Source organism: Taudactylus pleione, unplaced genomic scaffold (assembly GCF_031769625.1).
Source record: "Taudactylus pleione unplaced genomic scaffold, aTauple2 ptg001956l, whole genome shotgun sequence".
NCBI classification, from domain to species: Eukaryota; Metazoa; Chordata; class Amphibia; order Anura; family Myobatrachidae; genus Taudactylus; species Taudactylus pleione.
The window spans coordinates 4,432,609-4,576,787 of record NW_028286352.1 but is presented as its reverse complement, the minus strand read 5'-3'; the positions used below and the strand labels follow the sequence as shown (position 1 = coordinate 4,576,787).

The 144,179-nt window shown below is 45.0% G+C and overlaps 3 protein-coding genes across 6 annotated transcripts; 1 reads left to right on the top strand and 2 right to left on the bottom strand.

The window, feature by feature from the left end:
- Window positions 1–3,138: 3,138 nt before the first annotated feature.
- LOC148436123 (uncharacterized) lies at window positions 3,139–11,551 on the bottom strand. 4 transcript variants are annotated; one of them, XM_088465303.1, is made up of 4 exons: window positions 11,519–11,551; window positions 9,781–9,822; window positions 7,923–8,604; window positions 3,139–3,886 (listed from the first exon to the last, which is right to left on the bottom strand). In XM_088465303.1, the coding sequence occupies exons 3-4, from the start codon at window positions 8,572–8,574 to the stop codon at window positions 3,156–3,158; spliced, it is 1,383 nt and encodes a 460-aa protein (XP_088321429.1). In that variant the 5' UTR covers window positions 8,575–8,604; window positions 9,781–9,822; window positions 11,519–11,551; the 3' UTR covers window positions 3,139–3,155. The 4 variants fall into 4 exon arrangements, with proteins under 4 accessions (XP_088321429.1, XP_088321431.1, XP_088321430.1 ...); XM_088465305.1 differs by having other exon boundaries at window positions 9,735–9,822; window positions 11,519–11,534; XM_088465304.1 differs by lacking the exon at window positions 11,519–11,551 and adding an exon at window positions 11,416–11,460 and having other exon boundaries at window positions 9,735–9,822.
- A 35,371-nt stretch (window positions 11,552–46,922) lies between these two features.
- On the top strand, window positions 46,923–82,034 carry MAX (MYC associated transcriptional regulator X). The gene is made up of 4 exons (XM_088465301.1): window positions 46,923–47,213; window positions 76,443–76,550; window positions 77,891–78,014; window positions 80,586–82,034. The coding sequence occupies exons 1-4, from the start codon at window positions 47,178–47,180 to the stop codon at window positions 80,771–80,773; spliced, it is 456 nt and encodes a 151-aa protein (XP_088321427.1). The 5' UTR covers window positions 46,923–47,177; the 3' UTR covers window positions 80,774–82,034.
- Window positions 82,035–94,692: 12,658 nt separating this feature from the next.
- On the bottom strand, window positions 94,693–143,026 carry LOC148436121 (galectin-related protein A-like). The gene is made up of 5 exons (XM_088465328.1): window positions 142,992–143,026; window positions 119,831–119,924; window positions 103,305–103,393; window positions 102,365–102,539; window positions 94,693–94,891 (listed from the first exon to the last, which is right to left on the bottom strand). The coding sequence occupies exons 2-5, from the start codon at window positions 119,846–119,848 to the stop codon at window positions 94,748–94,750; spliced, it is 426 nt and encodes a 141-aa protein (XP_088321454.1). The 5' UTR covers window positions 119,849–119,924; window positions 142,992–143,026; the 3' UTR covers window positions 94,693–94,747.
- Between the last annotated feature and the right edge of the window lie 1,153 nt (window positions 143,027–144,179).

Genomic DNA, 144,179 nt, shown 5'->3' with positions numbered 1-144,179 from the left:
CGATTTTCCAACAAAATTGCTCTGTCTTAAGGCCCCCATACACGGAGCGATATAGCAGCCGATCCGACGGATTGGTACGATATCGCTGCTATATCGTACAGTGTGTGGGCATGATATCGGCCAGTGCGCACTCCCGTGGGGTCGAACATCGCACCTCCAGATCTTACTGCTTGTTCACTTGATCTGGGGATGTGATGTACAATCCCATGCAGCGCTATGCAGATGGGGGAGGGGGGTGACGGCATATCGGGCGTTCGCCCCGTGTGTGGGGACCGCCCGATATGTCGGCCATCTGATCGGCCGTCGCGTCCCGAGGTGCTACCCATATTCCATGAGGGAGCTTTAGTTACATTTCCTAATGGGGCACTAAAACAGCCCACTGCAATGCAGGATAGCAGCATGTTTCCAGCATTCCTACATTCTGAATTTTATAAACATTATCACACTTAATTTTAAGGATTTTTGCGATTTTTCAGATTCATCTGATTAGACGGATGCCGTGGCCTGGCAAGCAGGTGTTTCATGAGGGATCCAGTCAATATCCTGGCGGCCGCTTTGCCGGCACTGATATTACCAGCGCCGGAATCCCGACGCCTATCACAATCCCAGCGCCGACATCCCGACCGCCGGGATACTGAAGGTAAGTAGTGGGGGAGGATTAGGGTGCGAGGTTAGGCACTAGGGGGAGGGATAGGTTTAGGGTGCGGGGAGGGGGAGGTTAGGTTCAGGCACCAAAGAGGGAGGGTTAAGGTAGGAAAAGGGTATAGCATACTGAACAACAAGTGTCGATATGCTAGCCCTGTCAGGATGCCGGTGTCGGAATTCTGACAACAGGGGTCCCGAATGTCGGCATCCCATACCGATTCCGTTTCACGATACTTCCTCCATACAATCAGGTGAATATGGGCCTCATTCAGAGGCGGTCGTTAGATGCAAGCGGTCGCTCTGAGTCAGGGCGGCCGCTTGCATCCTGAACGGCCGCCTTCTTGTCCATCGTTAAGCTGTGGGTTAACATCCACAGCTCTAATGACCGACATGGGTGATGGTCGCGATGGTCAAGACCATCGCGACAATCAGGACTTACGACCGGACCCTAAGGAAGGGTCTGGGCACTCGTAAGCCCCAAGGAGCTTTCTGCTCTGTTCGAGCAGGAAGTTCCCCACTGACATCAGCAATGATGTCAGTGGGACCGCCCCCAAACGGCAAGCGTTCCGACTGGAATGCCTCCGTTTGGCCGGGCACGCCCCCGGCCCTCCCAGCAAACGGGGCGAGCTGTCACTTAATATCGACAGCTCGTTCCATCTGCTACGAGACCCCTGACGACAGAGCGCCCGTCATTAGCCGGGTCTCGCGCATGACGGAGCCGGCTCCGTCGTGCACATGCGCTGTGAGGCAACATCGATTCGGTTGTGAGGGCTCAGCACTCACGACCGACTCTGAATGAGCTCCTATGTCTATTCCTTTAAACTAATACTGGGTACACACTGAGACGACAGATCGGTCAGCAGAACGATCCGCCATCAGAGTGGCCGATTGATAAGCTATCCACACCTATAAATCGGCTGCTCAATAGAGAGAATTCAATTGTTTTTTTGGGCGCCCTGTGCCATACAGTGCAATTCAATTGTTGCTCCGTGGGGGCGCGAATACCCATTATTTCTGCTCGCCACTTCATTAGGAGGCGAGTAAAAATGCGCAAAGAATCCAGCTTTTTGCACATTTTCCTTGTTGCGCCCAATAGTTTTGATAAGAGTAGCAGCTAAACACAGGCACTACCAGTGTAAAAAAAAAAGAATGGGCGCCCAGCACAGCACCATCTAAAGTGACAGGTGATGGGACGCACTAAAACATTTTGTTCACCCACGATATGTCTGGCCCGACATCACAACTAAATACCCGCCCAGTTCAGATATCAGCGCTGGCGATCCTTGCAGCAAGTGCATAGGCCTTCGGCGGGTAGCCCATACATGCAGCCAGATGATCGCATCGGCTGTGCTGCAAGACTGACCTGATGTCTCTGAATGACGTCATTAACAGCCATATCAGGTGTAAGCACCCGCCGAAGCACTCATGATATATCGTTCGGCGATCGAACGAATGACATATCGCCAAATTTGTACCCAGCCTTACTGTACTCAAACAACTATTACCAAATTAAACTCTAAATGCTGCTTACAGTGTTGTTTAATGGGTGGAAGAGGTTTTGCTACCCTCAAACAAAGGACCTGTTTCAAACCCGGTCGTTAGGAAGCGTTCGCTCATAGCTGCCGATGGTTCGCATTGTGCGCATGCATCGCAGTGCGCAAACTAGTCCGAGCGATCGGGAGGTGTACACTCGCCGAGTATAGACAGCCCGAGTGAATAAGTGACAGGAGAAGCCGTTTGTGGGTGGTGACAGGGGCTGGCCACTAGAAACGGGGGAGTGGAAGTGCGAACGCAGACGTGCCTGAGCGTCCTAACGCCGTTTCAGAGGCGTGCATAATTAACAGGCAGCGTCATAGTACATGTCACCTGGTTGTATTTCACACTGAAGTGAACGCAGTGCTTGCGGCAAGTTATAGTCAACCTCAAGCTCTACGAATGCATCCGATGTTTGCATACACTTCCTGGAGATGACGTGCGCAAGTGGGCGTCTTAAGACAGGCTGGTGGGCATCTGCATACACAAAGCGATCGCACGCCAAGATATTGTGGGGTTGCTTATGCCTTGCCGTCACTTAGTCAAATTTGAATACGCTGGGAACGAGCGTACGCATCTAGCGAGCGGGTCTGAATCGAGTCCTAAGTTTGCTTTGTATTTGCACTCTTGCAAATTATATATTATAGGCAATTATATCCACTAGCCTTAGATATGACATAACTGAAGTCTGGACTGTGCCTTATCCAAGGACAACAAAAGACAGAAAGACAATGCAATGTATTTAGTAAAAGTTGCAGATGTATAAACAATAAATTATCTGAATGTGGTCAGACCTTCTAAAGCCATGACGTTTGGTCAGATATTTTCTAGATGCTGCCAGTTGCTCTTCAATATAAGGAAACATATACTTATGTTTCATAACCCTTCGACTTAAAAAGTGTGGCATGTGATTTGGGAGAACATGATAATGAACAAATCAAAGTAAAAAAGGCACCAGAATAAAATAAAATAAACATTTATTTTCTCCTCTTTGTGGTAACAGGCCCATGGTGAAGGACGCGCTTCCTTCTATAATTTCGCCTTGGGTCTTCATTTACCTGACTGGACGCGTTTCGTGGTATTTGCAGATCAGGCATATTTGTCCTAATAGTAGCGTTTTCTCCCATTCTCGAAGACGTGGAAGTCAATGGAGGTTGTAAATATTGCCCGTCTCTGCCTGTATCTTCAGTGCTTAGTTTGGTTGCTAATTTATTTACAGTGCTGACCAACTGAGAAAGAATCTGGTTCCTCTGCTCCTCTACAGCTATGTGTTCTCTATGAAGAGTAAGTAACAGGTCCATCCTTTCCATGTGATCACGTCTAAAGTCCCGAAGTTCTTGGCGAACAGCATGCAGCTGCTGCCTCAAAGTTCGTCTAAATGCTACCTGGCTCTGATAAAGAAGCTGGTCCATTTCTGGAAGGTCACCACCTTCGGAAGGTTGTTCGGGTAAATGCTGTTCAGGTTTAAGGCTGTCTGGATTTTGATGAAAGTCTCCTAACTGTGGCTGGTCTAATGCATTGTCCCCAACTTCCTCTTTCACAGTCACCACCGTGTGTTCTTTAACAGTGGGTACTTCTTCATCTGCTGTCTGTAATCGATGGTCTTCAGACACTTGAGTGTCAGGATAAAATTGTGCCTCTGGGGTGATACTTTCTTCAGGAGACAATTGAGCTTCTGGTGAAGCGTTACCTTGGGGAGACCACTGGCCTAAAATTATAAGCAAGATTTTAGAGGGGGGAAAAAAACATTTCATTTTACATCAGTAAAAATGCATATATAAGGGGCGGTTCAGCAGCGGGTGTGCATGCACGCAGATTACCGATATTCTGGAAACTGTGCATGTGCTTGACCCGTTTTGCGCACGTGCAGAACGGGTCCTGCGTGACTGCAAGCAGAGTAGCAGCAGACTGTCAGTGATTGACAGTCTGCTGCCGTTTGTGGGTGGGGAGGGGGCGGCGACGGCCTCAGTTTCCCAAGATGTAAGCCGTTGGGGGGGGAAGGGAAGACGCTAGGATCTCTATCGGCCGATGAAGATTTCCTGGCCTCTTTGTTGCATCTGTGGTGGCCGGCTTGCGTGATCCATGTGTCAGTCAGCCGGCTGATGGGATCGTAGATTATCTAATATATCTGCACATCATGCTGTGTGTATGGAAGGTCAGCGGGCTGCACAGGCCGCCGATGACTGATATCACAACTGGACGGGCACATTTAAACACCCGCCCAGTTGTAACGTCAGGCACAACACATCAATCTGCCGATTGTTAAGTGTGTATGCACTTACCAATAGTCAGTTAGGATGGCGGAATGGCTGATCCGTCGTCCTAATGTGTACCGAGCTTTAGACACTAATGTGAATTTAGAATAAACAGAGGGGCTCATGTGTAGTTGGATTTACATACAATTTGTGCTTTATTTTCCTCCATTATAATGTACAAATTGTTAAAATGTTTCTCTAAATCAAAGTGAGGGGGACTTTATCCCTATTTCAACACAGTTGGGTTATCAGCAAGTTAGCCAATTACCAAGAGAACTACTCTAAGCACAGATTATTTCCTGGAAATCTGCAGTTACTAGACCTTAAGTACAGATGTGTCCTACTTACATCTAGCCTCAATACGCCACGCAGTGCGATATGCCTGGTGTGAGTGAGCTGCCAGGTCCCGTGTAACAGCTAGCGATGGGAGTCTTTTTTTGCCGAAAATGAGTCTAAGGCCCGTATTCAATAAGACATTAAAAGTTGCAATCCGTGAAAAAGAACACGGATGACGTCATTTCGCTAAGGCGGAAAGTTATCGCCGTATTCAATTTCAAATAGTTTTAGCGTACGCAAAAATGCAATGCAATGTTATAGGTAAAAAAGAGTCGCCTATGATAAAGTGCAAAATCGCTATTTTGGGGTGTAATGGTGGGAACTTCCCCCTAAAGGATAACTGCATAAAAAAAAAAAAAAACTAAAAAAAATGTGGAACACCTCAAAAAATTACTTAGAAAATTTGGGGAGAAAAAGTTCAAAGAGAAATAGACTTTTGGGGGGACTGCAAGTAGGGGTGAGGTGTTTTGGTGATTGCAGGTGCTTGCTTCAGGTGTAGTTTTTCACAATTTTTTTAAAACTTTACTTTAGCGACATTAAAATATGCTAACACCCATTTTCAAGTACCCCAAATTTGACAGGACTACTTTTCCCCACAAAAAAATACACCAAAATGCTATTCTTCAACACTTGTGCAAAGACGCTAATTAGAAGCAATTGACAGCACTTAAGTACCCCAAATAGCTTCAGTAGGGCTATTCGGGGTTACCTATATTGGTTCCCAATGTTAGTGCATCTTTTGGGGGGTGTCAGGCTGATTTCCCCATTTTTGATAGCACTTTCCGCCTGTTTAAGTTTCGGCGGGTTGCGTTTTTGCATGTTTTGGAATTGAATACGGCAAATAGCGGGGGCGCGCACAAAAAGTTTCCGCTCCTAAAACACGCGATGTAGGCGGAAAGTATGGCAAGCGAAAAAGTATCGTAGGTGCAAAACTAATTAAATACGGCCCTAAGTCACAATGTGGTGCTGATTAATTTGATAGGCGACACTTGTATATCTGTGTGCAACTGAGATTGGAACTTGGCGTGGCAGAAAAGCTGCGGCCGCTGTAAGGTAGCAGTTCATATGCTGATTCCGAGACTTATTCGCACACAGATACACAAGTGTCACATACCAAATTAATCTGAGCAGTCTCCTGGTGCGTCCAAGTCGGCAGAAAAAGATGCAAGAAAGACGACCGGCGCTAGCAGAGTTTCAAGGGACATGGTGTGCCGAGAGGGGCTGTTTGACATGACTGAAGCAAAGATGTACTAGGACACATCTGTACATCATTTAAAAAAAAAAAACAGATCGGATTTAGAACAGATTAATAGAAGTATAAAATAGACTATAAAAAAAAGTTGCCATCAAAAATGAACACAATTCAATAAACATCAACCACCTACAGATGTGTCCATATACACCTATCCTCAATCGCGCCAAATACCCTTGTGACTAAGCCACACCATGTGTCACGCCACAGAGTTTTCTACCAAATGTGTCTTATTTGCATCACAAACACGACAAAAGTACAATGCACAAGTACCATGGACCATTGCATGCAGCTGTTGTGCTCTACTAGGGATGAATTCGGCATCCCAACCATCAGGATGCCGTCCGAATAACGACTCTGGAATCCCAACGGTCATGAGAATACCCTCTCTGGAATCCTGACGGTCATGAGAATACCGGCTCTGGAATCCCGAGTCATGAGAATACCGGCTCTGGAATACCGACAGTCATCAGAATACCGGCTCTGGAATCCCGACAGTCATGAAAATTCCGGCACTGGAATCCCGACGGTCATCAAAATACCGGCTCTGGAATCCCCACGGTCATCAGAATACCGGCTCTGGAATCCCGATGATCATCAGAATACCGGCCCAGGAATCCCGACAGTAAGTATAAGCCTTAGGGTTAGGGGTTAGGTTTAGGGTTAGGCAGTGGGGGAGGGTTAGGGTAAGGCTGCTGAATGGGAAAGTTAGGTTTAGGCTGCGGGACGGGGTTAGGGTTAGGCTGCAGGAGGGGAGAGCAAGGGGAAGGCTTAAGGTAAGGGTTATAATACTAAAAGAAAATCTGACTGTCGAGATGCCATTGTCGGTATTCTGACCGTTGGCATCCTGTTGGAATCCTGAATCCAACCTGTGCAAACCTTGGTAAAAAGACAAAAGACTAAGGGCCGATGAGCGAGCATCGCTCTAGGTAGTGTTGTGCTTAATCTATGGCTTTATACCAATTCCAATCCGACGAAATGTACTAATCCGAAATGCCCAGGACACTATAATCAACTTTGGATGTAGCTTTGATGCGAAGATGCTAAATTCGGAAAGAAGAAAATATGAGATTCGCAACCCGTAACACAGCGTCTAAGTAGCGCCATATGGCGTAAAGAGGATAGGCATATGAGCAGGACACATCTGTGTATACCATGCCAAATATTTCAGAATTGCTTTATGTATCTTGTTGCCTGTCTGCTACTTTTATTTTACTTTACAGTATTTCATTGAATCCAGCAATGCAGTTAAAAATCATCAAGGTACTTTTACGCATGTTACATCCACACTAAGGGCCTGATTTAGAGAGTGACGTATATCACGCAGCTGTGTATTCAGGATGGCTGGTGTTCTCACGTAGCCGGGGCCTGTGAAGCAGCATTGGAGTACGCAGACACTGGCCATCGGCACGCCTCAGAAACGGGGCCGTCACGCCCCCGTTTTCGAGAACGATGTCTGTCGCCGAGCAGTCTGCGCCCTAAACAGCAGCATCATGTGCCAATCATACTGCAGCTTAGGGGGCACTGCGAGTGATCTTGCAGAACGAGATCTGATCATGCTCAGAGTGACACAAGGGCAGATCTCACGCCATCGCACATGTAAGTAAACCATCGGGTCTGCGTACATCTCTGAATTAAGCCCTATGTGCTATAAAAGTCACAAAATACCATGTTTGGAGAGGAACAGTGGGGTGGATGTATCAAGCAGTAAAAAGAATGGAGAAGTGGACCAGTAACCACGACCAGTAACCACTGGAGAAATTGCCAATCAGCATCTATCATTTTTTAGAAAGTACTTGATAAATGCTTCCTCAAAGCTGATTGGCTGCTATGGGCAACTTCTCCAACCCCACTGTGATTAACACTGCTACATGATGAAACTAATGAATGGATATGCATACCTGGACCCTCATAGGTGCAAGGGTCAGCAGAATCGATGAGACCTGGAAATCCTTCAGCAAGTGGACATATAATCCCCTTTATTTTTTCCTCCCAATCTGTGTAGTAGACATTCAGGGCGGGTTGTGTTCCAGCATCGTGCCACTGCTTGCTCATTTTAGCCCTCACAAACCTCTTGCAATCTGTAAACCTCTTCTTGCAAGTGTCCATATTGCGAACACTCACGCCAAGACAATTTATGGACTCCAAAATGCCACGCCAGATCCGCTTTTTCTCCGAGCTTGAAGTCCTCGATGAATCATCCCCGTATAGTTTGGGATAGTTTTCCAGAACTTTAGTGACTAACACATCGTTCTCCTCCTCTGTGAACTTTATGTTCCTCATCCTGTCCCTGCAGGAGATTCTGCTACTGGTTCCTTGCTCGGGATCGGAGAAGGAGTTCGGGCTCTTGGGCCAAGCCTGGTGGCTGACTCTGGGTCTCTGTCGCCTCCTTTGGTGCCAATTTGTTCTCTCCTTGACCCCACTATTCCACAATGGTTCCACGACTAATCTATCACGCGACTGCAAAACAGTCTCATCCATAACATTGTTCTGCTCATCCAATCCACAAATCCTTCTCTGTTCCAGACCTATATGATGCCAATCCTCTGTCATGATAATCACTCGGCAGATACTCTATGTAAACTAACAAGTTACATTGTCACAAAAAGAATGTGCTAAACATATACATTAATATGAATAGGTAACTGTTACAAGCAGCTCTCAATAGACACAGAATAGCACGAAACTACAAAAAAATTACCTATGTAGGTTTAACTAGGTGCCATAACTACTGAATCATTTACTACATCATAGAGCCAAACAGTTGAGAACAACTTGAATGAAAGTGACTGTGGGCCTTATTCAGTAAGGATCGCTATTGCGATCGAAGAAGCGATTACGCACACAGTCTCACTGGAAAGATATGCCAATGATTGCAATGGCAATGCCATACGCAGCCTAACATAAGGACGCCCACTTTACCTTACACACATCCGTAATACTTGGCAAGTCTGCAAAATCATCGGTAACATCGAGTACCATCGCAGTCTCACGCACACTTGCACAAGGTCTGACCTTACTCAGGAACTGCTAACCTCATCGCACACAGTGAGAGCACAAGCTGCGTATGGCATCGCAATGGCTAATTTATGCACGCCCCTGCAATGGCGTTCAAACACACCGGCGCGCCTGCTTTTCGCCGACACCCCCCCCCGTCACCGCCCCCAAACGGTGCTTCCTGTCACTCTGCGATGGATCTGCGTAGTCACTGCGATCGCGGTCCCAATCACAGTGGAGTGTTCACGCACTGCGATGCATACGCATGCGCAAAACTCAACAATCGGCCGATTGCGTGCTTAATCGCAGTTGCGATCTGTAGTGAATCAGGCCCTGTGCCTTCAGCTATGTGATCCAATTATATCAAACTCGCAACCACAGGTAGGTAGAGAAGACTTTTATAGGACATTATATTCTTTAGCCTCATACATTTTTAACATAGCAAATTGGAGACCGTGCATATATATAAAACTACAAATAATACAAATCTAACATAATATACATAAGCTCACTCATAATAATTGAGTCAACTAGCGTTCTTCTAGTTCATTATATACTCTATAAAGCGTGTGTCTATTCGACCAGGCTTCAAGTGTGAATGTAAACTTTTTGTACTATTCCAAAATATTTACAGACGCGTCGATTGTTTCTGGAGACAATTAGGCCCACGCAAAACAGCTGCTCTGTCGCTTCGGTCATGAAAAATAGTTAAATACCTGAGCAAAATATATAAGAACATATATAATTTTTTTTTTTGATTACTTGACGGAAAATACAATGTCCAGCGAGGGGTCAGTTTATTACCTGTGTAGAGAAAAACAGGTGCTAAGATATTGAATATGCAAAAACAATGCGAGTCAGTGAACAGACGTTGTACATGTGACATTTATCTGGTGCAATTCAAGTTTTACAATATAGCTTAGTTTAGAAATAGGTGCAATAAGCTAGGTGCATATATGTGTCAGCCGGAGCCATTTTGGCATAGTCCATTAGGAAGTCTAGTTACAGGACTTTTTGGGGCAGCACTAGTAGACAAGCTTACCCATTCCCCAAATCCCATTCTTCACGTCCCTATGCTACTATACTCAATAGCATCCACTGTACACAGCTCACCACAAAACATGCATTTCAAGTATTCTTAGGGGTATATTTACTAAATTGCGGGTCGTTGCCCATATCAACCAATTAGATTCTACTTACCATTTATCCAGCACCTTCTAGATAATAGCAAGAATCTGACTGGTTGCTATGAGACAGACTTTTCTTTTGCATTCACTTCATTCCACCTACCACTCACCACCCCAGAAACTCCTAGCACTTTGCAGCCCCGTTTCTGATACAGTCTCTCCCGATTGCAATAAAACCGCTGAGTGTACACTGTGTAACGCATGTGCCATATGGGTTTCCAGGACTTTTCCCGCATGTGCGGTAAAAAATGATCCTTTGACTACATGAACATCAGTATTGCGTGTACCTCTGCAACAGGCCCCTAGTCTCAAGCTGCGTATGCCGTCGCAGTGGCTAATTTATGCGCACCCATGCAACAGTGTTCAAATGGACATGGACGCCTGCGTTTCTGCATCCGCTCCCGTCACCATCCCCAGAACGCTGACATCCCGTCACTCACTCTGCAATGGATTCCTGTGTGCATGATCGCAGTGCGGTGCATGTGCATATATACACTAAGGGCTTGATTCACTACCGTACGCAACTGCCATTACGCACGCAATCGGACTAGCCACTGCGATGTGGAATGCGATCGAAGTGACCACGTAGACCTATTGCAGAGTGATTGACAGGAAGTGCCGTTTGTGGGTGGTGACGGGGGGTGGTCAGGGGAACGCAGGCGTGCCAGTGCGTTTGAACGCCGTTGCAGAGGTGTGCATAAATTAGCCACTGCGATGCCGTACACAGCCTGAGGCCTGATAGCGTGCGACGAAGTTAGCAATTTCTGAGTAAGGTCAGAGCTTGTGCAAGTGTGCGTGAGGCTGCCATGGTACTCTGTGTTACTGATGGTTTCGCAGTCTTGCTAGGTATTTTGGATGAGTGTAAGGTAAGGTGGGCGTCCTTATGTAGTGCTGTGAGGGAATAGCGATCGCAATGGATTAGCATACTATCGCAGATGAACTGCGTGCGTAATCGCTATTGCATCCGCAGTTGCGATCCATAATTTAAATTTACAAAAAAAGCAAACCGGCATTGGGAAACAGCTAACCCATTCTCCACTAAAGACTAAATAAAAGCCTTACTGTTGACGTTAAACCCAACTACCATAACCCCAGCACTTTAAGTGAATTTGGATCATGAAACTATTTACAGAATCAAAATAAGACCAGTGCAATGCAAACGAATTACCATGACCCTAGACTTAGAAGAGAATAAATAGTTAATGCTTACTACATATCTGGAGTGCCTTCTCCCTTCCTATTTCTAAGATATATGCATATTAGTAAACAAATCATTCGGTGATGGGTTTTAAAAGTTAAAATTCACCCCCTACCTCCCCAGCTGGCCCCTTTGTCTGACAGCATCAGTAGGCGGAGGGTTTAACTGCCCAACGACCCAATCCACATACAGGTGCCATGGATTCTGGGAAATGTAGTCCCGTCGCTAAATATTGTTTAGCAGATGATACAATGAAGGACTACACGTCCCGGCAGTCATTGCACTAAGCTGGTCACGTGGTTAATGCCCGCACTAGCCCCGCCCCCAGACCTAGAGTCCTGCTGAGCTTTTCAGTATGGTTCTTTAATGTTTTGGGGCAATGCCATGGTAGTGGTATACACTGACTACCCACAGTAGTTATGCTGTATTACACTAATGTAGTGTGTATGTATACACACAGCCATCACCCTTGCAACTAAATTGTTTTGAATTTATATAAATATATACACTATATACACACAAAATATATATATATAAATATATATATATACATGCACATAGTGTGTGTGTGTGTGTGTATATATATATGTATATATGGTACTTCCGCATCTTTGCGGTCCCTGGTTACGCTATTCAGTGAAGATACGCAAGTAGTGTAAACTTCAGGAAATACTATTTGGACCCTTGCGGGCTCGCTGCGCTCGCCACATGGATTTATTCCCCGTCCATGCCCACTTTGATGGTAGGGAATGACGTTGGACACTGGCTTATAAGCTTGTCAAACGTGTCAAACGTCATTCCCTACCATCCTAGTGGGCATGGAGGGGGAATAAATCCATGTGGCGAGCGCAGCGAGCCCCCAAGGGTCCGAATAGTATTTCCTGAAGTTTACACTACTTCCGTATCTTCAACACACATCCAGCAGGAGGCCACAAAGATACGGAAGTACCGTATATATATATTTGAGTAATTATATGGTATCTCATGATTTTAATTTAGTTTTATTCATTTAACTGAATTTTATATTGGGGTAAAATTAGCAGTGCATATTGGTGTTAAGTTAAAAAAAAATGGTGGAGCTGTCGTTATGGCAGGAGGTAGGCACGCATTAAGGAAGTCTTAGCTTTCCCATTTGATACCTCCCAACTGTCCCGCATTCAGCGGGACAGTCCCATTTTTTGGGATTGTCCCGCTGTCTCACCCCCGTGCCGCAGTGTCCCGCGGTAGGGGAGGAAGCATACACCGAGCAGCGTGTTTGCAGATTGAGAATAGATGCTGTGGGCATGCATTCATAGTACAGGAGATGCTGGGCACGCCCCTTAGTGATGTAAATGGGGCATGCCTCTAGGCCACGCCCCTTTATGGGTAGGTCACGCCCCTTTTTGGGAGCGATTGCCATTGCATGGGCGTGCATAAATTAGCCACTGCGACGGCATACGCAGCTTGTGTACTCACTGTGTGCTATGAGGTTAGCAATTTCTAAGTAAGGTCAGGGCTGCTGTAATTCTGCGTAAGGGGCCGATGGTACTTGATGTTACCGATGTTTATGGAGGTTTGCATATTACGGATGTGAGATAGCGGTAGTGGGAGGCAGCGGCCATCTATATCCTGGCAGTGCAACGGCATTTGCGATTGCACTCAGCATATTTTCCAAACAGACCTGCGTGCGATTATGGATCTGCAATAGCGATCCTTAATGAATCAGTTCCCATATCAGCAGTTCGAGGGTACAAACATTTCTGGACCGGTTAAATACAGGATCAAGTGCAATGGCTAAAGTTGCAGTGCAAGTACACAGTTAAAATCAAAGACATCAAAATGCATTATAAATATTGCCTGTTTAAAGGGGCACATCCACTAGCTGACTGTGAAACGACTGTACGATTACGACATTGTAATCGTGCAGTGATTTCACAGTCTGTGCTGAGCCTACAGTGAACGATCAGTCATTCAGTGCAGGCACCCTCCCTCATCCCTGAACATGGCCAATCTGTCGTTATCGGCAGACTGACCAGCATGTTCAGGCGATGATAGATGTCAAAAATGACCAGCGCGAGAGCGCATCGCTGGTCGTTTTTGACATTTGCATGCCCGATTTATGCCCGATTAATGAGCGGTTGAACGATAACGATGACGTTATCGTTCAATCGCTCTGTATAATCGGGTAGTGGATGTGCGCCATAAGTTTAAATGGTTACATTGTTTAGTATTTTTAACTTGTTTGTGTTCAAAATTCAAGTTTGCATGGAAAACCATTAAAAATATCAAAAGTATGTAAATCTAACATGTTCAGTATTGGAGGGTTTCTGGGATTGGGATGACGGTGGAACTATGGAAGGCCTTTCATTGATTGGTTGCCACCGATGGTCGATTGTTTGCCATTGATGGTGGAGAACCGATGTTTATCCTCCATCAATAGCAGAGATGCAGTGATTTTTTTGCAGCAACATTTTTTTGTGCATTATGACTTTTATGATGGTGTCTGCCAGGGCCGCCATCAGGGGGAAACTGCCGGGACTGGAGTCCCGGGCCCGGACCCTGGCTGAACAGGGGGGGGGGGCGCCGGCTCCTACCGTCACTGCCAAGCCTGCTGCCGCCTGCACTACCCCGCCGCTGACCCGGTCCCCATTAATTAAATGAAGGAGGAACTCAGGGCCGCCATCAGGGGGGGACTGCCAGGACTAGAGTCCCGGGCCTGGACACTGCAGAACGGGAGGGGGCCCGTTGGTGCTTCTACCACCGCTGCACAGCCCAGCCCTGCACTACCCACTCCCGCAACAACTATGGGCCGATTTCCCTGAGTTCAGTGTCACGCTACGATCGCAATGGGGGCGGAGCTAACACGGCAAGCCCCGCCCCATACAACCGCGATTTGCATCATTGCGGAGGGGGTGGAGCCTAATAATGCAGGTGCCCACCCCCATTAGCAACCTGCATCAGAAGTGAAAGTAGTATGTATGTGTTTTAGCATATGTATGTGTCGGTATGTGTTAGAGTGTATATATGTGTATGTATGCTAGTGTGTATATATTGGTGTGGATATATGTGTATGTATGTGTTAGTGTGGATATATGTTAGTGTGCATATATGTGTTAGTGTGTGTATACTGTATATGTGCTAGTGTTGTGCATGTATGTGATAATGTGAATATATGTGTTATATATATTATAGGCATGATATTAAGGATATTGAATTTGAACCTCTATACACTCCTGTCTATACCTTCTAATATCCTGGCTATACCTTCTAATATCCTGCCTATAAACCTCTAAGGATGACGCTATTTTGCGTACGCAGTCATATAGTAAATAAAGACTCCAGACCTTTTACCTGTGGTTCCAAAGCACAAAGTGATATTTCAAGTAAAAGTACAGTCAGTTACACGTTATGATCTAAGTACAATTTAGCGCAAAGAATTATACAGACCCAAGTAGAGTTATACATACACAGCGCCAGATGTAGGCTTCAGCAAGAAACCCCCGTCTATCAGCATTCAGCTAGAAGACTCAGACTGGGGTCACAACACACACGTTTATACTCTCACAGCTGGAGTGTCAAGGTTAGCCAACACTGTCCTAACAGTTGGTCATATAATGTACATTTCGGTGCTTTAAGTCTCTGCGGTCCATAAGTTGAGAATGCATGTTGCGATCTTCACACTGACGATACCAGAATGCTGTTGAAAGAGTGCCGATCAGTAGAATATCAAACATGACTTACTTATCATGTATTAAACCTTAGCTGCTAAATAACCTTTATTTCACAGCAATTATAATAAATGAACAAACTTGAATCTTATACTTAAGCTTATGAGATCTTTATGTGAATATGTACTGTGTAAGTATTTGTGGTTTGATATAAAGATGCTAGTTAACTTGGGGCAGATGCGTGCGCATGAAGCTAATAAACAGCGTTTTCATACAGGATCTTATGCATTCGCTAATATGCGACTAGTTAACAGCGCAATTGTGCGTATTAATGTGTGTATGAGAAATGGTGAATGATGCAATCGCATGATGCTAATAGTAATATCGCCATATGTACTTAAATGTGAGTTTACCTAAAATGGCACTTGGGCGACCATTCGCAAAATGGCGTCTTGCTATTTCATTTTCTAAAATGGCGTCTTGCGGCCAGTTGCAAGATGGCGTCTTTACGATCTAATTTTAAGCTGATCTTGTCTCAGCCAATTATCCAGCTTCGACAGTCCACCCTTTGATAGCGAACAACACGCTATCACAATCTGATTTTAAAAATTAATTTAGGCTTACATTTATATATTATTTAGTGTTATTATGGGATGGCACAAGGTGGTTCTTAATCCATCAATAATGTGTCTCTGAGTGGGGATATAAAACTACTATTATACGCACACCGCGGATCTTTGAAGATCATGTGAAAGGTGTGCGGATACACCAGTCCTATAAAGGCAGTCTTGAAGGGGAATTTGAGACTTTACATTATCTGAGGTGTTTTAAAAATAAAATTTCAATAATACATTCTATGCAGGTCTAAATATAATACATTAAATGATGGTATTTCCTAGTTCAGGGTTGTAATGCAGTTCTATATTTACCTCGGTATTCATATTGTCATTACTGACCACCATCATAATTACGTTCTTTCGTTTTACTTTATTTTTACATTTTCCACACTTCAACACAATAGGAACACACCGGACACATATGCCAATTATTATGATAACAATCAGTATAAGGATCAAGAATTTGCCTATGCTGGCAATTACTTCCTGGACCCATTCCCCTAGACCGGAGAACCATTTCACTGGGTTCAGCCATGAAACCCATCCTTCTATCTTCTCCCATACTTCAGCCACTGAAGCATTATGGTTCTTACGAAATTCCCATTTTAGCTGCAGAATTTCATCCATCTTCCGGTCTATCACCTCCTTGGGGTCGCTGGTATCATTGGTGACATAGGTGTAACATTTTACTCCAAATTGGGTGGCCAAAGTTACGCAGTACCCTCCAGTAACAGCAGTTAAATAATTTAACACTAGCCTGTGTTGCACCAGTTCTTTCTTGTACGCTTGCAATTCTCTCCCTGTATACCTGAATGTGTCATCATACATCTCGGTGATATTATCTATCAATTTAGCAAGTTCCTGAATATATCTAAAATTTAATGTACCCTGAGTGATCCTTGTGGAAGCCAGTTGTCTCACTGATTAACTGAGTGGCTTTATTCACGTCACCAGGTATCATATTTCGTTGTCTCTGTGTTCATATTGCGTGTGAAGGTATGGTGATGGTGTGTTTTTATGGATACCAAGCATTTCAACATGTGTGAGTGTCATAACTTCTGGGACTACCCTTCCCAGGTAACACAAACCTTCGGAACTCGGGGAGAGCCACTTATACGCCTTTCTTCCACATATAAAATACATATTATCGGGGAGAACATAAGGGATGGTATGCATCATTATCATTAAACACATTTCCCTTGCAAACAATCCTATCTCAGGCTCTTCCATCTGGTATATGCAAGTTTCTGGTTGTATTATTTTAGCACAATAACCATCTGGTACCTTACCAATAATTTCTTTGGTGGAACTCAATGTATACCGGTAACTAAAATGTTTCCCACTAGATTTAATTGAACGTAACAGATCATGATTTACGGACTCATTATCAGCTCTCTGTGAAAAGGTCATCGTCTGATTATTCCCTGTCACTTCCCAACTCCCGGGTTTATTGGGGTTGGTTATGTTCAAACACAAAAGTGATCTATCTACTTGGAATTGATAGAGTTTAAAATGAGGTGGTTTGGATGAGAGGAATTTTCCATCCAATGTTTTCCCTTTTTGCAATTCTAAAATTTCCGTGATATTCAGTGGAAATGGCACCAACCCTACATTATGCTGTCCCTGTGGCACATGTGAACACACCCAGCAATCAGTTTGATTTAATATTTTGCCTACCATGCTATGATAATCCTCTAAAGGATACCCACCCTAGTACGGGTTATATGTAGGCTGGCACCGTTGAATACAGTTCTCATCAACTAGGGACCCACAAAGCTCACAAATACAGGAATCTTCAGACGATAAACTTCCACACCGTCCCCGAGTATCCGGAATAACAGCTCTCTTAACAATAACAGTACTAAGATTGGTCAGACACTCCCCTGATTGGCATAGCACTCTTCCTGATTCCACTCCATCAGCACTGCCATCAGCTCCCATCTCCTCAATCGGTCCCCCATCACAGAAATCAGATACCCGACCAGAATGGTGAACACTCTAAAAGAGAATATGAAAATGAACACAGCAGGCCCGTCCATTGCCACAACAAGACCTGCAAATTTCTTTTAGTTCAGGTATCTCAGTATGACCTTTTCAATCCTCCCGGAACAAGTTCGCGATCGACAGGTCCACGCTATCAGCCTTGTCTCCGACTTGTTTCTCGACCGGTTGATTGACCTTTTTGCAGTGAGTGGAATGGACCCTGGTATCTCTCTCAGCCACCTTCAAAGATGTAATACTTGTCAGCAGCACCTGGTACGGACCTTCCCACCGATCAGTCAAACAACCTGAATGCAAGAAATTTCTGATCATAACATATTCTCCTGGTTCAACATCATGACAGTTAGTTTCAGGCATATCATGTGACAGTAATTTCAGTTTCTGCTGTTGCGGTTTTAATTGCTTACTCATTGATATAAGATACCTTACAGTTACCTCGTTGTTACCTTTCAAGTCTTCCTGTGGACTTATAATCAAATGAGGTTGTCTACTGAACAGTATTTCAAATAGGGACAGATTTAGAAGGGGTCTAGGAGTGGTCCTTATGCTATGCAGGACCAACAGTAACGCTTCTGGCCATCCTAATCCAGTCTCTGCCATGATTTTACTTAACTTATTTTTAATAATCCCGTTCATCCTCTCTACCTTGGCACTGGCTTGCGGTTGGTAGGGGGTGTGAAGTCGGCTATTAATACCCATCAGCTTACACATATTTTGAAAAACATCACCTGTGAAATGAGTACCCCTGTCACTCTCGATGATTTTAGGGATACCATATCTGCATACAAATTCCTGAACTATTTTCTTGGCAGTAAACGCAGCAGTATTAGTGGCCGCTGGGTAGGCCTCAACCCAATCAGAAAATACGTCAGTTCACATCAATACATACTTGAGATTCCTGCAGGGTGGTAATTGGATTAAATCAATTTGTATCACTTGGAAAGGTCCATCAGTTGGTGGAATGTGGGACGGTTCAGTAGGGATCGCTTTCCCTATGTTTTTCCTCAAGCAGGTCAGACAGGACATTGCTCTCTTTTCTGCTTGTGAAGAAAAACCTGGTGCACACCAGTATGCTCTTACCAATTTGCACATACCTTGCTTTCCCAGATGAGTCAGACCGTGTGCTGCCTCAGCCAGGCTGGGATAATATGCCTTGGGGGCTACTGGTTTACCTTGTCCATCCCTCCAGTGCCCGGAGGACTCTTGTCCACATCCCTTAGACTTCCAGATGGACCTTTCCTGGATTGAACACAAATTTTGAATCTCAATTAATTTCAGCATATCAATTGTTTGAAAAGACATAATTTTTTCAGTTGGAGAAAACATTTTTAACCCTGCTGCCCATTTTGCAGCTTCATCGGCTCTGTTGTTGCCCAGTGACACCGGATCATCCTCACATGTATGGGCTTTACACTTAATTACTGCCACCGCTTTGGGAAGTTGGATTGCTTCTAAAAGATGTTTTATGTGTCGTGACTGTGCAACTGGTGTGCCTGCTGCTGTCATAAAATTTCTCAGATGCCGTAGAGCCCCGAAATCATGCACCACCCCGAACGCATACCTCGAGTCAGTGTAAATGTTAGCAGATTTGCCTGCTGCCAGTTCACATGCTCTAGTTAGTGCTACTAAATCTGCCACCTGGGCTGAGTGAGGAGGATCAAGAGGTTTAGCTTCTATGATGTCTGTGTCATTTATAACAGCATAACCTGTACATAATTCACCTGTGTCTGTTTGTCTATGACAACTCCCATCCGTGTAAAAAGTGACATCTACATTCTCTAAAGCTGTGTCATGTATGTCAGGTCTAGCAGTAAAGGTCTGATTCAGATATTCCATAAAATCGTGTGCATCATTATGTCCGCTGAACTCACCTCCCACCAGCAACCCGTCTCCCTCCACCCTTTGTACATCATGTTGTACATATGGTAAATACGTTGCTGGGTTCAGTGTGCTGCAACGTTTAACAGTGATGTTTGCAGGTGCGATTAGAGCTAGTTCGCATTTGGTAAACCTAGCTGAAGAGACGTGTCTGGTTTGAGCAGAGTTCAGCAGAGCAGATACAGCGTGGGGAGTATAGACAATCATATCATGACCCAATACTATATCCTCACTTTTACTCACCCATAGAGTGGTAGCTGCTACACTTCTCAAACAGGTGGGGAGTGATCTTGCCACAGTGTCCAATTGGGCACTGTAGTATGCTACGGGCCTACTGGCATCACCATGTTTTTGTGTGAGGACACCTGCAGCACAACCATCGGCTTTCATACAATACAAATCAAAAGGTTTTTCATAATCAGGTATTCCCAATGCAGGTGCTTTTGTCAGACTATCCTTAAGATTAAGGAACGCCTGCTCTGATTCCTGTATGACACGATCGGGCTTTGAGGAAGAGACTAAGTCCTGCAAAGGCAAGGCCAAAATAGAAAAACCTGGGATCCACATTCTACATTATCCACACATTCCCAAGAAGATATGAATATGCTGTTGATTCTGCGGCAGTGTCATGTTCTGTATGGCCTGGATTTTATCATTTGTGAGATGTCGTAGCCCCTGGGTTAGGCAGTGTCCCAAATATTTTACTCTGGATTGGCACGGCTGTAGTATCATTCAAACATGACATAAACGTATCAGAACATAGCAATAAATCGTCCACATATTGAATTAGAACAGATCCATTGGCAGGTTGAAAAGATTGTAAACAGTTGCAATGCCTGGGAAAAGATACTGGGGCTGTCTATGAAACCTTGGGGCAATCGTGTCCATGTATATTGTACACCTCTGTAGGTAAATGCGAATAAATACTGACAGTCAGGGTGGAGAGGCACAGAGAAGAAAGCAGAACAGAGGTCAATGACAGTGAAATGGGTTACGTTTGGAGGTATCTGCATAAGAATGACAGCAGGATTTGGCACTACGGGGAATTGGCTCTCTACTGCTTTATTAACACCTCTAAGGTCTTGTACCAGCCTATAACTCCTCCCACCACTCTTCTTCACCGGGAAGATGGGACTGTTGGCTACACTAGCTGTACGAATTAAAATTCCCTGTTGTAATAATCGCTCAATTATTGGAAAAAACCCTAATTCTACCTCCTGTTTTAGTGGGTACTGGGGAATTTTTGGAGCTTGCCTACCGCCTTTTAAATTTACCATTACGGGGCTTACGTTTGCCATTAATCCAGTGTCCTGTCCATCCTTAGTCCAAAGGGAATCTGGAATTTGGGACATTTGATCTACCTGAGATGTATTTTCATTTAAACTGGTAGAGTGATACATTATCCTTTGGGGAGTGTCCAACATATCCCGCACCTCATGCGCAACTCTCTCTGGGATATCTAGAAATACACCATCAGGGGTGCAATATATGACACATCCCATCTTACATAACAAATCTCTACCCGGCAGGTTAGTAGGAGCCGCAGCAGCCAGAAGGAAAGAATGCCTGGTATGCAGCAGCCCGATAGAAACCCCTGTGGATTTTGTTAAAGGATAATGTTCCACTTTACCTGTTACACCCATTGTTGGTACTCTCTCGTTGGTCACCTGTAAATTAACGGGAGATTTTATCACTGACCTGGTCGCCCCTGTGTCTACAAGAAAAGGATATTCAGTACCAGCTACATCAACTATCATGACCGGTTCTTCCCTAGTACTTCCCGTTAACCTGACTATCTGTAGACTACAGGTATGACCTGACCCCTAGCGTTGGCTACCATTCTCCAATAAAGCATTAACGGCCACAATTGGAGCTGGTGCTTGCTGGATATTTGCTGGTCTCTGTGCATATCCCTTATGGGGATATGCAGGTTTTCCCTGATTTGAGGGTCCTACCCTTTTTACTCTGCAGTTTCTAATTAAATGTCCTTGCTGGTTACAATTAAAACATGTTCGTGGATCGGATGAAGACACGGGTTGTTGAGGTTTGAGCAGGGGGAAAAGGTGATGGATATGGGTAGGGATATGGAGGATTGTGGGGGGGTATGAAGTTTGTGAGTAGTATGGGACCTGTGGATGTGTAGGATTAGTAGAATAGAGCGGTGTTTGCTGTTGCGTGGGATTAGTGAGGGCATATAACTGTTCAGGTGTAAGTGTGTGTGTGTAGATGCAAGTGTGTCTGCTGGCTGTGATGTTACCGTCATTCCTTCCAGAGCCTGGATACTGACAGCCATTAGTTTTTCGCTCTGGGTCTCTCTCTTCTTTGAGATGTTCTTATGTTCTATGGCAGATTCTATGAGGGTATCTATTGTGACTCCCCTCCAGCCAGGTTGTGAGGTCTGAACCCGAGTCTTTAAGTTTTCCTTAAGACTGTCCATGAGTACCGTGACTATCATTCCCCTGTGGTGAGTGCTATCTTTAATATCTTCTATCCCAGTGTACTGGGGGATAGCCTGCAGAGCCCGGTCGCAATAATCTTCTGCAGATTCACTCTCCTTTTGCTTTTTAGTGAAAATTTAGTTCAAGTTAACTACTACCGGAAAATATATACCCAATTGAGTTACAATGCGGGAAATGTTACCTTGGTTTACTTGGTCTGTTAAGGGAACGTCACCATCCAATACACAATCCGTGATAAATTTTGTCACGTCGGTATTGCGTGGTAGACAGGCCCTTAACACCACACGCCAATCTTTATTAGTTGGCTCAGGAGAACTACCCAAATTCCTCAAAAATCTCTGACATTTGGCTAGTTCCTTTTTGGGATCGGGGAAATCATTTATGATGGAATGATGGAATTCAGTTCTGCTCTTGTCCAAGGACAATGCATTATTACTTCCCTCGTGGGCACTACACCGTTCGCATCTGCATTTCCATTCGGAACAGTTATTGTCCAAATGGGATGCAGACCGGCAGTGCTGCTACCTTTGACCTTGTTATCTGGCTGGGGGTTTAATCTGTTGCTGCTACATATTGTATTAACAACTTCCTCCATGGGTGCAGAGGGTGTTAGCACTTTCCTTGCTGTTACCGATGAAGATGGCGGCACCACTTATGATTGTTGTGGTGCAGCATCTATCATCTGTACAGCATGGGAAATGGCAGACATTACAATAGGCTCATCATCCACATCATAAACATTTTCTTTATGGTTGCTTAAGAGGGGGTACAAATTGCTTGTTACATTTTTATGGGTATTTTTGATAACTGTACTTGCACCTCCATCCACATAAGGTGGAGGTGGTGCGCGTGAACTGCTGGAAATACTTTCCACAACGCTACCTTGCTGCATTTTGCGGCTCACCCGCATTGCAATTTAGCGTCGCAGATGTATTCTCTGGCAATGCGCTCGCAATGCTAGTTTGCGTCGCTTGCGCATTTTTAAGCCACGCATCCCCTTCATGCTGCCACAACTTTAAACATTCATAATATTTGACCTTTTTCTCTCGGGAGCGCATCAGACTGATGTGATCCCGGACATTATATAATACATCTTTATCAAAACTACCAATTCTGGGAAACGGTCTAACACTATTCATCATCATTTTAAACCATACATCACAATACCTTATTGCATAAGTACCGTACTTAGTATGCATAATACGACGGGCCTATCCAAGCGGCACTTCCATTAGCAGCACATCATTGTCTAACATCTCTATTGTTTGCATGGCTCCCATTCTGAGACAACTCCTACGTTTTTCAATAAAGATTTAAACTGGTGAAAGACAGTCAAGATACTTTCACTTACCTGTGGACGATTTAAACGGCAGCGCCCACACACCTGTGAAGATTTGAAGAAGGCTACTCCACACACCCGGATAAGATTTAAGAAGGCAACTTCCGCACCTATGGAAGTTTAAGTCGGCTACTTCCACGCACCTCTCTACAACAAAGACAACATGTACACCTGCTACTGTGTATAGAACGGTAAGCTGCTTACCGAGCGGCTAGCACTTAGCCCTTAAAGGTCATACGGTACCTCTAACTTTAGGGAACAAGTTACCCCTACCAACAAATACTCACTGTTACACACTTTTTTCCTGCGCAGAAAAATACATGTTAACCCAGATATTGACAACAATTGAAAAGAATGTAAACCTCAACGGCTTTGTTTAAACACGTGGCAGCACAACCGGAAGTACGTATACACTATTGTGCGACCAGTCGCATACACAATAATGAGACTACCACACAACCGTATGACAACCTTTAGCTGCGTACACAAAAGTGCGTCTTGACTGTGTGCAAAACTGCGACTTAGCCACGTGCTCAATACTGCGGCACCCCTCTAAACATAAGGTTCTATCAACAAAGGAAAACAAACTTTTTCCTCTCTTGTCCCTGGATTCTAGTCAGCGTCCCTGGCTCACACGAAAATGGGTAGCGATTTCTCAGCACCGAGCGGTTGCAGGTAAACCCTGCATGTGGCCACTCCACCCTTTGGTGAGATATCGATAACTGTATGTATCGTTTGAGTAGGTAAGTGACTTCACTATGAGCCCCCAACTAAGGATATTGAATTAGAACCTCTATACACTCCTGCCTATACCTTCTAATATTTTGCCTATAAACCTCTAAGGATGGCGCTATTTTGCGTACGCAGTCATATAGTAAATAAAGACTCCAGATCTTTTACCTGTGGTTCCAAAGCACAAAGTGATATTTCAAGTAAAAGTACAGTCAGTTACACGCTATGATCTAAGTACAATTTAGTGCAAAGAATTCTACAGACCCAAGTACAGTTATACATAAACAGCGCTCTGGACCAGATGTAGGCTTCAGCAAGAAACCCCCGTCTATCGGCATTCAGCAAGAAGACTCAGACTGGGGTCACAACACACACGTTTATACTCTCACAGAAACAGACAACACAATAGAGAGGCTTGTCGCTGATGCCATTGGTTCCCAGGAGGATGCATCTGTTGCAGAGCATTTAACAAGTTGATTCAAATAGACACAGTCCAGCCTCTAACAACTGGTTGTCTCTGGTTTCCTGTTCATGCACATCCTAACAGTTGGTCATATAATGTACATTTCGGTGCTTTAAGTCTCTGCGGTCCATAAGTTGAGAATGCATGTTGCGATCTTCACACTGACGATACCAGAATGCTGTTGAAAGAGTGCAGATCAGTATAATATCAAACATGACTTACTTATCATGAATTAAACCTTAGCTACCAAATAACCTTTATTTCATATCAATTATAATAAATAAACAAACTTGAATCTTATACTTTAAAGCTTATGAGACCTTTTATGTGAATATGTACTGTGTAAGTATTTGGGGTTTGATATAAAGACGCTAGTTAACTTGGGGCAGATGCGTGCGCATGAAGCTAATAAACAGCGTTTTCATACAGGATCTTATGCATTCGCTAATATGCGACTAGTTAACAGCGCAATTGTGCGGATTAATGTGTGTATGAGAAATGGTGAAAGATGCAATCGCATGATGCTAATAGTAATATCGCCATATGTACTTAAATGTGAGTTTACCTAAACTGGCGTTTGGGCGGCCATTCGCAAAATGGCATCTTGCTATCTCATTTTCTAAAATGGCATCTTGCGGCCAGTCGCAAGATGGCGTCTTTACGATCTAATTTTAAGCTGATCCTGTCTCAGCCAATTATCCAGCTTCGACAATATATATATATATATATATATATACTGTATATATTCTACAAATACGTGTGTATATACTGTTAAGACCGGATTAGGGGTCCCTCTCCTGTGGTAGATGGGCTCCCTCTTCACACACACAGCAGCTGGAAAAATAGTACACCAGTGTGTGGTCTCGTACTAGCTGGTCAGTACCAGTCTTTATTGTGCAACATAAAAGGAAAAAAAAACAGAAAAGTAAACGCTAGCCCGTCTGGGCGCTAACTAGACAAGAGGTTCCCTCTCTAAAGAAATAGTGGGGCCTACTGCCTCCACCATCAACACAAGCATATGTACAAGACTTACAGGTACTTTTCACCAAGTGTCTCTGAGCCAGCCAGTCTGCTTGCTCTCCCAGGTATGAGAGACTAGCTTACAATCACACACAGCCTATATCAGCAGTTCCAGGTGCAGACCCTAATGAGCCTGCTAACAGGCCAAAAAGGCCAAAACCTGGAGTGGCCTGTGGATGGAGCCCTCCCTCTCCTCACATCCACACCCCCAGGTCCCAAACTGGCTTTTCAAAAAGCCGACACTCAAATCTGCTTCACTGCAGACTTTTCTCCTGGGGTTCTTTAGAACACATAGGTCAAAAATCTAGGACAAATGTATCTACCACCGACCACTTCACCAGTGTTCCTATCACTATATATATATATATATATATATATATATATATATATATATACATACATATATATACATACATATTTATATATATATATATGTAAATACATATATATATATATATTAGACACCCCCTGAAATTCCTGCTTTTGCCCCTTGTTCAATAATTTTTTTTCCCTTTGGAGACGGCGCGCATGATTTCATGACTCGTGAGGGGTGAAGAAGCCAGAAGAAAGGAGCATTCTTCAAGGCAATGAGGTAAGTCATGACTTAGCGGTAGCAGGGGGAGGGGGGCCCAGGGGCCCTGCCTATTTAGTCAGTCCCGGGCCCCACAATTCCTGATGGCAGCCCAGGTGTCTGCACCACTGCTGGTCTGATCTTGTGCAGGGGCACTGAGGAGATCTGTGAGGAGGCACCAGAATTTGTTCTCCATTTGCTCCTTGTCCAGCTTTATAGCGTGATGTATATATTTTTATGGATATTCTCCCCCTTGTTTGCATCAGTTTTCTCCCACCTCCCAAAGACAAACAGAAGGGTTCATTGGCTTCTTACATGAAATGAACCCTATTGTGTGCTCATGTTATAGGGAACATAGAATTGTAATAGTCTTTTTTCCACTTAAATCCCGGATCTGACCAGAGATTTGGAACACATGAGCTGATTCAGACCCGCTCGCTAGGATGCGAACGCTCATAGCTGACCGTTAGTTGCAATCTGCGTATGCCTATGCATCGCAATGCGCGTGCCCAAACCACTGCGAAAGATCAGAATGCGTTCGCTCATTGAGCATAGACAACCCAGCAGAGTGAGAGACCGGAGAAGCCGTTTGTGGGTGGTGACATGGTTAGTCCATCGGAAACGGGGGAGTGGAGGTGCGAGCGCAGGCATGCCTGAGTGTTTCAGCGCAGTTTCAGAGGCGTGCATAATTAAAAGGCAGCGTCATAGTACACGTCACTTGGTGGGATTTCAATCTGAAGTGATCGCAGTGTTTGCGGCATGGTATAGACAACCTCAAGCGCTGCGATCGCATCCGATGGTGCTCGATGTACCAATGTTTTCAAGCAGTTCCAGGAGATGACTTGCGCAAGTGGGCGTCTTAAGAATGGCTGGTGGGCGTCTGCACGCCAAGTGACCGCACACCAAGACATAGTGGACATGCTCATGCCTTGCAGTGCGATTGCCTGCATTGCTGTGCGTGCACTGGACTTGCATACGCAGGCTGCGAGCTAACGCATCTAGCGAGCGGGTCTGATTAAGCTCCACAGTTCCAAACCGGGTCAGCCCCGGGACAGATCCCTTTTCCACTGCGGCGCCGATCTGGGTTATTCCCGGATCGGCGCCGTTCACAGTGCACACGGGCGCAATGCAGGCATTTGTACATTACATCATCTCCTTGCGACGGAATGCAGCTCTCACCATGCTGTAAACGGGTCCTGGGTCAAAATAAAACAGAGGTTTGGGCTAAAACCGAGGGCACATAAACTTCTAGTCAGGGATAGAAGGGGTTAATAAAGTTAAAGATGTTTGTGCTTGTTTGATAGTGGGTAGGCAGATGTCATAGGGTGAGAAATTAGGGGGCGTGTAATGTGAGAGGGTGTGGTGATAGGATGAGAAATTAGGGGGCGTGTAATGTGAGAGGGTGTGGGGAATCTGCTGTTGTAAATCTGCCTCTTTGAATTTTATCTCCCACCCTCCCTCCCCTATTGTGTCTTGTGTCGGCTTTATTTCATAGCATGGAAAGACCGGCAATATTGACGCGTCCATCTTGCGGCAGTATAAGCGGTGCGCACCCCTTCAATGCACTGGTTAGGCTGATTTCACCCTATTGGGGACAGCGGCACCTCTCGACCGAGCAGGCTGAATGGTGCATTGGCATGGGTGTTGGGGCCGCATCACTTGCTCTGAAAGGGATAGTTGGACCTTGCAAGTTTAAGATCACACCTACCCTTGTCTGGGATAGTTGGCCCTCACAAGTTGTGATATCCTTTTGGCCTAAAACAAGTGGACGCTGGTTGTTTGCCGTTCTTTCTTCTGCCACCATACCTACCATTGTAACTAAATAAAGCTGACCACATATTTTTAAACGACATAACTTGGTCTCATGTGTTTATTTTAGTTAAGTTTAGTTTAAGTTTATGGGTCACATCTATCATCTGACGATAGAAAGTTTATGACCCGGGTTACCTGTTTACTCTGAGCCTTACCCGTGTCCTTCCTGGGAATAACCCTGGGCCTGATTCAGAGCCGAACGCTCTGACCAAAGCGCTCGCTCTGAATCAGGGCCCTCCTACCTGTTCTTGGAGCGGCCTCATGGACGCTTGCATAGCTGTGGGTTACCACCCACAGCTATAGCAAGCATCCATGATGATGGTCGCGATGGTCAAGACCATCGCAACCATCGGGCTTGCGACGAGACCCTGTGGTAGGGTCTCGCTGCCACAAGCCCTGGAGTGATTTTGGCTGTATCAGAGCCAAAATCACTTCCACTGGCATCACTACTGATGTCAGTGGGGCCGGCCCCAGACGGTAGGCGTTCCCATGGGAACGCCTCCGTCTGGCAGCCACGCCCCCAGAACGCCCACCAAAGGGGGCGTGCTGTCACTCACCATCGACAGCACGCCCCCTTTGGTGCGAGACCCCGAGTGACGGATTCCTCGTCGCTCGCCGGGTCTCGCGCATTTGCACGACGGAGCTCCCTCCGTCGTGCGCATGCGCATTCGGGCACCATTGACCCGCTTGCGAGCGTCCTTCGCTCGCGAGCGGGTCTGAATTTGGCCCTCTGTTCGCTAGCAGGGTTGGCTTCCCGGGTGACTGGAGCCAGGTGGAGCTGTTTCCACTTGCCAAAAAATACCGGGTTGATGTGTGCTCACGTGCATAGGGGCATATCATTCCTTTAGATTAGTAGTATGTGAAATTAGTACTGTCAGGCCTCTTAATTACTTGGAAAACATATAAGTTAACTTGTCGCTGGGACTGTGAAAGTCAAACAACATGCAGGCAGTTATTTACCACCTAGAAGCAAGATATGTCAGTTGTATCCTACTTTTCCAATTTTTTCAATACAGAGAGCCATGTCCAAAATGAGACCTGTGAGGTTCTTTTTGAGCATTATTCTAAAAACGGAAGTCCCTATGAAACTAGTACACTAGAATGGGCAAATTGTTTGGATTATACCCCATTTACACTAGGACTAAATCCCAGGTTATTGCAGGGTTAACCCGGGTTTCTTTCGGGGGTAAAAGGGGCAAGGGTTGGATTCCCGGGTCGAGTGACCCGGCAATCCAACCCAGGTAACTTGCAGGGTTTAACACAGGAACAACACATTAAACAGGGGCGTTTCTAGAGAGGAGGGGGCCCGTGTGCAGTCTCCGACACGGGCCCCCTCCTCTCCGCCCGGCGGCCGGCAGCGCACTGAGCTGTGCGCGGCCAGCACCGGAGTTATAGACTCTGGGCACTAGAGTGTGCCCAGAGTCTATAATGTATGCACAGGTCACCGGGAAAATGGGCAAACAATGGGAAAATGCCAGCCGCGCCCATTTTCCCGTCATTTTACAGCGCCGAACCCCCGCGCTGACGTGTGACTCCGGAGAGGTAAGTAATATTATGGGTGCAGGGTGTGCGGTGCGGGGCCCCCCTGGACCAAGGGGCCTGTGTTCCCCGCACACCCTGCACCCATTATAGATACGCCCCTGACATGAAACCCTGCAGTGTAAATGGGTAACCTGGGTCGTCGTTCAACCCGGGTCCCGTTTACAGCATGGGGACTTCCTAGTTTCTCAGCGCTTGGAGATTATGTCATTTCCAAGCGCCGAGAGAAGTGTTCCACTGCAGCCATGTGCAGTGTGAACGGCACCGATCCGGGACTAATTCGGATCGGCGACGTAGTGGTAAAGGGGTATAGACATACTTACCAACTTTCCGGGAGAGGACCTGCTGCTCTCATCTTTGGGGGGGCGGGGCCAGACTATAGCCGTCAGGTGATTTGCAGGTCCGTCAGGAGGGAGCGGAGCTAAAGGATGCGAATCATGTCATTTAGCCATGCCCCCTTCCTACGGACCCATAAATTTATCGGAAAATCTCCCCATCCTGCCCACTTCACTAGAAAGTGGGCGGGATGCGGGAGATTTCGGGGGTGCGGGGATGTTACCCAAAAAAATCGGGAGCTTCCCGCGACTCCTGGGATAGTATGCAAGCATGGGTATGTCCATGGTCTGACCTGTTTTGAAACTGTGGGCCTGATTCAGACCCGCTCGCTAGTATGCGTTCGCAGGCAGCCGTTCAGTATGCAAATCCCACGATCGCTAGCAAGACATTAGCACGCCCACTATGTCTTGGCGTGCGATCGAGGTATGTATTATGCGCCCACCAGCCTGACACAAGATGCCCACTTTCCCTTAGTAACATGTCATCTCCAGGAAGTGTATGAAACAACCGGTAACATCGGCTGACATCAGACCCATATGCAGCACTTGTGGCTGACCATATCCTACCGCAAGCACTGCGAGTGCTGCTGTGTGTAATTCAGCCATGTGACGTGTATGCTGACAATGTGTGTTAATTATGTATGCCCCTGAAATGGTGTTCGGACGCACAGACACGCCTGCGTTAGCACCACCACACCCCCATTTCCATCGACCACCCCGTAACCACCCACAAATGGCACGTCCTGTCACTCATTCTAGCGAGGCGTCTGATTCAGACCCGCTCGCAAGCGCTGAGCGCTCGCAAGCGGGTCGATGGTGCCCTAGTGCGCATGCGCGAGACCCGAATAATGACAGGGTAGCCGTCGTTATGGGTCTGGCACCAAAGGGGGCGTGCTGTCGATGGTGATTGACAGCACACCCCCTTTGGTGGGCGTCCCGGGGGCGTGGCTGCCAGACGGAGGCATACCCATGGGAACGCCTACCGTCTGGGTCCGGCCCCACTGACATCACTAGTGATAGAGCCAAAATCACTCCAGGGCTTGCGGTCACCGAGTCCCTACCGCAGGGTCTCGTCGTAAGCACGATGGTCGCAATGGTCTTGACCATCGCGACCATCTTTTTGGCCGCTCGCATATGCTGTGGGTGGTCACCCACAGCTATACAAGCGGCCAGGAGGCCGCTCCAAGTTTAGGTAGGAGGGCCCTGATTCAGAGCGAGCGCTCTGGTCACAGCATCCGGCTCTGAATCAGGCCCAGAGTGTGAGCGCTTCGCGATGGCATGGACTGGTTCGCGCACGCGCACTGCGTCTTATATGCATGTGCAGATTGCAAACATCGGCAGGCTACGAGCGAACGCATCCTAGCGAGCAGGTCTGAATCAGGCCCTGTGTTCCAAATCTCGGGTCAGACCCTCGGTGGAAAAGCAGTATTAGAGTCCAACAAAAATTTAGATTCAAAGCAATGCATACATTTTTAACAACTGAGCTCAAAGAATCTTTTCCAAATTTAGTAAAACTAGCTGCTATTGGACTGACTATACATGTAAGCCAGGGTTGCCTACCCTCCCGATTTGGGCGGGAGCCTCCTGATAATCGGGTGCAGCTCCCGCCCCCCCGGAAAGGTAGGCAAGCCTCCTGGCCGCCGATCCCCCCAACCTCCCCTGCAAGTTACTGTAAACCCCCGCTGCGAGGGCAGCCAGTGACGCGATTCGCGGGGGTGGGGCCAAAATGACGCGATCGCGTGACCCCGCCCCCGTTATACCTACAGACGTCAGGCACCGTCCGGACACGCCCCCGTTTCTGGCCACGCCCCCCACTGCCCTGCCGATCTGGCTGCTCCCTCCCGGAAGGAGCAGCCAGAAAGTCGGCAACTATGATGTAAGCACAGCTAAATGTGAAAGAGGTTTTTCTATCTAAAACTAATTAAAACCTGTTTAAGGAATTGCATGAAGCAGAGCACACTAATTAATCTGATGCTGATTTCATTAGTTGGACCAGATCCTACAGACTTTAGGCCCCCAACGCCGAGGTCGGTTCATTGGTGAAATCCAACATATTGCATATTTCCGGTTTGCCAATCCCAACCAAAATATGATCGAGATCAGTGAATTTTTTTTTTTTTTAATATACTTTTTTATTAACTTTCAAAGTAAAGAACACAATATGTATTACACAAAAAGATTAGCATTAAGCATTTCCAATATCAATTGATAAACTAAGCAAATTTCTAGATAATACTTAAAATAGATCTCTTTAAGCCACATATATGATTCAAAATAGAGAATAGGTATATTAACATTATATAGAACATCTTGACCATTACCTTGGTCCAAAATATTAGGTAACCTAAACGTTATCAGTATTCAGTTAGGCATTAATGTTATTATCTAGAATAATTTAACGCTAGATTATTTGGAATATCAATATATATCAATGATCTAACACACTACATAAAAGAAAAGACATGACACATGAGGGAGAAGAGGGGAGGGAGGGGAATAAAAATAGCATTGTCAGTTATTAAAATCTGTATTGAAGTAGACTTCCTTATCTAATAAGTAATTCTTCAGATTTAAGAGATCTAAGTATGGTTGGATTAAGTAAGAGGAATTAGAAGATAGAAGATAGCTTATCTATATATTTCGTATCTCTTAAGAGGAAGCTATATTTCTAAGCAAAAACCAATCTGTGTTCTCGAATAATTTGATAATCTGATCTTGTGTCGAGCTTTCAAGAGTATTAATGTAGGACTCCCATTTATTGTAAAATCTTTCCACTCCTTTATTTATGTCCGGCAAGGTTGATCGCCTGTCATAATACATTAGTTGTAACAACTTTTGCTTAACTTCTCTAAGAGAGGGCGAAGATCTACTAATCCAGTGTATTAATATTACTTTCTTCGCTATCGTAATTATACATATGAGTAGTGGGAGAATATTATTTTTATGAGGTCCTAAATCCCACTCTTCAAAATTGGCACATATACAAGCCACTAATTTAGGTACCAGGTTGAGTGTAAATAAGGTATTTATCATTTGAGTAATTTTGTTCCAAAATGTCTTAATTATACCACATTCCCATATACAATGGATAAAGGTAGCTTCCGTTATATGGCATTTAGGACAATTTCCAGTCTCTGATGCTACCATGTGTTTGCGCTGTGCTGGAGAGATATATGCCCTGTGAATCGTGCGCATATGTACTTCTTGAAGATATGATGACTGCAATTTTCTTAATATAAAGTCAGTATGACCAGTTAAATCATCAAGAGATGAGATAGTTGGAGCATCCTTCCGCCAAGTATTATACAGTGAGACCCACTGGACAGCAGAGTGATCATTTACTAAATGTTTATATAACATTTTTATTTTAAATGGTATTCTACATATCAATTTGAACAACTGTTGAAGAGGTGTAGATTTTCTATTTTCTTCAGTTATCACTGTGAGTGATCTGATGAAGTGTCTAGTTTGCAAATACATAAAGAAATTTTGTTTTGGCAATTTAAATTTCTGTTGCAATTCCCTAAAAGACAATAAAGAACCCCCAGGATCGAAAACTTTGGAAATGTTAGAAAGACCTTTTTCCTTCCATTGAAGATAATTAGCATTAGACAAGGAAGGAGGAAAAGCTGGGTTGCCCCATAAAGGTATATAATCAGTATATTGAAATTGACTTCTTAGTCTCTTATTAATAGATATCCAAGAAAAGTAGGTGTCTTTAAAAAGTATATTGTTTAATATATGGAAAGGAATATCTTTACATTTAGAGTGTAATAACGCTCCAGGAGAATAAGGTAAAAATAATTCTTCATCAATTTGTTTATCGGTGTATGTGCCTCTTTCTAATAACCAATCATTTATATATCGGAAAAATATCGAGAGAGAATAGTTCTTTAGATCTGGAAGACCAAATCCACCCTTATCGTTAGTAGTAAACATTTTTGGTTTCGCTATTCTTGGGCGCTTACCTTGCCATATAAAGTAATTGAAAGTTTTAGATAAAGTTTTAATATCTTTTTGGGTAAGACCAATCGGTAACATCTGCATTAGATAAAATATTTTTGGGAAAATTATAGTTTTTATAACTGCTAATCTACCTAATAGGGATAAAGGTAAAGATTTCCAATTATCTATTAATGATTTTATTTTGTTTATCATTGGAGTGTAATTGGCAATATACAGCTTTTGTAGATCTGAGGTAATATGAACTCCTAAATATTTAAGAGTAGTTGAGATCCCATTAAAAGATTCCAAAATGGGCAGAGTTTCAAAATATGTTTTTGGACCACTAGTTGGCATTACTTCGGACTTATCCAGATTCACCTTATATCCTGATATGTGACCAAAGGATTGTATAATTTCCATCACTTTTTGAAATGAGGTATGAGGATTTGTGACAAAGAGTACCATATCATCCGCAAAAAGTGCGATCTTTAGGATGACTTTACCGATTGCTATTCCCTCTACCTGTGGAGATGTTCTCAAGGCTATAGCCAATGGTTCAACCGCTATTGCGAAGAGGAGCAGAGAAAGAGGGCAGCCTTGTCTTGTTCCTCTTTGAATCTCAAACGGTAATGAAATATATCCATTGCATGACACTTGTGAAAGTGGTTTCGTGTATAATGTTATAAAAATATTGATGAAAGATGCTGAGAAGCCAAATTTACTCAAAGTTGAATAAAGATGTTTCCATATCACGAGGTCAAATGCCTTCTCAGCATCAAATGATACTACCATGCTAGGAGTAAGGGACTGAGAGGTATTAAGGTGTTGCACAGCCGCCAAGACCCTCCTGACATTTACCACAGAATGTCGTCCTGATATAAATCCTGATTGATCTGTATGTATGATTTGTGGGAGTATATTCTTTAATCGTTCTGCAATAATTTTCGTTAGAATCTTATAGTCAACATTGAGTAAAGATATCGGCCTGTAAGAACTTGAAAGTGATAAATCTTTCTTGGGTTTGGGAATAACTTTAATGATTGCAGAATTAAAGTAAGCAGGGATAGAGTTAGTAGTGATAATGTGGTTATAAAAGGATACTAAATGATCTCCAATCTGTGGAAGTAGGATTTTATAAAATTCAGTTGATAGACCATCCGGGCCAGGGGCTTTAGAGGATTTCAACTGTTGTATAACCCCAGTGACCTCTTTTAATGTAATAGGTTCTACTATTGTATCGGCCAAGTCTTTAGTGATCTGCGGAAACAAAAGATCCTCCCAACCAATAAATTCACTATCTTTAGATTCTAATGTGGTAGTATTATTTGAGTAAAGTGTAGCATAAAAAGTTTTCATCACTTCTGTGATTTCATTACTAGAGGTAGTCAGAGATCCATCTGACATACGCAGTGGGTGAACTACCATTGGCTTCCTCGTTCCCTGTAATAGGTTAGTTAATAGTTTTCCAGACTTATTGCCAAATTTGTGAAATTTATAGTTGATTAGAAACAGATATCTGTCTCCTTTATTTTTCATATATTCCTCAAAATGTGTTTTGGCTTCATTATATATTAATTTAGAAGGGGGAGTTGGATTAGATTTGTATGTCTGATATGCATTAGTGAGTTTAGTCTGTACATCTGAGTATGCATTAGCAATCCGTTTATTTTCAGCTGAAGTATAAGAAATAATATGTCCTCGTAGGACCGATTTTGCTGCTTGCCAAAATAATGAAGGATTCAATTCTGCATGGGAAAGGTTATTATGTTTATAATCCATCCAAGCCGAGATCAGCTTATTTCGAAAAGTGATTGATTGTGAAAGATATGTAGGGAATCTCCAATGACGATATGGTCCTCTATCTGTTTTTGTCTGAATAGATATCGATACCAATGCGTGGTCGGATAATACTATAGATTCGATGTTTGTTTCTATGACTTGTGGAAAAAGAGAGTTAGAAAGTAAAATATAATCTATTCGTGATAATGTATGATGAGCAGCTGAAAGACAGGTGAAATCTTTTTCAGTAGGATTAATTGCTCTCCATACATCAATTAGTTGTAGCCTGGAAGCTAGTTCTGGAACTCCCAACTTGGGTAATGAAATTGGAGAATATGTATTATGTGAGCGATCTAAAATTGGAGATGATATGAGATTAAAATCTCCACAAAGTATCAGTGATTTTGGAGAATATAATAATAACTTAGTAAGTATGTATTGAAAAAAAGATTTCTTATAAATAAATGGGGCATATATATTGCAAAGGATATATGTGATTTCATTTAGACAAATTTCAGCCATAATATATCGGCCTTCAGGATCTATGTTCACCGAAATTACTGAGAAAGGAATAGATTTTTTGGCTAAGATAACTACACCTCTTGATTTAGAATTAAATGGAGCAGCTGCAACTAATGTCCAATTTAGCATTTGTAATTTCTTAGTCTCTTCTGCTGTCAAATGAGTCTCCTGAAGGCAAGCAATATCTATTTTTTGTTTAGAAAGATACATGAGAATTTTACGTCGCTTCATGGGTGAATTAATTCCTCCTACATTCCAAGTTCCAATTTTTAACGTCATGTTATCTCTAAGTAGGTAGACAATGTAAGTCTATAACAAAAAGGTTTATAATCAAGTATACGCATATTAATTATGAATCGGGGAGGAAGAAACACAAGGGAGGACATACAAATAGACAGAGACAAGGGAACAAAAAGGCACATTGTATTCCAGAAAATTGCTGAAATATTAGTTATTTCCTTAAACCACAATATGCAAGATAGAATTTGTAGTATTAATTCCACAATCAGTACTTTAGTTAGTTAATAGGACTCAACAGAGCCCCGTGCCATAACCTACATAAATTCAAATTACATAAGAATATTAATTAGAATATATATCTCTAATTTACCTTTAAATATGTGACAATTAGTAACAATATGTGCAAGTTATATATCAATTCTCATAACAATAAAGAATATATGTTATTCTAATTTCTTTCAACTAATTCTAGTAACATACATGAATTAAGTGGCTAGATTTTCATAACCACACTTATTCAAACCTTGCAAAACCAGATTCTTCAAATTGTTCAAAATGAACAAATTTTAAACAAGATATTCTCTAATAGAATATCAATGTGTTTCAGGAGGAGAGTCAGAGATATCTTGTGCATTAGCTTCCTTTTCTTCATCAAGATAAGCCATAGCGTCAGGAGGATTAGTGAAATCTTTGTAGGTGGATCCTTCAAACAATCTTAGTCTAGCTGGATAAACAAGAGCAAACTTGCGCTTGTCTGCAACCAGTCTGGAACAGATTGGAGAAAAAGCCTTTCTGGCTCTGGAGAGTTCTACCGAATAGTCCTGGAATAGGAAAAGTTTCTTGTTTTCCCAAATTATAGGCATAGTTTTCTTCTTAGATGCCGTCCAAAACGCTTGCTTGTGTAGATAATTGAGACATCGAAACAAAACCACTCTTGGACGGGATGTAGAAGAACTAGGATTATGACCTAGTCTATGAACTCTTTCTACAACTAAATCACGGCATTCCTCTTCAATTTCTAGTATCATTGGCAAAGTGTTGCGAACAAAATGTGATAATTCTGAGCCTTTAATGGATTCTGGTAGACCAACCAATCTAATATTGTTTCGACGAGACCTGTTCTCCAAATCGTCTATTTTATTCCAGAGATGGTAGTTGTCTTGTTCTAATTTTTTAACTGTGTGTTTCAGTTGGGAAACATCTTGAAAATTTTCACTAACTCTTTGTTCCGTCGCAGTAACTCTGTAACTTAGGTCTTTCAATTGTGAGGTAATATCGGATACTGCCTGTGATAGAAGTGGGCCCATGGTCAATTTTATAGCTTCTACAACATCATTGTAGGTAATAGGAGTGTCTGATATTATGCGGTTTTGCTTGGATGATAGTGAATCTTGCGGAAGTATTGGTTTTTTAGCTGCTGGTAATGCAGAGTCAGCATTGCTTCCCGACGACATGTTCGTCTCAGCTCTCCGTTTCTCTTGTCTCTGCTGTTGTGGTTTCAGCGGTGTTGAAGTTTGGAAATATTTTTCCATAGGAATTGGATATACAATAATACTTAATATTCTTCCTTTTATTGATTATTATTTATTAGGAATGTGGTATAGCAACGGTGCTCTGTGAAAGAGGTAATTACTACATCTAAACTGGTCTCAAATCACACTGAATGAGTGAAATATTAATACCACATGAATATTAAAGGAAGTATTAATAGAGTAAGTAAATGCTTTGGGACCAGCCCAGCATTAACTTTACTATAAGTGAATGATGAATGTCTTTAAATATCCATTGGCAATGGGGGGGGAAATAAGTTGTTATTAATTCTTCTGAGTCAGGATGTGTCCCCAAATGAAGGCTCTTAATAGTGAGGTTTTGTTCTTAAAATGGCGGGCGTCTGTATTGAAAGTCACTGAAAATAAACATCTATAGCAGTCTTGCTGTAGATCTAACCTCAAGTCACCTTTGCCAACCAGGATACCCCTTTATGTACTCACAAGTCCCCGCTTCGGGTGTCTTCAGGCTAGGAAGAAAATCGGCAGCGCTGTGCACTTCCAAACAGCCGCGCTCACCACAGCCGGAAATCGAGTCCGCGGCTTCTGTCTCTGCACAAGGCCTCTACTGATCGCGGCAATCAAGTGTCGCGGGGAGTGGATCCGACCCCTCCACGTTCTACTGAGGATATACCCGGTCCAGTATCAACAAGGTATGGCTAGTCAGACGTCTCCGGATCTCCGGTAAAGCTTTAGTTATCGGGAGAGCTCAGAAGCGTGCGTCCAGTCAGGCTCACATCCAAGCCACGCCCGCCCCCGAGATCAGTGAATTTTAACATAAAAAGTTTCACCGAATCCTGGACGGATTGGCAGCCATCGAAGGCCGCCGATTGGCATTTCTGACTGGCAGATCAGTGGTCTCGGTTGTATCGGTGAAAAAGTTGGCACATGTATGGGGCCCTTTTGATTATGAAAGACTGCAGACAACTGAGCCTCTAATAAGAATAGAAAAATGAATATATAAATTGTTATTCTGAAGTTTAAATCATTATAAAGTCAGGAATTCAATATTTCATTATGGCGAAGGCCCCCACCCGGCTACTTTTTGATGCCACCCGGTTGGCAGAATTTTGAGAGTACTACACTGCTCTCCAATGTTTTCACTGCAGCCTTGTGGCTCTGGGCAGTGCTTATACCTTTTCCAATTATGGGGGCTTCTGTAAGGGGGCCCCTTGCTTGTGTCAACTGCTGAGCATCGCCTCCTGAACACTGGGTGAGATATGGGTCCTCCCATCCGTTCCATGTCCTCAGCAATATGGCCTTCTACAATTTTTTTTTTTTTTTATAAGCTTTTGCAGTGTCACGGGGCAACCCAATAGAGGGAGCTGTATACATCGAGGACCTTGTAAAAAGGGGCCCCAGAAGGTGACAGTGATTTTGTAAAGCAATTATTAAGGATAAGAAAGGCCAAACCAGTATTTACAATTAGAAAAAGAGAAAAAAGAACTCTGTTTGGTGAGCACTTTAAATAGGTTGTAAATCTTATATAGACTTAAAACATAACTTTTAATACATCATGAATAATAAATAGACACACTGTTGTACAGAACACATAATAAGGTGCCAGAAAAACTACTGTTAATCTAATACACACTAAATCCTAAACATAGGTCCCTAACGGGTGTTCACTGTATGAACATATAAAAAACATATACACAATAATAGTAAAATTCAACACCCTCCTATTGTCAGTTAAAGATGGCGAAATATACAGATAATAATCTTCAATAAGTATCAAGCTTAAATAGCATAATTATAAAAACATCAGTTTATCCCGTTACATAACATAAATAATATCCCAAAAATCAGAATTAGAAAAGTCAGGGCATATAAACTGCCAAACCTCATTCTGCTTCTCCTCACTTGGACCCAAGTCTATCTATGAGGAGTGAAAGATTGCTGGAAAGGTAGGTTGCCCATGGAAACAACAGTATAACCGCAGTGTTACTTAAGTTTTAATTTTCTCCTCCGTGATCAAGCCAGCACAGCGAAACGCGCGTCGGCAGCAGAAGGGTGTCCGTGGTTGTACTACACGGTACACCCCCCACTTGTCCCTATAAGTAGGGATTTAGGATTTAGTGTGTATTAGATTAACAGTAGTTAATCAGTAGTTTTTCTGGCACCTTATTATGTGTTCTGTACAAAAGTGTGTCTATTTATTATTCATGATGTATTAAAAGTTGTTTTAAGTTTATATAAGATTTACAAACTATTTATAGTGCTCACCAAACAGAGTTCTTTTTTTCTCATTTTCTAATTGCTTATACATTAATAACTCTAGTGAGCACCACCACTACTAGACACTTTATACATAATTTATTAAACAAATTAGTTTGGGAATAGTGGCAATAATTATTTATATATATAATTAATTGCCAGTGAGACGTTCTTTTCGTTTTCCCTTTCCCCTTTGTTTGACAAACCAGTATTTAACCTGTCCATTCACTAGGAACTGAGATGTGCTGTGTACTTACGTTATGTCATTGATTTCCTAGCGGATGTCATGACTGAACCAGTTTCAATGACGTTGCAGTCGGTCTCCACTGTGTCTGTGGCATCATAAAATACCCCATGGATAAAGCTATTTGTCTCGGCTGGGGTACATGTTAGTGTAGAATAAGCATATTGAAGTGTAAAACTATCTGGTCCTAGTGTTGCATTTTATAATCTCAGTGGCAGATCGAAGAAAAGATATGCGAGACAGAAATTAGGCTAGATAGTGAGATCATTATATTAATATACTCATTTAGAGATGTTTTAGTCATTGGTACATCTTTAAAGGCTAAGGGGCCTATGAATCAAGCTTTTCTTTTCATAAAATGATGTAGAAACTTCAATTTCTGCATAATGTTATGAATCCTTTAGAATGTAAGCTCTTACGAGCAGGGCCCTCTACCCTCTTGTGCTTCTCCTTACTTTACTTTCATCCACTTCTTACTCCCCACTAGGGCACCTAACACTTGCAGGGCAATTCAATTTGGAGCGAAAAGTCAGTTTTTGCGATAATTTCGCACCTATGACGTCATTTTCGCTGGTTTTGGTTTTACACCGTATTCAATTTCAAAGAGTTTTCGCAGGTTCGAAAAGTCTTTGAAAAAAAACGGGGATAACTTTTCACCACTGAATAGGTGGCAAAAAAAAGTGCAGAATTGGGGTTTAGGGGTGCAGGCTTAAAAAAAAAGCCTGCACCCCTGGGAATGACATTTTAAAATAAACTGTGTCAAAAAAAGTTTTAAAAAAAAATAGGGACACCCCAAAAAAATTATTGAAAATTTGGGGTGAAAAAAAAAAAATGGGAAAAAAGGGTTTAAAAATAGGGAAATAGGTTCGGGGCTATTCTGCAAATATGCGGCAGGTGTTTTCTAGAATATGTTATTAGCGGCAGGTGCATATTTGCAGAATTTTTAAATAAAGACTTTAGGGACTTAAAATATGCTAGTACCCATTTTCATGTACCCCAAATTTGATGGGACCACTTAAAAAAACAAAAAAAAATAACCTAAGTGCTCTTCTGCAACACTTCTTCAATGTCGGGAAAAAAACACCAGCAGCCGCTATTTAAAACCCCGACTTTCATTTGCAGGCTAAAATGGGGGTACCCATAGTGATCCCCCATGTTTTTACAGCTTTAGGGGGGTCCTACAATTTATTCCAGGTAAACTTCGTTTTTTTTTGCCGATCCTACTTCGCAGGTTCCCATTTTCGTAGCTTTTAAATTGAATACGGGGATAAAGTGGGCGCGCGCCCGATACTTTATCCAAGGAAAATCTCCGATGTGGAGAGAAAAGTCCAGCACGGACTTTTCGCTCCCATATTGAATACCCCTCTTGGTTGCTTATGCTCTGTTGCATATCTAGGTATTATGGTCACTAATGTAGCAATGTATATTATCCATGTCCTGGTCCTATATTGTACTGTAAGTCACTTGTCAAATTATTTGTTTATGTACTTTGTAAGGCGCTGCGGAACACTTGTGGCGCCATATACAGTGGTGGCCAAAATTGCGGACACTTTTTTAAATTTGAAAGGTTTTCAACTTCGAATGCTTATAAAAACTATTACACTTCATGCAGTGCAATGATTCATATATCAAATGAAAGGAAATTTAATGCTGAATTCTACACAATAAACAGAGGGCAAATAATTGCATTACAAGGGAAGTTATGCAGTGAAAACAACACTTAGGGTGAAAATCCCTGTGTACTTATGATGTTACTGTCCTATCAGTATTTCGTTGGGTATCCTTTATTTTCTCAAAACAGCAGCGACGTGGCATTGAGCCAGACAAGTGTTTGGAGCTCTTCCTTCTTTATTATGTGGTGCCATGAGACAATTATAGCCTCAATTAATTGTCTTTTATTGGATGGACGCCTCAGATGTACCAGTTTTTTCAAACAAAACCACAAATGTTCTATGGGGTTCAGGTCTGGGCTGTTTCCTGGCCATCCCAGCACCTGTATGTCATTCTCCGTGAACCCCTTTTTGTATGTCCGTGCAGTGTGGCATGGAGCTGAATCCTGCTGGAAAAAAAATGGGGCATTATCTGGGAAAAGATCCCTGATAGAAGGTAGAAGTTTTGGTTGTAGGATGGTGTCAATGTACTTTCTGCTGTTCAGTGTGCCATCTATGACATAAAGGCAGCCTACAGCATCTGCTGTCATACATGCCAATATCATAACACTTATGACAGGATTCTTTGTTGTCGCTTGAATGCAATCTGGATGAACCTCTGTCCCGATGCGACGCTCACATATTTTCTCCCATCACTACCAAATATCGATATCTTAGTTTCGTCACTCTATATCACTTGTTTCCACTGACCTTCTGTCCATGCAGTGTTCTTTTGCCCACTGTATTTGTTTCTGCCACTGTTTTTTATTCAACAATGGCTTTTTTCGGGGAATCCTACCTTTTTGGCCAACCTCCGTTAGTCTTCTCCGAACCGTTCTAGCACTGACAAAAACACCAGTTGCACTCAGTTTACTGCTAATGGCCGCAGATGACATCCATCTGCCCCTGACGCAAATTTGTTTTATTTTCCTAACATCAACAGCTGTTGTGCACTTTTTCTTGCCTTTTCTTTCTTTGTTTTGTATAGACTGTGTTTCCTGATAACGTAAGCAAAACTTTCGTACTCCTGATGTTGTCACATTCCCACCAACTTCTCTCGCAATTGCTGCATACGAAAGACCATTTACACGTAACACCACAATCCTGGATCTCTTCCTGGGTGACCAGTCACCACTTTGCCTGGATGACATTATTGTATTTAGATTTTACACCGTCAATAGCACTAAACAATACAAACATCCAACCGTAATTGCACTTCAGTAACCAACTTTATTCTGCAAAATGAAACAGCCAAACTGACCTTTCCCACCTTTGAACATGACCTTGCACCTGCTCATAAACGACAGCTGATTGGTCCTCAGAACCACGAATCCGATTGGCTGGTAGTAGCTGTTACTACAATCCGCTTCTTGAATCTCATGCATCTGTGCTTCTTTGTCTGACTGAAAGTAGCATAACCTCCCTTGTAATGCAAATATTTGACCTCCTTTTTATTGTGTTGAATTCAGCATTAAATTTCCTTTCATTTGATATATGAATCATTGCACTGGGTGAAGGGAAAGTTTTTATAAGCATTCAAAGTTGAAAAACATTCAAATTTCAAAATGTGTCCGCAATTTTGGCCACCAGTGTAAATAAGGGATAATAATAATAATACACAAACCACTGTAGTCCCAGTGTAAGCTTCTTATGCCTAGCGCTGGCTATTTTGTGGCTAAGCTACACTAACATTGGTAAAACCACAGGAAACTTTCTAGAAAACCTCTAGCAAAAAAGTATCATTGGTTACCTCATGGTACCCATAACCTGTGTGTACCAGTGAAAGTAAATGTGCTCTTGTAGATAATATAGATAAAATTAGTGCCCCCTATTTTTTTTAAATACATTATAGATGGCATGCAGTCATCAAAAGGGACCGTTTGATGATTAGTGTGTATGTACAGTGGACCCTGTAAATTTGCACCTGCACAAAGGCATTAGTGTAGCTATAGTGGGTGCAGGGGGTGCCATTGCTATAGGGCCCAGGGGCTTAGGGGGACTCTGACCCAGGTTATATCGCTGCATACCAATTTCCTGGGTTTGACTGCTAAGCAGTTGGGTCTGACCTTCCCAGCCTGACTGATGTGACATCCTATTTTCCATGAGAGGTGTGTATAGTTGATGTTATAATGGTAAGGGACCACTGTACTGTGGTATAATATAAACGTAATGTGGCACAATATGACCTGGAAGCACTATAGTGCGGCATAATATGAACAAGGGACACTGTATGTCATGATGTGAATTGAGGGTACTGTGATGCATAATGTTTACTGTCAGCCCTTTAGTGTGACATAAGGGGAGATGTATCAAACCTTGGAGAGAGATAAAGTACCAACCAATCAGCTTCTGTCATTTTGTAGGCTGTTTGAAAAATAACAGAAGCTGATTGATTGGTAGTTTATCTCTCTCCGAGGCTGAATATTTCTCCCCCATAATGGGAACTATGGCACTACTATGGTTCATAAGATTATCAACTTCTGCAGAGTTGTCTCTCTGGAAGCATTGAGACAGGGGCCCCTTCAAAATGTTGATATGGGGCCCACAAAGTTCTGGCTACGCCCCTGCAGCGGACACTAATGGCATCATTGATTGTAATAGCACTTCCATCAGCTTCTGACTTAAGCAGGTATGAGACCATTTACCATAACAAACAAATGTCAGTCATGTCATGTCTGGCCATGGAAGGGTCCCCCATCGACGGTGCCACCTGTTGGGACACCGACTGGGAGTAGGGACACATGGGCAGTGGGCCAATGCGGGAAGGGGCAGGGCTATGCTGGCCACATCAGAGGCAGAACTAAAAGCTCTGAACCACCCAGTTGAGGGAATAAAAATTGGCGGACGGTCTGTTATAGGGATGGACAGTCCATTTACAGGAACCGCCGATGACTGACAACTCAACTGGCCAGGCAAATTCAAATGTCCGTCCAGTTGCGATGTCAGGGAACACACATCGGGCAGCCGATCTGTAAGTCCGTATAGCTTACCTATTCGGCTGCTATGTAGGCAGATCCGTCAACACAGGGCCTGATTCAGAGCCGTTCGCTATTTGTGGTCGTTCGTTCAAAAACAAGGGGTGGCTATTCAAATGATCCGTTCGCAAATTGCAGTCTGTTCCCACCTCTAAGTCTGAACAAGCGAGCAAAACATACGCTCGTTTATTTGATAAAAACGCCCCCTGGCCACACGCACCATACGTCATGTCCGCTATTTATTAGATTAATCGAGTACATCGTACAGCGTATGAACTGCTCGCTATTCTTGTGGTTGGTGTTTTCAACCGCTATTTTGCGAGCAGTTCTGAGTTAAAAAAAACCAAGTGACGTGGTCAATGACGCTGCTGTATTAAATATGCACTCCCTTAAAACGCACGTTTTGACCTTTAAGCACGCCTGCGTTCGGATCTCCACTCCCCGTTTTCAAGCACCTTCCCCTGTTACCACCCACATACGCCTCATTCTGTCACTCAAAATAGCAGGCCCTCGCTATATTGCGTACCAACGATTTTCGGCCGCACTGACTGGTTCACGCATGCGTACTAAAAACCGTACGCATGCGCAGATGTGCGAACATCGCTCGGAACGAGCGTACTGCCGCTTGCGAGTGGCTCTGAATGAGGGCCACAGTGTGTACCCAGCTTAAGACAAAAACAATAACTTCTATAAGTATCAGATGCAACAGATAGAAGATAAAATAAGGACCTGGTCATCAGGCAGTATTTTTTTTGTTTTTTTCAAGCAGTTCAGCGGAGCAGTACATTGTGGGGAAGCTGTATGAAGGGGTGATGGGGGCAAACCGGTAACTGCGCGTGTTAAGTGCTGCAATTTCCACCTCCCTGCATGTAGTAATGCAGGAAGGCAAGTACCCTATGGTGCAGTGAAACGCGTTAGGACTACCTGCTTTTAACCATCCACTGACTATATTCTAGACTACCGCGGATAACCCGGAGCAACCTCCGTTCTACCACCGAACTGTGCAGTTCCGTTACATCCTGGGTTTCCTGTTTTTTATAGCACTTTCTCTAGCTGTCGGAACCAGGGATTGTGCATACACAAGAATAAAAAATGTAAACTTAATTTTCTTTTTTTGTATAAGCCGCAGGTGCTTCTTAGAGGAATTTGATCAGCACACGTGCAGTATGCACGCAAGTGCCGGTCAGTGACAGTGGCCCCGCCAAAAGAGGGAGAGCACAATTTGCCAAACAGGTGAATGAACGCTCACCCTCTTCTGCAAAATTCTTTTAATACATGCGGCCGTGAAGAGGACCCGCTTCACCGCGATCCGACGGCATTGCGGGTCCACACAAATAACGCATAGTACATCTCCCCCTGTGTTCTTAAATCAGTGAGGCTAGTCACAGAACTAATTAGGCCGGGCATCAAGTTGTTGCTGTTATCCTAAGGAAGTGTCAGCATGCCAGTAAAGCAACAGGTTATGTAGACCCTCCCTTCATGATCAAATTTCAAAACGTGTAGTTCTCCTGGACCCAGCTACAGGGACAGCCCCCAGGACCACTATCCAAAACATTAATAGGGGAGATGGATCAAACATTCTACAGAGGATAGGTGGAGGTCTTTACCACAACACCCAATCAGCTTCTACCTCTCATTTTATGGCCTGCACTTGATATAGGAGAGCTAGAATGGGCAACATCTCCTCTAGTCCTCCTTAGAAGCATTGATACATCTCCCCCTCTAGTGACTGTCCCCAGTAGCTGCATCCACGTGTCTCCAGCAGCCTTCCGGGAAACCCTTTCCACGGACTACATTTCCCGGCAGCCACCGCGGCCCCGGCGCATGCTCCCTCCTTCCACTCGTGCGCCACAAGCCTCTGGGAGGTGTAGTTTTTACTCCACCGCTGACTGTTGCGGCCGCTGCCTGCTGTGAGCGGTGAGGGACTACATTTCCCGGCAGCGCCGGCGCACGGGGAGGTCGGAGGCCGCGGCTCCGGCTAATGATGCCTAGCAGGGCATAGTCACGTGTGGCTTCCGTTGATCTGTTTTCCTGGGCACAGTGCGGGTCTCCCCCCCGTCCTCCGGCTTCCCCCCTCCATATCCGGGTTCTTTTTCTCCCCAGTTCCGCTTCATTTTTTATTTTAGTTTATTTTATTTTGTTTTTCTCTTTTGGGGGGATTCGCAACGAGCCGGCCGCCTTCCCTTCCCAGTGTGTTCTTTCCCCGCCGGGTCACACCACCTTCCTCCTGGGTGTATGAAAGCATGAGCGATAACGATGACATCGAGGTGGAAAGCGACGTGAGTGCCCTTATACCCCTGCCCGGGGGTCACCTGTCTGACTGTCCGGGGCATTGCTCCCAGATTACCCTGCCTGCTGCCCATTTATTGTGGCCCTGGTGGACATGGCAGTGAGGAAGATAAAGGGTTACATTAGGGGAGCCCACGGGTGTTCAGATTGGTAACCCATTATATATATATATATATATATATATATATACGCTTATACATTACATATATAATGCATACGTGTGTATATAAACAAAAATATATATATTTATTTTGCCATATTGATGTTATAGAATGATTGTGTATACAAGTTACTATAAGAGACGCATGCGAATCATACATGCAAATGTATATCCCAGAGGTTCCCAAACGCGGCCCTGAAGGCTCCCCTACAGTCCAGGTTTTAAATAATAATAATTTGATTTATATAGCGCTTTTCTCCTAAAGGACTCAAAGGGCGGAATTCAATTCTCTCCAGCCCCTATCGCGCCCGACGGAGCTATTCTATTCTTGCTCCTGTCGGGCGCAATCAGCTGCCAAGCGCTACATTTCAGCTCGCAGCCCCTGGGGGATGAGAGCTGAAATGTGCGAAAAGTGACATGGTTGGGGCTCCCAAACATCACTTTTCGAGATCGCGCCCAGCACTTTGGTCGGGTTTAGCTGCTTTACGCGGTTAAACCTGACCTCTATGGGCGCGATCAGCGTGAAATTCTGGCACAATTGAATAGCGGCCCGCGATCTCATGTCACTTTAGACGGGAGATGCGGGCCGCGAAATCAATTGAATTCCGCCCAAAGTGCTTTACATTTACAGTACAAAATAAGCTTAAACAAGAGACATTAGTGAAATGATCTCCATGGTTGAGCACAGGTGGTAGGTACTAATTAATCCACCTGTGGTCAAGCATGGATATCTCTAAATCCTGATCTGTTGGGGGGCCTTGAGGACCGTGTTTGGGAACCTCTGGACTATAGACGGTTGGGTAGGGGATCCCGGCGGTCAGGGTGACGACGATAACAATACTGACAGCGGCATCCTGACAGTCAGAATCCCGACAGAATTTGGCAAGTCACCGTTACGCTAACCCACCTCTCCTGCAGCCTAACCCTCCCTCTAGTGTCTACCACTGGTCTAACCCCTTAAACCCTTTTAAAAAAAAAAATAATAATTAAAAAGAGATTACAGTGAGGACATCACATAGTATAATTAAAATACTAATTGTCTTCAAGCATTAAAGTCCTACATGTATTATGAATTCAATATAAGTATTGTTAAAATTAGTGTTTTAGATGTGAGAGTCAGGCCTGGCCAACCCATGGCTCTCCAAGCTGTTCAGTTCTGATTCTACAAGTCCCAGCATACCCTCCCACCAGGTAAAATATGCTGGGACTTGTAGTTTCACAGCAGTTGAAGAGCCACAGGTTGGCCAGGCACGGTGTGGGTTATGAGAGTAGCAGACCTGATATAAAATTGTTTATTCGTTATATCTTAGTGTGTAGTGTAAATCTGCTAGACTTTAAGATAAAGTGATGGGAGGTGAATGAAACAGTATTGGATGCACGTTATACTCGTGATATACAGAGTTGGTCAACTTTTAGTGGGCTGCTGGCGAATGATGTGCTAGGTAGCAGGCCTTCCTGTACATAGGGGCTCCAGCGGGCAAAAGTATTAATTTGACCTAAAAATATGGTACAGAAATATGTATGTTTTATGTGTAGAGATTGCAAATTCAAAGTGTTAATGAATTGCGGAAAGATTTTTATTTGTAAGAATCCTTTTCTTGGTCATTTATCACAATCTGCGTTGTGCAAATGTGTATTTTTAAATACGTTGGTTTAGTCCGTCTACCAGAATCACAGCTTATGTTTTGTCTCTAGGTGACTGTATGACGGGAACGATGGTGTTCAAACCGTTACATAAAATTGAAGTAAATGAGTAATAGCCGAAAATCTTGATACTTATTACATTAGGACGAATGTCACGTTTTTTTTTCTCGTTTTGTTTACTTTAGCAATTGGCCTTTCCCAAAATTGTTTCAATTCTGATACTTGCTTCATTAGGGCATATGTCATGTTTATATTGTCTGTCAGTTACCTTAGTTCTTGGTGTTGCCAAATTTTGATTGTAATAGGGTTATGTCAACATTACCTGTTACCACTGATTCTTATATCAGTCTGATGAAATTCGGTGTTAACATTTCTGGATTTCCTCAGATAAATGACTGAAAAACAGGCCCGGTCAGCCAGACTGATGCAGCCTTTGGTGTTCCTAAGAATCTTGCATGTTTTCAGGTGGAACCCAGAAATTGACAATATATGTGGGTTTATTCTGCCAAAGCACATTATTCAAAAACATTCAGTGCTACTTTTTTTTTTGTTTTATGTGTGGAAATGTTAATTGTTGAAAGTACTTATTCAGGGCTTGTACACTGTTTACTTGGCCTACTGCTCTGTCCTGCATCTATTGCATGAACAGGGATAAACAGTGGACTTTGATGCCATATATGAAATAAATTAACACTACTTTATGTATTCTTTAACATGTAGCTTGCACGGCTACGCACAAATCGGCCACATATTAGTCTTCATTCTAGCACCCTGCACCTGTCGTAACCCATGCAGTTCCTCTATCCCGCCTGAGGTGTCGCTCTCTGATCTGGTGATTCTAGCACACTCTGCTGATGCAACAAACTGCTGAGAGTCAGAAGCTTGTGTGCTAGAAGCATCACAGCAGAGAGCGACACCCCAGGCAGGAAAGAGGGACTGCACAGGTTGTGACAGGTGCAGGGTGCTAGCATGTACACTATAATATAGTAGGACCAACATTGCACGTTTTCCCTGCCACCTCTTTGGTGTGCCAGGTAAAACATGCAATGCCAACAGACGCAATGTGCTGTTCCTGGAACGGCACATCGGCTCCATCTTGATTAGTTGAGTTCCCCCTATTGAGTAATACTTAAGCTGGCCATACACAGACCAACTTTCCTCCAAACATCTAGTTGATTGGTTGGAATGAAGATCCAGTAATACATGGGAGCAACTGGCAATCAGCTATTTGCTCCCAACTATCGGACTACGGCCGAAAGCTGCTGCTCAGACAAGTTTTTTGAAGCAAACGGATTTAACCAACTTTACTGGACGACCCTTTTCGTGTTTTCTGGTGTTTGGGAGCAAATTGCCGATTGTCATTTGCTCCCATACATTACGGAATTTCCATTCCAACCAACTAGTTGGAGGAAAGTTGGTCTGGTGTATGGCCAGCTTTAGATTTTTCAAACAGGGATCAAGGTTTACCTCTGCAGTCAATATACATGATTCAGCACAGATTGCAATTATGATTGCAGCTGCGTAATTGCACGCAATGAGTCTGCGAAAAATATGCTAATGTCTGCCACCGCTCAGCCAGCATGGAGACGCCCACTACTGCCTTGTCGCATCCATAATACCTCGCAGTCCTGCAATACATCGAAGAACATCGGCCCCTCACGCACAATTACAGCAGGTCTGACCTGTCTCAGAATTTGCAAGTCTCGTCGCACGCAGTGAGTAATCAGGCTGCGTAGGCCATCGCAGTAACTAATTTATGCACGCCCATGCAACGGCGTTCAAACGGACAGCCATGCCTGCGTTTCTGCAACCACTCCCCCGTCACCACCCTCAAAAACTAACGGCCTGTCACTCACTCTGCGATGGATTCCACGGTGCATAAGTAACCGCAGTGCTTACTCAAGCTTGTACGCAACAGTCGGCTGATCTACGGATGCGGTTGCAATTGTGATCCATGCTGAATCAGACCCATAGTGCACAATATAGGATTACGGATTGTGTTTCACCGCAAATAGAGTCTGGCCCATAAACTATGATTCAGACTGTTTCCTATCGCCTACAGGCTATGGCCCGTATTCAATTTGAAGCGTTAAGTCCGGATCTGCGTTGTTACCGCCGATGACGTCATTATCGCCTGTTTTGGTTTTACCCCGTATTCAATTTGAAAGACTTTCTGCCTAGGCTGAAAGTCAATACAATGTAATAGGCGGTAAAGTATCGCCTATGAATGGCAGGCAGAAAAAAGTGCAGAATTGGGGTTTTGGGTGCAACGTTTCGGGAACCCCCGTGCAGCCTTCAGACAGTCCCCCAAAGGTAATCTGTGTCAAAAAATAAAAAAACTTAAGGACACCCCAAAAATTGACTTTGAAAAAGGGGGCGGAAAAAATAAATGTTGGGGTACAAAGTTAAAAACTAGAGAACTTGACTCTGGGGGGTTCCCGAGTATGCCTCATTTGTTTGTTTGATTGCAGGTGTTTGCGGCAGGTGGATTTTTCACAATTTTTTCAAGTTCACTTTTTCAAGTTTAAATATGCTGACCCCCATTTTCAAGTACCCCAAATTTGCTGGGATAAGTTATTTTCTGGGAAAAATACTCCTGAATACTATTCTGCATCAGGTATAGAAAAATGCTATTTAGCAGATATTGAGCCCATTTAAAAACACCAAATAGCTTCAGCAAGCCCAATCGGGGGGTACGATAGTGAACCCTCATGTCAGAGCATCATTTGGGGGGTGACAGGCTGATTTCCCCAAAAATGACAGTACTTTCCACTTGTTACAGTATCGCCGGGTGCCGTTTACGTGTACTTTGAAATTAAATACGGGATAAAGCGTGGACGCGCGCAATACTTTAACGCCTGCAAAACAGGCGAAGTCGGCGTTAAGTCCGGGCCGCGTTAACTTAACGCGTCTCGGCTCAAATTGAATACGGCTCTATGTCTATCACATTTGTTCATCCTTAGATTACCGTACATCCATGTGACCAGTTGTGCTTTTCAAATAAGTTACCTGACAAAAGGGACTGGGCCTGTTTCTTAAGTACAAACTTATTCAGTTAACCATGGGTCTTACCGCAGGCTTTTAGCAGCTGGGTTAAGAGCCCTTAGCTATTCAAATAAAGGCCCTGATTCAGAGCCGGATGCTCTGACCAGAGCGCTCGCTCTGAATCAGGGCCCACCTCCATTATAATGGAGCGTCCTCCTGGACGCTCGTATAGCTGTGGGTCACCACCCACAGCATATACGAGCGTCCAACAAGATGGTCGCGATGGTCTTGACCATCGTGACCATCGGAACTGCGAGTGAAAGCCTGCGGTTGGGTTTCCCAACCACAAGGCCAGGAGTGATTTTGGCTCTATCAGAGCCAAAATCACTCCCACTGACATCACTAGTGATGTCAGTGGGGCCGGCTTCAGACGGTAGGCGTTACCTTGGGAACGCTTCCGTCTGGCAGGCACGCCCACCAAAGGGGGCGTGCTGTCAGTCACCATCGACAGCACGCCCCCTTTGATGAGACACTCCGAGCGAAGGACTTTCCTCGGGTCTCGCGCATGCGCACGACGGAGCTCCCTCCGTCGTGCGCATGCGCAGTGGGGAACATCGACCCACTTGCGAGCGTACTGCCGCTCGCGAGTGGGTCTGAATGACCCCCAAAGTCCGCAGTAACCTGGAGGGTTAGAACAGAAATCTGCACTAAGTGCACCCTTGGGGCTTACCGTGGGTGGTAACTGCATAGTTTTGGGCACTTAACCCGGAATCTGTACCTTACTGTGCGTTAGCTGTGGGAGATGGGGCTTACTGCATGATTTAATTGAACAACTCTGAACCTGGGAGCTGAAAGTCTGCAGTTTGTCCTGTGGCTAATTAACTTGCTCAAAACCTCCCCCCCCCCCCCCCCCCCAGAGTCAGAATGTAGTGTTTTCTCTTACACTTGGAAAAACAAATATACCCTGTAAAATTAATCAGTGCCATAAACTTAAGCTGGGTACACGCCAAAGCCACCCATTGGCCAATTTGGTAAGCTTTACATACTTACCAATCAGCCGCTCATTGTCTGTCCAGACATCACAACTGGGCTGGCATTAAAATTTGCCCATCTAGTTGTGATGTCCATGTCGGAGGTTCCAGTGGCCAGTGTACGGCCGGGCGGTTGGTCACCTGTACACACAGCCAGACGTACCTATATATCTATATTATATATCGGCTGTGCTTCAGACGTTTACAGGCATATTGGACCGAGGTACTACCAATTTGTCTACTGAACAGACGCTAGGTCGACAAGTGTGTACTCAGAATTAGAATTGACATTTGCGGCACCTTATTTCCAACAGTTCTGATGGTTTGTTTTACTGAGGATTTTAATCAGTCAGTGACCATGGACAAGAGTTTCTGTAAGCTAAGAGAAGCCTGGCTTAGATACAGGGTGCAATCGTTTGCCCATAAAGACATCTGTTTGCTTAGCTAAAGCATGATACACGACTTGACGGCCGACTTGCCCTCACGCCAACCGAGCGGCTGATTCTGGTAAGTATACGCACTTGCTTATCGGCCACTCGACATGTCATCCTGATGTCACAGCTGGGCAGGCATTTGGTTTTGCCCGCCCAGCTGTGACGTCAGTCCCTGAAGGAAGTGCTGACCGCCCGTACACTCAGCCAGATGTGCCAATATATCGGCCATCAGCTGTACTGGACGGCCGATGCAATATGTCTGTGAACTACATCGTTCAGACATATCGCCCAGGGTCTGATTCTGACCCGCTCGCGAGCGCTGAGCGCTCGCAAGCGGGTCGATGGTGCCCTAGTGCGCATGTGCAAGACCCTGCTAGCGACGGGGTAGCCGTCGCTCCGGGTCTCGCACCAAAGGGGGCGTGCTGTCGATGTTGATTGACAGCACGCCCCCTTTGGTGGGCGTGCCAGGGGCATGGCTGCCAGACGGAGGCGTTCCCATGGGAACGCCTACCGTCTGGGTCCGGCCCCACTGACATCACTAGTGATGTCAGTGGGAGTGATTTTGGCTCTGATAGAGCCAAAATCACTCCAGGGCTTGCGGTCACCGAGACCCTACCGCAGGGTCTCGTCGCAAGCCCGATGGTCGCGATGGTCTTGACCATCGCGACCATCATCATGGACGCTCGCATAAGCTGTGGGTGGTAACCCACAGCTATGCGAGCGTCCAAAAGGCCGCTCCAAGTTTAGGTAGGAGGGCCCTGATTCAGAGCGAGCGCTCTGGTCAGAGCGTCCGGCTCTGAATCAGGCCCCCAGTGTGTACCCAGCATTATAGGTGCAACTATCTCTGAGATCTCAGCATGTTGTTGGGCTCTGCCGTAGCTCATTTCATTAGAATTACAGCCAGCATATGACTAAGTATAAAAAAAAAAAAACATAATAATGCAGGTATATGTATATATTTTTCCTTTTTTTTGAGGAAGAAACCTCACAATTCTCTATTGATTTATATATACATTTTTTTATATTCTAGTTTTTTATTTCAATTATTCATTCAGCATTTTTTTTGTTTTGTTGTGCATAAAGCATACCATATATAAACCTATGTGTGAACTATTTGCATTTGGAATCAGTTGCTGTCGACTCTCAATATGAGATCCAAAGAGCTGTCACTATCAGTGAAGCAAGCCATCATTAGGCTGAAAAATCAAAACAAACCCATCAGAGAGATAGCAAAAACATTAGGTGTGGCCAAATCAACTGTTTGGAACATTCTTAAAAAGAAAGAACGCACCGGAGAGCTCAGCAACACCAAAAGACCCGGAAGACCACGGAAAACAACTGTTGTGGATGACAGAAGAATTATTTTCCTGGTGAAGAAAAACCCCTTCACAACAGTTGGCCAAATCAAGAACACTCTCCAGGAGGTAGGTGTATATGTGTCAAAGTCAACAATCAAGAGAAGACTTCACAAGAGTGAATATAGAGGGTTCACCACAAGATTTAAACCATTGGTGAGCCACAAAAACAGGAAGACCAGATTAGAGTTTGCCAAACAACATCTAAAAAAGTCATTACAGTTCTGGAACAACATCCTATGGACAGATGAGACAAAGATCAATTTGTACCAGAGTGATGAGAAGAGTATGGAGAAGGAAAGGAACTGCTCATGATCCAAAATATACCACCTCATCAGTGAAGCGTGGTGGTAGTGTCATGGCATGGGCATGTATGGCTGCCAATGGAACTGGTTCCCTTGTATTTATTGATGATGTGACTGCTGACAAAAGCAGCAGAATTAATTCTGAAGTGTTTCGGGCAATATTATATGGTCCTATTCAGTCAAATGCTTCAGAACTCATTGGACAGCGCTTCACAGTGCAGATGGACAATGACCCGAAGCATACTGCAAAAGCAACCAAAGAGTTTTTTAAGGCTAAAAAGTGGAATGTTATGCAATGGCCAAGTCAATCCCCTGACGTGAATCCGTTTGAGCATGCATTTCACTTGATGAAGACAAAACTGAAGGGAAAATGCCCCAAGAACAAGCAGGAACTGAAAACATTTGCAGTAGAGGCCTGGCAGAGCATCACTAGGGATGAAACCCAGCGTCTGGTGATGTCTATGCGTTCCAGACTTCAGGCTGTGATTGCCTGCAAAGGATTTGCAACAAAGTATTAAAAAGTGAAAGTTAGATTTAGGATTGTTTAGTTTGTCCCTTTACTTTTGGTCCCTTAAAAAGAGAGAGGAACATATAGAAACCATTGTAATTCCTACACCGTTCACCTGATTTGGATGTAATTACCCTCAAATTAAATCTGAAAGTCTGCAGTTAATGCACATCTTGTTTGTTTCATTTCAAAGCCATTGTGGTGGTGAATAGAGGCCAAAATATGAAAATTCTGTCAATGTCCCAATATTTATGGACCTGACTGTAAGATTAAAGCTTTTTTTTTTTTTTTTTTTCTTTTTTTAGTAAGTTAAAAGTATGAAAGTCTTAAGCTGCCCATCCACTAGCAGACATGAAAACGACTACACTGTAATCGTGCAGTCGTTTGTCAGTCGTGTGATGAGCCTGCACTGAGCAAGCAGTCCTTCAGTGCAGGCTCATCAATCATCTGCAAACATGCTCAACCTGACGTTATCGTCAGGTTGTCCAGCATGTCTGCACGATGATAGATATCTAAAAACGACCAGCGGGAGCGCGCATCGCTGGTCGTTTTAGACATTTTTTAAACTATCTGCAAACGATTTTCGAACGATAATGATATCAATCGCTCAATTTAATGGCCTAGTGGATGGACACCTTTAGATTTACAAAAGACTGGTAAAAACGCTGGAAGTTGTATTTCATCAACCACTGAAGCGCTTTAAGTTGAACTCCAACGGACCACAGCAGGGGGAGCATGTTGGTTAACGATAGAGTCTCTTCATTGCATAACAAAACAGCTGTAGGGTTTTGGAGGATGATACATGTGATAGTTCTATAATAGCAGTTCCAGTTCTTACCTACTTCCCGATTTTTCGGATCAGGGGCTAAATTTGCGAAGGGTTGATTTTGGTTCTATTTAAAGTCAACCAAAACTGAACCAACATCCCCACAAAATCAACCAGAGTAAATGATCTATTTTAAATAGAAACACTAATGCTGGGCATACAATATACAATTATCTGTCAGCTATCTGGCTGGTTGGAATGAAAACCTGGTAATGTATGGGAGCAAATGACAATCGACCATTTGCTCTCAAACACTGGATAACAGACAAAAATGGTCGTTCAGACAAATTGGATAAAACACACAAATATAACCAATTTGATCAATTTTTTCTTGTCTTTTTTTCAGTGTTTAAAACCATATGATCGACTGTCATTTGCTCCCATACATTACCAGGTTTTCATTCCAACCAGCCAGATTGGACAGATATCTGACAGATAATTGTATTGTGGATGCCCAGTTTTACAGTCGATTTTGGGTTCCATTCTGATTTCAGTGGTGCCTTGGTTTCTCTTTAAAGTTCTATTTGAAGTTCTAAATGTGTTCTTTTCATCTTTAATAGAACCCACAAGCATACCAAAGCATTCCTGTTGGCCAAACACGTGTCACATGCACTATATTACCCACAAACACCTTCATCCCAGTGCTGATTTGCACATATCCATGATTTTTAAAAAGTAATTGTTATGCCTTAAAATGCCTGATTTATTCAACCAAATTCCCCACATGCTGCTCTACCATGTTTTTTTTCCATCATAGTGAGAATTCAGACATTACTACATGATTTAAAGGGGGAGATGTATTAACCACCGAAGCGGCATCAGCATATGTTATGTGCGCTGATACCGTTTCTCCCCATGTATGATTGGGGGGCTGAGCTATGTGCCCCTGTCATCGGTGCTGTTATCTACAAGATAGTAGCGCCGATGGGCAGGACTATGTATGAACAGTCAGCTTCAGCGGGCGGATTGGTCAGGCGAACTATCGACAGCTGCAGCCTGGCGATTCCCTATCCCCACAGCAGGGACAGCGCTGTCCTTGCTGCGGGGGCTGCCAACTCTAGGGATACACGCGGGATCTTGCGATGCTTGCGAGATCCCGCGCATGCTCAGTGGAGCTGGCAGGGGCTGAGACACAGCGCATTAGCACTAGGCCAATGCGCTGTGAGCTCTGGCAGGAATCGGCAGAGGGGGGCAGTTATCACTCTCCCGCTCCGGCAGATGAGATGTTCATACATCTCATTGTTGGTGCTTCCTGCTTCACCTCGGTAAAGAGGCGAAGCAGGAAGCGTTATAGCGGCACGATAGGTCCCACATTGTAAATATATTTAACATTGGAAAGATTTTCCAAGGACACCTTTCTGCTGTGCAGTAAAGCCAATTTCTCATAGGATTACCAATCCAAAGCACTAATACAGATCATTTTATTTTTGCCAAGGTTCAGTTGATCACTAAATTTATAAAGTTGCATTTGTTTACTTTTTAATCTGACAAAGTACATTTAATACTACTGTTGTTCTTTTCTGTAGTTGGTTTTTGTTTTTTTCCCTCCGGTTAGACTGTGCTTTGTTTTGGTAGAGTATAGAGAAAGAGACTTAGGGCACGATTCTATTCAACGCGATGTAAATAGCGCCGGGAGTGAGCTCCCGGAGCTATTCAATACACCGCCCTGCCAAGTCCGACTAAGGATTTCTTCTCGCATCCCTCCGGGGATGAGAGAAGAAATGCGACAAAAGTCCCGGCGCGAGGCTGTTTTCTGCCCTTCGCGCCTGGAAAACAGCCTCGCGCCGGGAAGTTAGGTCGGGGAATGCCCGTTATCTCGCCTAAACACCCTGTTTAAGGCGCGAGAACGAGCCTTCCCCCGACCTAACATCGCAATGAATTGAATAGCTCCGGGAGCTATCTCCCGGTGCTATTTACATCGCGTTGAATAGAATCGTGCCCTTATAGTCATAATTTAGGATTAGTGCTATTGTACTTCTATGCACGGCACATAAATTATTATACACATAGGCAAATGCAGGGGGGGGGGGGGTTCAGGTTGCTTGGAAAGCCCCCTCCCCAGCCCACAATATGACCACATAAGAAATATAATATAATTTTACTAGTGCTGCATGTTCTTCTCAGTATCACAAATGAAATAATTAGCACCATCTGTGGATCTTTTAACATGAGCCAGTCAGTAATTAATACACTTGCGCACAACCTAGGAGATCTGGAAAACATGCGCTGTTTTGGGTGCACTACTATAGACCCTCAATAGGGTTCATTATTAATACTGTATAAAAATACACTATCCAGTGCATAAGGAGACCAAAATGTACATATATGTAGTGTTCCCTCTAGCTCCGGCGGGAGGCAGGGCGCCGGAGCTAGAATGGGCATGTCCGTGCGCGCGACCGAGAAGGGGGCGTGGTCATCGAAAAGGGGGCGTGTCTATAAGACGCGTCCCCTTTTCGTCACTCTTGGGGGCGTGCCTGGCACTTACGGACACGCCGGGCAGCCCCCAAGCCCTGCAGACAGGGAGAATAGATGCCGAGCGCATGCGCCCGGCGTCTATTCTCCGGCGGTGACCGGGTCACCGCACATTTCTTCACCCGCGGGACACTGCGACTCGCGGGTGAAGACTGTTCCCGCAGGCTGTTAGGGCAGGGCGCTTTTTGCCCTCCTTCTGGAGGGCAGGGCACTTTTTGCCTTCCAGAAAGAGGGCAGGGCGCCGCGCCCCGCTAAAACAGCCTAGCAGGAACGCTATATATGTCCAGGGCAGTGCTAGGTTCTTCTGCTGTTCCCCCAGACTCCTGGACTTGCTCTAATACTCTGGAATGGTGCCCACATATGAGATAAAAACATTCAGCTCAGGCAGGATGGTCCTGCTGCCGCATCTAATGGCTTACTGTGATCGCTGGTCCTGTATATGCTGGAATTATGACACATAATATACTTTGTATGATGCATATCTGGTTAAGTGTTAATTGTGCCCTCTTCATGGACCGGCCACACTCTCTCTTTAAAATCAACCACTTGGAAACCCAAAACATCTGCGTGATCCTCTGCCGGCTGAGTGACCAGGGCGTCAGTGAAGAAAGCGAATGCACTGCTCAAATGAGGCCAGGAAATCTGTGTCAGCCGATGGAGATCCCGGCCTCTTCCCTTCCGACACTCCTCCGTTGCCGCCCTCTCAATGGCACAATTGAAGATGTGCGCTAATCGGGTTAGCACATATCTCTGAATTAGCCCAATAATACCTAATAGCTGGTATAGAGAATGCGCAGGAGGCGAGAAAAAAGGACGCAAAGGCGGACACGATGGGGGCAAGCAAGAATGCGGAGGGCCCTGCTTGTGTGGGCTTACAATGTAATGGGGAGAGTCTGGCACGAGAGTGTGAAATGTAATAGAGGCTGCACTTCCATTACAGTAAGGCTGATGTCGTAGAGATATTAGTTACGATTCCTATACGTGGAGAGTCGCTAAGCTGGGGCCACACTGCTTCAGGAGTTTAAAACAAATCACATGTTGCATAAGACATCACGTGACACTCTCTCATGTGAACGCATGTAATGTGTAGCGCACATCAGATCCAGCTACTGATTACAGAGAGTGAGCTTTGTCAGTTGCTATTTTATCCCTGCTGTAAATCTCTCTTCTCACATAACACTGCACTGGGAGATGTAACATGTTAGTACACCGTGTGTCCTGCTTTTTATGTTGAGGACTAATATGCCTTGCCATGCACATAATGCAAACTGTCAGCTCGAATCGTACAATACAACAACAACAAATAAATGTAGATTACTGATGTCTTTGAGGACAGTACTTGGTGGTAAGGCATGGAGGGCAATGGATCGCTGTGCAACATTATTATTCCGGCAGTTTTTGTGCTGAAGTTGTGCTCCATTTGGATGCAGCTTGAGCACACCCGCCTGCGTGAATAAGCTTTTTAGTATTGTTGCTGAGAGCTGCACCTTATCCTGGAAACCATGAGTGGGATTGTGTGTGTTTGCTCAGTGCTGATCACATCCATGCTTATTATGGTTTCAGATGATTCATTCACTTCATGAAGCTTATTTTTTTTTTTTTTTAATGAAGTTATATTTCAGATGGAGTGAGCGTCATATTTTTGCACATTCGCCCAGTATCGGAAGGCAGCTGGTAACCAGCAGGACGGCGTGGCGCTGACTATTTTAATGCTGTTGCACCTCCAACTGCTCATAGTGCTCAATTGTTACTGGTTTTATTGATTGGTTGAAATGTAAGCAGAACATACCTCCCTGTCGTACATGAGGGATTGTAGCCATGAAGACACTGGGCTCGATTCAATTCAACGCAAATTGAATATCGCCGGGAAGGAGATCCTGCAGCTATTCAGTTGAGCGCGTTGTTTTGACGGAGAAGGCCAGTTCTCGCGCCTTAAACATGGTGTTTAGTTGCAAGAGCCGGCATTCTCCGACTAAACTGCCCGGCGCGATACTGTTTCCGCGGCGCTAAAGGCATAAAACAGCATCGCTCCTGTAGTTTTGTCGGATTTGTGCTCGCACCCCAGGAGGGATGCGGGAAGAAATCCTTAGTCGGCGTTAACACTTCCCATCAACCTTCACTCATCCCCCACCTGACCTATGTACCTCCCATCTTGATACCTGCTGCCACATGATGGCCCACCTCCTCAACTTATCCCATTGCTCCTGTACCCTTCCCTTGGCCTTTAAATATGACCACTGTCAAGAAGCCCTCCCTTGACTCAATTTCCTTTTCCATCTACCTCCTCTTCTCCACTATGTCCCCAAGCTAGACTGGGAAATTGGGCTGCAACTTAATTTGACTTACGATCAATGGCATCACCAGCTTATTTCTCATCAACAAAGCCTGTGATTTTACTGCATCTTTTGTTGATAGCTTCAGATTGAGGTCTTAAGTCTGCTTGAGTTGTTTCATGACTCACAACTGCGTTTGAATCTCTAAAGCTACGTACACGGTGCGATTTAGGCTAAGGTTAAATCTCATTAACAATTTCCCTTGAACTCCTGAACACTCACAGACAAACGATATTGTGCAGCAATATGGAGCGATTGTACAAACGATATAGATGGGTCGTTAACTACTGTGAATCGTTAACCAAATATAGTTTGGCAGCAAACAACCTCACGATGCAGGTTCAGGAAAACTGACGTCAACTCGTTCGTCATCCATGAAATCGTTCATCGTGCATATACACGGAACGATGTGTGCTAAAACGTGAGAGATTGGTCATGATCTTTCTGCATGTTCAAGATATCACAGACCAACGACCAGCGGGAACACGCATCGTTATCGTGCCTAGACACTCCACATTTTAAACGACTTGTCGGTCCAATCTGTTGAAAACAGCAATATCGTTTAAAAAATTGCACCGTGTGTACGCACTTTTACACTTTAAGTTTCATAGAAATTCTATTTTGGCTGCAATATCTGGATATGTACAGATCAGCGACTGCAACAGTGCCACCACTTTTGGTCTGTACCTTGTTAGGTACATCATCTTTTCTTTTACTTACAAATTCAGGTAGTATCCATCAGTGTTGGTGCACTTTTGGTTTCTATTCTCCTGTACTGGTTGAGGTGTACACTGAGTTGAGCTAAATGCTCCATATTCTATAAATCTTTATTTCATTAGTAGTTCACATTTCGGAAGTTCTCAGACTAGGGAGATGTGACACTGGGCCTTATTCAAAATCCGCCTGAAACGTAATTGCGATTTGCACTTTTTCTTTTTATTTCAGTGGCTTCTTTGCAACCTATACACAGTCAGTCGCATCAGCAAATCTTAAGTTGTGACTTCCTCCCCTTGTCATAGCTGGCTGAGATGAGTCTGGATTGCGCCTGGAGGCGTTGCTTCTTTGACAGTATAGAAAATGTTAAAATTCCAGGCACACAATGGAAATATATTGAAGTTTGTAGCTTGCAGCATCTTAATTGTTCTATGAAGCCGTTGCAAATATAAACATTTTTTTTTTCATCACTTATAAATATGTAGGCTTTCCTTTCCCCAACTGTCCACAAATCCTTCTTTATTTCTGTAAAACGATGGTTCCGTGTGTTGCAAAGTGACTTTTTAAGCACTGCTCCTGCTTTTTTTCAAGTATTTGAATAAATAGGTGTCTTATTCACATTTGCAGCTTCGCAGTCATCCCTATCAACTATCCCCTGCCCTTTAGAATGTAAGCTCTTACGAGCAGAGCCCTCTACCCTCTTGTGCTTCTCCTTACTTTACTTACATCTACTTCTTACTCCCCACTAGGGCACCTAACACTTGGCTGCTTATGCTCGGCTGCTTATCTGGGTGTTATGGTCGTTAATGTAGCGACGTATAGTATCCATGTTCCTTGCCCTGTATTGTACTGTTAGGCACTGGTCAACTTATTTGTTTATGTACTATGTAAGGTGCTGCGGAACACTTATGGTACCATATAAATGATGATGATAATAATCAACTTTACAATTACACCTGGGTCAGAACTGGCGCAAGTCAGGCGCCCTTAGCAGGCTGCATTTCAGAGTTTTCGGCTACCATGTTTGTCTTAGCTTGAGACCACACGCCCAGATCACACCTTTACTGTTCTTTTGGTTAAAATTGCCTGCCCACGGCAGTCACATTTCTGCCCACTTCCTGTGATTACGCTCCCGTTTGCAGTCAGCCTCCTAATTACCAGAGTCGCAAGTCAAGCTTGAGACAAAAAGAAAGACGCAAAAAGATGAGAATACGAAAAATTGAGGCAGAAAAGAGGTTCAACTTGTGTTTGAGACTGACTGGGTAAGGCCCAAAGTCTATATCGCTGCATTACTGAATATGATTGAATTACTATTTGACAAATTGTTGGTGTGAACTTAACGTTGGGATTTCTTTGTGTACCCGGTGACCTTTGATCAGACCATCTTTATATTCTGTGTACAGGCATGTATTGGTGTAACTTTGTTTGTAACCTTTCTCTAATATACCTTGCTCATATTCAAGCTCCATACTCTGGAAGCTTGAGCACTTAAATTGATCTCTTGAAAATAAGCTGTTGTATCTCAGCAGTTTGTTACATCAGCTGAGTGTCCTCGAAGCACCAGAACAGAGAGCGACACCCCAGGCAGGAGAGAGGAACTGCAAGGTTAGAGATATGTACAGGGTGCTAGAGTGAAGACTACTCACTGTACAACTGCCACAACCATCAGGGGGCTGAAAGTATTTTGCCTCGTGACCGGAGCACTGTTTTGCAACAAATCTCATATTGCGGCTAATCGTGCTTTGAATCTGAAATTTGCCTTGAGAATCGTCTTGGCTTTAGAGACCCATTTGCGTTCAACTTTTTGCATGCCTACTGGCAGGGGCGTAACTAGGCCCATGGGGGCCCCATAGCAAAATTTCCAAGTTCAATGTTAATCTGCTCAGCTTCAGGTGTTCCTGGTTGAATAGATCGAATTTCTAAACGACAATCTCCGTCCTATGTGTAGACCGCTAAGCCTGCACCCAGCATCGCGTCACTAGTTTAGTTGGATTTCTGCTCACACAACAGTAGGGTGCGAGCAGAAATTCTCTAGTCGCAGGTTAACAGCACGACCAATTGAAAAGCACTGGGAACTCATTCCCGACCCTATTCAGCATTGCATTTAATTTAATTATTAGTCATATGTCATATCTCCAGTATCAATACACTATTCATGCTTTGCTGCAACCACCCTGGTGGCATAGGCTTCCTCGATGTCTGAAGAGTCTTCGTCCTCTTTTGACCTTACGTTGATCATTTTGTGTCACGCTCTTCCTGTGGCTTTTCCCACATCTGCATTTTTCACATTTGCATATGTACCCAGATTAATCACCTTACGCTAAGTGAGATGGTACGTTTTGAGCTTTTGCGACCTAGTTATCTGCCAATCAAATTGTCTTGGCCTCTTCTGTCTGTTTCCACATTCCATACTTCCCTTATTAACAGCATCTTTAGTTTAACCTTCCAAGACTGGTAGTTCTGGTTTGTCAGATTGGCCACTGTGAAGTTCATTGCGTTGTTATTAAGTCGTTGCTTTTTCTGTGCTGGTTTTCTTTGTTATCCTGGGCTCATAAACTGTCAGCAGCAGATAATTCACTCATGTTGAAGTTAAAAATTATGTTATTAGTGCTAAGGATGAGTGGTGCTGGTCCTCAGCATATATCTCCAAAAGTGCTTTATATGAGTCTCATTCATCGGCAGCACTGTAGAAGCTTTAACTGCCTGTGTGGACTGGGGAGTGAGGTGGTGGATAGATAACCTCATTACGTATGTGCAACATCGCCAATAGGGCGGGCTAAACCTACTCCGCTGCACAAAACCGAGCATAGCCAGGGGATCAGGTGAATCCAAGCTCCTACACCCTGGCACCTGGAAAATCAGAGGTTCCCTCATCTGAAAGAGAGGAGTCTCCTATTATAAACTATACACCACCTTAGTAGTTATTGTTTGGTGGTCAGAATACAATATATCCCTATACTGTGGAAAACATTATTAAGTCCAGGAATAGTGAGGATTTCTGCCATTGTGCTTTCAGTATATTCATGGACACACTCCTTTACAAACATAAATAGATGACGTCTCTTTGTAGTTATTGTCTAGTAATCACGTGATCACCATAAAACATCCTATACTACATAAATCATAGAGGAGACAGGGAATGGGGTGAAGGTTTTAATTGTACTTTATCTCCCCCCACACTGGCATCTACACGCTAAGTTGTACCCTTGCTTGAAAGAGTGGAATTCCCTTTCTTATTAGACTAGAAGTTATTGTCTGGTGATCAATAGACCCTGAACTAGTAAATATTCAAGGGGGTGGGGGGTTCTAATGCCCAAATCTCCCCTATGCTGGCTTAAATAAACTCAGGGGTACCCTTGTTTGATGTGATAGGTTGTATAGTTTTCAAAATGGTATTTTTGTTGTGATGCTACAAATTGTGCAGATTTTATTATGTAAACCTATATGTATATAAATAACTGGTAATAAATAAATAAAATGTATAAGATCCTGCTTTGTTGTTTTGGAAGGATGTATCAATGGCTAAGCTACAATCGCAAAGTTTTTCTTGGCGTTTATAAAAATGAAAGTGAAAACGGAAATACGCTAATTTGCTTTTAGATCATTTTCTTTTAAATTCAATTAAAAAAATACTTTCAGTATATTTTCTTTGCCATGTTTGGAGGGTTTGGGTTACTGCATAAACACATTGCTGATATTGGAATGTGATCAGCACAAGGGTGGGATGGGCCTCAGTGGCAACGAGGATAAAGCCGTGTACCCAGTTTTATCCTCTCTGCCACCGAGGCTCTGACGACCTACCTGGCACATCAGCCAGTGTGTACCTGCTATGTCGCTAGCTATGTGCGGATGCGCGCATGCAGGTCCGACGGGCGATATCGTCAGCGGGGGCCATGCTGCCGAATGCAGAATGACCTTCATCGCTGCCGGCATCAGCAAGTGTGTATGCGCTTGCCGATGCCTGGTCCCGCCACACGCGACATCGGCCTGGGTACATATCGCTAAGTGTGTACCCAGCATAAAGGGCAAATAATACACTGCAGCAACACACGAGCACACACGAGCACACACAAGCATACAGTACAGTAGTTGTCACAATAAAAATATGAATAACTAGGTGACTCACACTATTAATAAATGGTCATGATTGAGAATGGCAGAATCTGTCGATTTCAGACAGCTCTTATGCACCCTGGGATAGTGTTCATTCTAGCACCCTGCACCTGTCCCAACCCGTGCAGTTCCTGTTTCCTGCCTGGGGTGTTGCTCTCTGCTCTGGTGCTTCTAGCAGACTCAGCTGATGCAACAAACTGCTGAGATAAAGACCAGTGTGTGTGCTAGAAGGACCAGAGCAGAGAGCGACACCCCAGGCAGGAAAGAGGAACTGCACGGGTTGGGACAGGTGCCGGGTGCCAGAATGAACACTACACCCAGGATAGGGCACTGGTGCCAATCCGTGCTGACGGTATGCAATGCTTTGTGTGAGACTCTGAATCAGGCCTGCACTGTATGATTCTATGAAGAAAACATTTAAAGGCGATTACATTAAGTCATTTAACGCCCAAGTTGAGCCCATCCATGTAGTGCTTGTTACTTATTTGAAATGTACTAATAAAATGGTATTCTAAAGCTGGGCACACATTATTAGATGTGTGACCCAGCGACTGTGTGATGCAATGTATCGATCCATTTGCAGGCACCGTACACACTGCACGATCCGGTCTACAATGGCGCGATATGCTGCATGTAACCGCACCACATCGTTAATTGCATCGTCTGATCCGCTGTGCAGAACAGCAGGTGAGACGATGCGATGAATGGCGGATCAGGCATACACTCTATACCATGTGTACGATATATTGTTCTGATCCTCGTCGAAACGATATATCATACAATGCATCGTATAGTGTGTAGCCAGCTTAAGTCTTCATTCTGACATCTGACTGCCACTGGGGTGTGTTTAAATGGATGTAGTCACTGGTGTCAGATGTCAGAATAAATGGATGTAGTCTAATATACATTTTTGACAAAGAATGAACAATTGGCGTAAAAGCCCGGTGAATTGAATTGCTCCGGGAACTCATTTCTGGGGCTATTCACCATTGCACTGAATTGAATCTCCCACAAAGAGAGACTTTCCTAAAATGAGCCTTTAAGCATGTCGACAGCTTTATACAAGACCCCCTTTGTGTAGCGGGTAATAGACTTTGGTGCTGTATGTTTGGTTTCTGTTATGGGAGGTTTTTTGTTTGCAGTATTTTTCTCTGTGTTTGTGGGGGAACCAGCAGCAAGGAAACTGTCAGGTTTTGTGACTTTATTTTGCTCGTGTTTGAGCCCTGTTATATAATAGGAGCATATTCTGCCTGTACATCTAAGATAACGCTGTCCTATATTGCAGCTCCCGCCTGTCCTCAAAGCCTTGAGGCATTTTCTACATCAACATCTGTTGCAAAGCTTTAGTGCTCTTACCACATACAACGTCCTTAATTATTAACCCTCTCTGAGCAATAGAGGCTCAAGTAATTTCTTTTAACCGAGCTGATAATCGCGTCTAAACCATATAGGGTTAATTTCTTATTAGAAATTTTGAGACTTATTATTTATTCATAAACCACATGAAGTTAACCTAAAATAATGAAGTGTGTAGAAGGGAATATGGCTTTCTGTATGTGTCAGAAACAGACTGCTCTTCATGCATAGGGTGGGCGTTAAGTCTTATGAATTGCTTTTCTGCTTAATATTATACAGTATTGTAGTGTATTTGTATGTTTGGAGACAGTGATGTCACGCTTGTTTTATATGTGATGTCACATGACTAACTTTGAAAGTGGTTTATAGGGGAGATTTGAAAACATTTTTTGGGTGCCCAACTGAGACAATCTGGCGGGTGTGCTGCGGGTGCCCATTATTTCTGCTCGCACCCTCCTGAGGTGCCAAGCAGCAATGAGCAAAGAGTCGGCCGTTTGGGCACTCAAACTGCAGTTTCAGCAGTGCACTTTACGTGGCTAAACCCGGTACATTTGAAATCGTATTCATAGGTAATTGGTATAATCCTGCCAGCAATGATAGTGATTGTGATTAACCGCAAATCAAGATCAGCTGTCCTTGCAGATATCCTGGTTGCATTCTAATGGGATAGCCACTAGGAACATTCAGAACTACAATGGGGATGTCATTAGAAGTCATTCAATTAGGACCGCAGGGACGTAGCTCCCGGATTAAGTGTAAGGAGCTATTCAATCACTCTTGCGGTAAGCCTGCGACTAGCCGTCGTGAGGGTGCAGGCAGAAATTTGCATTAACTAGTGCCTGGGGCTAGTCGCGGGTTTACTGCATGTGGTAACTGTATTGTACCCGCCACTTAACCCAGGAGATGGAGATACAGCGACTAAGCCCCAGACAATCAGATGCACCTCCCGGATTAAGAATTGGGTGCGACACAGTCAATTGAATGGGTCCGATACATTAACCTGGGAGCTACATCCCAGCAGAGCTATTTGAATCTTCCCCCATTGATTGTAACAGGGCACTACAATGGACTGTTCATCTGTGCTAGCTGGAGCTTACCAACTGATGGCACGATAATAGCAGTCCAGTTCATAATCCATGTGGATAGCTGTGATCGGAATCGGTATGAAATACCACCGGCCGCATGACCGGTGGTTCGATTCCCGGCAGCGGCAACCCGACACTGGAACAGATCCCGGCAGCGGCAGCCCGACAGCGCTGGAAATCCCGATTGTCGTCCCAATCGTCGTAAGGTAAGTAATGACTAACCTAATCCCCTAACCCTCCTTAGGGGTGCCTAACCCTAACCTCCCCCCCAAGTGCCTAACCCTAATCCCCCCTGTAAGTGCCTAACCCTAACACGCCCTTCCCCGCTGCCTAAACCTAAGTCCCCCTGGTGGGTACCTAACCCTAACCCTCCTTGCCCCTAGCTTAACCCTCCCGGGGGGGTGCCTAACCCTAAGTCCCCCCCGGGTGCGGTAAAAATAACCCTACCCCCCTGCAGCTGACTGCTCGCGGCGCCCGGCAACCCTTCGATCAGGATTCCGGGCGCCGGTGAAATGAGCGGCGTCTATATCTAGACACCGGGCATTTCACCCTCGCCGGGATATGACAGTCGGGAAGCCGGCTGTCGGTATAATGTCAGCCAGCTTCCCGATTGCATCCCGCTGTGATCATTGTGCTGCAGTACACCCTCAGGGGAATCCTGCACCTTTTACTTTCCCCCTTTCCCACTCCCAGCCATCTAGAAACCTGATGTCAGTGATGTCATGCTGTCAGCTGATTATGGCTGACCTGTTACTAAGTGAAGGCTTCTTAGTGAATTCCTATTCAAAGCAGTAAGTCAGGCCAGGGTTAATTGGTTATGTCAGAGTCATAAAACATATTTGTGATTGTAGTCACCCTTTAAATTATTACAAGTTGGCTACTACTAATAGCTCTGGCGTTGTGTGAAATAAAGTTGAGATCATAGGGAGAAGTAGTTCTTTCTATGCAGCTCCCATTAAAAACAGAATGCAGCCAGACTCCGTTACACTATGCAGACCATGGCTGATAACAGAGAAGTATAGCTTGAGGAAGGCAAGTCAGATGCTTGGTTGCATAGGGAGAGGAATCAGTAGCAGAAAGAAAGAAGTGATAATACCACTGTATAGGTCATTGGTACGTCCTCATCTACTGTGTTCAGTTCTGGAGGCCATAAATACAGAACGATATTAATATATTAGAGACTGTACAAAAAAGGGCAACTAAAATGGTGCAAGGTCTAGACCACAAAACGTACCAGAAAAGACTAAAAGATCTTTATATGTATAGTTTGGAGCAGAGAAGGGAAAGGGGGGACATGATAGAAACGTTCAAATACATAAAGGGTTTTAACAAGGTAAAGGAAGGAGACATTCTTCAAAGAAAGAGACGTATGAGAACAAGAGGACATGTTCTGAAACTGGAGGGTGGTAGGTTCAGGGGAAATTTGAGGAAAAATTACTTCACAGAAAGGGTAGTGGATAAGTGGAATAGCCTCCCATCAGAGGTGGTAGAGGCTAAGATAGTAGAGCAATTTAAACATGCATGGGATAGACATAAGGATGTCCTGCAGAAGAAGTAAGGATCTATAAGGGTTGAAGTAAGAATAGGTTTAAAAATAGGGCAGACTAGATGGGCCAAGTGGTTCTTATCTGCCGTCAAATTCTATGTTTCTATGAACTTGGCTACATAGAAATGACTAATAAAATATAATATTTCTGATTGTTACAGGCAGGATCTGTTTTATTGCTGATTTGACAGCTCATTGAGCAGGCTTTGAGAAGTCTGGGCACTCTACTACAAGACTCGCCCATTTACACCAGAAGGAACAGACTAATTCTGGGTACACACTGTACAATACATCGTCCGTAAATAGTGTTCACTCTAGCTCCGGCGGCAGGCAGGGCGTCGGAGCTACAGAGGGCGCTTCCATGCGCGCGCCGCCCGAAAAGGGTCACCGCACATTTCCCCACCCGCCGGACACTGCGACCCGCGGGTGAAGACAGCACCCACAGGCTGTGAGGGCAGAGCGCTTTTTGCCCTCCAGGAGGAGGGTAGGGCGCCGCACCCTGCTAAAACAGCCTAGCGGGAATGCTACGTAAAGCCGACGAACGATACATTTAGCCCATCGGCCAGTGTGTACACACGATATATCTGTGAACTACGTCGTTCAGATGGGTTGGGTATGAAATCCCGGCTGTCGGGATGCCACTGTTCAGAATACCGACAGTGGCATCCCGACAGCCAGAATCCCGACACCCATAAGAACGGTTGGTAAGTATTTTCCCTACCCTAACCCTCCCTACTTCCCCGGTGCCTAAACCTAACCCTCCCTCCCTAGTGCCTAAACCTAATCTCCCCCTCCCCGCACCCTAATTCTAACACTCCCTGCTCTGTGCCTAACACCGCTACCTAACGCTAACCTACCCCTAACACCCCGATACTTAACCTTTGGGATGCCGGCGGTCGGGATATTGGTGCCAGGATCCCGACCTGGCGTGATTTTGGTGCTGGTGTTTAGACTGTCGGCCTCCCGCGCTCCGGGATGCCGCCTACATCCCGTTCAGATATATCGTTTCAACCGTGCAGCATGTCAGATTCGATATATCGTTCAGGTATATTGTGCACATCTGCCTGTGTGTACAGATGACCAACAGTTTGACCCACATGCTGACCGCAAGAACCACCGACAATGACATCACCACTGGTTCCTCTGGCTAGACATATCCGTTCACCGATTGGTAAGTGTGTATGCACAGGCACATATTTGCCAATGTGATTGGTGTGAACCCCACATTAGTTCTATACGTCATCTGTTATTTCCTCTGGGACATTATGAGCCATTCTGGGCCTTTCTGTATCTGGTAATACCAGCTAATTATTTTATGCTTATATAAAACTAAATAGTGAAACATCTCTACCCAAGAGAGATTATGGATGAGATGTATGAAGACTTCTAAAGAGAGGACAAGTGGAGAAGTTTACCATAGAAAGCAATCGGCTTCTAGCTATCATTTATCAAGTATATTCTATAAAATGATAGGCAAAAGCTGATTGGTTGCTATGGCAAACTTCTACACTTGTCCACTTCACAATCTCTATAACTGGAGTGGAAAAGGGAGATGTACTAACAATGAAAACCTCACAAAAGTATCTGTGAGTAGATTTCTGATTAAACAATTTGAATATCTCTATTTTCTTACACAGTGACTATATTTCATTTTCCTTTATGTATATAATGTGTGATGTGTTTGCATATTTAGCACAAATTTCCCACTTGAGACCTACTATATTAACCATGTTCAGTCATAATACGCACATATTGTAGTACTTGCGAGACTGCATACACCACCCCTAGTGTTCATTCTATCACCCTGCACCTGCCCCAACCCGTGCAGTTCCTCTTTCCTGCCTGGGGTGTCGCTCTCTGCTCTGGTGCTTCTAGCACACTCTGGTCTCTATCTCAGCAGTGTGTTGCATCAGCTGAGTGTGCTAGAAGCACCAGAGCAGAGAGCGACACCCCAGGCAGGAAAGAGGAACTGCACGGGTCGTGACACGCTGGGATACTAAATAAGAGATTCCTGATGGAAATGGTATGTAGATAAAACATATATGGCTTTATTGATACTAGTGTAAAACCTAGAAACACTTAATTCTGCGGTGCAGTGTATACAATGGGGTTATAGTGGTCACAGATGCAACATTGTATCAAAAAAATATATATTTAGGTACATGTATCATGGTAAATACAACAAAAAAACAACAATGTGTGCCCTTGGGTGCAGGACCATATGCAATATAAGTCATAATAACATTGTGTGCTCTTATTGCCTTTGCCGGTTGCGGCAATCAAAGGTCCCGCACCTTCCTGGAGGGTGTGTGGTAACATATGAATGCCGTAGTCTCCAGTTTAAGGTTGGCAATGATATAAATGCGATGATATAAACTGGGTACCGCAGCAGGTGCCGTGATATGGACGATGATAGGGGCTTGCTCCTTGTGAAATGTACATACAAATGTTCATCAGCTCCTGAAGTTGTGCGCTCCTATATAATAGTTCTGTTGTGCTAATGCTGTCAGCGGCGTCCCGCTGGAAGAGATTTACCGGTAAGTCCTTGGCTCTCGATGAATGCATCGCGGTGAATGTCCCTGACCTCCTCTGCCTTGACTGTCTTCCCTGGTGTATGGTTTCCTAGGTAACTGGTCTGATTGGGTGGTAGCGGCTGTAACTGTTCGGCGGGTCCATGGCGCTGTGGATGCGAGCGTGGTGGCGTGACCGGCTCTGTGGGCTCTCTGAGTGCCTGGCAATTGTAGCCTCTTGCCTCCTTTTAGCGCTTGTGCCTCTCCTCCGGTATGCAATGTCCCAGATATCCTGGGCCGGTTGAGAGCGGCTGTAACGGTAGGTGGGTCTGCGGCTCTGGTACACTTTCATCCACAGCTCCGCAGACCCGCCAAACTGTTACGGCCGCTGACAGCCTTCCTGGCTAAGCTACACCCTCCTCTGTTTGAATTGCAAGTAACAATCCATGGTGCCCCTGTAAATCATCCTGCCTAAACAGTCTAGCGCAGTAGTTGTCAAACTCGGTCTTCAGGACCCCACACAGGTCATGTTTTCCAGGTCACCCAGCAGGTGCACAGGTGTATTCATTACTCACTGACACATTTTAAAAGATTCACAGGTGGAGCTAATTATTTCACTTGCGATTTAGGTGAGGAGACCTGGAAAACATGCACTGTTTGGGGTCCTGAGGACCGAGTTTGAGAACCTGTGGTCTAGCGGGAACACTAGGACCAATTATGGCCAACTTGGCTTCAACCCCATCAGCACATTGTTCCTGAAATTTGTATAAATGAATCGTTGGTTGTACTGAGAAGAGGAAAGCTTGGAGAGTGGTTGTGCTTATATAATTCCTTTTGGTTTGGTTAAAGCTATTTGTCACAGGTTAGTCATTTATTATGCTTCCTGCTAATCCCTTGTTATGGTGAAGGCTGGATAAGTTATTGTGTAACTGTGCCTTTTGTTTCTTGTTGTGAGTTTTGCATCAGTGACGTAGTCCTTACTGCACCTCCCTACAGATGTTGGGTATGTTTTGTAACGCGTCACAGAATAATTGTTGTCACACCAGTTTGTGAGGTGGTGGTGTCAGTGTGGGTTTTTCCTGTCTTGTAGCGAAATATGTAACATCAACACCTTTCCCCTGTTTTTTTTTTCACTGTGTTTAGGGATGTTATAGCTCACATGACAGATTTACAAACCATAAAGACATATGCACATGTATGTGCGGATAGATAAGTGTGAAAACATTTGTTACACAAACTGTCCTGTCCCTGACTATAGCGTAAGCTTTACGGACTTTGAAAATGTTTGTTCTCTTCAGTTTCATTTTTAGTTTTGTTGGCTTTTTGTTCAGAAATGATATTTTGAGAGAGCATGTGTGTTACCATTATTAACAAGCCTAGGGTGTGCACACACATCAGCAATTAATGGGGGCAATTCTACGTTTTGCAGATGATTTGTGTAAAGTAAAAAAAACTCGTCAATGTATGGTGTTCAGCGATTGCCGATCAGGACCAAAAAATAATCGGAATCGGCGGGTCAGGTTGTCCAACAAGTTGGATTTCGTGGTTTGCTCTTGTATGGTACCGATCAGCCATTTTTCTAACCGTTACTAATAAAATGATGAGCCTTTCACGATCGACAGGACAGTTTCTGGTGAAAATGATCTGTGAATTACTGGAGCGTATCCACAATGTATGGGCGCAGATTGGTGGATTGGAGATTGTTTAATCTAAGAAAAATAAACTCCGAATCGGTTAATGGTTTTCTTTTTCTTTTTTGTGATTGCTGATGTATGGGTCCTATTAACCTCCTTCACAAATTGGTTCTGGATAAATATCACTTTCTGTCTCTGTTTACTAAATTGGATGCAGCCATTTTGTGTGCCTCCATGATGTCACCAGTTTCCGATGGCATGAACCTACAAAATGTCTGTCTGATTCTGTTTTATGCAAATCAGTAGGGGCTCATTGAACGTAAACTGTATTGTTTTAATAGACATTCTGGTGATGTATTCCTTAACTTTTTTGTTAACCGTATCTGGGTAATATGTGAGACGTACACTATCGTTTCAGTGCAAGCTTCCTTATTGTATTGGGTTGTTAGTGCATAGGTCATTTCCAGTCAGAGCTATGGTAATCGGATCTGCCGTCTTTATCAGTGAGAGTTTACTTTGTTTTGTTACCTTATCAGTTATGATGTATTGAGATGACTAAAATACTCGTCTGCATTCCGGCTACCAACATCATCTATAATCAGCAGAAAAAAAACACAATTCAACCCACTCTCAAATGTGTTTTATCTGTATACAGTAGTAGGTCAACAGGCATTAGTTTAGAAAACTTGTAAGTCATTTTCTAGCTTATTGTAATGCTTTCTTTTAGGGGGCGATTCAAGTCAGCGGGAGTTGAATAGTGCCGGGAAGTTGGTCCCCGAGCTACTGAATTCAGCACACCTGTTAGGTCGACTAAATGACTTCTTCTCGCTCCTTCCTGAGTGTGCGAGGAGAAATCCGTCCAAAGTGTCAGCCGCGAGGCTGTTTTACGAGTTAGCGCGGCGCTAACAGCGTCCCAGACGGCACTTTGGTTGGAAAATGCTGATCTGGTGGCTAAACACCCAGGTTAAGTCGCGAAAACAAGCATTCTCCGACTTAACTTGTAATAGACGGACTAAACCGCGCCCTGTATACCAACTTCCCGGCGCTAATCAACTCCCGCTGAAATGAATCGCCTCCTAATGCTGGGTACACATGATAGCGATATATCTGCAGATGATGGTCGTTCATACACACTGAACGGCCATTATCTGCTTCTGCCCGCGGGTACCGGTGGCCGGGGGACGTGTCCTGACCCTCTCTCCGCGGCTGCCACTGTATGTGTACGTGCGGCAACGCCAATGCGATATTTCGTTGTTAACAGACATATCGCCTGTACACAATGGCCAACGGCCCGCACATTTATTAGCTCGGCCAGTGTGTACCCAGCATTAGACTCTGGTTTTCCAGGACATTTGTGATACTTGCTAATTTATATGTATATTTGTACAAATAAAAAATGGATGTCCAAACTAGTTCTCCTGTCACCCGTCCACCACATCACCTTGCTGATAGTATATGCTTTCAGCATAGCAGCATGAAAAGCAATCTGAGCTACTTAGTACAAACGCTGTGGCCTCGGCTGTGTGACATCGGAGTGGACTGGATATAGATATGAGACCCATTCCAAGGACGGGGACATGTGGGGGGTATGTCTTGGGTGGTACACTGCCAAACCAGGCACTCGGGTGTCCTACGGTGACCTCCGAGATCAAAAAAACCTTCCTTGGGAATATATAATTAATGTAAAATTCTGGCGTGTGCTTTTTTTTTTTTTTCTTTTTTTTTTTCCATAATATCTTTTGAAACTTTATGTATAACCGTTTTCCACATAATAGATTTCCTAACTGTTGTTGCAATTTATATTGTGTGTATACTTACAGTAAATAATACGGAAATCAGTAATACTGGAAGATTAGAATCTCCGATCTGACCCTTTCCACCTGTTACAAATGCTCTGCTCCCAATCTTCCCACTTTAATGTATTATTGCCACAATTTGCAATTAGTTCATTGCTATTCTAAGACGCCATTCTCGTCCATTCGTTTTCAGTAGTTAAGTGGCAGCAGGTTGTTGCAACTCAACGGTAAGGAACCTGTGGAACTACACATCCCAGCATGCCCTTACAGCTACCCTGTGGCAGAACATGCTGAGATGTGTAGTGTCACAGCAGCTGGCGTGCCACCGGTTATTTACCAGCTAAAAGGGATAGGTTGGAGAGCCTGTATGATGGAGTGCACCGATCTTACGTAGTTTGTGTTTTATTTACAGGCAGACAAACGAGCACACCACAATGCACTGGAGCGTAAGCGCAGGGACCATATCAAGGACAGTTTCCACAGTCTAAGGGACTCCGTACCTTCACTCCAAGGGGAAAAGGTGAATTTTATTGTTTTTATTTGCTTGTTATTTCCTAAGCTGGAAACTTGTTTCTCTATAATCCTTTATCTTGACATTTTCCTGCAGCGAAGGTGCCGCATTTTTGTGTTTTATAATAAAATTGTCATCCTCTGTGGCGTTTACAGTGAGATGTTTAGAGATGTGTTGCTGTACAGTGGCAGGTAAAAGGGGCATCGTACCTAACATTAAGCAACATATAATTAACCCAGGTATTAAACATTGCACACTTTGCCAGCCTCTGCCCATCACTACACATAGCTGGCCCGTGTCCACGTTACTTTACCTGCCAGATTCTCCCTCCTCTGCTGTACTGTGTATCCTCTAAGAACAATTTTCAGCTTGCCAGCTAAGAGAGCTCCAAAGAAACGATATCGCAACTTGGCTTGCCCAGTTATTGCGGCCAGATCTGCAGTGCGGTGACACTAGGATGCATTTCAAAGTCCTCATGGCATTTAGGATTTGTAGTGCACCACAAAGATGTACGACCAAAAGGTGCAGCATTTAGAGGGGGGGTGCAGTGATTCCATTGGCTTTTGGTTTTCCAGTTATTTTTTTAAAATTTCCCTCAGAATGCCCTCTTTGCAAATGTGTCCAGGTACATCTATCCTACCTGCGCTACAAGTCGCATTACACACATGTGATCTGGCCTCCTTGCGCGTTAAGTAGCTCTTCTAGTCGTGCCGTGGCGTGACACGGTAGTGCCATGCGTCTTTGTGCAACTTTTCTCTTTCAAATGCGACTTATTCACAAAGCGATGCGAATAGGACGCACATGCAGCTTCTGTCAAATAAAATGATGTGCAGCATGCCTATATTCTGTGTGAGGTTTTATCTACATGCAAAATGCTACGTTACAATGTCACAGCAGCTGACACTGTAACGCAGCATTTAGCATGCAGGTACATAGAATATAGGCATGCCGCATATTATTTTAATCAGCAGAAGCTGCTTGTGTATCCTATTTGAAGGGGAAAAGTAGCACGAAAAGAGGCTCTGCACTATCGTGTCACTCCACGGCACGGCGCGACTAGAAGGGCTGTTGTTGAATGTGCAAGAAGGCTAGATGTATGAGTACACCTCTGTATGTATGAAAATATGGTTCTAAGCAAGAGGTGGGGGGTTTCCAAGGTGGAACAATGCCTTTTTAGACTATCAATATAAGTACTTTTGCTCCCTCAAGATCCGGCGTTGTAGCAGTACATACACCAAATAATAAATCTGCATTTTTTGTTCCCCTTTTAACCAAGATAATTTTATGAGCTCTGTGAAAGAAAATAATAAATCTGCTCATGAGCTAACTCTCCTGGTTCCACCCTAAAGGCATCACGGGCTCAAATACTAGACAAAGCCACAGAGTACATACAGTATATGAGAAGGAAAAATCACACACACCAGCAAGACATCGACGACCTAAAGAGACAGAACGCACTATTAGAGCAACAAGGTAAGAATACATTAACCATGGCTTACACTAATCGTGTTTATTGCATGGGCGAGCACATTGCTAATTGTTTCATAGCAGTGCTAATAAGTGCTGTTTATTGCCCACTACTGCTGCTTCTAAGAACCTAGTTGTTGGACTATTTCACTTTCTTTTTGCATAATATGTTTATGTTCTCCTAAGCAACACTTGTGTTATTAGTGTACTGTGTTCTCTAAAGTTTCCGTTTCAGTCACTCTTTTCCCTTTCTGGTTAGTTTTATCTGCAGAGCAGAGTTCCTGTATAGCCTGCTTCCTCTGTAAATACCAATTTCACCTTTACAGGGGCAATCACTGCTTTTGCTTATTACTTTGTACAGTAGATTCTCCTCTCATCCTGTCCTCTATGAACTTTTATTTGGTGGTTTAGAAATAACCTGTTCATGGAGAATACTTTTACACTTTGCAGCGTAGTCTCTAGCAGTCATTGTTATCGTTGTTTGGCTTTGCTAGGCATAAACTGTGAGATAAAATATCTGTCAGACCAACAGATATTTTGCCATGTAGTTTATATCCCGGCGGTCGGGATTCTGGGCTTTCAGAATGCCGGCGCCGGAATCTTGACACCAGTCAGAATCCCAATGTTAAGTATTGGGATTAGGTACTAGGGGGAGGGTTAGGGTTTAGGCTGTGGGAAGGGAGGGTTAGTGGGGACGTAGTTTGGATACCGGCGGGCGCGATCCCGCCCGCCGATGTCCCGACAGCCACGTCCCGACATGGGACTAAAGATAGGCGTCGAAATCCCGTTAGGGATCCCCGGTGGGACTTGGGGTTAGGCACCCCCCCTGTGAAGGTTAGGGTATGGAAAGGGGGGGGGTTAGGCACCACTACGGGGAAGTTAGGCACCACTGGGAGGGTTAGGCGCTAACAGGGGGAAGTTAGGGTTACGCACTAACAGGGGAGGTTAGGGACCCTTAAGGGAGGGTTGGGGGGAGAGAGGGGAGGGTTAGACTACTTACCCGACCCGTCTGGCTGCCGCTGTCGGTATTTGATCCAGCAGCTAAACAGCTGCCGGCAGTACATACCGATTCAGTTAGGGGAAGTGTAGTATACTTACCGGCTTCTGTCGGGATTGTAATCTACGTCAGGATGCCGGGGGCCGGGATTCTGTGTGCCGGGGTCCCGTAACCAACCAGATATTTTATCTGACAAACTGAAACCCATCAGATCTTGTAGCCATACACTGTGAGATATTTCATAGTATATGGCCACGGCATTTGCGTTCCTCCCCTGCGAAGAAACAGGGGAAACGCCAGATGCGGACGTCCAATTATTGGATCTATGGGACGTGCTGGACAATTTTGCATGGCTGACAGACTGCTGATTACTCATTGGCCTCAGCAATACACTGTTCAATTATCAGTGCGATCAGATGATTATTAGCTAAACGGTTCGATAGTTTGACAGCATATGCCCAGAATTAGTGCTAGGTATTTCTGCAGTCACCCCAAGGCGTTTACTGCAGACTCCAAGCTACTGACAAACAGCTCTCCAAGTTCTACCGACGCTACTAACACAGCTGCTGCGTTTGTTCGTACATAGGGGCTGTGCTAAAATATGCAAATGCCGCAGTAAAAATAGTCTGATCTGCTGCTGCAGGGTCTAAAGATGCAGGCATCGGATCAAATGTGTGCGAACATCGGACAAATACGTTTCCCCTGGCTACTCAGGATGTCCAGTGAAGTTACGATGCCAACGCCAGTGAAGCCGTGTCCGAGGGCGCAGCCACTTGCTTCAGCACACCTAGAAAACTCCCCCGTTTTCTGGCGTGCTTCCTGTTGCCTCCCCCAGATGCCAGCAGCATGCCAATCACGCTGCTGCGTTTGGGGCACTGCGAACGTGATCACATGCCAAGATCTGCATATGCACAGTGCGGCTTCTGCGCACACTCACATCTCCAAACATATGAGAGTTGCGTAAGCATTGCGTTTACATTAATCTCTGAATTAGGCCCCCATATCCATTGTTTTATCGTGTTTCACAGATGAGATGTAATCTATCCAACATTTAGCGGTCTGGCCTAATGGCTCTGCAGTCTTCATGTTGGGTATTCAAGTTGTTGGCAATGTGCGGCTGTGCGCAAGACCGGTAATGATGGTACCCTGGCATGGCAGACTTCCCTGTGCCCCCATCTCTGCGAATAATGTGTGTTTGCGAGGTCCTGGAGAATCGGTCAGAAGGTCGCCCTGCTGCCATCGCAAATAATGAACCCCCCCCCCCTAAATATAGGTCTGTTTGCTGTTAATTCGGTGGCTCTTGATGTATTGTTGGTTGAATGGAAATGTAAAGAGCAGTTCGTTATCCCCAGTAATTAATGATGTTGAACACTGTAGCCACTTGGGTGATGCGTAGAGCATAAGCAATTAACGTGATATTATACTATAACATTAAAAAGTTAAACTTGAACGCTATAAGGTGACTATTTCAAAAAGTAGCCTTTATGCTTCACAAGTGGTCCGATCAGATTACTGCTAAAGGCATCCATGTCTTTTATTTAACTATAAACCCTATTTAACCCTTCCTTCTCTGCCCACAGTTCGCGCGCTGGAGAAAGCGAGATCCAACTCTCGGCTTCAGTCAAATTATTCCTCGTCCGACAGCAGCCTTTACAACAATCCCAACGGCAGCACCATATCCGCCTTTGACGGAGGATCCGACTCGAGCTCCGAGTCGGAGCCCGAGGAACCCCAAAGTAGAAAGAAACTTCGGATGGAAGAAAGTTAAAGCAAAACAAAGCAATAAAAGCCAGCAGCCTGTACCAAGCTTAACATTTTCAGCCCCTCCACATCTCATAATTAGGCCCTGTTTCGATGTTTTAAGGACTTCATATTCTTTTATTTTTATTATCATTTAGGCTATTGGACTGCATTTCTTTTCTATTCCCTCGTCCTTTTTTTTGTTTTGTTTTTTTCCCCTTCTCCCAACTTTATTTAATTCTTCAGAAAACATCCACGTTTAAGATGGATAGGTGAAAAAAACAAAAAACTGCACTTGGTGTATTTTCAGTTGCATGTTAGTAACTATAATTGTGGTCTGCAATTGGCCCTTGTACGACCGGTATCCACAAGGTGAACAAAGCAGGTTAGTAAAACCTGGAACAAAAAACATGCAATGTACTTGTGTATTATTTTTTTTATTTTTATTTTATTTCTTTATCATACTGATTTATTTAAATTTCCTTTTAGTTGTTTATGCAAGAAAAGCTCGACACGTGCCACATACAAATTCCAAATACTTGGTGCTGCACTTCTTCTGGGCTAAAACTTGGCATTAACTGCTTATCAGCTTCTTCTCTTTTTTTTTTTTTTTTTTATATATATGTTTATTTTACATGTTACAAAGTGGAAAAAAAAAATTGGGCAAAATTGCTTTGGTCACATTTGTTTACACAATGCACCACGTGTCTGCAAAAATTGTTCTCCAATTAAATTGAGAGTGCACACGGATTAATACTGTCCACTTAGTCTGAAAACAGGGTTGTGATTTTATTGTGTAATTATTATTATAATTTTTTTTTTCTCCCCGTTTGCTCTTATCCAAAATGTGAATCGTGTTACTGCCAACCAGGATAGATACTGCTGCAGTCATATGGATTCAGTTCTAGTAGATTAATATAAACTGCATCACTTACATTGGTCAGGAACCTGCTGATGACTAAATTTCAGGTCAGCAAATTCTGGGGTTTCCAAGATTACCCTTCCTGATTTTAAATGTATTAAACTACTAATTGCATCAAGGGGGCTAGGATTTGTCCAACTTTCAAATTGAAATTCGACTGTTTGTGTTGGGGTTTTATCGTGTGTTCCTGTATGTACTTTGCCAAATGAAGATTATTCTGTGTGTGATATCTAGTTTTGTACATAATTAAAATTAGCAACAAATTCTGGCCCCTCCCCCCACCCTCCAATTAAAATTAAGCAGATGAACAGAACACGCTTGTCTATTAAAAATATATAAGAAATAAATACTTAAGCTTTCCTTTTAAGATTTGTTTTTATTATACATTCTACATTTATTCCATTATAATCTGTTTTGTCATTTGAGAACTACAATTTGATGGAAGAAAAATGGTCCTGGCTTCAGATTGAGGCTAATGTCAGACTAAAATTTGTTTAGATCAGACCAATTGTTCTGGTCTATCCAGCTAAACAGTCTGTTGGATGTACTTAAATTCCCTTCTCACCCTCATGATAAAATAGACTGTTTCCGTACTGAATTTGACAATCTAATCCATTAACCTGACCATAATTAAATCCTATCCAATTAAATCGCTTCATACAGCTTAACCGGTCTTCCACCTCAGCACCACACTCCCAGCCGTGTAGGAAAATTCCACACACACTTCAAAGTAACCTTCATAAGAATGTTTTCTGTCTTCTGCTGGACCTCTCTGGAAGAGTGTCAATGCTTCATCTGGGTTTCAGAGCACAATATAGAGTAATGGTGGGAATGGAAAACTGCATACTGGCAGAACATTTATCTAAGATTATTAATATTTTTTTTTTTTTTTTTTACATTTTGCATAAATTCACCATTAAATATATATTGGGATCAGGTGCACAAATTATCAAACCTAAGTTGGCGTGAAAAATGTATTTGGCCTTTTAGAGCATCCACTTTTTCAATCCGTTATAATCTAGCATATAATGAAAATGGTGGCAGCTATATTACATTGTCTGAGTGGCATCTTGGTGTATAAGAGTCTTACAGGTGTGCATGCAGGAGATATATTAGTTGACTGTAAACATAGAGCAGCATTAGCCTACGTGTGTCTGTCTAACTGTTGAACAATCACTCTCAGCATATTTTGTCAGCGGCTGACGGCGCGGGGGGATTGCTGTTCAATAACGGCTGGAGGACTAGAAGTTGCCCAGGTCGGTCATGTAGCTTATCCTGTATGTCGCAGTGTTGGTGAATAGATAAATTATCAAAATTGATCTTTTTTATTTTTGTCTTTTTTGTTTTACCTTACATGATATTTAGTATGCCCAATGAATTTATAATACCTTTTATGTTTGTTTTTTATCCCATGGAAATAGTAAGTATATTGTACATAAGCCCAGTGGCCATCTCAATTTAATGCTCACCTTTACTATAAAACTATAAATAAAATCTTATTTTATCCTTATAAGGCTGTCTGTCTTATTTGTTTCTCATCCTTAATTGGAATCCATGTTGGTGTAACCATGAAAACGGAATCTTTATTCGTTTGGTGTTCTGGATAAGTGGGATGAGGGGACGGGTGAAGTGTTGCCTTTGGCCAAATCACTATTCACAATTTGGAATTACTTCAGTTTAACATCTTGGTGCCCAGGGCCGGTCTGGCAAACTGGCACTTCTGGCAAATGCCAGGAGGGCTGAATGGCCGGTCCGGTCTGAAACCTGGCCGAGCAGCTCAGCCTCCCGGCGCACTTCGACGGGGGGGGGGGGACGTGCCGCGAGGTCAGGCCCTTGTGACACAGCACGCCCCAATGAGATTTAACCACACCCCCGTGAGGTGAGGTCACTCCCCTTTTACGAGAGCATGAGCGCCTGTGGCCCTGTTGGGGCCTGATTCGAGATCACACCTGAAGTGGCTGCATCTGGGTTGCTTTTTTGCACCAAACGCGCGTCTCTAAGGTGAGCATGCATGTGTCTGCGGGCTAATTAGTCGCATGGAAGATAGCCAGATCGCCACATGTTGCTAAGTGGATGTAACTGGGCAGCCAGACAGCATTCGCACTTGGGTAAGTGTGAGGTGGGCATGGAGACAGAATGGCACGCTACTTTCAGGCTGGTATTTTGCACCAACCATTAGGTTAGCACAAATGCGTGCTGATAATTACGGATGCTCTCAAGCAGATGTATATGGTCAATGCAAGCGGTTCTTCCGCATCTATTTTCAAGCACGCAATGCGGGCAGTTTGCGTGCAAATCTGAATATGACTCGTAGAATATCTGGCCAAATGTAGGACTGTTATCTGGCAGTGAAACTATTCAGGTCCTGCGCGAAACCGGCGACTCTCCTCTGATGTCACTGTGATGAGAAGATGACGACAGCGCACACATACTTCTGACTGCATTTACCAACCTGATTAATGATCCATTCAGCTGCAATTGGATTTTAATTGGGCATGGTGGTCGATTTAGCGTGGTTAAATGTTAAGTGATATCACTACGGGCCTTATGCGGAGTTGGAAGTAAATTGGGGCTTATGTTGCGCCAAAGATGCGTACATTGGAAAAAATATATATTTGCCTGTTTGCAAAGCTGTACTTATCTTGATATGTGACCGTAACTTTGTGTACGCCTGGTTTGCTACTAAGGCCGTGTTCAATTAGAGGTGAAAAGCTGTGATTGATCGATGCAGTTTTCGCCAGTTTAAGACGCCCTATTCAATTCCAGGGCATTGTCACATGGGTGAAAACTCCATAGACACAAACAGGTGAAAAAGTTTCTCCACCCAAAGGCAGGAGAAAAGATGTGCAAAATCCCTATTTTTTATTAAAAATGCGGGGACTTGGTTCAGAACCCTTTGGGCACCCCCCTAATGACTAATTAGGGGGAAAAAAATCAAAATGTATCTTACTACCCCTAAAAGTGCATATAACAGCCATTGGACTCAATTTAGGATCCCAAAATACTTTTATTACATACACTTCTATATTGATTACCAGGGTCACTTATGCTTTTTTTGGAGTACAGACTGATTTCTGTAGTATGCGATAACTTTGCCCTCAGAACAGATGATTGAGCCGAAAACATCGCGCTTTTTGCCGATCTCAGCTTTTCGCCGCTAATTGAATGCGGCCCTAAGTCATCAGTATGGACTTGCAGCTACCATAACTTAGGTCAGAATATGCATCTCCCAAAAGGCACATTTTTGCTTCCGTCCAGCCCTGCACCGCCCGGTTGTTGCGTTAACAAAAATGTTGCTGAACTTTGACTTCAAGAGAGTCACGGTACACTCCATTTACATCTGTCGGCTGTAAGTGTTGATGCGATAGAAATGAGTCCTTTTCTGCGTCGGCTAGACGTACATGCGCTCGGTTACGGACCATGCCGAAGGCAAAAAAAACAGGTAAGTTCAATTCACTATCAGCCCCGCCTAAGGTATTTATCGGTATGTTCTTTTAATTTACAGACCGTGTACAATGACGCACACTTGTTGTAAACAAACAACAAAAGACGACTCTGGACATTATATACAGCTTTGGTCGCAAACTTATAGAATTAACCATACAGTACTTATTGCCAACATCCAAAGCTTCACTAACTATATCGAGCTACCTTTTTTTTTATGTATATACCTCTCCTTTCTCCTTCATCCACTAGGGGACACTGGAGCTTCATGACAGTGGGGTATAGACGGTGGGTTGAGTTGAGCCTGGCACTTTAAAAATCTACAAGTGTGACTGGCTCCTCCCCCTCTATGCCCCATCAACCCCAGTTTTTAGAATGTGCCCGAGTAGAGCCGGTGCACAGGGGCTGTCTCCAGCCCTTATATTAATTTTTATATGATTTGTAAAAGAATCAAGCAAGAGGACAGGCAGACTGTTAGCTGTGACAGTCTGCCTGCATCGTGGGAGCCGCCAGAGAGGGGACCACACGGCTACTGCAGCCTGTGTCCGGTCACCCTATGGAGGGGAGGCTGCTTTAGGCAGTTAGGAGTCATCAGACTCAGCGGGGCCCGCCACAGCTACCACTGGCTTGTGTCCGGGTCCCCGCTCTCCCCTCACTGCCCAGCGCTCTGGCCGCAGCAGCTCGGTGAGTAGCACACCTCTCCTGACTAGCAGGAGAGGTGAAAATAACTGCTGGGTCTGAAAACAGCGCGCGGCTGTCAGCCCCGCTGTCAGTTGCCACGCTGGTGTTGTGATAGAACACCGGCGCTGGCTGTTAGGTAGGCGCGCTCACAGCGGTCCTGCCTCTGCGTGCCGGTGCTTGTGTAAAAGGCACCGGCACGGTTATCACTGGGGCGGTCGTGCCGCTTGCCCCCGCTGTTAGTGCGGGGACAGAACGTCCCACTGTATAAGTGTATGCCGCGCGCATACAAAGCGGCGGCCATTAGGGGAGGAGCTTATGGGTCCCTCCTCCTCTTCCTCCTTCACTGCCTGGGCTAGTTTGGCGCGCTCTGAACGGGAGTGGCGCCTCAGACTGCAGGCACTGAGCGGAGGGGGAGAGGAGCAGATGAGAGCATCTACAGGGGGTCTGTAAATACAGAGGGTGGTTTTAACTACTTTCTGGTCCTATTGATTGCTCCTCCCTTATATGCCTGTCTGCCCCTGTTACTGAGTTGCATTTTCTTGAAATTCTGCTCCTCTTATACTGCTCTGCATGCAATTTGAGTAGCATTATTATTGAAATTCTGCTCCTCCCTTATTGCTCTGTCTGCTCCCATACTTGAGTAGCATTATTATTGTAATTCTGCTTCTCCCTATACTTCTTCTGCATTCCTGAATTGTATGTGGTGCTTGTCTGTGAGTACATGATGACATCCAGGACAGAAAAAACTGCATCACAAAAGCTGTTTGCCTGCACTAAGTGCAGGAAGAAGTTTACCCATGCTCGCTCCGAAGGGTCTTCCCTGTGCGAGACATGTGAAGCAGACAGTGCTAACACGCAGTCTGTCACTCCCTCCTTCATAAATAGTTTGGCCGGGGTCATGGCGGACCTTTCTTCTGAATTAGCCGCTTCCCGTAGGGAACGGGAGGCTGCCAGAGATCTACCTGGCACATCTCACCCTTCTTTTCTAGCAGAACCAGCGTGGGCTCAGAATTTAGTCCGCTCGGTGAATAGCCTTGCTCAAGTGATGGGTTCTGCGTCTAAAGCTCCTGAAGCTACGGTAAGTCGCTCTTCTAAAAAGAGGGCTCTTCCGGCGGTTCTCCAGTCGGATGAGGATTCGGCAGCGGATCACTCGTCTCAGGAGGAAGGGGAGATGCTGGACGAATCAGACGTAGAGACTTACTCACAAGAACCTGAGGCATTGCAAGGTATTGACGCACTCATTCTAGCGGTAAGGGAAGTTCTTAAGATTTCTGGCCAGGAAGCTCCAGAATCGTTAGAAGACTCCTTATTTGCCAGGTCACAGAAGATGGCCGTCACATTTCCTGTTTCTCTCCAGTTGGATGAACAGATGACGGCAGCCTGGCAGAATCCGGACCGTAAATTCCAGATTCCTAAGCGTTTCTTCTCTCTTTACCCATTTCCTGCGGAAAATAGGAAGAGGTGGGAGACCCCGCCACCTGTGGATTCTTCGGTTTCTCGGTTGTCAAAGAAGACCACGTTACCTGTTCCAGGAGCTACTACATTGAAGGAAACCTCAGAGCGGAGATTAGAAACCACTTTGAAATCCATTTATACGGCCGCAGGTGCACTTCTCCGCCCGGCCTTGGTAGGATCTTGGGTCAACAAGGCTGTGGAAAAGTGGGCGGAACAATTGACTGAGGGTCTTAGATCCAGCACTCCGCGAGCAGATCTGATTACCTTGGCAGAACATATTCAGGAGTCTGCTGTATACTTAGGAGACGCCTCCAGAGATATCGGCCAGGTAGGCGCTAGGATTTCTGCTTCGGCGGTCTCTGCTCGCCGGGCACTTTGGCTTCGTGCCTGGCAAGCGGATGCGGAGTCAAAAAGAGCAGTGGAAGCTCTTCCTTTCACAGGCGATATTTTATTTGGTCCAGAGCTGGACAAATGGATTTCGCTGGCCACTGGAGGTAAGAGTACTTTTCTACCTTCATCAGCACCTCCTCCGCGTCGCTCGTTTAGGGGACCTTCCTTTCGTTCCTTTCGAGCATCGGCAAGATTTCAGGGACGATCGCGAGGTTCGTCTTCAGCGGGGCGAGGAGGCCGTACTAGAGGACGTCAAGCAAATATTGGCCGCCGTCCAGATCCCAAGCCAGCAGACAAGCCTGTGGCATGACGGGCTCCCATCCCATCTCGGAAATCCGAAGGTGGGGGCACGCCTCCAGCGTTTCTCGGAGGTTTGGAGACTGACTTCTCCAGACACTTGGGTTAGAAATCTGGTATCTCAGGGGTACAAGATCGAGTTCGCTTTCACTCCTCCTCGGCGTTATTTTACAACAGGTTTGCCCGTCGATCCCTTGAAGCAACTAATTTTGCGTCAAGCGATCGAGAAACTTTTGCTGGCCGAGGTCCTTGTGGCGGTTCCCACTGCACAAAGGCAACAAGGGTTTTACTCAAACCTTTTTGTGGTTCCGAAACCAGATGGGTAAGTCAGACCCATTTTGAATCTGAAATCATTGAACCAGTATCTTTCATTTCACAGGTTCAAGATGGAATCTCTCCATTCTGTCATTGCAGGACTAGAGGCAGAAGAGTTTCTGGTGTCGATAGATATCAAGGACGCCTATCTGCATGTCCCAATTTGGGTTCCTCACCAGGCTTTCCTCAGATTTGCCATCAGGGAAGCTCATTTCCAGTTTCAGGCCCTGCCATTCGGTCTCTCGTCAGCTCCCAGGGTATTCACCAAAGTGATGGCCGTCATGGTGTCTCACTTGCGCTCTCGGGGGGTGACGATAGTTCCGTACCTAGACGATTTACTCATCAAGGCTCCGACGGCAGAAGTCCTTTTACACCAAGTGTCCCTTACACATCAGATTCTCATTCAACATGGATGGATTGTGAACTTCCAGAAGTCTCAGTTGATGCCGTCCCAGAGACTTCAGTTCCTAGGAATGATTCTAGACACTGTTCTGCTTCGTATATTCTTGACAAGGGACAAGGCCATAGCCATACAGGAGCTGGTTCGTCTAGTGCTCAGACCCAGGAAAGTATCTGTGCATCTTTGCATACGTCTCCTGGGGAAAATGGTGGCTTCCTTCGAGGCCATCCAATTCGGCAGATTTCACTCCAGAATATTTCAACTGGATCTTCTGTCTCAGTGGTCCGGGTCCCACCTACAGATGCATCGGCTGGTGCGTCTGTCTCCCCGGACCCGCATATCCTTGCTCTGGTGGCTTCGGACGGAGCATCTGTTAGCGGGTCGCCGCTTCGGAATTTGGAATTGGACCTTGGTCACCACGGACGCCAGCCTCCGCGGATGGGGAGCGGTGGTTCTGGACAATCACTTCCAGGGGCTTTGGTCGCAGCAGGAGTCCCTCTTACCAATCAATGTTCTCGAACTGCGGGCAGTCTACAGAGCTTTGATACAGGCTGCTCCTCTGTTACGAGGACTTCCGGTTCGGATACAATCAGACAACGCCACGGTAGTGGCATACATAAATCGCCAAGGGGGAACCCGCAGTCGGATGGCAATGAGAGAAGCCAGTCGCATCCTTCTGTGGGCAGAAAGACACGTAGAGGTCATTTCAGCAGTGTTTATTCCGGGGGTCGACAACTGGGAAGCGGACTACCTCAGTCGTCAGGATCTTCATCCCGGGGAGTGGTCCCTTCATCCCGAGGTCTTTCATCAACTGGTTTGCAGATGGGGGAAGCCACAGATAGACCTGATGGCATCTCGGATAAATCATCAACTACCCCTTTACTGCTCCAGGACCATGGATCCGGCAGCGGTGGGAGCGGATGCTTTACTGATCCCTTGGCCGTACAGCCTTGTGTACCTGTTCCCACCGTTTCCGCTCCTCCCTCGGATTCTCAAGCGGATCAAACGAGAGTCGTCCACCGTCATCCTAGTGGCTCCGGATTGGCCTCGTCTGGTTTGGTACTCCGATCTTTTATTCCTTCTGGCAGACGAACCTTGGCATCTTCCGCTACGATCGGACCTTCTACAACAGGGTCCATGTGTGTACCCGGATTTACGGCGGCTTCGTTTAACGGCGTGGCTATTGAGACCGCCATCCTAAGACGCCATGGAGTTCCTAGGTCGGTCATTCCTACCATGCTTAGGGCTAGAAAACCGGTAACATCAGCGCATTATCATCGCATTTGGAGGGCTTATATCTCCTGGTGTGAAGGTCGTGGATCCTCCACTTCCTCTTTTCATTTACCACGTCTTCTTCTTTTTCTTCAAAAAGGCCTCGATGCGGGGTTACGCTTGGGATCGCTTAAAGTGCAGATTTCTGCTCTTTCTATTTTTTTCCAGCGTCGCCTAGCTCTGATTCCGGAGGTTCAGACCTTTTTTCAAGGGGTTCTTAGAATTCAGCCCCCCTTTGTGCCACCCACGGCTCCTTGGGACCTGAATCTTGTTTTATCTTTTCTTCAGTCATCCACCTTTGAGCCTTTGCAGGAGGTGGAATTGAAGTATTTGACTTGGAAGATGATCCTTTTATTGGCCCTGGCTTCGGCCAGACGTGTGTCGGAACTTGGAGCCTTGTCCTGCCGTTCCCCTTACTTGATTTTTCACGAAGATCGGGCGGAACTTCGTACCCGGCCTTCCTTTTTGCCCAAGGTGGTCTCGGGTTTTCATCTGAATCAGCCGATTGTAGTGCCAGCGTTGTCGGACTCTTCTGGGGATTCTCACTCCTTGGATGTGGTTCGGGCACTTCGCATTTATGTGTCCCGTACTGAGGGGCTACGTAAATCAGAGGCTCTATTCGTCCTTTATGATGCTAATCGGCGTGGCTGGCCGGCGTCTAAACAAACTTTGGCCAGGTGGATTCGTCTGACTATTCGTCAGGCATATGTTGCTTCTGCTCGACCACCGCCGGTATCCATTTCTGCGCATTCTACGCGCTCTGTGGGTACTTCTTGGGCGGCACGTAGAGGTGTCTCGGCTTCACAGCTTTGTAGGGCAGCGACGTGGTCTTCGGTTCATACTTTTGTACGTTTCTACAGATTTGACACTTTTGCGGCTTCTGCTTCAAATTTTGGTCGTAGTGTCTTGCAGGGCGTTCAGCACTCTCCCCCCCAGGAGGGTAGCTTTGGGACGTCCCCACTGTCATGAAGCTCCAGTGTCCCCTAGTGGATGAAGGAGAAAACAGGATTTTGGTACTTACCGTTAAATCCATTTCTCCGATTCCACAGGGGACACTGGACGCCCACCCAGTGCTTCTTGCCTGTTCTCAGTTGTTTGTTCTGCTTCAGTTCTGTTGCAGTTTTGTCTGTTTTATTGTGTGACTGTTTATCACTGCAGCCTGCTGTGTTCTTGCAGTGTGTCAGTATGTGGGATGTTTCTTTTCCTGTTCTCCTTCTCTGTTCTTCAGTCTGTTCTCCGTCTCCTCTCGGGCTCAGTTCTTTAAAACTGGGGTTGATGGGGCATAGAGGGGGAGGAGCCAGTCACACTTGTAGATTTTTAAAGTGCCAGGCTCAACTCAACCCACCGTCTATACCCCACTGTCATGAAGCTCCAGTGTCCCCTGTGGAATCGGAGAAATGGATTTAACGGTAAGTACCAAAATCCTGTTTTTAATATTCCTAACACATTACAGTATATAACGAGTAAACTGCTTGTGATTTGAATTTATAGGTTCTTAACTAGGGTTCGGTGACCATGCCGGCTTCGGAAGTTGTTGGTGGAGTGTGCTAACCTTAACCCATCCGTCCCGCAGCTTTGCCCTAACCGTCCCTTCCTGCACCCTACCCCGAACTCTCCCCTGCCGCAGCCTTACCCTAAGCCTAATACTTACTGTCGGGATTCTGGAGCCGGCATTCCGACCGCCTGGATCATAAGCGCCGGGATGCTGACTACATCCCCTTAACTGGCAATCACTGGACTGTGCATTAAAATAATACCTTTTACTGAAATGTTGGTTTGGCTGTTGCTGTTTATTGATGTAAAAAGTCCCTATAATCTGATTTTATAGAAGAGTTGCATTCCTGCTTATGTCTTCTACATCTGAAAATTCCGTAGTGATACCCTAACAAGGTTGCCATTGGTTAAAGGAAAACATTGTAAAGCAGAGTGTATAACGGTTAAAGGTTATTGAAGCTCTTTACAGTCTTAAAGTATTGTCGTGTGCTTTTAATAAGTATATGTGCACATAGCTAAATACTATGTAGCGCCTCTGGGCTGTACATCTTAACATAATAGTACACAATAATAGTAATTGCTGTAGCTGTCCTTATGGGTTCCTGGCTTCTCAGTGAGCCTTGTAACTTTCGTGCAATTCATAAAAGAACGGAAAGCGCAGCTTGCAGTTCCTCGTCGGTGTACATATTTATCCCAGCATCCTTTGCAGCAGGCCTGACGTAACCCTGCTGCTGCGCAGCGGGAAGAAGACCTGCTCCCGCAGGAAGAACCCGGACGGATAAGTGTATATGATTGCTTACAAAACAAACGGTGCGATATATAGTGATATTTTTCATTTGCCAGTGAATACACCCCATAGACACCAAAAACAATACAAGAGGTATCTCTACAAGCCTCTTCCCTACAGAGGCACAACAACCACATATTAATTACCACCCAGGCACCTCAGATTGCGCCTCAGTGGCACTCCTAGCTTAATATATTGGGGTCTATTCATGTAGCAGTGAAAAGCTCTTTATCAGTGATAACTGGCTTTTCACTGCTTTGAACCTTTCACGTACCGGGTTACCTCTTTTCAGGTAATTTAGCTTCCCTATACTTAAGGGGAAAGCGATCGGACTGCAATTCATTAAACAATGGTAAACTCAGGTAACTGCAGTTTTAGTTGAAAGCAGAACGCCATCTCAGGATGGCGTTATGTCTTGAAATAAGCAAAGAAGAGAGCATATTCTTCCTGCTACCCTCCATCCTCAGTATGTTGCTCCTGCTCCCTTGTCAGTGTGCTAGCTGCAGCAACTCACCGCAGCTGGACATCATGCAGCCTGGGGGAGAGCATCCCAATACAAAAGCTATAAACACCATTTTATAATCCAGTAACTGGCTGATTTAAAAAACACCACCCCAGTCTGCAGTGGTAAAATGGCAGCAGTGTCTGGTCCTGTGCGCATGTCTCTACTTTGCAGAGTGTTGTACACTTGTGGTGCCTTTTACTAAAGCTTTCTTCACACAGATCCCTCTTCACTTCAGCAAAAGTGAAAACCCCATACCCCCTCCCTCCTTTCTACCACCTGCACTGCCCAGCCTCTTCCAGGAAGGACTCTCACCTCCCCTTATTATTTTAGGTAGAGAAAGGAGTCCTCCATAGCTTGGTGCTCCCTGCCCAGTGTGTGTGTGTGTGTGTGTGTGTGTGAGTGAGACGACTTATTAACCGCATGCCATCGGAGCTCAGTGGCGGCCATCTGCTCTCACTAACAAAATGGCCGCCAGCCCAATCCCAGGGCTACATTTTAGGTTTGCGTTACCTAACCGAACTGTAGCAGCATTTTTCGCAGGAGGGCAGAGTTTTTACTTCTCTTTCCATAGGGGGGGGGTGAGTCTTTATGAATTGAATGTTAAATATTCAACTATCGCAACGATATGGTGCAATATCAAAATGAATGCCAGTGAGAACGATATACTGTATTCTTTGTGAATAGACACCATTATGTTTTTACTTGTGAGAAGACCGAAAACAGCTGATCATGCTTTTCCTAGAGACCTGACAAATGGTGGAAGCAGCCATTTTATAACAACTGGACAAGTATTTGGCCGTAATTAACTAGGTCTTCAGTTATGTTGCTGAGACGTGAGGTAAAAATTGTCTAATGCCCAATGATATCAATAGTCTGTGACTTCAAATTACCGTGGCGGCAAACTAGGTACCTTTTTGACACTTGGTGGAGCTGGGCTAAATTATCCGCTTTTGGGTATTATGGCTATTTAATAAAGGCAATGGTAACTCTAATATCCATATTCCCCCCAAGTTTATTTGCTTGCCCCTCCCAGTTCAAGATGAATCCAAATGCTTTAGTAAATTGTGAAGACAAATCCATGTGGAAGCCACCTGTCTGCTGCAAAACAGAACACACCTGAGTGTGTCTTCTTTCATTGGCAGAGTATGGTCTGCTCGCACAATGGCTGGATAATCTCATTAATAATTTACAGTGTTGTCTACGTCGACACGGACGAATGTTGGTTTAACAAGCCCTCTGGCACCTAGTTCACCGTGTCCCCCCCCCCCCTCCCCCCTTTTTTATGTATGTTGTTTCATTATACACTCAGTGGATTCTAAAATTGGATTTTTCATGTTTTAGGTACATTTTATATATCTTAAATTATTGTGTGTTTGTATGTATGTGTGTATATTTTAGTACCCTCGTTTTATTTCCAGTGTGGTAACTGAACCCCCTGTGCGCTCCTTCGTCGCTCGTGTCCGAAAACTGGGCGTGGCCTAGCGACACTCCCGTTTTAAACATTCTGGGGGCTATCTTTTTTTTTTTTTTTTACATTTTGTCGTCTTAATGGTTTCAGTTATATTATGTATCAACACTTTCAACTGTTACTGCTCTTTCGAAGATCCTGTAACCTTCAAAGGAGCCGCCCATTAGTCCTAATCTCTGTAATAAGTTAAAACAATACATTTAATAAATGTAATACAATATTAAGCATTTTAATGAAATATAACAAGCAAATCTAACTATATAGTAATAGGCTGGAGCTGGGGCCATGGGCGAAGGCTTAGTGGGTCATTTGTTACCTACCACTGTGAAATAGTTGTTATGCTTTCATTTGACAGCATAACAACTAAGTGTTGGAGAGCAATGAATTGAATGGAATAGAAGTTTCTTTTTTTTAATACGATTAAGCAAAACCACTAACAGTAATGTAACAAAAAATAAATCTGTCAATAAATTTAGAAGTTTTTTTTTTTTTTTTTTTTTTTTTAAATGAAATAAAGGTCAGACTGATAACAGCCTGCTAGTGTTTTAAATCCTGTGCCGGAGACTCCCATCTCATGCCACCTTGGTAAGTTTTATATCGCCTGTGACTCTGAGGCTTGTCACCGTTCTGAGTTGCGAAATGCGATGTGTGAAGTCGCAGAGTTGCTGTCCATCCAAGAGAACGCGCATCTGTTGGTGTTCACACACAATTTCCATCTGTAAGAAGAAAAAAACACTCTTGTTTATCGCACAGCAGAATTATTTTAATGATATGGTGCAAGTAATGGAATGCAAGCTGCTTTCTGTGACACCTTTTTTTTTTTCTTCTTCCAAACCCTTTCTAGTTTTATAACTAGCGACCTCAATCTGTGCGTAAACGGAGAGTAGCCATCATTTGTCCATATAAAATCTGACACACCTCCAGGCGAGTTTTAAGAGAGGAGGGGGTCCATGTGCAGACTCGGCGCAGCCCCCTGTTTCCGGCGGTGCGGCCGCGGGTTCAGTGAGATTCTGGGTAAGTGCCAGAATCTACTGTGCATGCGCGGGGCTCCTGGGAAATGGCGCCCGTCCCGTTTTCCTGGGGACAGCAGTACTTCACATGCACGAGTCACCAGAAAAATGGCCGCCACCATTTTCCCAGTGATTTTTGCACTCTGGAGACAACAGACAGGTAAGTATAAAGACTATAATGGGTGCAGTGTGGGCCCTCCTGGACCCAGGGGCCCGTGTGCTATACTTTGAGGACCTGAAGACTCGCCTTATTGTTTAAGCTTTGGTGAAGTGTAAAAAATGTATGTAACAAATTTGATTGTTCATGGTCTACATATACATATATACTGGGACTGTGCTACCAAAATTGGCATGGTTGTACAATATAAAACTCCCCTTAACAAACAGCAAGCGGTAAGTTTATTAAGGTCGATATTGATTGATTACAAATCAATCTAAATCTGTCAACATCGATGTTGTGCTTGAGTCTAAATCACAAATTTACTAACCCTTAAGAAACAAGTTGTTTTTTTATTTTAAATTATCTGTTAGTAAATGTGTGATTTAGCCCCTGAAACACAACATCGATGTTCACCGATGTAGATCAATTTTTAGTAAATTTACTGCCAACAGTCAATTTCAGCAATGAAATCACACCCCTTGCACCGGTCACCATGAATACTTGTAACATCCTGACACCTGGCTCTTCGTAAGCTGAAGCTACAGTAACTGTGGGGCTCAATCTTTAGTTCTGACTATCCTAACAAGGCTCCAATAAATATATATGGCTGCTGCTGTTTATGTCCCTAATCTGCAAAGCAATACATGTATGGGGATTGGGAGACCAGAGTGATATACAGAAGCCTATTGTAAGGGAGGAAGGAACAGCAGAGACTGAAGTCTGCCATCAGGACAATGGGTGAGTTCTTACATACAGTATGTGTGTATATGTTTATGACATGTGTATGGCAAAGAGAGCAGCTGGCTGTGGCAACAGGCCCACTATCTGGTTTCTATACCAGAGGGGGCTGCACAGAATAGGACAGTACGTGTGCAGAGGGTTATTGTTAGGCTGAAGATGACCTCTTTGGAAGGATAAATCGTGCTCACCTCTCAGGGCTGCTTGCTATACCAATGCACAGCAAATGGGAGAAGGGAACATTTGGGGAGGGGCTTTTCAATGCTTACTTTGTGCTTATTGATCTTTTCACTTTTCCTGTAGTAGCCGCCATTATAATTAATACAATCAGAAAATAAGTGGAAAGCCGAGCATTGAGTATGAGATGGAAAACCGGTATACGTTACAGCAGAGGTTCCCAAACTCACTACTCAAGGCACCCTACCGGTCCAGGTTTTAAGAAGAACCATGTATGGGCACAGGTGACTTAATTATTACCTCAGTCTTTTGATTCAACCATCTGTGCTCAATCATGGATACCCTTAAAACCTGGACTGTTAGGGTGCCTTGAGGACTGAGTTTGGGAACCTCTGCGTTACAGTATTACATCACCATGTCCGTTACCTGGTACAGAACTGAATCTTATCACTGTATACTTCTAATCGCATTTACTAGTTATAATTTAACCCCTTCAAGTCATACTTACCGACATTCTGGCAGCCCCCTCCAGGAGAGGGCTCCCAGGTCGGTGGGTGGGGGGTGGTTGAAGTGGGTGGAGCTGGGGGGCGTGTCTGTGAGATCATGGCCCTGCCCCCACTTTATAATGCCAATATTACCAGCATTATAAAGCAGGGGGCGGGGCTACAATGACTATTCGGCGCAAATTGCATCATCGCGCCCCCCCCCAACCACCCACTTTCACATGTGGGGGGCCGGCAGACAATGCGGGGAACTTGACTATTGCGGGGTGCCAGGAGCGGCACTTGATCTTCATGAGGCTGCCGACAATCCCAGGAGAGTGGGCAAGTATGCTTCAAGTCCAAACTTACACTTTTACTAGTACATCTGTCTTTGGGGTATATTTACTAAAGTGAGAGTTTTCAGAGGTGGAGATGTTGCCCATATCAACCAATCAGATTCTACTTAACCTTTAACTAGCACCTACTAGAAAATAATAGCTAGAATCTGGTTGCTATGGGCAACATCTCCACTTCTAAAAACCCGCACTGTAGTAAACTTACCCCTTTGTTTTGTTTTTTCATGCAAATAGTCACAATGAGCAATGTCAGATGGGTGTGGTGTCAGATGTCGACATAGCGTTCTCATATGATTTTACCCCTAAAATGGACTGTTGATATTCTGGATGTCGACCTAATGACTGCATACCTTTTAGACTATACATTCAGTTATTCTAGGAACCAAACATACACATTCATTCACAGTATTTTGTCTTGTCAGACGGGGAGTGAGGGCTTGTTGTGATTTCACATCCTGATGTTAGGCCCAATAGAACGCTTTTTAAATTGCACATTTATTACACAAATGACGAGATGACTGTTAAGATAGGTACACGCTATACGATGTATCGTACGATATATCTTTCCGTTGCTGGTCAGAACAAAAACATACGAATTGTGCAGTGTATACGCCCAATCCATCGTTCACCGTATCGTCCCATCTATTGTTCTGATGGGACGATGCAATGCACGACGCCATGCTGCTACATGCATCAAGGAATGATACATCGGATCGTACAGTGCAGGGCCGGCTATAGGAGTGTTCGACCTGAGCGGTCGCACGGGCACCACCCGTAGAGGGCGCACCCCTCCCCAAGATCATGATTTCAGCGGGACATTGCTGTTCCACCCTTGGGCCAAAGTGGCCCGCAGGTGGTTAAATCGGGAGGTTGGGGACCCACCACTCCCGCGGTGGCGCCGGACCCCGTAGACTCTGAATGGATGCTGCACGCATGCACGCAGCATCCATTCAGTGACGGGACAGGGCTGGGGGAAGCCCAGCTAGTGAGGCTCCCCCCAGCCTGACGTTATTTGGAGGCGGACACACCTAATAACATCACGTAGAAGGCGTGACCTATGGTAATTAGGCCACGCCCCCATTTTTGGAAGAGAGGGAGCGCTGGAGGGGGCCGGCACAGGGTGTTCCGACCCCTGGTCCCGGCCCTGGCACAGTGTGTATAGCCTTCTGTCGCTGAGTATCTGGCAATCAAAACTGACGCAATGTACAATAGTTCAAAACTTCTAATACCCAAAAGTGCTGATGAATGTTCAATCAATTTCCACCTGTTAAAGGACCATTTCAATTGGCTTCCTGCAGTAGTGTCCCTCCCCGCGGTTTCACCCAGTGCTGCCGGAAAGGGGGCGTGTCCTCGCAGACATGGGCGTGGCCACGCGGTCGAACCACTGTTGTCCCGTCATGGGGTGACACCCAGGTGCGGCCCCCTTGTGACTCCACTGGCTTCCTGGACTTTAAAAGGATCCTGGTTGATAATGCAGTGGTGCTGGATGTAATGGTCCCCCAGATCATTTACCTGGGATACATTCAGTATCCCGGCAAAGGAAATGCCGGAATCCTAACACCTGTCAAGAATCCCGGCACTGACATCCTGGAGGTAAGTAGCGGGGTTATGGGGAGGGTTAGGATACCTAAAAACAGGTGTCAGTATCCTGCCAGGATGCCGGTGTCAGGATCTTGACCGCCGGTATCCCGTACACACCCCAGTTTACCTAGCAGGAGAGAAAACACTTGGCCAAAGTATATATGATTGTGAGTGTGTTGCGCAGTTGTTTGTTACTAGTGGCGGTTAGTCCATACACTTCAGCGTTGGTGATATAGTGTACTTGTAGTGTTTATATAGGCTGTACACTGCTAAAATGTTGGGAAGTCGTATAGAATGTCGACAAAACAGTATCCAGGTCACTTACCTGTCAATCATACTTATTGACATTTATTATCTGCTACCTGGGAGATGCCCGGAGAGCAGATACAGCTGGCCACTTTGGGGGGACAGGGCAAGGATTCAATGTCATTAGGCCCTGCCCCCTCCATACAGAACTGCGATTCACAGCAATTATCTCCCCATCCTGCCCAATTGACTGGGTATGGTGCGGGATATCTGGATACTCTTCCGGGTCTCCAGGGGCTCCCTGAAAATTCGGTAACCTCCCACAACTTTCGGGAGAGTAGGTAAGTATGCTATTAATGGATCTCCAGCGGCTTCGGCTGTCTTGTGGGTCTGGAGTTCAGGTGATAGTGAGTTCTGGCAGACATCCATCGGTTTCAGCAATGAGTACTGCCAACCTCTCCTAACCCGACCCCCTAACACAGCATAATCCTACCCCTAGATTAACCACCCCTTCCGGAGCTTCATCCGCACTCTAGTGTCCAACCCTAACCCTCCCTGCCTACAGGCTAACCCTACTAACCCTAATGAAGGCAATTTGGCATATGTCAACATGTTCTCATATCAACATCATAATTGTCGACATTGCATTCATATATAGAGTACCAGCGCAGATCTCAACACTGACATTCTGATAATATTCTGTTGATTTAACTTTGATGCAAATGAGTGAGTAGAACTGAGGTTTGCGTCCATTTTTTTTTTCCCCCCTTTCTAATTGAGCGTTTTCTATTAGGCATTGTATTAAATTACTGACTGCTCATTGTAGACTAAGGGATATACATAGTGGCAAGCCATAGATGAGAATTGATTCAATGATCCTGTAACCAACTTATGGCATTCATAGTCAGAATTACTGTAGGGCAGGAGGAAGGCGGTAGCACAAGGGAACAGAACACTGATGAATTCCAGAAGATGGGTACACTTTGAGCAAAAGCAAGCAGAGAGAAAGTTACCAGGGTGGTAGAGGGGGGCAGGGAGGGGGGATGTGTGGACAAAGATGAGCTTAGAGATGTGGGGGAGAGATGTACTAAACTCTGAAAAGTGATAATTTGGAGAGTGATAAACTACCAACCAATCGGCTCCTTACTGTAATTTTTCAAACACAGCCTGTAACCTGACAGTTAGGAGCTGAATGGCTGGTAGTTTATCTCTCTTCAATTTATCACTTTCCCGAGCTTAGTTTATCTCCTCCGTAGGGAGGGAAGGAAATATGTATGGAAGCTCACAAGTAGTCCGTAAGTAGGTGAGCTCTTTAACCAGACATGGAATGGGAAATAAAAAAAAAAAATACAACCAATTATATGTTCTTCATGAACGCTATTAGTAAAATGAATGATTATTAACTTTTGTTAACAGGGTAAATACAATAGATCTAGAATTTTTTTTTCTAAACTAAATAACACAAGTCAACAAGTACAAAAAAACATGTAAACTGTGTGTATAAAATCTAAAATGTACAAAATAATAAATAGAATTTTTAAAATCAGGCATTGAAAATGAAGCACGGTATGGAGAACAACCAGTGAAAAGAGATACAGGACTGATATAAGTAATTTAAAAAAAAAAGAACATGTATCAAATGATTAAGTCAAGGAGAGTTTTTAGTTTGGAGTCTAACCAGTACAAGCAATTGCAGGCAATGTACAGATGTTCGCTATGAGGCTCCCTAAACTGTCATGGATAAATAAGTCCCAGTATTTTAATATGTATGGCCTGTGTACCAAAAGCTTTGCCATGGGTTACAATCCACAGAACAAACCTCTATTTACGTTCCTAGAGCGTCATGTTCAAGATATAGATATCGAGTTGAAGGAACGGGCATGAGTTTAGTGAGTTTGCTGCTAAATTGAAAGCGTCAATCAGTTAAGGCAAAACCAACCCCTAGGAATGTAAATAGATGTTTGTTCTGAGGATTGTAATCCATAGGATGTGCAACACAGAGGAAGGTATATGGAGATGGAATACATATTATTGACCAGCAGTCGGGATGTTCAGGATCCAAAAGGGGCCCAGTAAGTAGCCTAACCCTCCCCCAGTGGTGCCTAAATCTAACCCCTTCCCGCACTCTAAACAGCCCGCAGCCTAACCCACCCCGGGAGGTCCCTAAACCAAGCCCTCCTATCCCTGGCCTAACCCGCATACTTACCATCGGGATGTCAACGTTTGAGATGGCGGTATCTTGATCTCTTCAGAATGGCGGCGTCCGCATTCTAACGGGCATCGGGATTCCGGGGTCGGAATATTGACGTCTGGCATCCCGACTGCCTCCTATGGAGATCCCTGGTCTGGCAACAGAATCATTAAAGCAGCAATAATTGAAGTCTGCAGGTGAAGGCTTTGGGTCTAGCATGCCATTGACAATGGTGATTGAACCCTGATGATGCAGATGTGTAGCAGCAGATTGATCAGTTTGCAGCACTTCCCAGGCTCTGTCCAATCAGCGCATCCCCATTCATTCTTATGGAAAGTGTCCCCGAGTGACCTTTAATTCGTGACAGGGCTCTGGGAGGAGCAGTAGCATTGGTTTTTATTTTGTGATGGCTCAACGAGGGCTCTGTTGGGGTGTTTATTATTAAAATAATACAATATTTGATGTGTCTCCTGTCTTTTTGTTTAATTTTTTTTCTTTTTACAGATGCCAGCGGGTTTGAAACGTGCCATCATGGATCTGTAAAGAACAATATTATTTAATTACACTATTAATTCAGCACCCAAAGGCAAGGGCTGGTTGTCCTTGGGGAGAGGGGGCCTAAGGGGGCACGTGACCCGGGTGTCGGACTTGAGAGGGTGCCGGGAGGCTAGGTTTCTGCTCTTGTGGGTTTGGAGCCGCATCCCGGCCTTGAGAGGCACAGAGACACCGTCAGTCTAATGTGGTGCCGGACGCAAGCAAATCAGTGCTCACGGACCGGCAGCCAATCGGCAGACGCTGCCGGACCGTGAGCTTCAATCCAATCGGTTCTCAAACAGCGGCACATTACAATGACTGTGTATTATAAGGGTCATTAATGTGTGGCATTATGTGTTATAAGGGGCATTACTGTGTCACAAAACCACACACCCTTTTCGTCCTCTATGTTGTATTTTTTGGGGGGGCGGCGCCAAATTATGGCCTTGCCCCGGGGGACAAAAATCTTAGTTTCATCCCTGCCAATGGCTATGCCACCACCCCCACCTGCTGTGACACGGGAACCAGAAAGTCAGTAAGGATGCCTTAAACCCAAAAATCATTAAATGTAGTTTCATGATCAAATGCAATCCAGACTTGCTTCCATGTTTAACATTAGTCACCACACACCAGTATAAGATCATTGTTTTAGCCAGTATGGACGAATATCTGCAGTCTGCCATCATATAGATACAATTTTGAACATGACTTTACCTTAAAGTTGTCTCCAGCAGTGAAAGGGAAGAATTGGATCTTGTTTTCCTCTGTGCCCCATGCTCCTGCAAACTTAGCGTTTCGGACTATGGACTTGTCCTGAAAGTTGACTATCAGGAGAAAAGCAACATCCCCGTCTGTATCTTGAGGACTGCACAGCAAACTGACAGTAAAGCTGCATGGGGAAAGGCATCAACAAAATGCTGTCACATTTTATAATAATTCATTATTCATACACCTAGTAATCTCAAATGGCTGAGTACTGCTTATATTGTAATTGTACACACTAAATTAAGTGGTATCCATAACTATCCTGCTAGAATCAAAAGTACAGTGTCTGGGATGTATTTACTGTAAGTGCCATCTAAAGTCTGTAATGTGTGGTATATATAGGTATACTCATGAAAGGATGTAGTCGGCACCCTGATTGTCAGGATGTTGGCTGTCTGAATGCCGGCTCCAGAATCCCAACTGCTGACATCCCGACGGTATGTATTAAGGTTAGGTTTATGTTTAGGGATAGGCTGCTGGAGGGGGGGAGGTTAGGGGGTGGCTAAGAGTTATTTACCAAATTCTGTAGGGATTTTGACTGTCGGGATGCTGCTGTCGGCATCCTGACCTCCAGGATTCCGTATCCAACCCCTCATGAGGTTATGCAGGCAAGGAGTGAACACTCACAATGTGAGCAGGAACAGGGGGAGTCGACGAGGTTAAAATGTTGACATCCGGAAAAAATGACAACATGGTCAAAATGTCGATATTAGGGTTAGGTGTTGACATACAGCACGTGTTGACATTTTCACTGCCGACATAACATGTGCATCCCTCATGAGAAATAAGAAAATGTGATACCTGTTTGGTAGATGGAGATGGGGGCAATAGGTACTGGGATTTATGCAATGATTATGGTTTAAATAGACATTGTAGAATAGATTTCTACCTCTTAGGTCTGACATCCACTATTCCCATAATGGTGATCTTCATGGCTGGCTTCATCCCTCCTTTGATGTCACCGACATATTTTACTGTCTGAAAAATAATGGAACACGTACTGTAGTAATAAAGTCATCATTTCACCAATAACTTTTAGATTTTCCATTATGATACATGGAAAACAAATTAGTGAAAAGAATAGGTTACTCTAATAATATTACAGTAAATTAACCTTGTAAATTTTCTTTATGTAACTATGTACTAATATTTCCAAAACATCCTTGCTTCTGCCTCTGAGCCATGTAACCACACTCAGCAAAGATTACTATACCTTCTTACATAAAAACTGTGGCATTTACATGTTTAAAAAGGGACCAGATTTGCTAAAGCTTCTAAATTTAAAAGCGGTGGTGTTGCCTGTGGATACCAGTCAACTGGGTGACATTCAGATGATCGACACCAGAAGGCCGACACATTCTGAATGTTGACAGTAAAAAGGTTAAATGGTCGAAACTGTCAAAAGGCCGACATTTACCATGTTGGCATTAAATGTTGACATGTTTTTTTCATGATATTTAGGATTAGGGATAGGCTAAAAAAAAAAAAAAAATTGTCTTCCTAAATACTTGTCCACAGAATGACGGTCAACCTAATGACCATGTTGACCTTTTTACTGTCGATATTTAAAACCTGTCGACCTTTTGGTGTCGACCTTTATACTGTCAAAATTTTATACCACACCTGTTGCCCATAACAGCCAATAGGATTCTGTCTATCATTTTCTAGGAGAAATTATAGCTAGAATCTGATTGGTTCATTTGGGTTTAAGTAAGGTGCCCATACATGGTACAATTTGCACCTTTCATCGCGACGGGGATCCAACGGCTAACATATCGGGCGGTCCCCACACACGGTGCAATCGGGTGGCCGACCTCCTGATATGCTAGCATCCACCTCCCCCACCCGCATAGCTCTGCATGGGATCGTACATCGCATCCCCAGTTCAAATGAACCTGCAGTAAGATCTGGAGGTGTGACGTACGACCCACGGGAGCGCTCTCTGTCTGATATCATGCCCACACACGGTACAATATAGCAGCGATATTGTACCAATCCGTCAAATCGGCTGCTATATCGCACCGTGTATGGGCACCTTAAGTCTACCCCTGGATTTTACTGTGAGCAGGAAGCAGAAGTCAGCTCCTACCTTCCAGTTCCCTATTTTCCTGCTCACAATCACCTCTGCCATGTGCTCCTACCTTCCTACTCCCCATACACTGTACACTTCAGCCCTGTGTTCTGGCCATACTTGACAGTACCTGGAATGGCAGGGAGGCTCATGAAAATTAGGTGATGCTCCCGACTGCCCGAGAAACTTTCCAAGTTTCCCGGCCTGCTGACACCTGCCCGCATACCAGGGGTTAGCTATGTGTTAGCTATGCCAGTGTAGTGCCGACCGCAGTGAGTGCGGTCAGCACTACACATTTACACAGGACCGGTGCTAGGCTTCCCAGCGCCGGTCCTGTGCTGCACAGCTGAGCCCCTTCCCTCCCTCTGAGCGCTTGCCCAATAGCTCCAGGAGGAGGGTGGCAGGCGGGCTCAGGCTGTGCAAACACATACACCGCCGCCAGCGCTGGCGGTGAAGTGTGTGTTAACCAGCAGCCAATGAGAGTCAGACAACTCTCATTGGCTGCTGCTGCTACTGTGCAGACATCACCGCTGAGCGGCAGCGATGTGTGTGTGAATCAGCAGCCAATGAGAGTCAGACAGACTCTCATTGGCTGCTGCTGCACACACATCACCACCAGCTCTGGCGGCGATGTGTGTGTTAAACAGCAGCCAATTAGTGTCAGATAGACGCTCATTGACTGCTGCAGCCGCAGTGCCCACTGCAAGAGCCGACTCCCTTCCGGCTCCTGCAGAGGGTAATGGGAGAGGCGTCATGACGTCTCTCCCATAATGCAGAGCGCGCCAGCCCGGGAGGACTGACGTGCGGACGGCGGCGGGAGCATGGATTCAGAAAAGAATTTTTATTTTATTGTTTAATATCCGTGTGTATTTATCGGGAGGGGGGGACTACTACGAGGGGGAACTGCTTCGGGGGGGGACCACTACTACTGGGAACTACTACTAGGGGGGATACTACTGGGGGCACTGCATTGGGGGGGGACCACTACTGGGGACTACTACTAGGGGGATACTGCTGGGGGCACTGCATTGGGGGCGACTACATTGGGACCCCCTCCTACTGCAGGGGGGCACTGCATCAAGGGGGACTCCTACTGGGGCCGGCCACTATATAAAGGGCACTGTATAGGGGGGACTTCTACTGGGGGTACTGCATTGGGGGGACCACTACTGGGGACACTGCATCAAGGGGGACTCCTAGTGGGGCACTATATAGGGGGCTTACTACTGGGGGCACTGCACAGGGGGGACCACTATAGGGGGCGCTGAAAGGGAGTACCACTACAGCTGGCACTGAAAAGGGAGAACCACTACAGGGGACACTGCATAGGGGACACTACTGGGGGCCTGCATACGGGAGGAACCACTCCTGGGGGCACTGTATAAAGGGCACAGCATATGGAGGATCACTACTGGGGGCTGCATATGGGGGATCACTACTGGGGGCACTGTATAAGGAGAACTAATGGCAGGCTGCATAAGGGGGGCTACTACAGGGGGAACTGTGTAAGGGGCACTGCATATGGGGGATCACTACTGGGGGCCTGTATAAGAGGAACTAATCGGGGGCTGCATAAGGGGGACCACTACTGGGGGGCCTGCATAAGAGGCACTACTTGGGGCCTGCATAAGAGGGACCACTACTGGGGGCATTGTATACTGGGGGTACTATATAAGGGGTACTACTGGGGGCACTGCATAGGGAGGACTGTATAAGGGGCACTGCATTAAGGTGCAAATGGAAAGAAATGTTCCCAGTGACGAGAAAGGAGTGTGTAATGTCACGCCCCTTGTGACCACGCCCATTTTTTGTGCCGTGCGCACATAGTGGGGGGGCTCCATTTTCAAATTTGCCCTGGGCTCCAAATACCCTAGTTACGCCACTGATTCACAGGCGAAACTTTTCCGCCTATTACATTGCATTGACTTTCAAATTGAATACGGCGAAATGAAGTCATCGGCAAAACTTTTCTTCGGATTCCGGCTTTTCGCCTCAATTTGAAGACGGGCCTAAAAAGGTAAATGCATTCTTTCCACTGTCACTTTATTTGATGACTGAAAAAGTGATTTTCAAAAAGATCTGGCTAATTACACCAGTTTAACTATTGTGATAGGATCACTGGTAAAGTGGTCAGTGGTAGATACATTTGTCCTAGGTTTTTGACCTATGTGTTCTAAAAAACCCCAGGAGAAAAGTCTGCAGTGTAGCAGATTTGAGTGTCGGCTTTTTGAAAAGCCGGTTTGGGACCTGGGGGTGTGGATGTGAGGAGAGGGAGGGCTCCATCCACAGGCCACTCCAGGTTTTGGCCTTTTTGGTCTGTTAGCCTGCTCATTAGGGTCTGCACCTGGAGCTGGCTGATATAGGCTGTGTGTGATTGTAAGCTAGGGTCTCATACCTGGGAGAGCAAGCAGACTGGCTGGCTTAGAGACACTTGGTGGAAACTACCTGTAAGTTTTGTGCATACGCTTGTGTTGATGATGGAGGCAGTAGGCCCCACTATTTCTTTAGAGAGGGAACCTCTTGTCTAGTTAGCGCCCAGACAGGCTAGCGTTTACTTTTATGTTTTGTTTTCATTTTACGTTGCACAATAAAGACTGGTGCCGACCAGCTAGTACGAGACCTCAGACTGGTGTACTATTTTTCCGGCTGCTGTGTGCATGAAGAGGGAGTCCATCTACCCCAGGAGAGGGACCCCTAACCCGGTTGTGTTACAATTGGTGGAGAATGTGGGCAAGCACACATTGAAGTTGCAGTGAGAGGAAAACTTTTCATTTAAAATTTAAAGGGACAGACACCAATCTGTCAGTGTGGTTGTAAAATTGGGTCCTTTGAAGTCCATAGAGGTGGTGTCCTCAGATTGCTTAGGGAAGCCAGGTTCTGCTTCCAACCTACACCCCAGGACAAAATGTAGGACATTATTAAAGCCTTGTTCCAAGCTATGGCAGCTCAGCAAGAAGCTACCAAGGCTCAGCAGGAAATGAACAAAATCCAGCAGGAATCCACCAGGGTTCAATTATTGGCCTTGGAGACCACCCAGAGGCAACAACAGGTCACCATCGAGGAAACTGGCCAGGCCTTAGTGGAAAACCGCCAGGCTTTAGTGGAAAACAGCCAGGCTATTAAGGAGGTGGGACAGCACCTGGTCGCCCGGCCTGGAGATGCTAATACTGGTCCTCCCACCACCACTCACTCCATACGTGCCAGTCACTTCCTACAAAAGATGAGTTCGGGCGATGATGTGGAGGCATATTTCACCGCATTTGAGAGAACAGCCAAAAGGGAGAGTTGGCCCAAGGAACAGTGGGCAAGTCTGGTGGCACCCTTCCTGTCTGGAGAACCGCAAAAGGCCTATTATGATCTGTGCCTGGCTGATGCAAAGGACTATGTAAAATTAAAACGGGAGATCCAAATATGCTTGGGGATCACCACCTTTGTTCGTGCCCAACAAGTCAAAGTTCCAAATGGACAGACCTCCATGCTCGCAGATGCATGACCTCGTCCATCTATCCACCAAGTGGCTACAGCCCGAGACGCTGACAGGACCACAAATCGTCGAACGAGTCATGATGGACCGGTATCTGCGATCCCTACCTGCATCCTTGCGCAAGTGGGTGAGCCATGCCGACCCTAAGTCTGCCAACCAGTTAGTCGAACTGGTGAAGAGGTACGTGGCAGCTGAGAAGCTGATGAGTCTGCCCCCCCGAGCCCCGATGGCGCACCAGCGAACTCCCATCAACAATGGTAAGACTGTTCCTGGGGAGAAGGGTGGTGGAATGTGCCTAAAACTGAGGGTGGGGAACCTGAAGACAGGCCTGCCAGTCCAGGAAGGTTCCTACCCCACAAAAGACTAGACATTAATGTGACTCAATGTTTTCGATGTGGTGGCTTCGGCCATATATCAGCTAATTGTTCACTTACCTCTGAGCCCATGCAATGTGATACTGCTTCTGTCAACCGCAGGGGACCTTTCTTTGCCCAGCCAGCCTGCACTGCTGACTGGCAGGCTGAGACAGATAAACACCTTTGTGTACTCACTGTGGAAGGCAACTGAGTAGAGGCTCTGTTAGACTCTGGTAGCCTGGTTACACTTTTGAGAACCAAGCTGGTGAACCCTTTGAAACATAAGGGAAAAACTGTTGGTGTGACATGCATCCATGGGGATACTAGGTATTATATTACTGCCGAAGTGAACATCGAGACGCCATGTGGTTCCGCAGTAGTCTCTGTGGGTTTGGTACCGGGCTTAATGTATGATGTGATATTGGGAAGAGACTTTGCTCACTTCTGGAAGTTCTGGGAAAGCCGGTTTTGCTCTGTGGTAAATCACCCTGCCTCGTCTGAAAGGGTGAGGGCTGTAGAGTCAGAGATGTTCCCATTTTCTAGCATGATTGGCGAATACGGAGCGTTATGGTGGCTCGCCAAGATATTTGATCATCTGCTGGATTTAGAGGTCAGAAGAGAGGTCTTTGCCGTAGAGCAGTTAAATTACCCTACTCTGGTGAAAGCCAGGGAGAATGTCTAGGTGGTCAACGGTAAACCCGTAGATCCCGATAGTCCCTTGACATATCCTCACATGGTAATATGTCAGGATCTGTTGTATCAGATGACAAAGAAAGGGGAGAAGATTGTGAAACAATTAATAGTCCCCGAAGCTTACAGGAGAACGGAGTTAGATCTGGCTCATGGTCATATAACGGCAGGCCACCTAGGGGTAGAGAAAACCACTGAGCGGTTCGTGCAGAGGTTTTTTTGGCCCGGTGTCCATAAAGACGTGTCTGACTTTTGTGCCTCCTGCCCTGAATGCCAGTATCATGCTCCCAGACCACATTTCAAAAGTCCTCTAGTCCCACTACCAATTATAGAGGTACAATTTGAAAGAATAGCTATGGACTTGGTGGGAACCTTGTTGAAGTCTGCCCGGAGACATCAATATATTCTGGTAATTCTGGACTACGCTACCAGATACCCGGAAGCGATACCGCTATGCAATACGTCAACCAAGTGCATTGCTAGAGAGCTGGTCCATGTTTTTAGCAGGTTGGGAATACCTAAGGAAATGCTAACTGACCAGGGTACCCCGTTCATGTCAAAAGTTATGAAGGAGTTGTGCCGCCTGTTTAAAATTAACCAGTTAAGGACCTCGGTTTATCACCCCAAACCGATGGTTTGGTTGAGAGGTTTAACAAGACCTTAAAACATATGTTAAGGAAAGTAGTCGACAAAGATGGTATAGATTGGGATTATTTGTTGCCTTATCTGCTGTTGGCCATAAGAGAGGTTCCCCAATCCTCCACCAGGTTTTAACCTTTCGACTTGTTATATGGGAGACATCCAAGAGGGTTACTAGACATTGCCAAGGAGACGTGGGAAGGGCAGTCCAGTCCTTATAAAACAGTGATTGAACATGTTTCCCAGATGCAAGAGAGAATTGTGGCTGTAGTACTGATTGTTAAGGAGCACTTGGAACAGGCCCAACTAGCACAGCAGAGGGTATATAACCGCAATGCACAGTTAAGAAACTTTGCTCCTGGGGACAGAGTGTTGGTGTTGGTTCCCACGGTAGAAAGTAAACTGTTGGCTAAGTGGCATGGGCCCTTTGAGATCTTAGAAAAAGTGGTTCAGGTCAATTATAAAGTTTACCAGCCGGGGAAAAGAAAACCAGAACAGATATATCATGTGAACCTGATAAAACCCTGGAAGGCTAGAGCAGCACTGTCAGCCGTCCAAGCCCCTCCAGTAAACTCAGGTCCCGTGGTACCCGAAGTGACCGTGGCAAAAACCCTGTCAGCCAGTCAACAGCAGGAGGTCAAGGAATTTTTGATCAGAAATAGGGTACTGTTTTCTGACCTACCAGGAAAAACCAAGGTCATCACACATGACATAGTCACTGACCCGGGGGTTAAAGTTAACCTAAAGCCCTATAGGTTGCCCGAAGCCCAAAGAGAGTCTGTGTCAAGGGAAATTAAAAAAAATGTTAAGATTGGGGGTAATTGAAGAATCACATAGTGAGTGTTCCAGTCCCATTGTGTTGATTCCAAAGCCCGATGGGAGTGTGTGTTTTTGTAATGACTTGCGAAAGCTGAACAGTGTTTCAAAATTTGATGCCTACCCGATGCCAAGGGTGGATGAACTAATTGAAAGGCTGGGGACAGCAAGATATTTAACCACTCTGGACCTAACCAAAGGGTATTGGCAAGTGCCATTAACCAAAAATGCCAAAGAAAAAAATGCTTTTTCTGCACCAGAAGGGTTGCTTCATTACAAGATGTTACCCTTTGAGCTACATGGGGCGCCTGCTACCTTCCAAAGAATGATGGATAGGATTCTAAGACCCCATAGACGATATGCTGTGGCTTATCTGGATGAGGTGGTCATACATAGTCCTGATTGGCAGTCTCACTTACCCAGAGTACAAGCAGTGTTAGACTCCATCTTTAAGGCAGGTTTGACAGCCAACCCGAAAAAGTGCTGTCTACGGATGGAGGAATTAAAATATCTGGGATACACCATTGGTAGAGGTTTGATAAAACCACAGCTCAATAAGATTGAGGCAATAGAGAACTGGCCATTCTTTGGGATCACTGTATACTATAGGAGGTTCATACCCAGTTTTGCCACCATTGTGGTCCCACTTACTGACCTTACCAAGGGCAAACAATAAATCATGGTGGAATGGGGTCCTGAAGCGGAGAAAGCTTTCCAAGAATTAATAATAGCCTTATGTACCCAACCTGTTCTGGTGACCCCTGATTTTGACAAAGAGTTTGTGGTACAAACCGATATGCCCGGTGTAGGCATCGGAGCCGTCCTGTCCCAAAGCAGAGAGGGTGAGGAACACCCTATTTTTTACCTAAGCAGGAAATTGAATATACATGAGAGAAACTATGCCACAGTGGAGAAGGAAGCTTTGGCCATAAAATGGGCGTTAGAAACTCTCAGGTACTATTTGGTGGGAAGAAAGTTCAAACTGATTACTGACCATGTCCCTCTGAAATGGATGTCCAAAAACAAGGACAGTAACGCAAGAATAACGAGATGGTTCTTGGCGCTACAAACCTTTAAATTTTCAGTAGAACACAGGCCAGGGAGCCAGCTGGCCAATGCAGACGCGTTGTCACGTGTTCATTGCTTGGGGGCTTCAGTTGTTCCACCCCACAGGTCAAAACAAAGGGGGGGGATATGTGATAGGATCACTGGTAAAGTGGTCAGTGGTAGATATACTGTATTTCCTAGGTTTTTGACCTATGTGTTCTAAAAAACCCCAGGAGAAAGTCTGCAGTGTAGCAGATTTGAGTGTCGGCTTTTTGATAAGCCGGTTTGGAACCTGGGGGTGTGGATGTGAGGAGAGGGAGTTCTCCATCCACAGGCCAATCCATGTTTTGGCCTTTTTGGCCTGTTAGCAGGCTCATTAGGGTCTGCATCTGGAGCTGGCTGATATAGGCTGTGTGTGATTGTAAGCTAGTGTCCAATACCTAGGAGAGCAAGCAGACTGGCTGGCTCAGAGACACTTCATGAAAACTACCTGTAAGTCTTGTACATACGTTTGTGTTGATGGTGGAGGCAGTAGGCCACACTATTTCTTTAGAGAGGGAACCTCTTGTCTAGTTAGCGCCCAGACGGGCTAGCGTTTTGTTTTAATTTTACGTTGCACAATAAAGACTGGTGCCGACCAGCTAGTACGAGACCCCAGACTGGTGTACTTTTTTTCCGGCTGCTGTGTGCGTGAAGAGGGAGTCCATCTACCCCAGGAGAGGGACCCTTAATTCGGTCGTGTTACACTATACAAATTCCAAAAGTAATGTATTTTCAGAGTGAGTTAAACTATGAAATTAGTAGGTCCCCATACTAGTGTATGGGAACTGCGCTCCGCTTTGGTGCTGTCAGGTAAGAAGGCTGCGTTACTTAAGGTAACCACACAGTTAACGACTCGCAAAGGATGCAATGTCGTTAACGATTTCCTTTGAACTCCCCGGTAGCTCCCTGGCAGTCCTGAACTGACGATATTGTGCATAAAGTGTTTATTTTGACAAACTTTATACTAACGACCTATCGTGCGCCCTTAACTTATTCCAGTGCATCGTTAACAAGATTGCCAGATCTTACCAGCAGGAGGGAAGATCCCGGGTACGCGCATCGACATCGTGATCGTGAGTGGACACTCACGATTTGCACATATTTTGCACGACTTGACGTTCCGATGCGTCGAAATCGGCAAATCGTGAAAAATATCTGACAGTGTGTGGGGACCTTAAAGCTGCATACACACGGTACGACCTGTACCACCAACGACTTGAAAGATGTCTTTCAAAGATATCTTTTAGTGAAGTCATCCTGCCACATCCCTGCATAGGCAAAGTTGACGATATCGTGCAAATTGGCCTGCATGTACGGACGATCATAGATATCGTTATCGTTCATGCGGGAACACGCATAGTTGGCCGTTCACTGCTTAAAAATTAACGATATCGTTATCATTTATATTGTTCATAGATATCGTACCATGTGTATGCAGCTTTAGTCCGTGAATTGAACTGTTACTTCAATTTGTGTAAAGCAAAGTAAGATTTCCCTGTCTAGAAATGAATGAATGATGAAAAGACCCAAATGACTGCCTGTTATTGGTCAGGGACCCATGGTAATAATGCTTTTACTTTCAAAGGAGAATGTGATGCAAAAATGGATGACCTATTACATTTGTGAAATAAATCTCCGTATTTCACCATTACACTGCAAAACCATGTTCTGCCCGACTGGCCCAAACTAGTAACAAGTAGAAGTTACAAATTCCAGGTTCCAACTTGATCAAACCTGACTACAGCCAGCACATCCATGTCACCAATCTCAGGTAACACCATGGTATAGCAATACTCTCACATATGTGTACCAGCCCTTATGCATAGTATACATAGTTTTATAGTTAGACTGGAAGTCAGAGTGGGTTTAATTTCAGAGAACATTCATTATAACTGTCATTAACTTAATATTTCTGGAAGGAAAGGCATCTAATCCATTTTTAAAACCATTTAGTGAGTCTTCCATCATCACCTCCTCGCTAGGTTGTTCCACAGCCCACCACACTAGTGGTGACTATTGATGGTTGATGAGTTTAACCAACGGACAGAAACCATTGATGCTCTGTGTTTTGCACAATCGGCACCCGTGCATGCGCAAAATTCATTTGTGCTTCACCACCGGGCTCAGCCATCAATACACCATTGGTAGCTGACCATCGATGGCGAAATCACTCATAATCAGCTTCTGATCATCAATGGCTGCTAAACCATCGCTGGTCAACCCTAGGACGCACACACAATCCCGCCATTAATCTTTTTTATTCTCATGTTGATGACATCAGAAATCACAGATATAAGTGTCAACATCAGAAGATATTGGACTTACATGTAACTCTTCTACACACACAGCAGTAGCTGGTTATTCTGAAGGAAGCTTTGTGTACTGGCGGAGGGTTCCCGGTACCTCTAATGGGTTCAGAATCACCCAGGAAAACATCCAGGCAAATTACTGTACTATATTTTATATATTATATATTTTTTATGTATTAAAACATACAGGATAATGATAATACAAGACAGCCAGGGGGTTGACAGCACAATTAGCCTACTAAATAATACTACCCTAAAGTGGCTATAGTCATCAATTTATTTTTAGAATTGTCCTGGTCTTCTTCACTTGTCTCCTAGTGATGTATAGACAAAGCCCAACCTTGCTTTTGGCAGGTCCACAAAGTAACAAGGCCAGTGGAGACTGAAAGATCCAATGCAATGCTAGACCTCCCAAACATGAGCTGTAACCCCTAATTGGTAAAGAAACAACATGGAGGCTGACGTGAATCTGCTTGTTATGCCCAGTCTGGTTCCCATAGTGGTCTGGCTACCACAAGGATATCTTTACATAACTCACTGGCCGAGAATTGGGGTTGGTTCCTGCTTGAAATGAAGGTGGCTATTGAACATAAACCTAAGTCCTCATGTTCCAGCAGTCGCTCTACAGTGAGTGGCTTCTTAAGTCTTAGTGAGGAATAAAGTGACCACTATTTGGTCATGTAATAAAACAAACAGAATGCTGTAGAGTCTCTGACTTATACCCTTTCCACCAACATGCAGGGTCAGACCCAGGTTTTTGAACAACTCGTGTCAGAGTCGGGTCAGACCCCCTTCACACTGCACCTTGGACTCGGGTTATTCCCAGGTCAGTTCCGTTCATACTGAACCCGTGTCTGCCCTGTAAATCTTGTGTGTGTCATTAGAAATGGATGTTTTTAGGCTCACAAAGATGAGGTCACAAAGAGTTAGTGGTGGCTGCTCACTGCATTGCATCAATCATGGCCAAAGAGGTAATAATGTGTAGCCTGGAGTTACTGTCATATTTTTTTTTTGTCTCCTCCTCTCCCCTTATTGCCATCAGCTCATACAATCTTCATAAGTCCATGTAGCCAGGCTGTGCGCACTGAGGCGTGCTTGGAGGTTACATCGACTCTGAGCGCCTTCTTCTAGCTCCAATCAGCGGCTTTTAGTGTAACCCGGGTCGGATAACATGGTTCACACTGTTCTGTTACCCGGGACTGTGCCAGGTTCGGCCCTGGTAGTTACCAGGGTTGGATTCCTGGGTAACTGGACCCAGGTAATTTTTCTCAGACACTTTCACACCATACCTTGACCCGGATTGGCCCGACAATAACCCAGGTTAAAAATTTGGTGGAAAAGGTGTATATCTGAGGCCATATCCTGAGTTAACCCATTATAGCCTTTTGCTGGGTATGTGTGCCTTCGGACAGACCAGCACTTTTGGAATGTTATAGCAGCACAACTTCTCAAGTCATCGCCAGCCGACTTGATGCCCCAATGGTCATGAGTGTGGTGGTTTATTTAATAAATTGTTTAGGGAATGTACCAGTAGCAACCTGGTGACATCTAATATCCGTAAACACAACAGTTTAGGTATACACAAGGGTGTAGCTATAGTGGGTTCAGGTGTGTCATTGCTATGGGGTCCGGAGTCTTAGGGGGCTCCGGACCCAAGCCATGTAGTTATCTACCATGTTATGGAATTAGCTGCTTAGCAAGTGGGTCCTGGCCAGAAAAGGGTTACTTGTCAGCGCTCATATAGGTGGCTGTCTCTCAATAAAGCTTTACACTGATATGGCCTATCTTCCTCGCTCCTGTGTCAACCTCACAGGCCAAGCTGAGTTAATCAGTGAGCCCATCACCATCATAGAGTAGGCTTCTCCTTGAGTACAGCCTTTGTGAAGTGAACTGGTGGCCCAGAATTGAGCACCGAGATTAGGACTGTCCCCAAAAAGGGACAGTGTGCTGAAACTAAGATCTCCACTCAAAGTAGAATTTCTTGCATTGGGAAGTATCCCCCCTTAGAAAGGAGCTAGTTGGTTCCCGACCTTCCAGCAGACTTGGGACTGTCATGTAAGATTCAAAAGCTGCCAATAAGGATGATGCACTTGAGTCGTCACCATCGGCAAATAATGTGAAAAACTTCAAGGAAAACTTAACCAGGGCACTTCTATGAGGAATAAAATAATCAACCACTGTGAAGAGAGGTATCTCCTACAAACATTAGGGTGGGGTCCAGGGGCATTTCTAGAGAGAAGGGGGCCCGTGTGCAGTCTCCGACACGGCGCCCTCCTCTCCGCCTAGCGGCCGGCAGCGCACTGAGCTGTGTGTGGCCAGCGCCGGAGTTATAGACTCTGGGCACTAGAGAGTTCCCAGAGTCTATAATGTAAGCACAGGTCACTGAGAAAATGGCCGCTGTGGCCATTTTCCCTGTACGGCACATGCGCAAATGACGGGAAAATGGCCGCCATCGTTTTACAGCGCCGGACCCCCACGCCGACGTGGAACTCCAGAGAAGTAAGTAATATTATGGGTGCAGGGTGTGACATTCGGGATAAGCCTTTATAATGTCTGACGCTCACCACGGTATTATGTTAATTCAACACCTGATATCAGTACGGTCTTTTATTTTTAACTTTGGAAAAATGCAATGCACTATTTATATTGGGCAAATTATCTAGCACAGGTAAGAAAAGAGGGGAATTCATTTGCTCTCTACATATTGTAATACTTGTATAATATTCAATGGACCAGAGATTAATTGGTGATGAGTTTACTTACTGGAATGTTACGGGATGATAAGATGAAGAGCGATTTAGGGGGAAATGTATCAAATCTTGGGCCTGTATACAATTAGCCGCGTAAAGTCTGAATCCGCAGAAAAGTATCGCAGATGACGTCCTTTCGCCAGGTGGAAACTTTATGCCGTATTCAATTGCAAAGACTTTTCATGTACGCGGAAAGTCAATAATAGGCGGAAGAGATTCGCCTATGAAAGTAGGCAGAAAAAAGTGCAGAATTGCGGTTTGGGGGTGCAGAGGTGGAGAAGCCACTCGGCACCCTTGGGACAGCCTCCCAAAGGATAACTGCATAAAAAAAGAGGAACACCCCAAAAAGAGTAACATCGACCCAACAAGCAGAATTATAGCAGCTCTGACCTGTTTCAGAAATAGCAAGTCTCATCTCACGCAGTGAGTACATAAACTGCGTATACCTTTGCAGTGGCTAATTTATGAACGTCTATGTAATGGCGTTCAAATGGACAGGCATGACTTTGTTCCTCCGACCACTCCCACGTCACCACCCCTAAACGCTGACGTCCTGCCACTCACTCTGCGATGGCTTTGTATCTACGTACGTGATCGCAGTGCGATTGCAATGCCAACCTGCGCACGTGTACTGCTGTGCATAGGAATACGCAGTACACACCATCGGCCGATCTGCGTACGCTGTTGCAATTGTGATCCGTGATGATTCAAGACCTTTATCTCCATCCATTTTATCTCTCTGAAGCATTTGATAAATCTCTCCCATAGTACGAGTCAACGCGAACCCTATAATCCTGATGTTGGGCATTTGATGGATAAGCATTTAGTTGGTTTAAAGACTTTGGAGCCTATTTATCAATATATGGTAATGGATGGTCTCCTATAACAGCATATTACAGCAACAGGATACCACCTATCACCATAATTTATTAATAAAATCTCACCGCAGCAGCTGAATAGATTCTGGAACATAGCAGTAAGTCTTAACTTACTGTTTCGTTGGGCCAGATTGGGAGATAAGCTAAAACGTGACCAGTCTAGGTGATTCACATATGCAGAGTGGAACTGCAAGTTCAGGTTTGGGCTTTCAGTTCCGCTTACTGGGAAAAAAAATCACTATCACTATGCTCAGATAGAAATAACATAATCTTAACCTGAAATGGGTTACCCTCAGAGATAACAGTGCTATCGCCAGTGGTTACTCCTTGATCAATGATAAATAAGTACGGATTTAAATCCAGGGTTCCAGGACTTTTTTGGGTTCCAAAAATATTGAGGATTATAATTATTAAATCCCAGATATTACAGGATCCAAAACACACTGTGGATTGGGACGGGGGGCAGTGGGATGTTATTTACCTGCTCAGTTTCTATTACATTATCCAGTTTTCTCAAGTTCTCCCAGCAGCCTGTAGAATAATGGAGTCCCATAATGCATCTGCTCTCAGTCACTGGTAGGCTGGGAGAGGGCTGCATGGTGACATCATCACTTTGCAGAGTGCTCCCAACCATTCAGTGACTGAGAGCAACTGCATCACAGGAATCCAGATCTTCCATCGCACTTGTGCCAGGGAGAGGACCGGAAAACGTGCCCACCAACCAGATTTACCATGCTGTGCATTCATCGTGATCAAGAGGGGAATCTCATCTTATTCAAAAGGTTTTGTGATGGAAAATGTGAAAGAAGACCCATTTCGACCAGTATGAATGCATTAGGGCCACAATGAACCCGAACCTTGCCCGCAGCCTAACCCTAACTCTCCGATGGCGCCTGATCATTGTCATCCTCAGAATGTCTACATTTCACATAGTAACATTTCAGATGTCGATATTGTGACATGTTGAGGATGTCGGCATGTTGAGCCATATCGACATTCTAATGCCGACATTGTGGTGTTGACATGGTTACTGACCCGATACCCCTCCAAACTGCTGTATAATATATCCAGCAGTTTGCAGGACAAAATTGTCTTCAGTATGAGGTGACTACAAACTTGCCAGGAAAACCACAACTTGATCAATATCCCCCTTTGTGTGATTATAATTCTGAGGTTATTTTGTATTTGAATTCAATTTGGAAAGCATTTAAAAACACTTGGAGAATGTAGTTAAATTGCCTTTAAAAATCATAATAATGCATTTAACACTACTTTAAAACCACTGAGCCCCAACTACTGAATTAGACACCTGGCATTAGATAAACATTGTTAACGGTCATGTATCCCGCCTATGGGGTATATTTACTAAAGTGCAGGTTTATAGAAGTGGAGATGTTGCCCATAGCAACCAATCAAATTCTAGCTATTATCTTCTAGAAGGTGCTAGATAAATGACAAGTATAATCTAATTGGTTGCTATGGGCAACATCTCCACTTCTATAAACTCGCACTTTAGTAAATATACCCCTTTACCCCTATTTTACATACAGGAATGCAACTTTCCCACAATGCTGCAATGTACCAGGGTTCAAAAATCAGCAACAACTGCACATTCATTCCAAAATTCTGCCGGGTCGCATGTGTTTACGCAACGGTAATCTTTTGCAAATTTGTAGCTGCAACAAAGTTTCTTGCATAGTATAATTAATTATTATATAACATACTTTATAAGGAAGAAGGTCAGTTCACACAACATAGGAAGTAGAGGGTTTTACAAACAGTATCATAACTGAACATATCAATCTATGCACCTTTAAACATTTAAGGTCTCATTATTTTTATTAATTATATGTAAATAATTTTCAAGTGACACTAAAAATACTTTATGTATAAACTTATGTAAATTATATCTATATAATCAGTGACTTCTGACATCATTAATTAATTGATTAAATGTACAGCAGTGACAATATATTTGTATAATAAGGAATAGAGAACCATATTACTGTAAATTAATAGAACTCGTCACTAAGGTTTGTGACCTACATATTAAAGTACTTGGCCGGCTTTTATATTGCAATGAAACTTATCAATGACCTGTAATAATCTAATTATACAGAGTAAGATACACATAATGCCATATATTATTCTGTGATCTTTACAATATTTATTTAAAATATCTATTAACATACGACACCTCTGAAACAAATCAAACACCCTATGATATAAGACATATCAAAATTGTAAATTAACTGAATGAATGTTTATAATTAACAACAAACTGAAAATTCATATTAAGATACGTAAATATCTTATGGTATTTATTAACTTACGTTTGGGCATTTTTCCATTTCCGTCCTGGTGCGAGAGTTTCCTTAGTGATCTGGTGCTGGTGATCAGCAGTGCTGTCCGGTTTAGAACATTTTCCTGGTTTTTCAAAAATAAACACATTGGATGAATAACAGCAAAGTGCAAGTGCCCTTATCTGTATTGTACAGTCAATTCTTGTAGTAGATGATCAGCTGAGTCACAACCACAAACAGCAAACCTGATGCTCCAGCCAAGGCCACGTGGTAACCATAGATACACCAACATATTTATATATATATATATATATATATAGAGAGAGAGAGAGAGAGAGAGAGAGAGAGAGAGAGAGAGAGAGAGAGAGTAAGGGGAGCTAGCACATCCAAGGTTAAATATCTGAATTTTTTTTTATCCATACAGTGCATCCCAAAGTGCAAAACAATGAGGGGGGCTGATTATAACATAGCAGTAAAGCTCAAACAAGGCATATCATTTGTAGTGGCAAAGAAAACAGATGAGCAATGTTGTAGCACAATGCTGTACACAGCCGGATTAATGTGTGGGGGCCACTACAAATTAAATGGGGATATACTGGCGATGTTATTAAAAAAGTATAATATGTAAGTACTCTTAGAATCACAAATGTGTTAAACACATACTTGCCAACCCTTGGGCTTCCCCATCCGGGAGAGGGCAGCCAGGTCAGCACTGCAGGGGGTGTGGCACAGCAGAAGTGGGTGGTGCTGGGGGTGTGATAACCTGACTGCATCATCATGGCTCCTCCCATGCTAGACAATCCCACTATTATCTGCATTGTGAAGCAGGGGGCAGAGTCTAGCTAACGCGATTCAATGTGAGTCATATCAGTGGCTGCCTGTACCACCCACTTCACTCGGGAAGTGGGCCGCCATGGCCTGGGTGATGGGCAGTTCTGAGAGGTTTGCCCACTCTTCCGTGCATCTGGGATCACTGTCCCATTTATGGTTAAACACACTATAGTGACCCATTTACATTTTGCCACACAGAAAGTCCAGTTCACAATTTACCACAGTGTCCCCTGCACTGGTGATGTAGCTATGTGTGGGAACCCCTGGGCGACTGCCCTGGCTATCCTGTTGTTAATCTGGCTCTAATTTGTTAATTTTGCAGAAGAGGCGCGAGGCTCAATAAGGACAATCTAATATATATTCATGGAAATTGTAGTCTGTAGATATAGCTGGGATTTTGGAAGAGTTTATAGATTCTCCTCTGTGATATGGTTGGTTTAAGATTAGGGAATTCTGTGAGGAACACTTAAATCCAAATTCTGCAGAATAAATGTGCTAAATTCCATGCCAAATGCAAAATAAGGTACATTTTTGATTTGAAGCTGAATGCAACTTAGCTGCATCTTAAAAAAAAAAAAGAGATAATTAATCCCTTAAGGATACCCATCAATCACTTAGGGGTCTATTTACTAAGCAGTGTTAGGAGACAGAGTGAAAAGTGATAAGGTGCCAGCCAATCAGCTCCCAACTGTCATCTCACAGGCTGTGTTTGAAAAATGATAGTTGGGAGCTGATTGGCTGGCACCTTATCACTTTTTACTCTGTCTCCTAACACTGTTTAGTAAAGAGACCCCAAAGTGTTTCAGGAAAAATGGTCAATGGAGCATGGACACAGTATGTGCTATATTTTAAAATCTATTCCCTATGCTCCCAAGGTCAAACGCAGGAATTCTAGAGGGGAATTTCCATGTATATGCTAAAAATGTAACAAATATCATTATAGGGATCAATGATTCCCTTCTAAAAGATCTGTCTAATGCTGGGTACACACTATGCGATATATATCGTTCGTACAGCCAACGAACAATATATCGTTAAGTGCGTTAGCTCGTGTGTAAACGTGATATACCAGTGAAAGATGCTGTTTTATTGTGTTGGTCGTGCTTGGCAGATGCGGTATTTCTTGCAGATATATCTCGCGCATCTGTCTGCATGGGTGACCCACCGTCAGACCCGTTATGCTGGCTGCAGGAACTGGCAACAATGACATCACAACTTGGCAGGAATTGCACTTGTGATGTTTCTCAAGACATATCGAGCGGCCGATTGGTGAGTTTGTATCGGACGCTTGGTCTGCCACTGTGCTGCTTAAGTGTGTGCCCTACATTACCTGTAGAATGTTGTTAAGCAGAGGATTAATATGGGCTGACTACCTGTGTGAATGAACCCTAAAAAATATTCCGGAACATGCAGAATTCCTTCTGTTTTTACTAGTCCCAGAGTAATAAATTTTCCTGACACATTTCAAGAGGCTTGCAGTAAAAATATTGAGACAGCTTGGTTTAGCTTCAAGATATCAGAAAGCTAGGCAAAGAAGACGGTTTAAAGCGGTGCTTTATGGCTAGATTATCTGAATGGCGGGTTTGTAAAAACGCCACTGTTTTAAAACCTGTAGATTGAGTAAAGGCCAAATCTCTAGAAATTGATTGGTTATGAAAATATTCAGGGGCGTAGAGTGGGAGGAGCTGGTGGAGCAGTACTACAGGCGCCGGTGGCTGGTGGGGGTGCTAGAACAGGGCTATCTACATTTTGGGTGAAAGTAATAGACTGCAGTCTGTTAATTCAGGGATGGGGGCACTCTCAGCATACAAGTAGTGGCATTGCTAATGACACAGGGGGTGCCGCTCTTCCTGTGTACATGCTACATACCCTGACCTCTCCTGTGCTCCTCCCCTTTACCTCTGCTCCAATCCCTTGATCAGGAGATGGACATAGGTTTGGACACAGGTTGAACCCTGGAGAAGGAAGTGAAGATAGTCCATCACAACCAGCTGCACTGAGCCTGCAAGGTGGCACTAGGACCCCTATTTACTACAATCCGCATTTCAAATGCAGATTGTAGTGTGATCATTTCACTTAAATTCACATTGCGAATTATCACGAGAATATATCAACATTCTCCAGCAGGGATAGAACCGACGAGGAAGCCCTGTCCCTGCGAGTCCTCAATGCACACTGTTCACTGTATATTTCGCAAAAAATACAGTGACAGTGCCACCGCGCATGTGCTGACGCCATTCTTTCAGGGGTCGAGGGGGACTACCCAAAAAATCTGACGTTTCCCGCACCTTCCAGGAGAGTAGGTAAGTTTTTGCCTACATAGCCACTAGAGGTGTAACAAAATGCGTTTACTGCTGAAGACGGGTTTTGTTGCCTTGATAAACCTGGTGGTGTGTTTCTGTACGTCCCTGAAAGTATGACTGATACTATGTTGGTTTGTTGTCTTTTGCATAATCTGGCTTTAGAACAACCGAGCCAATTCACTATTGCAGTACACAGTCAACAAGCAGGGGTTCTTGTATCATCTGGAGATGTGCTTAATAGAGAGTTGAGAGGCATAGTCACTAATTAAGTTCTATAACATAAATGTGGAGGAGGAGAGTGCAGGTAATCATACATTTGGAAGCTACCCTAGAGATAATACTATCATATATTCCCAAAAATTGCCCAGGAGGAGTGTTCAAGAGGGATATCCAGAGACCTGTAAACCTTCTTATTAAATGATGAACAATACTTTTGAGTGAAAGTTCCTATCGCCATAAAACTTCTCCCCCAGATATCAAAGAGGTTAAGGATGAAGACTTTTCTTAATGGTCACACTGTATCCACAGTATGATGTACCTTACAAATCCATATGTGGGGGAAAATAGGAAATAAATTAGGATATTACCCTAGACGCCACCCTCTGTGTAGTCTTTTGTTCCTCGGACTCCTCTTAAGCTGCCTTTTAATGTTAAGAAATCTGTTACTGCAGTGGACTCACTCCTCTCTAATGGACCCACTGTAATGAGACTGTCACAGACCTGTGACCATAATGCAGCATAGTGGGGTTCTGCCTGTTTTGCTCACTTTTCTCCACAATAATGATTCTGATAATAAATAGGGGTTGTCTACAGGATCCCTGTGTTCAGAATGCCAATGTTCACAATACCGACAGCAGCATCCCGACAGTCAGAATCCTGACCCAACTAGATGAATATTCTAACCACTAATCCTCCCTCCCCCGCAGCTTAACCCTAACCCTCCCACCTGCAGCCTAACCCTGACCCTCTCCCCCTCATACTAATCTTAGCCCTCCCCCTCACCCTAATACTTACCATCGGGATGCCGGCAGACGGGATTCCAGTGCCAGGATTCCTGCCGCTGTCGGGATTCAGGAGCTGGTATTCTAAGTGCCGCTATACCGACTGCCGGGATGTTACCTATGCAGTGAATGTGCAGAAATATGCAAATGTTTCAGCAACCGGGCTATGTATGTAGACACCAACTAAAGCCAACTCAAAGTAAAGCAACTGCGTACACATACGCAGACGTGGTCACAGATCCTTTGACAATTATCGGACACCTGAGTAATGACGCAGAATGGGCGTGTGTACTGAGACGCAGGAGCCATGTTTTGTGCGTACGAGAAAGCAGGCTGCAACACACCCCGAAACTGGGCGCAGCATGTCTGCATTTTTTCCGCCACTCCCTGTTACTACCTCCAAACGCTGCAGGCCTGTCAATCACACAGGCCTGTCAATCACACTGCTATTAAAATAACACAGTTTTTTGGGAGCTTTTATTAAAGAGTTTTCAAAAAGCTCCCAGAAAATGGAGCGAAACCGGTTAGAGACACCCTGTTTATTCCTTTACAAATGTGGATCTATTGCTTGGTACCCGCAGTGGATGACAATTTGCCTGGAGATATCACTTTTGCTGACCGCTAGCCACAGAGGTATGCCCCTATACAAATGCTGCATGGTGACATCGGGAATAGCGGCTGTGTAAGGTGGAGATTTCAACCACCAGACTAGTGACAAGTAAACGCGGTTGTACATGCTATAGCCGCTCATTGTCTGGGGACGTGGCATAACATACTGTGAGTACACAGCTAAACGGCACAGCATGTTATGCACCTGTGCTAATGATCTTACACAGGTACAAGGCACTAAGGTGAACTTAGGGTCTCATTCAGACCCGCTCGCAAGCAGGTCGGTGTGGAGGCCCTGCGCATGTGCAGCGGCCGCACTGCGCGTGTGCAAGCCCCGGAGCGAGAGAGAAATTCTCTCACTCCGGGGCTTACTACAAAAGGGGCGGTGATCGACAGCTCACACCATTTTGTAGGCGGGACGAGGGGGTGGAGGTGGCTTACCAAATGGAGACGTTCCCCACGGAATGCCTGCCATTTGGGGGTGGCCCCACTGACATCACTCGTGATGTCAGTGGTGAGCTTCCGGCTCTAATAGAGCCGAAAGCTCACTGGGGCTTGCGGCAGACGGGACCCTACCACAAGGGTCTCGTTGCAAGCCCCGATGGTTGCGATGGTCTTGACCATCGCGACCATCAGCCTGGCTGCTCGCTAAAGCTGTGGGTGGTCATCCGCAGCCTAGCAAGCGGCCGGGAGGCCGGCCCGGAAAATAGATGCAGCCGCCCTTTTGCATTTTGCGAGCGCCTCTGAATGAGGTCCTTAGTGCCCAGGAGATTCTGTTAACCGGGCCAGCAATAACAGGACTTTGGAAATTAGCTCCTTTAAAAACTTGTTGTTTACAGATCTACTTGGATACAATATCGATCACACCCAAAAAAAGAAAAAAACTGCTGTGGTGAGCTTTCACACTAATAGCCATTAAAGAGGACCAATTTAAAGACCCCTGGAGTATAAACATAAGAGACATTATATTTTCTTTTTGTCTTAATGTTTTTTTTGTGATATTTTATTGTGATTTTTTATAGGAATATACACTGATATAATAGCAACCAGTTGCTATCTTTTACTGTTACATTGTGCAATAAATAACTTTATATGAGTATTCTAGAGTATTTGAGTGTTTCATTCACATGCCAGACCTCTTTAATAATTAGCACAAAAACTAATATATATTTACTGCAGTATAAGCTACAAATACTATGCAGTGCCTATAAATCATTATCTTTTATGTTGCAACATTGTTGGTGCACATATGACTCCAGCGGATGTTGTTAAAGTTCTATCTTCAATAACAAGCTGTTTAATGTACTTGTAGCAATCTTTCAATCTGGCTGGAACTTCAACATGAAGTGAAGTTTCTGTTACTGTATCCAAGTACTAAACTGACTGTTGTACATTTATTTCCAGTAGGTTAAATTGATGTTATAATCCTAAGTGCTGAGTTGTGGGGCTCTTTATTAAATCTACTTGGTCTATTACATTTTAGTTATAGAAGATATTGAAATTGACTCCCTGAATAGAATTATTGTACTCACAGTAGCTGACCTCCTCGTGGCTAAATAAGCTGCTTCATTTTGATTACTGGAGCTGTCAAAATATACTGTACACAAGTGGCACTCTTATCTTAATTACTCCCTATTATACTTACAGTATCTTTTCCCAGGCCTTGCACGACTGTTTACAATCTTTTCAACCTGCCAATGGGTCTGTTCTAATATAATATGCTATGTCCTGATTCATTTATGTCATGTTTAAATGATACTAAACTTTTGTTGCTTCATCTCTCGCAAACAGGACACAAGGTTGCTAAGGACAAACTACAGCTGTGCCAATCCAGACTAAAATACTTGGGACATTGCCTAACCCAGGGGTTAAGACATCTAATTACTGATCGAATGCAGGCCATACAGAACATGACACTGCTGCAGAACCAACAGCAAATTCGTACCTTCTTGGGAATGTGTGGATACTGCAGAATGTGGATCCCAGGTTTTTCTATTTCAGCCTTGCCATTACAGGACTTAGGACCTCATTCAGAGTTGGTCGAAGTGGCCGCACGGTCGTACGGGAGAAGGGGCTGGATATGCAAATGATTCCCTTGCAAGTTGCGTCCCTAAGTTCGGATCGGTAGCTGGCCGACCAACGGGAGGAAGAGGTTGGAAGTAAAAAAAATACGCCCCCTTCTCGTACGCATTACACGTCATCTCCGGGCATTTAAGGATTAATCAAGACCATCGCGAACCATCGGAACTGGTCGTAGAGCTTAAGGTTGACCGTACCCTCTCTTAAGCTCTACGATCATGTCAGTGTAAAAACCTCCCATGTCACATGTGCCATGATGCTACTTTGTTAATTATGCACTCCCATAAACCGTATGCACTCCCATAAAACTCAGTTCGCATTATTAGGCACGCCTGCGTTCGGATCTCCACTCCCCCGTTTTCAAGCACCTTCCCCTGTTACCACCCACAAATGCCTCAATCTGTCACTCAAACTACCGACCTGGCTGTGTTCAAGGAGAGAGAAATTTCTGATCGTAGCGGCTAGTTTGTGCACGCACATTGCGAACTTTATGCATGCGCAGTATAGCGAATATCAGTGGCGTACGACCGTGCGGCCGCTTCGTCCGACTCTGAATAAGGTCCTTAGTCTCTTCCTCAAAGCCTGACCGTGTCATACACACAGAGGAATCAGAGCAGGCTTTCCTTAATCTTAAGGATAGTCTGACAAAAGCACCTGCATTGGGAATACCTGATTATGAAAAACCTTTTGATTTGTATTGTACAGAAGCCGATGGTTGCGCAGCAGGTGTCCTCACACAAAAACAGGGTGATGCCAGTAGGCCCGTAGCATACTACAGTGCCCAATTGGACACTGTGGCAAGATCACTCCCAACGTGTTTAAGAAGTGTAGCAGCAACTGCTCTATTGGTCACTAAGAGTGAGGATGTGGTACTAGGCCATGATATGATTGTCTATACTCCCCACGCTGTACACCTTGGTCCTCCTTACTCAGCCCAGGTGGCGGAGTTAGTAGCACTAAAAAGAGTGTGTGAATTGGCAGCAGGCAGATCTGTTAACATTTACACTGACTCTAGGTATGCGTTCGGAGATTTTGTTGCCTTATGACGTCTGAAAAATTTTATGACAGCAGCAGGTACACCAGTTGCACATTCCAGACATATAAAACAATTACTAAAAGCAATTCAACTGCCCAAAACGGTGGCAGTAATTAAGTGTAAAGCCCATACATGTGAGGATGATCCGGTGTCACTGGGCAACAACAGAGCAGATGAAGCTGCAAAATGAGCAGCAGGGTTAAAAATGAATGTACCAATGGAACAAATTATGTCTTTTTAAACTGGTATTCTGAAATTAATTGAGATGCAAAATTTGTGTTCTATCCAGGAAAAGTTAGTCTGGAAGTCCAAGGGATGTGGGCAAGAGTCTTGTGGACTCTGGAGGGACGGACAAGGTAAACCAGTAGCTCCCAAGGCATACTACCCCAGCCTGGCTGAGGCAGCGCATGGTCTGACTCATTTGGGAAAGCAAGGTATGTGCAAATTGGTGAGAGCATACTGGTGCACATCAGGGTTTTCTTCTCAAACAGAAAAGAGAGCAATGTCCTGTCTGACCTGCTTGAGGAAAAACATTGGGAAAACGATCCCTACCGAACCATCCCACATTCCACCAACTGACGGACCTTTCCAGGTAATAAAAATTGATTTCATCCAATTACCACCTTGCAGGAATCTCAAGTATGAATTGGTTTGCACTGATGTGTTTTCCAGTTGGGTTGAGGCATACCCAGCGGCCACTAATACTGCTGCGTTTACTGCCAAGAAAATTGTACAGGAGTTTGTATGCAGATACGGTATCCCTAAAATTATCGAGAGTGACAGGGGTACTCATTTCACAGGTGATGTTTTTCAAAATATGTGTAAACTGAAGGGTATCAATAGTAGACTTCACACGCCCTACCGACCGCAAGCCAGCGCCAAGGTAGAGAGGATGAACGGGACTATTAAAAATAAGTTAAGTAAAATCATGGCAGAGACTGGACTAGGATGGCCAGAAGCGTTACCATTGGTTCTACATAGTATAAGGACCACTCCTAGACCCCCTCTAAATCTGTCCCCCTTTGAAATACTGTTCGGTAGACAACCTCATTTGATTATAAGTCCACAGGAAGACTTTAAGGGTAACAACGAGGTAACTGTAAGGTATCTTATATCAATGAGTAAGCAGTTAAAACAGCAACAGCAGAAACTGAAATTGTTGTCCAATGATATGCCTGAACCTAACTGTCATGATGTTGAACCTGGAGAATATGTTATGATCAGAAATTTCTTATGTTCAGGTTGTTTGACTGATCATTTGGAGGGTCCATATCAGGTGTTGCTGACGAGTACCACATCTTTGAAGGTGGCCGAGAGAGATACCTGGGTCCGTTCCACTCACTGCAAAAAGGTCAACCAACAGGTGGAGATACAAGGCCGGAGACAAGGCTGATAACATGGACCTATCGATCAGAGGCTTGTTTCGGGAGAATTAAAAGGTTGTAGTGAGATACCTGAGCTAAAGAAATTTGCAGGTCCTTGCTGCGGCAATGGACTGGTTTGCTGTGTTCATTTTCATATTCTCTTCCAGAGTTTCCATCATCCTGATTTGTTCGGGGATATCTGGTTTCTGTCACGGTGGACCGATAGAGGAGATGGGAGCTGATGGCAGTGCTGATGGAGTGGAGTCAAGAGGAGGCGTGCTATGCCAACAGGGGAGTGTCTGACCAATCTTAGTACTGTAATTGTTAAGAGATCTGCTATTTTGGATACTCGGGGACAGTGTGAAGGTATATCGTCTGAGGATTATTGTATGTGTGAGTTCTGTGGATCAATAATTGATGAGAGATGCATCCAGTGTTGTCAAAATAAGTATAATCAGTATTTGGGTGGGTATCCTTAGGAGGATTATCACACCATGGTGGGCAAAATTTTGAACCAAACCGACTGTTGGGTGTGCTCTCACGTGCCCCAAGGACAGCATAATGTAGGATTGGTGCCATTCTCATTAAATATCTCTGAAATTTTAGAATTCCAAAAAGGGAAGACACTGGACGGAAAATTTCTTAATACCAAACCACCTCATTTTAAACCACAAGATCCAAGTAGATAAAACACTTTTATGTTTAAACATCACCAACTCCAATGACCAAGGAAATTGGGAGGTGACTGGTAATAATCAGACGATGACCTTCTCACAAAGAGCTGACTGAGCCTATGAATTATGAACTACTATGCAAAAATTAGGTCAGGTGGAAGGCACTTCCGGTATATATATACACTGAGTAACACCAACGAAATGGTTGGTAGAATACCAGAAGGGTACTGTGCAAAGGTTATACAATTAGAAACATGTATTCACCAGATGGGAGAACCTGAGATAGGGTTATTTGCGAGAGAAATTTTTAATGATAATGATGCATACTATTCCTTATGTTCTCCTTGATTATGTATATTTTATATGTGGAAGGAAAGCGTATAAATGGCTCTCTCTGAGTTCCGAAGGTTTGTGTTACCTGGGAAGAGTAGTCCCAGAGGTTATGACCCTCACACATGTTGAAATGCTTGGTATTCATAAAAACACACCATCACCATATCTTCACACACAGTATGAACACAGAGGCAAAATAAATATGATACCTGGTGATGTGCATAAAGCCACACAGTTAATTAGTGAGACAACTGGCTTTCAAGTTTTAGTAGCACTGGATCCCACCAGGATCGCTCGAGGTACACTAAGTTTTCGATATATCCAAGATCTTGCTAAATTGATAGATAATATCACCGAGATGTATATTCAGGTATACAGGTAGGGAGTTGCAAGCGTACAAGAAAGAATTGGTGCAACACAGACTAGTGTTAAATTATTTAACAGCTGTCACTGGAGGGTACTGCGTAACTTTGGCCACCCAATTTGGAGTGAAGTGTTGCACTTATGTCACAAATGATACCAGCAACCCCAAGGAGGTAATAGACCAGAAGATGGATGAAATTCTGCAGCTAAAATGGGAATTTCGAAAGAACCATAATGCTTCAGTGGCTGAAGGTAGAGGAATGGGTTTCATGGTTGAACCCAGGGAAATGGTTCTCAAGTCTCGGAGAATTGGTCCAGGAAATGATCGCAAGCATAGGTAAACTCCTGATCCTCATACTGGTTGTCATCATAGTAATTGGCATATGTGCCAAGTGTGTTCCTACTGTGTTGAAGTGTGGAAAATGTAAAAATAAGGTAAACCGGAAGAACGAAATTATGATGGTGGTCAGTAGTGACAATATGAATACTGAGGTAAATGTAGAACTGCATTACAACCCTGAACTAGGAAATACCATCATATAATGTATTATATGTAGACATACACAAAATGTATTATTAAAATGTTACTTTAAAATACCTCAATTAATATAAGTCCATATTCCCCCTCAAGACTTCCTTTATAGGATTGGTGCATCCCCACATCTCTCCCATGATCTTCCAAGATCCGCGGTGTGCGTATAATGGTAGTTTTATGTCCCCTCTTAGAGACCCATTATTGATGGATTAAGAACCACCTTGTGCCGTCCCCATAATAACATTAAATAATATGTCAAAATGTAAGCCTAAAAATTAAATGTAAGATCAGTGTATGATAGCATGTTGGTTGCTATCAAAGGGTGGACTGTCGAAGTTGGATAATTGGCTGAGACAGAATCAGTTTAAAATTAGATTGGAACGACGCCATCTTGCGAATGGCCACAAGACACCATCTTAAAAATGAGATCTGCACGACGCCATTTTGCGAATGGCTGCACAGCGCCATTTTAGAGAAACTCACACTTAAGTACATACGGCGATGCTATTATTAGCATCATGCGATCGCATATTTCACCAAACCCCATACACACATTAAAAATATGCACATTAGCGAATGCATAATACCCCGCGTACGGACGCTGTTTATTAGCTTCATGCGTACGCATCTTCCCTAAATTAAAGGTCATCACTACATAAATCTAACTACTGTCTTTTCCCAAATCCCTAATACTTACTGCACACTCACATAAAAGGTTCCATAGCTTCAAAGTGTAATATTCAAGGTTTATTCATTTATTACTAAAGTTGTGAAATAAAGACTATTTGATATCTAAGGTTTAGTACATGATAAGCAAACCGTGTTTGGTGTTGTACTGATCTACTCTGTCTCAACAGCTTTCCGCTGTCATCGGTGAGAAGATCGCAACTTGCGTTCGCAACTTATGGACTGTACAGAGTTAAAACACTAAAATGTACTATGTAATGTTAGCAGCTTAGATTTGCATGTGGCGGCAAAAAGGAGACAAAAGGCTGTTGAAGGCTGACCTGTGTCCATTTGAATCGACCTGTTAAATGCCCTATAACAGAAGCACCGTGACGGAAAACCAATGCAATCATGCCAAACTTTCCTATTGTATTGCTTATCCCTGTAAGGGTATATATGTGTATTCAGACCCCAATCTGGAGTCTTCTTGCTGATGCTGTTGACGGAGGTTTCTTGTTGATGCCGGTAACTGGTCCCAGAGCATGTGCATATTTAATAACTGTACCTTGGGTCTGTATGATTTCTTTGTGCTAAATTGTCTTTAGATCACATTGTGTAACCTACTGTTTTTATGTTGAATAATAACCTTTGCGCGTTGGAAACACATTTCAAAGTCTGAAGGCATTTATTTACTGTATGACTGCGTACGCAAATAGCGACAATTCTAGAAGGTATAGGCAGGATTTAGAAGGTATAGAGGTTTAAATCCAGTATCGTTAGTGGACTACTACTGGGCGCACTGTATAGGGGGGGACTACTACTGGGGGCACTGCATAGGGGGGACTACTACTGGGGGCAATGCAGCATAGGGGGGACTACTACTGGGGGCACTGTATAGGGAGGACTACTACTGGGGGCACTGTATAGGGAGGACTACTACTGGGGGCACTGTATAGGGGGCTACTACTGGGGACACTGTATAGGGGGGACTACTACTGGGGGTACTGCATAGGGAGGACTACTACTGGGGGCAGTGTATAGGGGGGCTATTACTGGGGACACTGTATAGGGGGGACTACTACTGGGGCAATGCTACTACTGAGGGCAATGCAGCATAGGGGGGACTACTACTGGGGGCACTGTATAGGGAGGACTACTACTGGGGGCACTGTTTAGGGACGACTACTACTGGGGGCACTGTATAGGGAGGACTACTACTGGGGGTACTGCATAGGGAGGACTACTACTGGGGGCACTGTATAGGGGGGCTACTAAAGGGGACACTGCATAGGGGGGACTACTACTGGGGGCAATGAGGCATGGGGGGACTACTACTGGGGGCACTGTATAGGGAGGACTACTACTGGGGGCACTGTATAGGGAGGACTACTACTGGGGGCACTGTATAGGGAGGACTACTACTGGGGGCACTGTATAGGGAGGACTACTACTGGGGGCACTGTATAGGGAGGACTGCTACTGGGGGCACTGTATAGGAGGACTACTACTGGGGCACTGTATAGGGCGGATTACTACTGGGGGTACTGTATAGGGGGGCTACTACTGGGGACACTGTATAGGGGGGACTACTACTGGGGGCATGCAAGGTTCTGGTTTTGTTGTGGGCCCGGGGTGGTGACAGGAGCAGACACAGCAGAAGAAGATTTAAAACAAAACGTGGAACTTTTAATGAGTGGTTTGGCCAACATGAACAATGGGAGAAAATAAAGTCCAGGGATGGCACTAAAGTGCAAATGGGAACTGAGGTGAAGCAATGGGAAGGTAATGGAGGATGCAGGGTCATCCAGCGGGGTTGGAGCAGAGAAAGCAGGCAGGCAGGTAGCATTTCACAGGAAAACAGGTGGCGAGCACAGGGAACTCTCTCTCAGCTATGCTGAGAAACACGTTGCACTGGCAATAAAGTGAGGCTCTGAACCTCCTTAAATACCAAGTGCTGTGCCGTAACTGGCCAGAGAGAGCATGTGACAAACCAGTATTGGGCGATTAGGTCACATAACCGGAGGCAAGATGGCGGCGCCCATGCCAGAGCGGAACGGAAGCCCCACCAGGCCTCACCAGCCCAAAGTGACAACATGCCCGCACAGAACCACGCACAGCCAATGCCCCTCGTCAAACACCAGCACCACCGCCAGACGCCCCCCGCCATAGTGACCTCACAGGTAATACCCGTATGACTGCGTACGCAAATAGCCAGACGAGACAGCACTTCCTTCACATGTTAATGATGTTACTCTGGAGAAGACGAAAAAAATCAATATATCGTCCAGATAGACAACAACTGAAATGTATAATAAGTCCGGGAACATTTTGTTAACAAAGCCCTGAAAGCCAGCAGGGGCATTGTACAAGCCGAAAGGCATTACGAGGTATTCAAAATGTCCATCTCTGGTATTAAAAGCGGTTTTCCACTCGTCACCTGAGCGAATACGAATAAGATTGTAGGCCCCTCTCAGATCTAACTTGGAAAATATGATGGACCCTTTGACTCTGTCGAATAATTCTGTGATTAGTGGAAGTGGATATTGATTCTTGACCATTATATCGTTCAGGCCTCGGTAGTCTATACAAGGTCGTAAGCCACCATCCTCCTTGGCAACGAAAAAGAACCCAGCTCCAGCAGGAGAGGTGGAGGGGCGAATAAATCCTTTCTCCAAATTCTCCTGGATGTATTCAGACATCGCTTTGGTGTCAGGCAAGGACAGAGGATAGGTGTGACCACGAGGTGGTATCTTGTCAGGTAACAGATCAATTGGGCAATCCCATTCTCTATGAGGAGGTAAGATATTTGCTTGTTGTTCAGAAAGACGTCAGTAAACATTCGATACTCCTTGGGAATTGCTGGAGATACTAATGAGACGGTTTTACTCACAGGTCGTATCTTGGGAAGACAGGATTTCTGACAGTCAACTCCCCATGAAAGGATTTGCATCGAGCACCAGTCGATCCTGGGATTGTGCTGGAGTAACCAGGGTAGCCCTAGAATGATTTCTTGGGAGGCCTCAGGTATCACTAAGAATTTTAGAGACTCAGAATGGAGTACCCCAATACGGACCAGTACTGGTTGAGTTTCCTTGGTGAAAACTCCGTTAGCCAGAGGACGTCCATCTACAGCGATCAGGGAAATTGCGTGGTCAAGGGTGAACAAGGAATCTGTAGCTTGTTAACTAAGTTGGAGGTCATAAAATTTCCGGCTGCTCCAGAATCTAGTAGAGCAGTAACAAAGACAGGTTTTGTCTTGAGATCTATCGCTAAGATCAATACGATATCTTTAGAATTTGGGGACGGGCTCATAACTCCTAACATGATGTCTCCAGGGTCAGTTAGGAGCGGGCGTTTCCCGATTTTCGGGAACAGGAGGCCACCAGGTGACCTGATTCTCCACAGTATAGGCAGAGGTTTTTTAATATTCTTCTCTGACGTTCTTCTTTGGAGAGATATGTATGATCAGAGCCGTAACTAGACTTTTTGGTGCCTTGTGCCAGAAAAAGCATTGGCGCCCCCCTAATTTTTCAAAGGGACATAATGCACCCAAAAAGGGCCATGGCTTCATGGGGAAGGGCCAGGGAAGAGATAGGAGAGGCCAGGAGATGCTGGGGATGAAATAAGAGGAAGCTATAAGCAAGAATGATAATAAACAAAAATTTGACAGGCCCAAACAGCGCCCCCTGACCTGTGGTGCCCTGTGTGATGGCACCAGCCGCACTACCCTAGCTACGGCACTGGGTATGATTCACCTGCATTGGCTCTTCATCTGTAGAAGGAGAGGATGGACGGGTAGTAGAGGGAGGAGTAGATGACCTTTGCCGGTCAGTTCTGTGCTTTTCAGCCTGACGTTCTCTGAAGTGTAGGCCAATCTTATTACAGAGGGAATTCATATCGTTTAGGTTAACAGGTAGGGCACGGGTGACCCAATCATCCTTTAGTCAATCAGAAAACCCATGCCAAAAAGCTGAGGTGAGGGCTTCCTCATTCCACTTGAGTTCTGATGCTAAAATCTGAAACTGTATGGCATATTGACTGACAGGACGGGTTCCTTGTTTCAGTGTCATAATACTAGATGAGGCTGATACAGTTCATCCAGGCTCATCAAAAATCCTCCTAAATGATGTCACAAAGTCAGTGTAGTTATCCAGCAGAGAATCTGAACACTCCCAGCGTGGGGAAGCCCAATCCAAGGCTGAGCCGGACAACAGGGACACAATGTATAACACTTTAGTTCTTGTAGTGGGAAAATTATCAGGCTGTAGGGTGAAATGTATATCGCACTGATTCAGAAACCCCCGGCAGAGTTTAGGGTTGCCGTCAAATTTGCTTGGCATAGGGAGGTGTAAGCGAGGGGATGCCCTGCTTCCTGTATTACCCGGCCTAGAAGCGGGTGTAGTTGCTGTTACCCCAGAAGTGGATAAGGAGGTTTGCAGATTATCCTGTCGTTTAGACATTTCTTGCAAAAACTGAGCCATTTGGTGTTGCATGGTTTCCAGGTTTTCCAGACGGCCAGCAATGCACCGAAATAAATCTACTCCAGACTCCTGTTCCGTGGCCGGATCTATGGGGCCGATGCAAACTGTGAGGTTCTGGTGTTGTTGTGGGCCCGCGGTGGTGACAGGAGCAGACACAGAAGAAGATTTAAAACAAAACGTGGAACTTTTAATGAGTGGTTTGGCAGACATGAACAATGGGAGAAAATAAAGTCCAGGGATGGCACTAAAGTGCAAATGGGAACTGAGGTGAAGCAATGAGTAAAAGTCCAGGTAGTGGCAGATAGGAGCAGTCCAATATCCGGGTCTTGTGAAGCTGCAATGAATTTGCAGGTTGAAGTGATTTGCAGGTAGAAGAGGTGAATTGCAGGCTGAGCTGAATTGTCCAGAGGAAATGTGAGAGGAGGCAGGGTGCAGGGTACAGCTGACACAAGTTCTCAGGCAAGGGGAAGGTAATGGAGGATGCAGGGTAGTCCAGCGGGGTTGGAGCAGACAAGCAGGCAGGCAGGTAGCGTTACACAGGAACAGATGGTGAGCACAGGGAACTCTCAGCTAAGCTGAGAAACACGTTGCACTGGCAATGAAGTGAGGCTCTGAACCTCCCTAAATACCAATTGCTGTGCCGTGACCGGCCAGAAAGAGCATGTGACAAACCAGGATTGGGCGATTAGGTCACATAACCGGAGGCAAGTTGGCGGCGCCCATGCCGGAACGGAACGGAAGCACCACCAGGCCTCACCAGCCCAAAGTGACAACATGCCCGCACAGAACCACGCACAGCCAATGCGCCTCGCCAAACACCAGCGCCACCACCAGACGCCCCCCGCCATAGTGACGTCACAGGTAATACCCGTCGACCACCATGCTGAGAAACTCTGGTCGTGACAGCAGTGGCGTCACTTACCTTACTTGTACCCGGTGCGGTGGTCGGTCCCGGGATCCATGTTCTTGCGTGCCGAAGGCGCGCACACGGGCGGAAGGGGGCGTGGCTTTGTCCCGCAAAGCCTTGCCCACTCATGGACGCATTCTTAGGGGTGTGGCCGCATGTCACGCCTCCCCGTCCTCACCAATCAATGGGCAGGGGAGAGGCTAGGCTGCCCAGTAGCTGCTGTGCTGCTCCGCTGAGTAATCCCGGGTCAGCGCAGCAGCAACTGCTGGACAGTCAACTGCAGTGTGGCTGGTGACACCATCCGAGGGGGTGACACCAAAATAGCAGAGCAGCTCTGCTATTTTGGTGTCACCCGGTGCGGCCCGCACCCGCCGCACCCGCTTTGTGATGCCAGTGCATAACAGTGCACTGTATAGGAGGGACTACTACTGAGGGCAATGCAGCATAGGGGGGACTACTACTGGGGGCACTGTATAGGAGGGACTACTAGGGGGGGGCAATGCAGCATAGGGGGGACTACTACTGGGGGCACTGTATAGGAGGGACTACTAGGGGGGGGCAATGCAGCATAGGGGGGACTACTACTGCGGGCACTGTATAGGGGGGACTACTACTGGGGACACTGTATAGGGGGGACTACTACTGGGGGCACTGTATAGGGGGGACTATTACTGGGGGCACTGTATGTGGGAGACTACTACTGGGGGCACTGTATAGGGGGACTACTACTGGAAGCACTGTATAGGGGGGACTACTACTGGGGGCACTGTATAGGGGGGACTACTACTGGGGGCACTGCATAGAAGGACTACTACTGGGGGCAATGCAGCATAGCAGGAACTACTACTGGGGGCACTGTATAGGGGGACTACTACTGGGGGCAATGCAGCATGGGGGGACTACTACTGGGGACACTGTATAGGGTGGACTACTGCTGGGGGCAATGCAGCATAGGGGGGACTACTACTGGGGGTATTGTATTGAAGGGACTACTACTGGGGGCACTGTATAGGAGGACTACTACTGGAGACATTGTATAGGGGGGACTACTACTGGGGACACTGTATAGGGAGGACTACTACTGGGGGCAATGTATAGGAGGGACTACTACTGGGGGCAATGTATAGGAGGGACTACTACTGGGGGCAATGTATAGGGGGACTACTACTGGGGGCAATGCAGCATAGGGAGGACAACTACGGGAGCACTGTATAGGGGACTACTGCTGGGGCAATGCAGCATAGGGGGGACTACTACTGGGGGTATTGTATAGGAGGGACTACTACTGGGGGCACTGTATAGGGGGACTACTACTGGAGACACTGTATAGGGGGGACTACTACTGGGGACACTGTATAGGGAGGACTACTACTAGGGGCAATGTATAGGAGGGACTACTACTGGGGGCACTGTATAGGGGGTACTACTACTGGGGCACTGTATAGGAGGACTACTACTGGGAGCAATGCAGCTTAGGGGGGACTACTACTGGGGGCAATGCAGCATAGGGGGGATTACTACTGGGGGCCCTGTATAGGGGGGACTACTGCTGGGGGCAATGCGCATAGGGGGGATTACTTCTGGGGACACTGCATAGGGGGGGAGGAGGGCACCAATCCATTACATTGCCAGGGGCGCTTGGATCCCTAGATACACCCCTGCCCCTGAGGAAGGCTTTGTTATGTAGGACGGCTCCTTAGTCAGCTAATCAGCCACTCACTCGTTCTGCAGCTGTATTGCCTTGGAGAGCAATGACTCACAGGACCTAGTCACTGGCTTCTTACCCTTGATAAGTGCAGCTCCAGAAGATAGGCACTCTGGTCTGGAACAGGATGCTCGGCGCTGCAGCTGACTACAGTGAAAGACTCTCCTCCGCTTCCCTGACTCTGCACTGCCACCAGGTAAGACACCAACTGCCTGACTCAGCCATTGCTAACTGTCACTGATGACCCTGATCCCCCTGCTTGTTTTGCACAACTGGCAAAATGAACTGAACTGGCAGTGCGGACTTCTTTTATACAGGGTGTTCAAAAAGTTACGCAACCGTATAGAGGAACGCATGTAATTGTTTCCTTCTTTTCCAGGTGGTGAAGAACATTGAAAACCGGAACTGAGGGCCTGATTCAGACCCACTCGCGAGCGCTGAGCGCTCACAAGCGGATCGATGGTGCCCTAGTGCGCATGTGCATGACGGAGGGAGCTCCGTCGTGCGCATGCGCGAGACCCGCATAGCGACGGCCAAGCCGTCGCTATGGGTCTCGCACCAAAGGGGGCGTGATGTCAGTGGGAGTGCTTTTGGCTCTGACAGAGCCAAAAGCACTCCTGGGCTTGCGAGACCCTAACGCAGGGTCTCTTCGCAAGCCCGATTGTCGCGATGGTCTTGACCATCGCGACCATCTTTTTGGCCGCTCGCATAAGCTGTGGGTGGTCACCCACAGCTATGCGAGCGGCCAGGAGGCCGCTCCAAAAATAGGTAGGAGCTCCCTGATTCAGAGCGAGCGCTCTTGTCAGAGCGTCCGGCTCTGAATCAGGCCCAGAGGACCCATGGGGAAGACGTTGCAGCAGCGTATAATTATTGTCACGCAGTAATAACGATGGTGTAAGGATTTGTCAACACGTTGCAGGCAGAGAGATTGCAGACCACATGGTCTCAACAGGACAAGGGCACCGCTCATACAGCCAGAAATACTATGGTTTCCTTGGAAGAGTGTTTTCCAGGACCACTGATGTCACTGGGGTTGTGGCCAGTGTGATCTCCAGATTTAACACCCCTGGGCTTTTTCTTGTTGTGGTACCTGGAGGATGCTTGCCAGAGCTGTAACTAGAGTTTTTGGTGCCCTGTGCCAGAAAGAGCATTTTTCAAATGGACATAATGCACCCAAAAAAGGACCATGGCTTCATGGGGAAGGGCCAGGGAAGAGATAGGGGAGGCCAGGAGATGCTGGGGATGAAATAAGAGGAAGCTACAAGCAAGAATGATAATAAACAGAAATTTGACAGGCCCAAACAGCGCCCCCTGACCTGTGGTGCCCTGTGCCATGGCACCGGCCGCACTACCCTAGCTACGGCCCTGATGCTTGCTACTCAACTCACCCGCACAGTATTCCAGAACTGCAAGCGAACATTCAGGGACTGTGTCGATGCAATTTCACGGGAAACATTGCAAAGGGTGTTCAAGAACATGACAGCCGTGTCCATTTGTGTGAAGCACAGAACGGCGGCCACTACCAGCACTTACTGTAATATAAATCGTTTTCCCATATGGTGGCGCAACTTTTTGAACACCCTGTATTACTTGCCCGCTATTCTCCCTCATCAATCCCGTCACAGTCTCTTCCAGTACCTTCTCATGCACATGGGCATCCAGAAGATTCTCTCCAAGCCCAATGTTATTGAGGCTAGATAAGTCCATTTCCGGCGTGCAGTGCTTCTAGCATCATGCACCAGCGTGTGGGAGGACTATTGCTTTATAGTGTTTTAAGCATGGTGCTTATAGTGTAAATATATTTTTTATTTTATATTAACTCATAAATATACTGTACATATATATTATTATTTATACCCTAAGTTATTATCAGAACCAGTGGCAAACACAGAATTTCTGAAGGGGCTTTCCAAATGCTTGCTTTTAGAGTGTGGCCAGTCCATGAGGAGTGCCAGCAAGTATCTACAGCACCAGAGCCACACCTGTGATATGGAGCACCTGCTGCAGTACAATGGGGTTATTGCTCAACCCACCTAGATACACATACAAAGCAAAAACTGTGCTGGCAATCCAATACACTAAACAGCCAATGTATTAAAAAGTAACATGTACATATTTATTAAACAAAGTATTACTACTGAGATCAATGTATCCTCAAACTCGGTCTTCAGGACCCCACACAGTTCACGTTTTCCAGGTTACCTTGCAGGTGCACAGGTGCATTCATTACTCACTTACACAGGTGGAGCTAATTATTTCACTTGTGATTCTGTGAGGAGACCTGGACAACATGCACTGTTTGGGGTACCGAGGACCGAGTTGGAGAACTTGTTGACTAGACCGAACGACCTACTATAAATATAAAAACTCCAATTATTCAGCATGTAATGACAATAATAAGAAATTCAGACAATTTATTTAATTATGTCTGTTGTTAAATAGCGTCCAGTCAGGAGAAGAATATAAATATAAAAAAATACAGATCTCCAACCATATGTAGCTTTGGCAGCAATTAGTGATCATCCTGCAATGCTGAGCCAACTGGAGTATGAAATGTCCACACAAGTATCACGCCAAGCCTACATTAGAACCAGGAGTTAGAGTTACCAGCCGGGTGAGTTCAAGTAGCATAGTAACAAGCTGTCACTTTTGTAGCCACTCCTCTCCTCGGTTCATAGCCGGTGTGTATCAGCTGTTGAAGCCCGCCGGATTCCACAGCACAGGGGTGGCTGTATGTGAGAAGAGTCTGCTGACTTAAATAATGCAGTCACAGCTGAGCGGATATGGAGTTATATGGCTAATTTTCATTCAGGGGCGGCAGGCTGGCTGGACACAGAGGACGTGGGTAATGAGCAACTACACGTTTCGTCCACCACTGTGGACTTTTTCAAGCAGTCCATGAAGAGGGCATAATTAGCACTTAACCAGCTTTAATGTATGCATCATACAAAATGTATTGTGTGTCATAATTCCAGCATATTGTCACACTTGCCACTGGGGTTTTGGAAGATGAGGTTGAGGAAGGAATCGGAGGTGAGGGGCCTGAATGTACAATCTCCTCATCCACAGGATTTGGACATTAGCGAGACCCTACCAAAGGTGCGGAGTCTAACCTGCTGGGAGGTGTTCACCAGTGACCCCTACCAATCGGGATATGGGTTTTGCTGCACCCAGCAGGCAGGTCGCGGTCCTTTGATATGGTATCCAAGCCCCAAGGGAATGGAGAATTACAAAGACGGTGGCCCGAGGAATACGTCTCCCTTTGGAGACACAACTACACAAGGAATTGGTACCTGAGGTACCCACTGGTAGAAGTGTGTAGGCACACTTGTTATGCTGATAGATGACTCCTAGATATGAAGTACAGACAGAGGGGAAAGGACGCACTGTAGCTCCGGGAGGAGATGCTGGTTTGCGCACAGGCTGACATGGTAAACGCACTGGTGCTCCAGGAGGAGACGCTGGTTTGCGCACAGGCTGAGGTAGTAAACGCACTGGTGCTCCAGGAGGAGACGCTAGATTGCGCACAGGCTGAGATGGTAAACGCACTAGAGAGAACACACAGGAAATCTCAGGGGAACCTGGAACGAGCACTTAACTAGTAACACTAGGAAGGACAATTGTTGTACAGGCAACTTCCTAATGTATTGGGGCCGGCTATATACCCAGGGGTAGCAGTTGATAGGACAGCGTCAGCTGACCCAGATCATACTACCATTGGTTGGAAGCACTGTCACATGAGAAAAGACTGTCATGGCGGCGCCCATGTCAGAAACCACAATTCCCAAGACACAGGCCCGACCATGGAAGTCCGTTAGCGCCTAAGGCAGAATACTCAGCGCATCACCCACCTCCGCATCAGGCGTCTGACCACACGGGAAGTCAGGGGAAGCCGACACAGAGGTGAGAGACGGTCGATCCTAGGCTGAACCCTGACACATATACAGGACCAGCGATTACGGTAAGCCATTAGATGTGGCAGTAAGGTCATCCTTTCTGAGGTACATGGTTTTAATTCAGATGTAGGCACCATTCCAGAGCATAGGAGCAAGTCCGAGAGACTGGGGGAGCAGCAGAAGAACCTAGCACTGCCCTGGACAGACATGTAAAGTACATATTGGTCTCCTTATGCACTGGATATTGTATTATCATACAGTATTAATAATTAACCCTATCAATGGTCCATAGCAGTGCACCCCTAACAGTGCATGTTTTCTAGAGCTCCTAGTGGGTGCACAGATGTATTTATTTATTACTGCTGTCACGACCCTGTCTAGTTGTCACCTTTTTGCCTTGGGACTTACCCCTGTCAGCTCCCCCATGGATCTGTGTGTGTAATTTGCCTGGAGGATTTGCACTGATTATTGCACCTGGCCTCTCCTCTGTCTGTGAGCACTGCTAGCCCTGATTGGAATCGCAGGTGTGGTTCTGATTCTCAGAGCTGCAGTGATGAATACTCCCTCTGCATGTTGTGCCTTCCACCACTCAGAATGCTACTACCAGACCACCTGTCCGTATCCACCAATTGCTGCCAGACCCATCATATATATATATCCTCTCATGATAGCATTCTGGGCCTGAACATCTCGTCTTCCCGTGGTGTATGGTTCATGCATTCAAATCTGTCCCTGAAACCTGCTACAGCAATCCCTGGCGCTATCCAGAAAACCTGTTTCAGCTGTACCTGGCAATCCAGTAAATCTGATGGCAGCAACCCCCGGTGCTTCCAGAAAACCTGTTACAGCCAAACCTGGCAATCCAGTAAGCCTGCTGACAGCAACCTCTGGTGCATCCCGAAAACCTGCTACAGTAATACCTGGCATCCAGAAGTCCTGTTACAGCTATACCTGGCCTGTGCTCTGCTGCTAGTCCTACTCCTGGTTGGTCCCTGGCACTCTGTAAACCTGCATCGTGTCACCCTGCCTTGCTTCCTGCTGTGGATCAACTCCTGTCCCTTTTACCTACCTACTCCCCTCCCTGAACCTAAAATTCCCAAACCTACCCATTCCTTCCTGAAACCTGTTATTTCCAATTATCCTGTCCAGTCTGCAAATTCCCAAACCTACCCATTCCTTCCTGAAACCTGTTATTCCCTATTATCCAATCCAGCCTGCACCTGAGTTCTAGCCTTTGTCATAGTAATTCCAGATTACCCTGTTTAGCCCTCGTCTCAGCATCACCTGACTTCCCTTCAGCCATTGTCACATTCCAGTCCTGAGTCAAGTTCCAAGCTCATCAGTTCAGTCCACGTTGCTCCAGTCCAGAGTCAAGTTCCAAGCTCATCAGTTCAGTCCACGTTGTTCCAGTCCAGAGTCAAGTTCTCAGTTCATCAGTTCAATTCAACAAGTCTTCCTGCCGGTCCCTCCAGTTCCTGTAATTTATCATCAAAGGCAGTTTTCACTGCTATCCAAGTAAATAGAGCTATTTACATTATCTGTGATTCCAGTCATGCCGGCCTCCGTTGAAACCCGATCACCACCTGAGACAGGTAA

Excerpts from the sequence above, each read along its gene's own strand:
- LOC148436123 (XM_088465303.1), bottom strand. The coding sequence starts at position 8,574 with ATGACAGAGGATTGGCATCATATAGGTCTGGAACAGAGAAGGATTTGT. Across the intron at positions 3,887-7,922 it reads TTGCACCTATGAGGGTCCAG|GCCAGTGGTCTCCCCAAGGT; the intron begins GTATGCATATCC and ends TTATAATTTTAG.
- MAX (XM_088465301.1), top strand. The coding sequence starts at position 47,178 with ATGAGCGATAACGATGACATCGAGGTGGAAAGCGAC. Across the intron at positions 76,551-77,890 it reads CTTCACTCCAAGGGGAAAAG|GCATCACGGGCTCAAATACT; the intron begins GTGAATTTTATT and ends TCCACCCTAAAG. Across the intron at positions 78,015-80,585 it reads CGCACTATTAGAGCAACAAG|TTCGCGCGCTGGAGAAAGCG; the intron begins GTAAGAATACAT and ends CTCTGCCCACAG.
- LOC148436121 (XM_088465328.1), bottom strand. Across the intron at positions 102,540-103,304 it reads GTGGATGTCAGACCTAAGAG|CTTTACTGTCAGTTTGCTGT; the intron begins GTAGAAATCTAT and ends TTCCCCATGCAG. Across the intron at positions 94,892-102,364 it reads CTGCTGGAGACAACTTTAAG|ATGGAAATTGTGTGTGAACA; the intron begins GTAAAGTCATGT and ends TTCTTCTTACAG.